Source organism: Oncorhynchus tshawytscha, linkage group LG03 (assembly GCF_018296145.1).
Source record: "Oncorhynchus tshawytscha isolate Ot180627B linkage group LG03, Otsh_v2.0, whole genome shotgun sequence".
Lineage (NCBI taxonomy): Eukaryota > Metazoa > Chordata > Actinopteri > Salmoniformes > Salmonidae > Oncorhynchus > Oncorhynchus tshawytscha.
Window position 1 is genome coordinate 46,236,401 of NC_056431.1, and position 119,350 is coordinate 46,355,750.

General features: G+C 42.3%; 3 protein-coding genes across 3 annotated transcripts in view; 1 reads left to right on the forward strand and 2 right to left on the reverse strand.

The window, feature by feature from the left end:
* LOC112237327 (aryl hydrocarbon receptor) overlaps nt 1-7,994 on the reverse strand; it is a 50,891-nt gene extending 42,897 nt beyond the window's left edge. The window contains exons 1-2 of the mRNA XM_024405919.2: nt 7,016-7,994; nt 5,560-5,747 (exon numbers count right to left, since the gene is read on the reverse strand). Coding sequence (XP_024261687.2) covers nt 5,560-5,747; nt 7,016-7,056 — 229 coding nt within the window. The 5' untranslated portion in view covers nt 7,057-7,994. The remainder of the gene's footprint in view (nt 1-5,559; nt 5,748-7,015) is intronic.
* Nucleotides 7,995-13,441: 5,447 nt separating this feature from the next.
* Nucleotides 13,442-64,056, reverse strand: LOC112237339 (aryl hydrocarbon receptor). Its single transcript, XM_024405930.2, has 11 exons — nt 63,487-64,056; nt 57,213-57,400; nt 29,302-29,402; nt 25,859-25,948; nt 22,731-22,851; nt 22,399-22,538; nt 18,695-18,897; nt 18,331-18,440; nt 18,096-18,237; nt 16,085-17,996; nt 13,442-15,860 (listed from the first exon to the last, which is right to left on the reverse strand). Exons 1-11 carry the CDS (start codon nt 63,543-63,545, stop codon nt 15,750-15,752), a joined length of 3,177 nt encoding a protein of 1,058 aa, XP_024261698.2. The 5' UTR covers nt 63,546-64,056; the 3' UTR covers nt 13,442-15,749.
* A 24,175-nt stretch (nt 64,057-88,231) lies between these two features.
* LOC112237347 (NADH dehydrogenase [ubiquinone] 1 alpha subcomplex subunit 10, mitochondrial-like) lies at nt 88,232-95,986 on the forward strand. Its single transcript, XM_024405941.2, has 10 exons — nt 88,232-88,397; nt 88,841-89,009; nt 89,192-89,407; nt 89,624-89,710; nt 90,553-90,674; nt 93,338-93,405; nt 93,523-93,577; nt 93,787-93,872; nt 94,014-94,122; nt 95,696-95,986. Exons 1-10 carry the CDS (start codon nt 88,323-88,325, stop codon nt 95,762-95,764), a joined length of 1,056 nt encoding a protein of 351 aa, XP_024261709.2. The 5' UTR covers nt 88,232-88,322; the 3' UTR covers nt 95,765-95,986.
* Nucleotides 95,987-119,350: the final 23,364 nt, after the last annotated feature.

Consider the following 119,350-nt stretch of genomic DNA (forward strand, 5'->3'; position numbering starts at 1 on the left):
ACACCCCAATGGCACCCTATTCCGTGTATAGTGCACAACCTTTGACCAGGGTCCATAGGGCCCAGTCTATAGGGAATAGGGTGCCATTTGGGACATAGACACTACCAAGCTCCTTCCATCTGAGACCAGGATGTTATAACCTCCCATGTTTCGCTGTGATGAAATTACACCTGCCCCTGCTCCTGGTGGCTGTGTTGTATAGATTCTGGGTACGGGTAATCCTGGGAGTGAATTGTTGTTTGCTCTAGTTGTAAACTGCTAAGCACAGGGGGGGCAAGGCCTCTAAGCACAGGGGGCAAGGCCTCTAAGCACAGGGGGCAAGGCCTCTAAGCACAGGAGGCAAGGTCTCTAAGCACAGGGGGCAAGGCCTCTAAGCACAGGGGGCAAGGCCTCTAAGCACAGGGGGCAAGGCCTCTAAGCACAGGGGGCAAGGCCTCTAAGCACAGGGGGCAAGGCCTCTAAGCACAGGGGGCAAGGCCTCTAAGCACAGGGGGAAGGGGTCTCTAAGCACAGGGGCAAGGCCTCTAAGCACAGGGGGCAAGGCCTCTAAGCACAGGGGGCAAGGCCTCTAAGCACAGGGGGCAAGGCCTCTAAGCACAGGGGGCAAGGTCTCTAGGCACAGGGGGCAAGGTCTCTAGGCACAGGGGGCAAGGCCTCTAAGCACAGGGGCAGGGCCTCTAAGCACAGGGGGCAAGGCCTCTAAGCACAGGGGGCAAGGCCTCTAAGCACAGGGGGCAAGGCCTCTAAGCACAGGGGGCAAGGCCTCTGGAGGCCTCTGGCAGGATAGAAGGAATCTACTTAGGGCTTGGACACACCGGTAGCGTTTGCCGGCCGAGAGTACTTAGCATCTCTGAACAGAGTGCTGGCTGTAATTTGCAAACCGAGCGCAAACTGATTCTACATTTAGAATCGTGGGGAAATGTTGTCAGTGAGACGTCCGCCAGCAGGTCATCCATAAAACACACCACCTCGAATGAACGGCAGATCAACGGCAGATCAACATTTGGTGCGGTCCCTTAACACCCCGAACAGAACATATTTAATTTGGAACAGGACAGAGTACTGTCTTTATCTGAGACATTAGCATGGACCAAACCAAATGCTGCCTAATGTACCATAAAATATTTTCACATCCAGTCCATCAACAATGTAAACAGCAGCTGTGAGAGAAGCTGTGGCCTAGTCTATAGGGGAGAAATGCCTATGCATACTGCACACAGAATAATTTGGTATTTACTGGTGGTGCTTTAGGTTTTAGCCACTCCTGCTCTTATTCCTTAAAGGCTGAATGCAGCTGTTTTTATATCAATATCAAATCATTTCGGGCTAACAATTAAGTACCATACTGTACCATAATTTGCTTTTTAGCAAAAAACTATTTCTCAAGCAAGTATTTTGCTAGGACTGCCTGGGAATGGTTTGAGTGGGGAGGGGAAAACTGAAAACAAGCTGTTATTGGCAGCGAGGTTTGGAACTCTCGTTGTTATTGGTCTATTAACCAATTTACTGCATGGTGATGTCACCATGGAAAGCCGAAACTCCCACTCATGCAAATCTGCTGCTTAGAAGGTCCTGTGTATATTGCATTTTCAACAAGAAATTAACACTGATCACATTTTTTAACACTTATACATTGTTAGTTTCATCAGCAGTTGTACAATATGATACAAAACAGGAAAAACTGCATTATGACAGCACTTTGCCTTTAAGGCTGGTAGAGGAGGGATGCAAGAAGGCCTAAAGACAAGGGAGAGAGGAGGCAGCTGGGATGGATAATACTGTCGGACGGATTATACGGGCTCTGCTAGGCTTTGTTCAACTTGTACAAGACATTTAATTACACACACAGCAACAACATTGGACTATGGTACAACACACACATCCTGCTGCCGAGATAAACAAAATACAACAGAGGGTATCTGAGGTATTAAAGAAAAATACAGAACATGGCGTCCCTACCAAAGCACAATGCTAGTTCACTCCGGTTGTTATTACTAAACCAACAATACACAGCATCAACTGCAGGTAGACTTCATTCATTATTCATTCATTCGGGGTGGCAGGGTAGCCTAGTGGTTAGAGCGTAGGACTAGTAACCGAAAAGTTGAAAGTTCATATCCCCAAACTGACAAAGTACAAATCTGTCAATCTGCCCCTGAACAGGCAGTTAACCCAATGTTCCTAGGCCTTCATTGAAAATAAGAATTTGTTTGTAACTGACTTGCCTAGTTAAATAAAGGTAAAAAATAAAATAAATAAAAAATTAACAGCAATTAGTTGGGTGGTGATGGCTACATGGACTACAAGCCACCATACAGATGCATTAATGGTAATGAAGAACTAAACCAACTCTCCATAAACCAACCACCCTAAACCCAGCACACAGAGCAGCATTTGGTCTGTGTACATACAACAAATTATGGTGGGACACAGTGAGAGCCATGATTGGCTGTTGATAAGGCTGCAGGTTAAGGTTCACTCTCCTCATGTACTTCATGAACACTGGCAATGAATCACTGACTATTGTCATGACTTGGCCTGGGGGTAGGTTTATGACAGTCATAAATACCTCTTTCCCCCTTTTTCCTCTCTCTACCCTACTGATGTTACATTTGCAAAACCCTTGGTTAACATAGAGATTCTGGGAACATCAGAAGGTGGGGGGAAATTAACTATATTCTGGTAATCCGACCAATGGAACATATGCGGTGGTACTTAATGAATATGATGTCAGTTCGGTTGTCATCTGAGACATTCTCATCAATGATAAGATGACAAACTCTACAGTGGAAAGTCTACACATCAGAGTTATCGGATTAACATGGAATTGTAGTTCAATTTAAATGTTTGAATATTAAATTATTTGTGATGGGATGAAATGTGATTTTAGCTTCTAAAATGTGAGATTGGGGTTTTCATAAGATAGGGCTCTGCTAAATCAGTGGCCCGCCCCTGTGAAGGGACATGGGCTATAAAACTTTTCAAACACTCCCTCCTCTCCCTTCCTATATAAGCCCTTGACGACAATATAACCTCCTGTTCCGAGGACGTGAGGACGACGGTCCGATGTCAGAATGGTTCAGATAATAACTACAGAACGAAGCCAACATCAGCGTGAGCTTTGGTTGCGAATGGTATGAACTTTGAATTCTTATTCACTACAAAAGTGATAGCTCCTAGCCATTGAGTTGCAAATGAGGGTTAGGAGGGAACAGACAGAGTATCACGTCTACCACACAACGACGTTACTACAACGTATTCAATTTACCAGCAGAGACATTCTTCAAAGGACTTCAAAGGACTCGGTTGGGCGACACGGCCTTCCATCTACCACCAACCTACCGAAGCGCAGCTCAGAGTAAATATTTATTGCATTTTCCTTTTCCAAATGGGCGAATGCATAAGATACTGTATTTACGATAGCACAGCTTCGCCCTATGTTCCTCAGTCTTCCCGCTCTTTCACTCAAACCCAGCCCCTTTTCTTTTGTGTAACAAGCTGTCATATCTGTTCCGCCCGCTTGGGATGTTTTCCTTTATGACGTCATTTGTTATGATTTAATAATGTGTATGTGTAATTCTGTGTGATTAGTTAGGTATTTAGTAAATAAATCATGAAACCCAATTTTGTATTGCTGGTTGAACTTGTTAGCCAGGGTTCGTACAGATAACCAAGAATTTACAACTTTCAGATGAGACTGAATTAAGATGTCAATTAATATTGAGTGCTATTGATGTAAAATATTTATAGGTCTTTAAGAGTTTATTCGGAAGATAACAGCTCTATAAATATTATTTTGTGGTGCCCCGACTCTCTAGTTAATTACATTTACATGATTAGCTCAATCAGGTAATATTAATAACAGAGAAATTATTTCATAGAATAGCATGTCATATCACTTAATCCGGCATAGCCAAAGACACGACACTGTCAAGGAAGGAACTACGCTAATACAGTTACACAACAAAGATAAGAGGGCTTGTCAGCATGCTTTAGCCTGTGACGCTGAAATACAATATCAACAATATATTTTGACAGGCTGAAGATGTGTTAGACCCCTAATACAATAATCAGTTAACCTATAGTGCACCTATCATGATGTTTCATATTCAAGCAAAGTTAAGCAATTTCAGAGATTAAACAACCCCTCGATGACCCGAGAAATGACTAGATTTACCAAGGTAAGAATACTTTCATATGGCTTTTTCAATTGATTAAAGCGATAGATGATATAATCCCATAACTAAGATCTGGTCTGGATTCACCTCCCCCCCCCACCCCTTCGGGCAGCGTTTCCCAAACTCGGTCCTCGGGACCCCAGGGGGTGCATGTTTTTGTTTTTGCCCTAACCACTACACAGCTGATTCAAATGATCAAAGCTTGATGATAAGTTGATTATTTTAATCAGCTGTGTAGTGCTAGGGCAAAAAGACAAAACGTTCCCCCGTTTGGGGTTCCGAGGACTGAGTTTGGGAAACCCTGCCTTGGGGCATCTCCAACCCTCTCCGCAAAGTATTTGTACATGTGCACTTAAGGCATCCCCCCCCTCCACACTGGAAAAACTATGCATTTGCAATATCTCCCCCCAACACACTGGTATCACGAGCCTCGGATCCCATCCGTCTCACCCCAAACAGCCATTTCAAAAAGCTACACTCTTAAACAAACATTGCTCTTCCTCCATTTCATAAATTCTTTAAACTCTGAGATTTCTCTCAATTATTAATGCTTTGAGTACATCCAACGCCCGCATTGCAGCATTCTCTTTAAAAGATCACTGCCTAAAATAACAGTGTCTTTCCCTCACAACATAGGAGAGAAAAAATACAAATCCGTCCTCCTTGCATGCAATTCTTTTGTTCCCTCACACACACTTCTCGGTTTTTAATGGAGACCCTGCTTTCTCTTCCATCCTTAACTCCAAATACAGGCAGAGTACGGGCCTCTATGAAATATTGAGGCCCCTTCTTCTTCTCCAGGATGAAATAATGTGATGGCTGCTGCTCCAGCTGGGGCTCTTTCCTTCCAAATCACAGCTGATATGTGCTTTGAAGGCATCGGGAAACACAGGCCACATGAGAGACTCAGGAGCTTTATTGTTTTGACATCTTCATAACAGTTCTAGGGATGGGAGCATGAACGAGGAGGTTTACAAAGCCACAGTGGCTCCACACAGTGCTTCCCATGACGATGCACAGCAATTACTGCTCTGTTCAACTACGTAGTGTACAGGCAAGACAGCAAGGCAGCACAGGTATGCTGAAAGGGGCTCAGGCTAACTGCTCTGTCAGCTCTCTGCTCTGATGCTGTTTAAGTAGAGCATATTTTTAGGATAGGCTTTAGCAACATGCTGTAGTAGCCCTGTGCTATGGTAATGCGCCCTTGTTCTGTACAAAGTGAGGGATCAGTGGCCCCCTGTTTGCATCCAAGGAGCATCCTTATGTCTACACAGAAAGCACTACATTTCAGGAAGCACTCGATTGAGAACCTCAAACTAAGGGCCCTATTCAATCAATAGTTCAAGAGTAATAAGGGCGTTCTTTGTGGACTACTTCTTACCAGTGAAGAAGTTCTTGGCCCGGAGGTAGCTGACACTTAGGCGGAGGATGGAGAGTTTGTCCAGGCTGGTGGTGACCTCCTCTGGGAAGGGCAGAAGGCTGGCCAGCCTCTCCAGCTCTCCATTTAGACGGTCCCGGTGGCGCTTGGAGGGGTTCGACTTGGCCCCTTCTGATGGGGGCTGTTTCACCCTGAGAGAGAAGAAACCATTCATTGAAACGTAATATTTTTACAGAAAATTCTAGGTAGGTCTTCTGATAAATTATAATGATGGTTGTTCCTTATTAGGGCATTATTAACAATTATTAGCATTATCAATATTTTTACAAATGATCATTTTGTATAAATAAATAAATCATTCAAATAATTTTAAAAAATGTTTTAGAGAAACATTACAATTATGAAAACACATAACGAAAATACAAAACATGAATTTCCATGTGTGAATGACACAATGGTTTTTATGTTAATACACTTTGACTTATCATGTATAGTTCTCCAACAACCCACAATGCTTTAACAAATCATTTCAATAAATGCCTCCAGAGCATTGAATGCACTGCAGGCATTGTACCATGAACAGCAACACATTCTCCACTCACAACAAACAATTTTGGTTCAACAAAGATGTATGTATGTAAGCAGATGTTAGGCCTATATTCATGTTAGACCAATTTTCCATATTAAATTAGTAAATTACTAAATAGGCTTATTTCAAAAATATTAATACACAGGCTATAAATGGAAATGTAATAATAGTAAAAAGCCATTTGTTGTATGAATTTGCACAGTGCATTTTGACGCATGAATGGTTCTATTTCAGTGAGGAATTCCAGCAGGTGCAAGTGCTCTTAAATATCTGAAAGTTCTTGCCTTATGCATCTGTACCTCCATCACAAACATTGGACATTGTCCGATTCGTTTCCATCAAACATTTTTTACCCAGAACCAACGAAAGGCATTGTTGACATAAAATAACAAATGCAAAAACAATCATTTATGAAGACAAGTGAAACGTTCGAGAGCATGCTACTTTAAGCTTACTGGGAAATCGAATTAAATATCAAATTACGATCACATTAGATATCCAGAAAATGTTATACTATTGATGGTAGCCTATATATTCTGTAACAAATGAATACTCGTATAGTCAAATAAACTGTTATACAATGTGAGTGCCTGGTCGAGGCCTTTCTGACACTGTCCTGTAGGGCGCACTAAAAGTTGTTTATTTGTCCTGTTGTGCGCCATCGATTTATCAATTTAACTCAGGTTAAAATATGCTATTTAAGTTTGCACACTTGATGACAAATTTACATCTATTTCGAGCTGTCATAGGATGGCCTACTTACAACGGGCACTAAAAGAGTATAGCTGGTATGGGTGCAGGGTTTAGGAACATTACGCTATTTCTGTTTGCAAAAATACCTTTCAATTCATAGAAATACAATGTACTTACGCTCTCTGGACTGGTTTTCTCCTTTTACGTCCAGCATACATGATGTGGCTGTATTGCAAGCCCGATGAATCTCCCAAAAATTATATTAGCGTACAGTTGCCTTCGAGCTACATATAGCCCACAATAAATGTTGTTATACTAATCCTTCAGATGAAGAACGTAAACACATTCGCGAGAGGCCAACCACATCTAAACGAAAAACAACAAACAACGCTACTTTTAGTTTATATTTTCTCATTTAACTGTGCGCTGATCCAGAGATGGGAGAATAATTCAAATTTCTATGAATGCATGGTGATGCATGGCATCGTTGCGCGCTCAGATTGCCATCCAGACTGCCTCCGTTAAAATTGACCAAATGTATTAAAGTTGCAATGCTGTTTATAATCCATCGACAAGCTTAATTGGTCTGCAAAACAATGCTTCAAACCAATATACAACCCCAGTAATTATTCTCCTCGTCTAGCGGAATGGTGATCTTGATGTGCAATGCCAGTGCTTTTAGAAAGGCTTAATCCTCTTCCATGCACCTTCTATGCACCTTTCCAATGATTTCCCAGGCAATGGTTTTCATATTTTACACTGATAATAATCGAACAAGGTTGTTAGGATATTTTATATATTGTATATTAGTCCAATGCTAAACTTCCGCTGTACCCAATTATCGAGTCAGGTTCGGGCACGCGCATCACCCTGCTAGGGTCCGGGGCACAGATTTAGACGGGCACGCGCAATAGGCATGAGGCAAGCAAGAGAGGTCTGCGGGTGCATTATGAGAAAATCTCCTGGAAACACAAGCAACCACGTCAATGTTTGCGCGTTCCTGAGCGGCCTGTTTCGTCCAATCAGAGTGGAGATGAGAGAGTAGAGGTTCATGTTGAGCCTAAGTGGCCTTTGCTGTATTTGGGTCAGAGGTTAGACTTTTAAATAATGAAACCATGCTATTCTAAATTCATGGTTTAGCATAGCCATGGTGTTGAGATGCAATGCATTAAAAAAAAAATGTGTCCACATTTCTACACTTTTGTGCCATAGCATACATTTGATTCATAAAAATGTCTACATACCTGCTGATGTTACAAAATCCAAACACATGCCTACCTCTTTGCATATAGATTCATGATTAATCTGATTACTTTTTGTTGTTGTTTTCATTTATAGGCATGCTTGTAATAGCACGGGAACTGTGTCTGTCTAGGTCAGGGCCTCATACAATCTTTTACTGCTGGAAAGCAGCGGAGCTTCTCATAATCTTAACAAAATGTACACAGGCAGGCTCAAGTGAATGCTTTCACAAAATAAAACTATGATAATGCATACATGGAGTCATGTGACTGGCGATCCCGATGCTGAGAGAGCAGGGCCTATATATCCTGTGCTACGTGAAGATGAGAGAGACACATATAGAATCACGTATGTGGAGCAGACCCTTTTGATTCTCAGTACAACGCAGTTAGTGGCTGGTAGCTCTCCATACATATCATTGAGCCTGCACCACAAATATGTTGTTTATGATTTTTTCATGGCTTTTGGGGAATTGTACATTCTGTGTAGTTGTACCAAAATGAAACAGTGTACATAATATGCTAAACGAGATGAAAATAGTACAAAATGGGTATGGTTTGGGACATTTTGTTTGTTGTTGGAAAGCACTTATACTATAAAAAATAAATATCAACTACAACCAACCCGCATTTCAAAATGTCAACTGTCAGTCCCACCACCGCTCAGAGGAGACCAAATATGATGACTGGTGGCATTGTTCATCTTCCCTGCTTTCACTCTTCTTGTATTCAATGAGTGGGGACCTGGCAGTTTTGTTTAGTTGTTTGTCAGTTCATTTGTTTGTTTGCTCTGAAACACAAAACACCAAGCCAAATGGATAGCAGAAATCCCATGGGCCATGATGAGTGTTTCTGCCAGGCCAGCCAGAGAGATGTTGTGTGTTTGTTTAGACACAACCAGTCCCAGGGGCCATCGCCTCCTTTCCCCTTCTCTCCTCCTCTCTTCACTACCACAGCTGTGAATGTGTTTTCCATGCTCACTCAGATCCCAGCAGGACCAAAGAAAAAAATTCAAGCTGTGTCTCTTTTTTTTGGTGCAAACTGCAAAGGGCTTTTTGGCTAAGTGAGTACACTTGGTAGTGAATACAATACTCAATGTGTTATTGTGTCTGAGGGAGGTGTCAAATGTGTGATTTTCTGTCTGCTCTGCACCTTATTCGAAAGCTGTGAATGGTTCATAAAGGTTCACTTTTTGCACTGTGGTAACCATCATGCAGTGTTGGGGAAGCTACTCTGAAAATATAGTTTACCAAGCTACCAATTACTTCACACTGGAAGAAGATAAGATACACTAAAGCTGCTCTTAAGGAAAATATAGCTTAATGAACTAAAGTTACTTTGAAAAAGTAGTTTACCACATCCAAACTACTTTGTGAAAAAATGTCATATGTAAAAATCCGAAAAGTCATAGACTACAAATTGCAAAAATAGATCACTTTGGAGTCATATAGCTTATTAAACACAATAATTATGTTTAAATTGAGAATTAGGCAGGTCTGATGCCCAAAATGAAAGGAAATTAGTGCCTACTTCACCTATTTTATTGTATTTTTTGCAACAAAAAAAAGTACTGCTTAGTTCCAGTAGTTAGCTAGACTGTTACATGGCAACAACAACAAAAATTAACAACTGAAAACACTACTTAGATTTGAATTTAGTTGAACTACAACCAAGCTACTGCAAAATGATAGACACTGGCTATGTACAGATATATTTATAGATGACCTATGATAGAGTACTTAGAGATCTGGTAAATCTGGTGAGTATAAAGGTTCTAATAATTAAATGTATGTGGACTATCTTTTAGCTACCCAAGGGAAATGAACTTCCAGCCTTCTGGTTGCACCGCTAGCCACAGTCCCAAGATACTTTACTCACTTGGAAGTGATTGTAATGCACTTATCTAGGCTGGGATCATTTAAACTGTAATACATTCATAAGCATTGTATAACACCCTCATGACAACTGCATTATAAACATTCATGAAGATCTTTTGAATGTTATATAATGCTTGTAGATGTGTTACCTTATATAAGTGTTATAAAATCTCTGTCTGAGTGAGTGAACACCCAAATGAAGCGGAACAAGTGGGATTTCCAATGTATATAATGATTATGCCATTTAGCAGACACTTTTATCCAAAGTGATTTACAGTCATGCATGCATACATTTTACGTATGGGTGGAATCAAACCCACACGTTACAAGTGCCATGCTCTACCAACTAAGCTACAAAGGACCACTTGCATTGTCAAAACCCACTGGATGTCGAGTAGAAAACTATTTAAAATAGTTGGTTCTCCTTTTAAATTGGGTGACGTGTCTCCATTGCACAAGTGGTATTTAATTCGATTTTTTTTTACTATATTGTAATGAAATAGCAGGGAGAAGGTCTTGATGCTCGTGCGGCACGGACGATTTCCGCCTTTATAAACCCGTGATCGTTACAATATTAACTCTGTTCTCCATTTAAGGATAATGCCCGAGAAAACTGTTTGGAGGAGATATTGGCATGGGTGTTGTTAGGCTCGACATAAATCTAGGGTTATTACCCAAGCCGGCTGGTTGTTCGTTTTATCAGTTCGGTTGCTAGAGACGCGATCCAGTCGTTCAGTCTTTTTGTTCCTTATCTATGGTCATTCGTTCTACATGTTCCATCGCCATACTGGCCGGCAACGTTCTTATCCCTTGCTAGCTAGCCAACCACGACTAATTTACAGTCACGTCAGAAAGTGCAGCCAGAATAATAGCAAAGTAGCTGTATTTGCATTTGTTTAAGCTATTTTCTAGACATTTATTTGGATACATCCATAACAATGAGTTGAATGATGCGCGATTTCGCCTGGCATAGAAAATGTGCTCACTTGTCAGGACACTGTTCAGAGGAGCTAGCCAACAACACAGGAAAACTAGCTGCACTTCGTTTCGTTTGACCTTCTTTCAATTGACATTTCTTTGTATATATCCATAAAAAGTATGACAGCTCATTCATGATTTCAACTGGTCGAGAAACGCTGCCTGTCTGTCTCCACCCGACTCCCGACAGTCAGATGGAACAGAGTAAATAGGCATTTTAATCTCATAGATTTAGCTGGTGGAAATTTGTGGAATAGACACGGGCTGGAATGCGGTTTTAGCCAATCAGCATTCAGGATTAGACCCACCCGTTGAATAAATGCACACAATTTCAAATGTATGACTGTTGCTATAAGAAAGACAACAAAACTTCACTAGATAAAGTCTAGCCTCCTGCAGTTCTTATTCCCAAATCTTGTAGAAAGCACATGTTCTGTAACTAGATTATCCCATATTCATAAACTGAGACATGCAACATGCTGTATCAGCAGGAGAGCATTTTGTTTAAGACATTAAGCCATTGAAAACCTTTATAAATTCGAAAGTGAAATCACGTCTTAAATTCCCCAAACTCAATGATATCTGCAAGGAATGCAGCTGCAGTAGAAAAATGATCACTTTCAAAACCACAACTCTTTAAAAAAAATTGAAATCCTTTTTTCTTTCTTGTACAGTCTCCAAAGCTAGCAAAATCCACTGTAAAGAAAATAGAAAAAAGAGAGAATTCCCGATGAGGGGTTGGCAAACATAAAATAGCTTGCGTGCGAGTATAATATTATGCACAGCTGATTGTAAGATTGGATTTCTCTGTTTTCCTTTGCCTTAATCCTTTCATTTAAGTAGAGCACTGGAGTTTTCTTTAGGTGTAGCTCGAGTTACCTTCAAACAATCAATTTTCTCTGCTGGAGCAAATTAATCTTAGATAATCAAATGTGGGACATTTATTTATGTAGTTCTGTGGGATACTTTGGTGAAAATACTATAGCACATGTAACCCTGTGTATCCATGCACTGTGTATGTGTGATTGTTAACATACAGGAACCCTGTACTGTCTGTTCCTTTGAGTGCACATCCCTCAATGTACACAAGTAAATGAGAAGACAAATGAGAAGAAAACGCAGTGAAACTTCTTATGTTCTATAGTGACTCGGTGAATCAGGGGGATCTGTTTGTGAACAATGCCCACTCTCCCTCTCTCTATGATTAATGACTAAGTAATAGTCAGAGTCTGCGCCAGGGCTTTTATGTGAGTTGTGCCTGCGGGCTGGGCCGGGCAGCATGGTAGGGTATGATTGACGTTGCTGTGTGCCAACCTGTGGCTGCAGGGGCATGGAAACCTCATCAAACCCAGCCGTCTCTGTCTCTCTGGTCTCTGCCTGCCACAGCGCAACAGCCCTGATCCCGTTATTATAAAACCATAGCAAGACTAATTCACTGATTGAGGATAGAAGTGGTTTCGGGGCAAGTTCAACTGATGCAGATCCAGAAAGAGGTACTTTGGATGCGCAGAGTGGGGTTGAGAGGTGATAATGATGTCATAATGCAGACCCAATGAGAATGGTGCAAAGACGTATCATTTATTGGCAGACACAGTACTTGTCTGTGAGTGATTGAAGTTTGGCATTCATCAACAGGGCCAGGTTCTTTCATGTCTATTTATGGTTGTAACAGATATTATCTTATTTAATTTGTTTTGTCAATGGTAACATTTGCTTAGATGTTTTATTATTATTCAGGAACACCTTCAGTTACAGTTGATTTAACATCTGTGTATTTAAAGCGTTGGTGGTCTGTCTGTTTGTCAGAGCATTTAAGGAATCTGTTGGGCGCCACAGTTTGTGTCCTAACTTTCCTCTAGCTCAGTCTAGATTTGTTTAAGCTCTAAGCACAGGTCATCACTAGTTATTACAGCCACAATGTCCTAAACCCCGCCTATTTCTAAAATCTATCTTCTTAAAATTGTATTTTAAACTTAACCCTAACCTTAACCCTAACCGTAGCAACACTGCTAACCTTATGCCTAACTCAAACCTAAAATTAAGACAAAAAAGCACATTTTTCTTTTCCTTAATTTGATACGATATAGGCCATTTTTGTGGCTGTACTATAGCGGCAGATAGCCTAGTGGGCCAGTAACTGGAAGGTCATTGGTTCAAATCCCAGAGACAGCTCGGTGGAAAAATCTGCCGTTCTGCCCTTGAGTAAGTAAGGCAGTTAACCCCGAACAACTGCTCCCCGGGCATTGATGACGTCGATAAAGGCAGCCCCCCCGCACCTCTCTGATTCAGAGGGGCTAGGTAAAATTTTGGTTGAATGCATTCAATTGAGCGACTGACTAGGTATCCCCATTCCCTAGTGGAAATCCTAAACATGAGTCATGAGTCTTCTCATTGCACTGTTTACATAGGCCAGTGAGATGATTGTTATTCAGTCAACAGTGAAGAGATGCACCCTCCAGTGGCTAACAGGAGTATTTCACTTTAACAATGACCAAGTAACACAGCAGTAAGTTATTAGGAATATTTTTAATATGAAATTGAATTGTACAATTAAGAAACAAATGGTAACAAGTAAGTTGGTAATTATCAATACATTGCATACACTATACTTGGCTAAATACAAGTGAACTACACTAAATTATATATTTCTGTGGAAATAAAGGCTTACAAAGAGAATACCTGTCTAACAGATGTTGTAAGGCCACTAGACATAATAACAAAACATACAAATAAACAAACATACAACCAACAAATGCAAAAATGTAAATATTCATAATATATTGATGCTGAACTCTGCAACTGCCTGATGTTGAAGACTGTTGAAGAGTGCGCTTAAAGAATAGCTACATGGCTCAGGGCTAATATACAGTATACTGTATAGCATACCCTTCCCTTTCTTTTATATAAGCTTTGATACGAGAAACTTTGTCAACATTTCAAGGCAGGCACTTTGAAAGCTTGTATATCAGCTGGTTAAAGCAACAAGAACAATTACTAAATACAATTTTAAAAGCCAAAGCTAAATGTGAATATACCCAATACATAGAATAGCTCCCTTTACTATATGTACTTTCCTCTGCCTTACTGAGCTGAGCGAGCTGAAATGGTGAGAGCAGTTTGGCAGGAGAGGCCCTCTAGTTGGCCGGGTTTAGTTTCCTCCATATTCCTCTCATCTATCTTGCCCTGTCATATGAGCAGAATGAGGAAGTAGGTCAAAGGAAATGAAAGGTGGGTGGCCATATTGATTTAGTCTCAGAGCCCTCTGAGGGAGACAAGAGATGAGTGATGACGGGAGCCTTCAGTGTCAGGGGACATTGAAATTGGGAGGATCTGCCATCTTTCTGTCAATCATTGACTGACATGGAGTTCCATTTGTTGAATATGCGGAGTCATCATGGCAGCCTCGTGGGAAGTTCGACTTCTAGTCCCATGTCCGTAGTAACTATGGTTACTATACTAGTCCTTATAGGACTTCTGCGTCTCTTATAGATTCAGCATTAGGGCCCGCATTCCTCCACAGTTAGTGTTATGACAATAAGAAGTTAGCGTATGGCTTAGTGAAGTTTAGATGATACCAAAATAAAACAAAAGCAAAGAAAAACAAACAAAGGGTTTACTACCATTGATATAACATTATCGACATACTGCATCAGAGTATTGTCAAACTGTAATGACTTTTGGATACCAATAGCATTACAAGGGGTATCATCTGAAAGCACATGCCTTGCATGGTTAGTCATACTGCCTACTCTGCAACCAATGCAGACATTTCAATGAAATACATCATCTTTTCCTCAGAATGTCTATTAGGACATTTACATTTGAGTAATTTAGCAGATGCTCTTGTCCAGAGCGACTTACAGTATTGAGTCCATACATTTTCATACTGGTCCCCCTTGGGAATCAAACCCACAACCCTGGCGTTGCAAGTGCCATGCTCTACCAACTGAGTTCCACGGGACATTTGTACACTGCTTCATTCACTCTCCAGAAGAAGAGAACACAAACACACACGAACGCCTTTGCACACACACGCTGTAAACATAGTCATATTCATCACAGTCATAAACACAAGTGCACTCACATCGTTTTACATAATGTCTTTATATAAGAATATAGATTCAATTTCTGTATTTACACTCCATACAAAAATGTTTGTTACGACTTTATTTTTGTGTACAACATTAGTATTTTGTTTTGTTTTCCCATGAGTGAAAACTTGAATGGTGTCCTATCACCATCCGACTATAATGTAAGTGCACAAGAAACAAACGTTTGGAAAAAAATGAATACGGCTTGCTTCATGAGAATATCACTTTGGGAATTGGTCATGACCTTAAAAAGCCATGTAGCGCCAGCCATTATAACGGCAGCCAAATGCACTAGTGAGGATTCATACTTCATTCATATCATTGAAGGCAATTAAACAAACAAGTTGTGACAGAAATGGTTGTTACACAGTAATAAAAACAAAGGCACGGCATCAGCAAACAAAACCGAAGACAATGCAAAAACACAAAGAAAACCAGTTCAATTTGAAGTTGCCGCTTTTTGTTCCATTGCTGACAGAGGTGACAAGGGGTAATTAAAGGAGTCCTTGTATTTACTGCAAACACTGATATGGGGAGATGGGATGGTGTGTTTGACCACACATGATGAGGGGATGGCTTGTATTCACAACACCCTCACTGAGACATCTCTTAAGGCAGAGGGTTGTAAGTGAAAGCGTACAGATGGAAGGATGAATAGATTCATGGATGGCTTCCTCCTCTCTCTGTCTGCCATTTGTACCTCGTAAGGCAATGTGACGCATGTTTAGAAGTTGCAATAGTTGATTTGGTTGTGCTCTGTAAAGCACATGGATCCATTTACAAGGGGTGGTAAAGAGAATATTCCATTGCTGTCTATGACAGGGAGGCTTGGAATCTGTTGGGGGAAAAAGTATGACAAAAGATAGAATCAGATGCCTGGCTTGTTTCATAAAGTTTCATATCATAAAGTAAAAATGATTCCTATCAAGAAATTATTTCATAACTATTTAGTGCCCTGAGTTTTCCTATCTGTGTGAAAACCAGTTCATTTGGTAAGGAAAAAAAATCACTGCTCCATCCATAACAGTAGCAGCAGAGGATGAGAGGGTGCTTAGTTACCTGTGTCTGTCCGACTCCGCTGCATCCAGCCAGGTACTGCTGCATGGCCAGTAGGCCCTCAGGGGTGGTTATGTTGGCCACCAGCGGGCGAGACGGGGGGCTGGTGCTTGCGCTGTCCTGGATGACGGCTGACGTGCCCACCACCGGCTCACTGGGGCCCCACTGGAAGTAGCAAGAGCCCTGTGGAGGACTCTGGTCCTGGGGGTCCACCATCCTACTCTGGCATACAGACAACGTGGGGGCCAGCCTGGTGCCATCCACGTGGCTATTTCCATTAGGTAGGGGGGGTGAGATGTTCTCAAACATGCAGCTACTGGATGGAGCAGGCTGGCCATTGGCCAATCCCCCATGCTGAGTTTGGTGGTACAGTCTGTTGGGGTTCTGTGGCCAAAGGCCTGTGAGAGGGACTCTTTGCGTCTCTGTGTCTTGACTGTGACAGTCAGGGATGAATGTGTGTCCATTTGCCATTATTCCATTCTGTATTATGCTGGCTGGGGGTGGCAGCTGCTGCTGGTTCTGGGGCCACTGCTGAACTCTCTGGATTTTGAGTGACTGAAATGGTGCACTGTTTCCCTGAAGGCAAGCAGTCGGAAGGGGATTAGATAGATTAAGATTGCTAGATTCAATCTGGGGTGAAACAAAGGCATTACTGGGAATCATGGATGCCCAGCCATCCACCAGACTAGGTGCTACATGGTTGGACTGCGGAACAGAGATCTGTTGTGGTCCGTTTGGTGCCATTGTAGCTGGCAAGCCATTATGAGTGAAAAACTGTGGAGGTGGCTGGTTAGAGTGGACCCGGCCAGTGATACCCTGAGGGCTTCCCATGTGGTTGTTTGGTGCCTGAGCACAGGATCCAGCCATGTTGGTGCAAAACGTAACAGCCCCGTTCTGGCCTGAGCTGTGTGGGATACTGAGCTCGGGGAGCTCCAGAGAGGGGGCGAAGATGTCATTGAGCTGTAGCTGCTGCAGGGTGGGGATGTTCAGGTCCATCTGAGGGATCTGGGGGCCAAAGTGGGAGAGCCTCTGGGTGCTGTTGAACACCTGGTGTGGTCCTGCCTGGTTCTGTCCTGCCAAACCATCTGGTCCATTGCCTGTTACCTGACCATTTAGACTGTTCACTGGGGAGCCATTATGGATAAAGCTGCGGCTGTCAAGCAACCCGGGCTTGCACTGTCCTACACCTGTAGGGCTGACCATTCCTGTGAATGGTCCATCCTGGTTGTTGTTGTTAAACACCTCTGTGAACAGGTTTAGGTTAGGGTTGTTGTTGACCATAATGGAGCAGTTGGGGGGGTTACCGCTACCCTCACTGCTCTCCTTGAACAAGGCTTCCTCCACGTAAGAGAAGATGTCATTGGTCATGATGTCATCCAGCTCCGGGGAGGAATCCCCGCCCCCAGTCCCGTTGGATTCCTGGCTCAGCCTGAGGAGGGCACTCTCCCACTCCATCAGCTCGGCCGCGTCCACGTCCAGCCCCTGCAGCGCCTCACACAGGTCCCCATCTCGTGCCATCTTCTCCAGGGCGTCTATCATGGCCACCACCGCCCCCTTCTGCTTCACCTCACTGGGGCCGTCACCATCATCATCCCCGTCGGGCCCCTGGGGCTCCATGTTACTCTGCCAGGAGTTACAGGCCACATTGGTGAGCGCTCGGCTGTCCATGAATGCCTGGTCTATGGGTAGCTGAGGCTCCTGGGGCTGGGTGTAGACGGACTCATCTTGCTTCAGTAAGGAGCCCAGCAGAGACTGGGGGTCCAGAGACTCCACCTTGCGGATTTTTGGGGAGTTGGTTTGGAAGTCAGTGGCATCCAGAGTGGGGCCGGTCTCGTACAGCAGGGCCTCCCCGGTGGTGAAGCTGAAGGGCAGCTGCATCTTCCTCTGGTGTAAATGCTCCTCTCCCTCGGAATTACTGTATCATATGTATGAATGACTGAATGAATGAATATGCAATCATATATTTTGAGAAACAATAAAAAATTATGATACAGACATATTGCAGATAACTCACAGCAAAGCTCTCTGGCGTGCGATGATGAAGTCAGGTCTTCCACCTTTGTAGACGAGCCTGGCATTGGCCTGGACCCAGACCCAGCACCCAGTCTTCTGAAGCAGTCTGAATGTGGTCAGACCACTCTCTCCTGTCTTAATCACTGAGAGAAGAAGATTCATAGCATTAGATAAATCTGCAAAAAAATATTGATCAAACGAATAAAGAGTTATTATAAAGGATGAAGAAAACCTACTTCTGACATGGTTGTCTGCGCAGTACATCATATCAGCTGCATGGATGAACTGATAACCAGAGCCTCTCATACACAACTCCATCTCTGAGTAGCCCAGGACAACCTTCCCCCTGTAGAGAGATGACAAGACAGGGCACACCATATGAGCATGAGTGGAAATTACAGCACATAACACATGTTCACCTGTGAAGTCATCCCTCAAACATGTTGAATATATAAGTGAAATTGTGACAAGAATTTTTAAAAAGTCATACATTTGATCAAGGCACAGGTTAAATACTAACATACATCTTTCCTAAATGTAGGCCAAAGCTTCCAACTTTTTGGGACCCAGTGAGAACTAGTTTCAGGCCTTTAGAGTCACCTGGCATCAACACCCATGGGGGTGAAGTCGAGCTTGTGTTTGGTCTGGAAGAAGATTGTCTTAGTTCTGATCTCCAAAATGGACGGGTTTTGGACAGGGGTGGCGATGGTGAACAGGCCCAGGTTGGGCTGGCTGCGTGTCCCGTCATCCCCCAGCATGCTCTGGGCATGGAGGAACTTGAGACGCCCCTGGAAGTTCAGAGCCTGAATATGAGGAGAACAAAGGATGTTAGACTCAGAAACTTGGCTGGTGACTGTATAAAAAGTTTAGCCAAACTTTGCCAAGATCCACCACTCACTGTACACTGTCATATTGATCAACGGTGCTGGTATGTGTTATTATTAGGGTAGCAAAGGGAGGGTATATTACTGGAAACTTTCAAAGCTTACCAGTAAACTACCAGAATTCTGGTAACTTTCAAGGATTTGATGTAATCCATCACAAGACATCTAGTGGCCCTTTTGGGTACTTCAGATTATCACTAGTTTCTGTAATTATGAATGGCCCTCTGGTCGAATCTGGCCGAATCACATGTCAAATATATAAAATCATTAACTAAGATTATTTACACACAAAAAATAGAATAACAAAGCTGTTAAACATTATCCAAAATATAAACCATCAACTTATAGTGAATAGTGAATAACATTGGTGTTTTTAATATGAGGCTTTCAGCATGATATAACCTTCATCTTTTTTTTTTACAGACTTATTTATTTATTTTACTACAGTACCAGTTTGGGCACACATACTCCTATGTTAAATGTGAGATTCTTCAAAGTAGCCACCCTTTGCCTTAACGACAGCTTTGCACACTCTTGGCATTCTATCAACCTGCTTCATGAGGTAGTCACCTGGAATGCATTTCAATCATCAGGTGGGCCTTGTTAAAAGTCAATTTGTGGAATTTATTTCCTTCTTAATGTGTTTGAATCAATCAGTGTTGTGACAAGGGAGGGATGGAATACAGAAGATAGCCCTATTTGGTAAAAGACCAAGTCCATTTTATGGCAAGAACAGCTCAAATAAGCAAACAGAAACGACAGTCCATCATTACTTTAAGACATGAAGGTCAGTCAATCCGGAACATTTTAAAAACTTTGAAAGTTTCTTCAAGTACTGTCGCAAAAACCATCAAGCGCTATGATGAAACTGGCTCTCATGATGCCCGCCACAGGAAGACCTAGATTTACCTCTGCTGCTCAACTGTTCAGAGGGGACTGTGTGACTCAGGCCTTTATGGTCGAATTGCTGCAAAGAAACCACTACTAAAGGACACCAATAACAAGAAGAGGCTTGCTTGGGCCAAGAAACACGAGCAATGGACATTAGACCAGTGAGATTTTTGGTTCAAACCACCATGTCTTTGTGAGAAGCAGAGTGGGTGAACGGATGATCTCTGCATATGTGGTTCCCACTGTGAAGCACGGAGGAGGTGATGTGATGGTGTGGGGGTGCTTTGCTGGAGATACTGTCTGTGATATATTTAAAATTCAAGGCACACTGAACCAGCATTCTGCAGCGATACGCCATGCCATCTGGTTTGTTCTTAGTGGAACGATCAATTGTTTTCAACAGGACAATGACCCAACACACCTCCAGGCTGTGTAAGGGCTATTTGACCAAGAAGGAGAGTGATGGAGTGCTCCATCAGAACTCTGACAAGATGGTTGGAAAAGCATTCCAGGTGAAGCTGGTTGAGAGAATGCCAAGAGTGTGCAAAGCTGTCAAGGCAAAGGGTGGAAACGTTGAATCTAAAATCTAAAATATTTTGATTTGTTTAACACTTGTTTGTTTACTACATGATTCCATGTGTTATTTCATAGTTTTGATGTCTTCACTATTATTCTACAATGTACTGTATGTCAATATGTATTTGTTTTCAATATTTGGTGAAAAAGTCAATCATTGTACGATTTGATAATTTAAAATAATGCCATTGTCGATTAATATACAGTGGGGGAAAAAGTATTTAGTTAGCCACCAATTGTGCAAGTTCTCCCACTTAAAAAGATGAGATGCCTGTAATTTTCATCATAGGTACACTTCAACTATGACAGACAAAATGAGAAAAAAAAAATCCAGAAAATCACATGAAAGATTTTTTTATGAATTTATTTGCAAATGATGGTGGAAAATAAGTATTTGGTCAATAACAAAAGTTTATCTCAATACGTTGTTATATACCCTTTGTTGGCAATGACAGAGGTCAAACGTTTTCTGTAAGTCTTCACAAGGTTTTCACACACTGTTGCTGGTATTTTGGCCCATTCCTCCATGCAGATCTCTTCTAGAGCAGTGATGTTTTGGGTCTGTTGCTGGGCAACACGGACTTTCAACTCCCTCCAAAGATTTTCTATGGCGTTGAGATCTGGAGACTGGCTAGGCCACTCCAGGACCTTGAAATGCTTCTTACAAAGCCACTCCTTCGTTGCCCGGGCGGTGTGTTTGGGATCATTGTCATGCTGAAAGACCCAGCCACGTTTCATCTTCAATGCCCTTGCTGATGGTAGGCTTTGTTACTTTGGTCCCAGCTCACTGTAGGTCATTCACTTTGGTCCCCCGTGTGGTCCTGGGATTTTTGCTCACCGTTCTTGTGATCATTTTGACCCCACGGGGTGAGATCTTGCGTGGAGCCACAGATCAAGGGAGATTATCAGTGGTCTTGTATGTCTTCCATTTCCTAATAATTGCTCCCACAGTTGACTTCTTCAAACCAAGCTGCTTACCTATTGCAGATTCAGTCTTCCCAGCCTGGTGCAGGTCTACAATTTTGTTTCTGGTGTCCTTTGATAGCTCTTTGGTCTTGGCCATAGTGGAGTTTGGAGTGTGACTGTTTGAGGTTGTGGACAGGTGTCTTTTATACTGATAACAAGTTCAAACAGGTGCAATTAATACAGGTAACGAGTGGAGGACAGAGGAGCCTCTTAAAGAAGAAGTTATAGGTCTGTGAGAGCCAGAAATCTTGCTTGTTTGTAGGTGACCAAATACTTATTTTCCACCATAATTTGCTAATAACTTTATTAAAAATCCTACAATGTAATTTTCTGGATTTTTTCTCTCATTTTGTCTGTCATATTTGAAGTGTACCTATGATGAAAATTACAGGCCTCTCTCATCTTTTTAAGTGGGAGAACTTGCACAATTGGTGGCTGACTAAATACTTTTTTGCCCCACTGTATACTTTTCATTAATTAGACTATATTCTCTCAAACCATATGGTCTTTCTACTAGAAACCCATGGACAATATGGACACAGATATCAAAAAAATTCTACTATATATGAAATAAATATATATTTTACCTTTATTTAACTAGGCAAGACAGTTAACAACAAATTCTTATTTACAATGACAACCTAGGAACAGTGGGTCTTGTTCAGGGGCAGAATGACAGATTTTTACCATGTCAGCTCGGGGATTCGATCTTGCAACATTTCGGTTACTAGTCCAACGCTCTAACCACGAGGTTACCTGCCGCCCCAAAGTTATTCAAAGTTATTCAAGTATAAATTACCAAAGTTACAATAGATTGCCATAGAGGTTCTGTTATTTACCAAAATGACTAAATATTCTACTAACTTTGGTAAATGATCGGTAGCTTTGCAACCCTAGTTCTTAGGACACAATAAAGTGTATGAAGTACTTTCTGGTGACAGTACAAAGTGGATGTTTTCTCTACAGCCCTATAGATGAGAGACTCACCAGGAAGCCAGAGGAGTTGTCCAGGAGGCAGCGGAAGCGACACACAAAGTTCCTCTCCAGGAAGGAGGAGTTCTCTGGGGGGAGCTGCTCAGGGTTATATGTCACAATGTTCCTGGTGATGTCACTGCTGCTTGCCATGCCTGAACATAAAAAACAGGGTGAAAGATTGTATAATGAGAGCTTATCATCAAAAACATGGGGCAAAACTTAACTTGAAATATACACACCTAGCTTGAACAGGCTCCCATTGACATCAATCGATGACTTACACAAAAATTCACTGAAAAAAACGACCCAAACTTGCCACAAACCATTCCCTCCAGATCACTCACCGTCTCCTCCCTGCTCTGGGTCAAAGGGCTTGGGGTTGAGGGCAAAGTGAAGCTGTCGTCTGAACGTGGCTCTGTCGTCTGTGTGGATCAGCTCAAACACACTCTGGTGAACCACGTCTGACTACAGACAGACAAAGAGAGAGGGCAAACTCAACGATTGTACTCTATCAAAGTTAAAAGACAATTCCACTGCAAAAACTATATTTTGGTATTTGTTTCATTGGTCCATTGTTGATATAGTCCCAAATTGTTTTGCATGTCAGCAATCAAGTTTTCAATTTATATACCAATTGTATAAAACATTAGGAACACCTGCTGTTTCCTCGACGTAGACTGACCAGGTGAATCGAGGTGAAAGCTATGATCCCTTGTTGATGTCACCTGTTATACCCACTTCAATCAGTGTAGATGAAGAGGAGGAGACAGGTTAAAGAAGGATTTTTAAGCTTTAAAACAATTGAGAAATGGATTGTGTACGTGTGCCATTCAGATGGGGAATGGGCAAGACGAAATACTCAAGTGCCTTAAAACAGGATATGGTAGTAGGTGCCAGGCGCACCAGTGTGAGTGTGTCAAGAACTGCCACGCTGCTGGGTTTTTCATGCTTAACAGTTTCCTGTGTGTATCAAGAATGGTCCACCACCCCAAGGACATCCAGGCAACTTGACACAACTGTAGGAAGCATTGGAGTCAACATGGGCCAGTATCCCTGTGGAACGCTTTGGACACCTTGTACAGAAGGTTTGATGCTGTTCTGAGGGCTAAAGGGGGGGTGCAACTCAATATTAGGAAGGTGTTCCTAATGTTTTGTACACTCAGTGTAAAACTTTCAAAATACAGGAAATACAGCCGGTATGACGCTTCATTACAGCTTTATTTATGTATTTTGAAGGTTATATATCTTGAAAACTTGATTGCTGACATGCAAAACATTTTGGGACTATGTCAACAATGGACTAATGAAACAAATACCAAAATATCGTTTTTGTATGGTTTTCCTTTAGGTGTAGTTTATGACTATGGCTGTAGCCTCAATTATTATGGTAGACACATAATAATAATGGTGTCTACAGGCCATATCAGGGTTACTTAATGACATGTGTACTTCACAAGTAGCCTGGCCTCCGCTGGAATGGACAACTAATAGGAGCCTTAAGAAGGACCTAAAATAGGAAATGCAACTGTGCTGCCCACCACTGAGAAACTATAACGGCAATGTAATGGAGCTCAGCTTATGTCTGTTATTAAGCAAACAAACCCTGAAGCCACAAGACTAAAGTGGGTCCTGGACACTGTTTGTTTCTGGTTTCCTCGGATTCACTTAGAATTTAGAATTCTGGCGCTCTCTTCAGAACAAGAGGAACAATGCGGTTTGTGGTCAAAGCCATAGTGGACTCTTCAAACCAACAGAGTAACATCACATTGTCAGATGGCACTGATATACAGGTAACTGTCAAAATAAAGGAAACACCAACATAAAGTGTCTTAATAGGGCGTTGGGCCACCACGAGCCGAGAGAACGGGTTTAATCGGCCTTGGCATAGATTCTTCAAGTGTCTGGAACTCTATTGGAGGTACGCAACACCATTCTTCCACAAGAAATTCCCTCATTTGTTTTATTTATGGTGGTAGAAAACGTGGTCTCAGGTGCCGCTCCAGAATCTCCCATAATTGTTCAAATGGGTTGAGATCTGGTGATCGAGACACACACACACACACACACACACACACACACACACACACACACACACACACACACACACACACACACACACACACACACACACACACACACACACACACACACACACACACACATCCTTTAAGCTCCCTATGCTCCTTTGAAACCCCTTTTTCAAACTCACTGAGATCTCTTCTTCTAACCATGGTAGCCAAAATAATGGGCAACTGGGCATTTTTATACGTGACCCTAAACATGATGGTGTGTTTTAATTGCTTAATTAACTCACCGGTGTGGAAGCATCTGCTTTCAATATACTTTGTATCTCTCAATAGTCAAGTTGATTTTGGCAGTAACCTGTATTTTGAATGAATTTCTACTGAAAAGCAATGCGAAAGGCTTCGTGTGAACTGTAACTCTAAATATAATCCAACTACTATAAAGACTTCTAATTTGTGGCAGAAGTAAGCTCTGTGTGTGTTTGTTGTGCTAAACTCCAACGGATTGTATTAAGACGGGCATCCCTCTCAGTGGGGCATCATAGTTACCTGTCAACACTGAATAGACTCTATACTATATACAGTACCTTATGCTCAGTTGCAAGTTACTATAACATAGGCCATAGGGTTCGCCACATACGTTTGAAAATGTATGCCTCAGTACTGAGTTGTAAGTCTGTAATCTTACTATATGTTTGCGGCAGCAATGACAAAAGGATCAAAGCATTACCCCAGCTATACGTCACTTTCTTGTGGGCTTCGCGGAACTGTATAGACGCAGTAGCAGTAATGACAGAAGGCATGGCTAACACAAAGCACATGTGCTACAATAGATCATATAGCTCAGTATGGGAGTAGAAGTTGACCAGCACCTCCACAACAATGGGATTTCTCTTCGTCTGCGGAAAAGAATGTCATGATCATGGTTATATAAGGAATTCTCAAACGATCATTTCCAGGAAAAAAAGGCAAAGAGCAACTGCAAATTTGCTACAAGACGCTTCCTTCAACACCTGCCTATTTTGATGAGTTAACGGGTCGTTGAGTTGCACATTCGCTTTCCTTGATGATAAATGGAAATCTGGATTGTTACCAAGTTATGCAGTGGGCCGTAGCTCTCCAGCAAAGATGGTGCACTGCCTTGCTCACATTGATTAACAACAAATGTTGCCTTTGGTTCTCTGTCTCTTAGAAGATTCATTCTCAAAGGGATTCAACTAGCCTGAGCAGAAACTCAACAAAAGCCCACTTCATCCCCCTACTTCCTAGATTTAATCTGTTTCCTTCATTCAAATGTCTTGCCTTCGTATTTCAATATTAATCTGCACGACACCCGGTCATTATTTTTTTACAAAGGCAGAAAGTGGTGAGGTTATGCAGTGATGAGGAGCACGGTTTACATATGTGATGTTGCAGTTGTGTTATGCTACAGATGTTGGAGGTGTTACCTGATGGAAGCCCAGGTAGTCTTGGATAGTAGGAGAGGCATAGAACACATGTCCTTCAGCTGTGACCACCAGCACAAAGCCATTCAGAGCCTGGAAGAATACAGTGTTAAAACAGTAACACACTCACTTCTATACACACTCTCACACATGCACAAACATGGCGCATGCACGCACGCATACACAAACCAACAGGCACACAAGCACGCACACACATACATGCTGATCGTCCTCTCACTTTCACTGTAGTCGAGCCTCATCCACAAACACATCAATTAGAGTACTTCATTGAAGAGGACATTTTGTTTATCTGGCGGTATTATAATCTGGCAACCTGTTTACTTGCTATCTGCCTCTGATACTCTGCCTTCACAGATCCCTCAGCATTGACTGATGATCATAACAGCCTCCGTCGTGAGAGAAGAAACCCAAACATGCCATTCATCTCCCGGTGCGAAAGTGTACCTGACATGTGAGCGTGAGTAAACAGTGTGCTATAGAACTAGAGAGTGTTCACTGTGTTGAGTGTAGTAAACAGTGTGCTATAGAACTAGAGAGTGTTCACTGTGTTGAGTGTAGTAAACAGTGTGCTATAGAACTAGAGAGTGTTCACTGTGTTGAGTGTAGTAAACCGTGTGCTATAGAACTAGAGAGTGTTCACTGTGTTGAGTGTAGTAAACAGTGTGCTATAGAGCTAGAGAGTGTTCACTGTGTTGATTGTAGTAAACAGTGTGCTATAGAACTAGAGAGTGTTCACTGTGTTGAGTGTAGTAAACAGTGTGCTATAGAACTAGAGAGTGTTCACTGTGTTGAGTGTAGTAAACCATGTGCTATAGAACTAGAGAGTGTCCACTGTGTTGAGTGTAGTAAACCGTGTGCTATAGAACTAGTGTTCACTGTGTTGAGTGTAGTAAACCTTGTGCTATAGAACTAGAGAGTGTTCACTGTGTTGAGTGTAGTAAACAGTGTGCTATAGAACTAGAGAGTGTTCACTGTGTTGATTGTAGTAAACAGTGTGCTATAGAACTAGAGAGTGTTCACTGTGTTGAGTGTAGTAAACCGTGTGCTATAGAACTAGTGTTCACTGTGTTGAGTGTAGTAAACCGTGTGCTATAGAACTAGAGAGTGTTCACTGTGTTGAGTGTAGTAAACCGTGTGCTATAGAACTAGAGTGTTCACTGTGTTGAGTGTAGTAAACCGTGTGCTATAGAACTAGTGTTCACTGTGTTGAGTGTAGTAAACCGTGTGCTATAGAACTAGTGTTCACTGTGTTGAGTGTAGTAAACCTTGTGCTATAGAACTAGAGTGTCCACTGTGTTGAGTGTAGTAAACCGTGTGCTATAGAACTAGAGAGTGTTCACTGTGTTGAGTGTAGTAAACCGTGTGCTATAGAACTAGTGTTCACTGTGTTGAGTGTAGTAAACCTTGTGCTATAGAACTAGAGAGTGTTCACTGTGTTGAGTGTAGTAAACCTTGTGCTATAGAACTAGAGAGTGTCCACTGTGTTGGGTGTAGTAAACCGTGTGCTATAGAACTAGAGAGTGTTCACTGTGTTGAGTGTAGTAAACCGTGTGCTATAGAGCTAGAGAGTGTTCACTGTGTTGAGTGTAGTAAACAGTGTGCTATAGAACTAGAGAGTGTTCACTGTGTTGAGTGTAGTAAACCTTGTGCTATAGAACTAGAGAGTGTTCACTGTGTTGAGTGTAGTAAACCGTGTGCTATAGGACTAGAGAGTGTTCACTGTGTTGAGTGTAGTAAACCGTGTGCTATAGAACTAGAGAGTGTTCACTGTGTTGAGTGTAGTAAACCGTGTGCTATAGAGCTAGAGAGTGTTCACTGTGTTGAGTGTAGTAAACCTTGTGCTATAGAACTAGAGAGTGTTCACTGTGTTGAGTGTAGTAAACAGTGTGCTATAGAACTAGAGAGTGTTCACTGTGTTGAGTGTAGTAAACCTTGTGCTATAGAACTAGAGAGTGTCCACTGTGTTGAGTGTAGTAAACCGTGTGCTATAGAACTAGAGAGTGTTCACTGTGTTGAGTGTAGTAAACCGTGTGCTATAGAGCTAGAGAGTGTTCACTGTGTTGAGTGTAGTAAACCGTGTGCTATAGAACTAGAGAGTGTTCACTGTGTTGAGTGTAGTAAACCGTGTGCTCTAGAACTAGAGAGTGTTCACTGTGTTGAGTGTAGTAAACCGTGTGCTATAGAACTAGTGTTCACTGTGTTGAGTGTAGTAAACCGTGTGCTATAGAACTAGAGAGTGTTCACTGTGTTGAGTGTAGTAAACCGTGTGCTATAGAACTAGAGAGTGTTCACTGTGTTGAGTGTAGTAAACCGTGTGCTATAGAACTAGAGAGTGTTCACTGTGTTGAGTGTAGTAAACCGTGTGCTATAGAACTAGTGTTCACTGTGTTGAGTGTAGTAAACCGTGTGCTATAGAACTAGAGAGTGTTCACTGTGTTGAGTGTAGTAAACCGTGTGCTATAGAACTAGAGAGTGTTCACTGTGTTGAGTGTAGTAAACAGTGTGCTATAGAACTAGAGAGTGTTCACTGTGTTGAGTGTAGTAAACCGTGTGCTATAGAGCTAGAGAGTGTTCACTGTGTTGAGTGTAGTAAACCGTGTGCTATAGAACTAGAGAGTGTTCACTGTGTTGAGTGTAGTAAACCGTGTGCTATAGAACTAGAGAGTGTTCACTGTGTTGAGTGTAGTAAACCGTGTGCTATAGAACTAGTGTTCACTGTGTTGAGTGTAGTAAACCGTGTGCTATAGAACTAGTGTTCACTGTGTTGAGTGTAGTAAACCTTGTGCTATAGAACTAGAGTGTCCACTGTGTTGAGTGTAGTAAACCGTGTGCTATAGAACTAGAGAGTGTTCACTGTGTTGAGTGTAGTAAACCGTGTGCTATAGAACTAGTGTTCACTGTGTTGAGTGTAGTAAACCGTGTGCTATAGAACTAGAGAGTGTTCACTGTGTTGAGTGTAGTAAACCGTGTGCTATAGAGCTAGAGAGTGTTCACTGTGTTGAGTGTAGTAAACCGTGTGCTATAGAACTAGAGAGTGTTCACTGTGTTGAGTGTAGTAAACCGTGACCAGGCCTTGGCATAAAGCACCAGGACAACATATTTCACCTATCAGAACTTCGTGCTAAATGGGTGGTCTTGGATTATAACTCAATCCACCTGGATTAACAAACAAATAAACAATGTCTGGCTCTTGAACTACGCATCTGTCTGTCTGTCTGTCTGTCTGTCTATCTGTCTGTCTGTCTGTCTGTCTGTCTGTCTGTCTGTCTGTCTGTCTGTCTGTCTGTCTGTCTGTCTGTCTGTCTGTCTGTCTGTCTGTCTGTCTGTCTGTCTGTCTGTCTGTCTGTCTGTCTGTCTGTCTGTCTGTCTGTCTGTCTGTCTGTCGGTTCTGTGAAGTCAGTGGTCTGTACTGTACTGTATTGTACCTGGAGTAGTAGGTCCCCCTTGGAGAAGGTTGTGGCTTCCATCCCATTAATGTTCAGCCCATTCCCACTGGGAAACAGGACACTGCTTTTCTTCATGGTCGCTGCAGACAGAGAGGGGAGGAGAGGGATAGGGGGAGAGGGGGGCGGTAGAGGGGGGGAAAAACATGCTCACATCAGCACGCTATCCTGAAAGCAATACGCACGGGAGTCTGGGGTTTCTGGGGAGTCTTGGGAGTATGGAGTTTCTGTGGTTTCTGGGGAGTCTGGGGTTTCTGGGGAGTCTGGGGTTTCTGGGGAGTCTGGGGTTCACTTTTTCTTTGTTTTTGTTCCCTCAGCCAAGTTCTCCAGTAGGGCTCATATGTTGGCGCTCAGTAAAACATACCAACTCCCTTTCTCACCACTCCTCCTTCACATCCCTGCCCATCTCTCTCTTCCACATTTTTCCACTCTGCCTGCCACTCATTCTCTCCTCCCTCCCTCCCTCCCTCCCTCCCTCCCACTACTGTATCCTCAATTCCCCCTTTCCACTCTCTCTTTATCTCCCTCTTTCTGACCCAACTCCCTCTCTCCACTCCTCTCACCTGCTCTACTGGCTTCCTTCCCACTTTCACACCTTCTTCACTCATCTGCCAATCCCTCTCTTTAAGGTCACTCTCTCTTCTGGCTTTATCTGTCCTTTACGGACTGTCCTCCTCACCTCTCCTCTGTCATTACCCATTTATCCACCACACCCCCTATCTCTCCCCTATCTCTCCCCTGTCCTCTTCCTCTCTTTCTTTTTTTTGGACAGAAACACAGAGTTTGTCTCTAAGACACAATGCTTATGTGATTCTACCGGACACAATAATCAGTTTCTATAATTTCTTTTCTCTCCCTGCAGGGTATTTCTTCATCCCTGTCCCTGTACCACAGCCAAACAGAGTGGGATTAGGTGACGCTGAGTGAAAACAACTGGCTTGTGTAAGATTCCGTCATGAGAGATGGTGCTGCTCTCGGTCAATGGGTTTGAAGCCCGGCCATCGCCCAAATGAAAATCCTGGTGCTGCGAGGAAATTCCATCAATCATGATCAGGACTGAACCTCAAATGTTTCTATTTTCCTCTGAACGACATATTGTTGGACGCCAGTTCGCACACATCTGTCGAAGTACCAGCAACATGGGCTATCCATGTTTAGTCTGTAAAAAAAATATCCAGACTTATTTTGTTGTTGAACAAGTCAACCTGCCATGTTTTCACTGGAGTGAAAAACAGATGGGCACCAGGTTTAAGGAGGATGCCTTTCCTTGCAATATGAATTATGCATATTTCATAATAGGGCTTTATGAACCGTGTAACATTGCTGCAAGACAAATAAGCAAATGGTTTTATTGCAGCTTGATTGTAGACATTATAGGCATACCATCCCATTTCAAAGACAAGGCCAACCTGATGGGTTCAATACTCCATATCATATCAGATCAAACCACAACTCCCTGAAATCAAAGAATTTGAACGAAACCAATTCCACGAAAATCCTTTCTCATGATATATATGGGACTGTGCTACCAACCAACGGCTCATATTTCTGGGGCTTCACAGTTATGTGGACCTGCTTCAGGGAAACAACTGCTATGACACGCAATTAAAATGAACAAGGACATCCAGTAATACATATAGAGAAGGTATTCCTAAGATTGCCAAACAGATTTGGCTTTCATAACTTTCACAACTGTCCCATTTTAATGACAACTAAAAGTTTACATAGAAACGAGTAGTTGTAAATGATTATAGTCGTGAATACTCTCTCTCTCTCTGTGAAAGGGTTCCTCTTTAGACAACATGAGCGACAACCAGTCCAACTATGCATGATGATTAAAGAAACAAATCTGTCATAAAAAACAAAGACGTTTCCAAACAGGACAAATAATAACACATTATATACAATATTTTGCAAGGGGTTAAATATGTGTAAAAACTATAGTATGCAGATTTGTTTATGTGAGAATGAGAATGGTATGATACGTGTGGATGTGTGTGACTGACCGTGTGTAGTAAATCACTTTTAGGCTCCTGGATTACGATTCCCTGGCTTCTCCCTACCTGGGAACACTTTCAGAAGAAAGAGTACTAAACAGCCCAAATGATACCATTTGTTTTGTTTTAAAAATACTTTAAGGGTTTCTTAACATGATCAGTGTTCTGGCTGCGGAGTGGCATTTCATCCACAGTGGAAAAGCCTGATAAGAAAACAAATTCCACTATAGTGAAATGTTGGAAGTGCTTCTAACAATAGGAAAATCAAAAGCTACTCTATCTGTGGATATTGGGAGGTATCGTATAATCCAAGTCAAATATGTGACAAATAAAATGTTAATGTCTTTTTTATTACGTAGAACACAGACTTTTATAGACAAATGTCTCAGATCACTTTAAAAAAAAACCTGTCTAAGACCTTCTATGCTATCTCTACAAATCTTTCAAGTTGCCAATCATTTTCACAATAGTATTTGAGGAGTCTCACATACTCTAGCAGTCTGTATCTGTGGGTACACGTCAACAAACATTCTAGGGTCTTGTCCGTACTACACAGAGTGCACCCCTCTTAAATCTGTGATCACCCTTCATTTAAGCAACGGACCAACGAGGTTGATTGACCGGGGATGTTGTGAAATGGGAGTGACAAGACGCCACTGGTCTGTACCTGAAACACTGTGTGACATTTCCAAGAGAGCTACAAAGCCTGTTAAGACAACCACTTCCAGTCAGGGGATTACAAAAAGTGACTTTTGGCATGGCCTCAGTCATAAAAGGAAGGCTGAGATCCCACTGCTTATGTTGTTAATGGCACATACAACGCCCGGGGCGAGAAACGGCAGGGAGTCTGTAACTTTGTTATTACTGCACAGCATTTCAAGGGAGCGAAAGAGCGAGAGACAGTGTGTGCCAAGCTCGTCTACTGGCATTCAGCTTGTCTGTTTGTTTTGGCTGTGCCGGGCCTGTGCCCCCTTTGCCAATGTGAGTGAAGTGCCACATCAGCAAGTTGAAAAGCTCCCAGAAAGTTGGTAGACCACTGAAACTTGACTCATTGTTTACAGCCTCATTTATCTCAACATCCAACCCCTTCCCCCACTAGGGGGCTCCACTTGGTCACATATACACATGCTAGCAAAATTGACCCATCTCATTATCTTTCCTTATTTTTCCTAAAATCATGCCCAATCTACATGATGCACACTCACACACACATTACACACACACACGCACACACACACACACACACACACAGCTCAGTCCACCTGAGCCCACCCAATCTATGTGAGTTTAAAGAGTAAATCCCCACAGCTGAATGGAGCTTTTGTTTCCCCCTGGTGTCTGAGTGGCATGCATCATCAGTCGATGAGCAGGTTCTGACCTGCAAAACAGCTTCAGAGCGAGAGAGAGATGGGGAGAGAGAGGGAGAGAGTAGAGAGAGAGAGAAAGAGTGATGTCTGTTGTAGTAATGTACAGTGTGTTCATGTGCTGTACAGTCTGAGTGAATGAGCATAGGAGTTACCATAGGACAAGAGCACGTGACGGTTTACTACACTGACGGTTTCCTATTGGGGGAAGCATATTAAACCTGGTTTGTTTTTCTTTGAGGTGGTTTTTCCAGCATTAGGCCTGCAGTGTTCTTCTGTAATCAGTAGATTTACTGATGTCTTTGGAATTGTTCTATACCGTCTTAGTTGACTCAATAGATAACAAAACCAGTTTAATCTGATTTAATGGTACAAAAAGAGAGAGAAAAAACCTACAAAGTGCATGGGACTGTCTGGGACATACAGTTAAATTATGTTCATTATTTGTGGCTGCAGGACTGACAGCCAGGGATGCTCCTCAACCAGAGGATGTCTGTACATCCCCTTCCCACTGACCCTCCTGACCCCACTGTGTCTGGTTCACTGGGGAGCCCGATTGGGTCTGCTGGGTCGTGGGACCCCCTCAGCCCTCTCCGTCTCAGCCTCAGGAACTCCACTGACCTCCCCAGTCTGGCAGCCAAGTGGTGGGCCAGGACTCAGGAGCAGCACAGGAGAGCAGTAACCGTACAGTACTGCACAATGCACCGCCACACATAACATAAGTGCAATAAACGCTAGCAGTTAACAATGGAAAAAAGAAGAAGAAAGAACACAATGCACTGGGAAAGAAAACCAGACTCAAAACACACAGGGCCCACTTACTCACGCAAACAGTGAGGAGGGCAACAAAAAAAAAATAGGATGTGTTGGATCGTCCAGATTCTGGCTTGGATTGGCCTGCCTTGCACTGTGTGTTTTGGAGAGATTGCCTGTCTATGTGTGAGAGAGGCGGCAGGGCTACACAGTAGGTAGAGGCAGTGTGTTTGTCATTAGGTCTGATATTTAGTCTGTTTTCATTTGTTTGGTCGTTTGATGCACAGCTTGGTTTGCCTGGTAGCTTGTTCAGAGACTTGAGCCTGAGCAGCGTTCATTATGTGTGTGTACTTGTTAATGTCTGTTTCTAGATGGACATGACTTTATGTGAGCATGTTAGCATTCACTTATGTGTGTGTTGTACTGTATGTGTTTAAGTTTGTGTGCTGTGTGCGCACTTTCCAAGAGGCAGGCAGGGGGGTGTGTGCTCAGGGGGCCCCTCTCACCGCTAACAGCGTTGCGTGACTAGAGTGGACGGATGGGCTGGGGAGAGGCCACATCCTGGGATTTTCCTGCGGCAGCTGCTCAGATAAGGGAAACGCTCTTGTCGGTATTGCTTACAAAAGCCCTAGGGGCCCATGCGGGAGGAGGATGTGTGTGTGTGTGTGTGTGTGTGTGTGTGTGTGTGTGTGTGTGTGTGTGTGTGTGTGTGTGTGTGTGTGTGTGTGTGTGTGTGTGTGTGTGTGTGTGTGTGTGTAGGCTGCTAGATCAGTCCTGCAGCTTTCAAATGAGAAAACCTGTCTTTTGGCACAGACCCAAGGTTTAACACAATCAAAACCCGACACTGCCAGATAGTCGGCTGGACTGTTTTTGCAAGCGTCATTTTGTGTGGTCTCACACGAACACTGCAAAGACGTCTGGCAGTCATCCAGATCCTCACAACCCCTACAATGTTTTCTCTGTGCTTTTTATTTTTCAGTTCAGCAAAGTCCTGACAAATACATGTAAAAGACGGCACGCTGTTATCACTCTTGTCCTTCACACAGTCAGCTACCTATGCAAATACCTTCCCATAATACCTGCATTGTCTTTTAGGAAAACAGATTAGCAATGAAATAAAAGACACATTTGCATCAATGTGCTAATAAAAGCCACAGCTTTTTCAAAGGGCCCTGAATGGACCTACATACAACCAATGGGCCACCACCCATATGAAAGCACACATGATTTGTTGATTCTTCTAAAAGTCGAGTGTAGTGAAAAGCCTATTTAGCGTCCATGTCATCACAGCATGTGTTGACCTAGCATCCACCTTCATCCACGGCCCCTGCCATTGGTTGAGTCCTGTTATAAATCCAGGTGATTCACGTTAAATAACAGTAAGTGCATACATGATTAAGTTAATGGTTTGGCAGCAGCTAATGGTTTGGCACACAACCCTACTGTAGAATAGAAAACAAATCAATCTCCCTTACTGCCCTCCAAGTGTTACTAAACTTGCAGCAGATGTTTGATAACGATATCTGATATCTTCATCCACCCAATGCTGTTTAGCTAGACTGAAGAGGAGGACATTTTGACCCTTTTAAACCATGGCTGATTGTCCATGAAAGTGTTTTTCAGTATGCCTGGCTATGAAACCCAACACCGCTCTGACAGGGCATTAACCACCAGCCCACTGTGGCCTCCTCTGTCTGTTACAACCACCATTATAGGATTCTATAACAGTGAACATGAGCTTCATTCCAGGCAAGACTTCCTTGTCATTCAGTGTAAGAGGAACTGGTATAGCCCTTCAAGAATGTGATATCTTCTCAACGGATTATAATTAGCTGAAATTAACATTTTGAAAAAGAGAGGGAGTTAATACAGCTGGTTCGGCTATTTAGGAGAGATCTGTCTGCAGTATATTATGTACAGTACATGGAAGACGTGACTTGATGGCCCATTATAACTTATCATGTGCAATGTTGTGCTTAGTAGTGCCTGAAGAACACACTGTATGCATACTTAAATCTGGACACTGACTTGCCTAGTTAAGAAAAGGTTCAATAAAGAAAATGTAATACAAAATCTGGACACTGAGACAAGACAGTAGATTTATGAAAGAAAGACTGTGCTAGCCAGAAAGAGAGGCTGAGTACGAGCTCTAACAAAAAAAAGTGAAAGGCTGAAAGGAATGCAGTTGACGGGACTGGGACTGACAGAGAGTTTATAAAAGGCAGATTGCGCAAGAAAGAGAATTAACGAGTATAAATGAAAGTGCACGACGTTGTCGTAGAGAGAGAGGGGCTGTGAGAAGCGCAGTGCCAGAAAGAGAGGGGGAGAAATGAAAGCATGCCAGCTATGCATAGGGGAATATTATCTTGATTTGAAAACATTTAGTTCCAGCAGATCCAGTACACAGATCTCTGTTCTCACGCAGATGTGCAGGAAGTGGCAGGCAGGGACATCATGCACCCCAAAAATCTGAACGGGAACAACAGCTGGTAGGTGGTCCGGAGGGGGGCTTTGAGAATTTTGCATCTTTTGAACACCTGAAACGGCCTTTTCCTGCAATCTAGAGCCAAAATCATTATGCTTAATTCTATCTAAATAAATATGTCTATTTTTCAGTATATCTATATATACTGTACCTCTTGAGTTGTCTGTATCCTCCTGATTGGTGGTTTTGTTTTTTTAAAGAAACAAAATATGCTTCTCTGCATTCTGCTAAATTCTGATTAAAGGTTGAAAGGAATGCAAGTCTTAATTCAGTACATTTAGTTATTGCTGGCTTTTATAAAGTCTACCAACCTTGCCAGCAGGCATGCCAGCTAAAATAGTTACACAAGCTAGCTACTTTAACTTGATTGATAGCCTGAAAAGGCTTCTTGTTAGCTAGTTATGAGGTTGGGATATTGGGAACCTATCTGGGCTAAAGACAACTTCATACAATTGCTAAGTTTCCAGTAGTATTACAGAGAATAATCTAAATCCATTTCTATTTTCAGATTTTTTTTTTTAACAGGACAAATCTGAGGGGGCACATGCCGCTATGGGCATGAAGCCTGTGGGGGTGGGAATAATGACACAGCGAGAGCCAATGGGGTGAGCTAGCTGCCCTATAGGGCCAACCCTATGATACTCACTTGATTAATGTTTCTGTTACTTCCATGACTGGAGGGAAAGGCAACATCGTCTGCCTTTTCCTGTCATAGTACAGTGCCACAAGCTGTTCTCTCCCTTACCGTCGGGCAGACGGTATCGGAGGATGACCAACAGGCTCAGAGACAGTGTCTATCTGCAAGCCATCAGACTGCTGAACACGTGAACTCTACTGACCACCTGCTCTGATTCTCCGCACCTTAGCACATCACAATTGCTGCTACCAGACTTATTATACTGCTCAATTTATACATTTGCACCCCATCCCCCCCTTCCCCAAAACACATGTACCCCTGTATATATTTAACTATTTGTGCCTTTCTGTATTATACTTATGATATGTTTATACTATTCTACTTCCATTTACTTTTATGTTGTAAACAAATGTCTTGTTGTTGTTGCATTTTTCGAGAAGGAAACTACAAGTAAGCATTTCTTTAGACGATGTATACCATGCGTATCCCATACATACAACTAATACAACTTGAAACTTGAAGTGTAGTTGAGGTACTTGATATTGGTACATTTCTTGGCTATAAGGCTAAAGTTAGAATTGGTGGTCAAGTTAGAATTGGCCATCGTCTGAAGAATCGTTGTCAGTTCATTTTCATAACCCACGAATGCATGTCCAGGCTCGACTCCAACACCATCATTACGTTTGCAGACGACACAACAGTGGTAGGCCTGATCACCGACAACGATGAGACAGCCTATACGGAGGAGGTCAGAGATCTGGCAGGGTGGTGCCAGAATAACAACCTATCCCGTGTAGACCGGGAGCATAGACTGTTCTCTCTACTACCGCATGGCAAGTGGTACCGGAGTGCCAAGTCTAGGACAAAGAGGCTTCTCAACAGTTTTTACCCTCAAGCCATAAGACTCCTAAACAGGTAATCAAATGGCTACCCAGACTATTTGCATTGTGTGCCCCCCCCAACCCCTCTTTTTACACTACACTCTGTTTATCATATATGCATAGTCACGTTAACTATACATTCATGTACAAACAACCTCAATTGGGCCGACCAACCAGTGCTCCCGCACATTGGCTAACCAGGCTATCTGCATTGTGTCCCACCACCCACCAACCCCACTTTACGCTTCTGCTACTCTCTGTTCATCATATATGCATAGTGACTTTAACCATATCGACATGTACATACTACCTCAATCAGCCTGACTAACCAGTGTCTGTATGTAGCCTCACTACTTTTATAGCCTCACTACTGTATACAGCCTGACTTTTTACTGTTGTTTTATTTCTTTACATACCTATTGTTCACCTAATACCTTTTTTGCACTATTGGTTAGAGCCTGTACGTAAGCAATTCACTGTAAACTTTGATTTGATTTATGTTACAAGTACTACTTTATGGAGAACTGCATTTGTTTTTTTACCTTTATTTATCTAGGCAAGACAGTTAACAACAAATTATTATTTACAATGACAGCCTAGGAACAGTGGGTTAACTGCCTTGCTCAGGTGCAGAGCGACAGATTTTTACCTTGGCCGCTCGGGGATTCAATCTTGCAACCTTGCGGTTACTAGTCTAACCACTAGGCTACCCTCCGCCTCATGAAAGATAACTAAGCCAACCTGGATGAGGGGTTCATCCAAGTAAATAAACAGTGTTAAGGCACCATTCATAACTCAGTATGAGAGACGCAATGAACAATTTGAGTTCTTCTCCGTGTCTGTTAAAAAATGATGCTTGATGGGGGCACAATCTAGGATAGGAATCTTCCTCCTTGGCAAAAGTAAATATGATCTGGCAACCCAAACTAACTCTGTGCCTGGTGTGCTCTAGATATCACACTGCCATACTGATCCTTATGACCTTGTATGCAGTTGATCAAAGCTGGGAGAAAGAGCTCATTGTGCCGAGACGTACGTACGTACGGGAATAGTTTGAAGACAAAAAAAAAAAAACATGTTGAAATTGGCCCATATCTCCCGTCTAAATTTAGCCTCTCAGATCAGATAGTGTTTGGTTGAGATGGTAGTGAGTAACAGCGGGAGGGGATTAGGCTATGTCTGATAGAGTGTGAGTGGTAATGGGGGTTGATATTCCTTCTGTGACCTGCCCTTTCAGAGAAGAGAATTAGGGTCAAAGAGAGGCGTGTTAGGTTGTTGCATGAACTCCATGGCACACCGACAGACATATCAGACAAAATAGAACTACTCTCCCAAAACAGGCCGCTTCTTGTTGTTGTTAATGTCATGCTTGTTTGCATTAGACATGTTTTGGTTTTCTTCTGAATTCTTTGCTGTTCTAGAGGAAGGATGATGTCGCCCTTCATGGCTTGTATTTTGTTTGCTGATATTTCACAATTCTTCAATGCTTTGAGAGAGATATGAATCACAGAAAGACTAATATATCCTCCATTTTTTTTTTAATCATTGCCTGAGAATTCTCTATAAAGTCTCTGAAATGGTTCATAGTCCGTTGATTATAGTTTTAAATAAACAGAGTGGTCCTCTGTGGGAGTTGTTAAATGTCAGCGTGTAAACCATGGTAGCAGGCCAGCCTGAAGGAAGCCAACAACAACACAAAGGCAGACAATGAGAGGGTGAAAGAGCACAACAGCAGTGGATCTACTAAACATTGGAACACCACCTGCCTACTTCAGGTCAACCTTCCAACATAAGATGAGCAATCATAATCTATGCCCTTATATAACACAAGTTACCCAGGCGATATCTGAATCAAATTGGATTATTTTTGTCCGCTCCAAAAAGGTTGGCATTTAGAAGGACTATTATTTATGCATGTGTCCTGAGCAGAATGGTGTGCAGGTTCAAACGCCTAAAGTTCTTATGATCCAAAATAAGGCAGAAAATGGGAGTATCGTGTCGGCAGTGGGACCCAGATCATAACCCTTAAACCAAATTTGGTTAGTAGAAATGAAAACATCATTAAAACGACTTCCCAATGGTCGTTTGTATTCTCACGCTATACTGAAAGGCGAGCCATAGAGTGAGAGCCAACAGGCAATTGTTCAATGAAAATAAAACCTGTCACTTCATTAAAATGGTCTTTCCTGGAGATGTTGATATTGGGTTGACAGGTGAATTACACTGGGGTTTAAAGAGAGTTTTACCCAAAACAGCTTGTCCTTCAAGAAAATAGACTGATGATCAGTTAATCATGATTCAATAACAAACAACAAGACTTCTCCAATACAAATGCTCTTGCCTCTCCCAAGTAGAAGGCTTTTAGACGTTTTTACCCCATTCTCAAATGATTGTGTTTTTGACAAGTGTTCTTATTGTTGTGATACACTTTGACCTTGTTTGGGTTGGTCGGTTTGTGCCAATGTGGGTGCTTTGTGGACATTCCTAAGACATAGAAATGAACAGCGAGCGATTTGACATCAACAAAGCAGCTATAATGGCAAACAGACATACTGAGGATTTTTTCAATTAACTTGAAAAGACGCTCCATTATTTGCTTTTTTTTACAATGACACACAATGTGCCGCCAGGAGAATGTCCTACAAGTGTTCCAAAATATCTAACGTTACCTAATAAAGTCTCGATACAAAGCCAAGACACACATACAATATGCCGTTTTCAAATCAGTTCGGGCCATTTCAGCCATTTGAAAAGGAATTTGAAAAGGATAAACAAAGACACACACATCAAGCTTTCATAAATGGCCCTTTAAATGTAACTAGCATCCTTCAAATATATTTGGTTCTGCCATTTCTCTCCCAAACCGTTTACAAGATCTTTATCAGGTCCTAAACCTGCCCCCACTTGAGCTCTACCAGTGTTTGTTTTGACTGGGGGGAGCAGTACAGAGTAGACCGAGCTGGCTGATACTATCTGTATTGTTGCCCAGGCAAAGACCCTCTGAAACTATGCAGTGGACTTGTTTTTGTGCTTCTATATCTGTTGTGATTCTATTCACCAATGGCATGAGGATCAACACATTTGGTCAATCTGAGAATTAAGAAAAATGCTCCTGTGAAAATAAAAAATAAACATATTTTTGTGTATAATAAAATTGTGTGCAATGTTTTCACCAGAAAACGTACGATGGAAAAGGCTGAATCCTTTCCCTAGTGTTCTACACTACCAGTCAATTGTTTTAGAACACCTACTCATTCAAGGGTTTTTCTTTATTTTTACTATTTTCTACATTGTAGAAAAATAGTGAAGACATCAAAACTATTAAATAACACATACGGAATCATGTAGTAAACAAAAAAGTGTTAAACAAATCTAAATATATTTTGTATTTGAGATTCTTCAAATAGCCACCTTTTGCCTTGATGACCGCTTTGCACACTCTTGGCATTCTCTCAACCAGCTTCACCTGGAACACATTTTTCCAACAGTCTTGATGGAGTTCCCACATATACTGAACACTTGTTGGCTGCTTTTCCTTCACTCTGCGGTCCGACTCATCTCAAACCATCTCAATTTGGTTGAGGTCGGGGGATTGTGGATGCCAGGTCATCTGATGCAGCACTCCATCACTCTCCTTCTTTGTGAAATAGCCATTACACAGCCTGTAGGTGTGTTGGGTCATTGTCCTGTTGAAAAACAAATGATACAGTAGTCCCACCAAGCCCAAACCAAATGGGATTGCTTATTGCTGCAGAATGCTGTGGTAGCCATGCTGGTCATGTCACATGTGACTAGGGTGGGCATTCTATGTTTTGGATTTCTGTGTTGTTTGGCCGGGTGTGGTTCTCAATCAGAGGCAGCTGTCTATCGTTGTCTCTGATTGAGAACCATACTTAGGTAGCCTTTTCCCACCTGTGTGGTGTGGGTAGTTGTGTTCTGTTGTGTCTGCACCAGACAGAACTGTTTCTGTTGTTTTCTTTATTGTTTGTCTATTCAGTGTTCAGTTCAACGAATAAAAGATGATCACCTACCACGCTGCACCTTGGTCCTCACCTTCTTCCACCAACGGCCGTTACAGGTTAAGTGTGCCTTGAATTCTAAATAAATCACAGACAGTGTCACCAGCAAAGCACCCCCATACCATAACACCTCCTCCTCCATGCTTTACGGTGGGAAATACACATGCAGAGATCATCCGTTCACCAACACCGCATCTCACAAAGACACGGCGATTGGAACCAAAAATCTCCAATTTGGACTCCAGACAAAAGGACAGATTTCCACCGGTCTAATGTCCACTGCTTGTGTTTTTTGGCCCAAGCAAGTCTTTTCTTCTTATTGGTGTCCTTTAGTAGTGGTTTCTTTGCAGAAATTTGACCATGAAGGCCTGATTCACACAAACTCCTCTGAACAGTTGATGTTGAGATGTGTCTGTTACTTGAACTCTGTGAACCATTTATATGGGCTGCAATTTCTGAGGCTGGTAACTCTAATGAACTTATCCTCTGCAGCAGAGGTAACTCTGGGTCTTCCATTCCTGTGGCGGTCCTCATAAGAGCCAGTTTCATCATAGCGCTTGATGGTTTTCGCGACTGCACTTGAAGAAACTTTCAACGTTTTTGAAATGTTCCGGATTGACTGACCTTCATGTCTTAAAGTAATGATGGACTGTCATTTCTCTTTGCTTATTTGACCTGTTCTTGCCATAATATGGACTTGGTCTTTAACCAAATTTGGTTATCTTCTGCATACCACACCTACCTTGTCACAACACAACTGATTGGCTTAAACACATTAAAAAGGAAATACATTTCACAAATTAACTTTTAAGAAGGCAAACCTGTTATTTGAAATGCATTTCAGGATGATACCTCATGAAGCTGTTTGAGAGTATGGCAAGAGTGTGCCAAGCTGTCATCAAGGCAAAGGGTAACTAGTTGAAGAATCTCAAATCTCAAATATATTTTGATTTGTTTAACACTTTTTTGTTTATTACATGATTCCATATGTGTTATTTCATAGTGTTGATGTCTTCACTATTGTTATACAATGTAGAAAATAGTATAAATAAAGGAAAACCTTTGAATGAATAGATGTTCTAAAACTTTTGACCGGTAGTGTAGGTCCATACTATACTATTCTGTGAGATTTTCAACTTCACTACATAACACAGTCTCTGGGAATTCAACCCGGCCGACGGAAACAGAGACAATGAACGACATCACAATGAATATCAAAGCTCTTTGAATACTTTACAGTGTGGACCATGAGACAATGCAATGTGTGATGATGCAATCTGCTATTGCCAAGTGTACAAATGACCCACTTTCCGGCGTCTATTGTTCAATCATATCAAATAAAGAATGAAAAACGACAACAATGCAACTGAGGCCCTTTAATCACCGATTCAAAGTCGCTAAGCCCAGTTTTTAAAAGACCATGCCACGCAAGGCTAGAGTTGGCATGGACACTGTGCTCTTTAAACTTGTTGACCGGTTGGGGCTGAGACAAGTGTGCAAGGTTTCAGGTGCTGCATGTCCATAACATGTGGTTGCCAAAGGAGTAGGGGCAAAGGGCGAGGGGTTACATTGGCATGTATTGTATGCCCATAAAAATGCCACTAATAGCAGTGTACAAATTATGCTGCATTGGGCAGGTGCCACTATGTCTCTGTTCCTCCAGCACATGATAATAATGGGAAAGTAGCCTCACGGTGTCAGGGAAAAAACCTGCCCATTGAACAAATTGTTAGGGTTCAAATGAAGATTTTTGATTTAGTCTAGTCTATGTCATTTTGACTAAAATATCATCAAGTCTTAGTCAAATTGTTGTAATTTGAATAATGATTTAGTCTAGTTATATTCAAAATGACAAAAACAGTGAGAAATGTTTGTCAACCAAATGCCCTTTCAAAGTCTCCCAGAACCTGCCATTGATGCTGTTGTGTTGTGCATGCTTCACTGTAGGGATGGTGCCAGGTTTCCTCCAGACGTGACGCTTAGCCTTCAGGCCAAAGAGTTCAATATTGGTTTCATCAGACCAGAGAATCTTGTTTCTCATGGTCTGATAGTCCATTATGTGCCTTTTGGCAAATTCCAAGCGCGCTGTCATATACCTTTTTACTGAGGAGTGGCTTCCGTCTGGCCACTCTACCATAAAGGCCTGATTAGTGGAGTGCTGCAGAGATGGTTGTCCTTCTGGAAGGTTCTCCCATCTTCACAGAGGAACTCTGGAGCCCTTCTCCCCCGATTGCTCAGTTTGGCCGAGCCAGCAGCCAGCTCTATGAAGAGTCTTGGTGGTTCCAAACTTCTTCAATTTACGTCAATGCGGCAGAATTGTTTTGGTACCCTTCCACAGATCTGTGCTTCAACACAATCCTGTCTCTGCGATCTATAGACAATTCCTTCCACCTCATGGATTGTTTTTTTGCTCTGACGTGCACTGTCAACTGTGGGACCTTATACAGACAGTTGTGTGCCTTTCCAAATCATGTCCAATCAATTTAATTTACCACAGGTAAATCAAGTTGTAGAAACATCTCAAGGATGATCAATGGAAACAGGATGCCCCTGAGCTCAATTTCAAGTCTCTTAGCAAAGGGTCTGAATACTTATGTAAATAAGGTATTTCTGTTTATAATTTTTTATTTTTAATACATTTGCAAAAATGTCTAAAAACCTGTTTTTGCTTTGTCATTGTGGGGTATTGTGTGAAGATTGATGAGGATGTTAAAAAACTTTTTTTTTTTTAAATAAGGCTGTAACGTAACAAAAGGTGGAACAAGTCAAGGGGTCTGAATACTTTGCAAATGCTCTGTAAATCACTGACTTCCATGTGCACAAACATACATAGCCTTGTCCTATCAACATATTTTTCTGCATAATATCCAATTATCTTCCCAACAACAGAAATATGACAAACATTAGGAACACCTGCTTTTTCCATGACATAGACTGACCTGGTGAATCCAGGTGAAAGCTATGATCCCTTAGCAAAGTCACCTGTTAAATCCACTTAAATCCACTTCAATCAGTGTAGATGAAGGGGAAGAAACAGGTTAAATTAAAGAATGATTTTTAAGACTTGAGACAATTGAGGCATGGATTGTGTATAGTATGTATGCCATTCAGAGGCTGAATTGGCAAGACAAAATATTTAAGTGCCTTTGAACAGGGTATGGTAGTAGGTGCCAGACCCAACAGTTTGCGTGTGTCAAGAACTGCAAAGCTGCTGGGTTTTTCACGCTAAACAGTTTCCCCGTGTGTATCAAGAACGGTCCACCACCCAACCAACTTGATACAACTGCGGGAATCATTGGGGTCAACATGGACCAGCATCCCTGTGGAACGCTTGTAGAGTCCATGCCCCGAAGAATTGAGGCTGTTCTGAGGGCAAAAGGGGGTGCAATTCAACATTAGGAAGGTGTTCTTAAACGTCAATACAGAGACGAAGCGGAGTTGCAATTCACGTGATGTATGTGGCAGGGTCTATAGACAATCACGTAATACAAAGGGAAAACCAGCCACGTTGTGGACACCAACGTCTTGCTTCCGGACAAGCTAAACACCTTCGCCTGCTTTGAGGATAAATGTGAGGACAGACGCTGGGAGACGAGAAGCAAGTACAGGGAGTGAATATTTAATCAATAACAGACATGAAACAAATCATGGACAGTGTCTGAACAAGGGAAACAAAATGACATTAATGCTGATACGGGGATCAAACTGAGGAATAGACAGATAAAGAAGGGGCAATCAATAAAGTGATGGAGTCCAGGTGAGTCCAATGAAGTGCTGATGTGCGTCACGATGGTGTCAAGGTGTGTGTAATGGTGGGCAGCCAGGCGTCCTCGAGAGAGGGGGAGCGGTAGCAGGCATGACAATAACAAAGTGCCACCGACGCGGCCCGCCACCAAGGGCTGTGGGCCCTCCTTCTCCGTGGTCGACGTGAGTAAGACATTTAAGCGTATTAACCCTCGCGACGGCATCCCTAGCCTTGTTCTCAGAGCATGCACATACCAGCTGTTTACGGAGATATTCAATCTCTCCCTTATCCCAGTCTGCTGTCCCCACTTGCTTCAAGATGTCCAACATTATTCCTGTACCCAAGAAAGCAAAGGTAACTGAAATAAATTACCATTAAATGAGTAGCACTCACTTCTGTCGGCTAGTTAAAGATCATATCACCTTACCTGACACCCTATACCGACTTCAATTTGCTTACCGCCCCAATAGATCCACAGACGATGCAATCGCCATCGCACTGCACACCGTCCTATTGCATCTGGACAAGAAGAATACCTATGTGAGAATGATGTTCATTGACTACAGCTCAGCATTCAAATCAAATCAACTGGGTCCTGGACTTCCTGACGGGCCACCCCCCAGGTGGTGAAGGTAGGAAACAACACCTCCACTTCACTGATCCTCAACACAGGGGCCCCACAAGGGTTCGCCTTCAACTCAATCATCAATTTTGCAGACGACACAACAGCAGCCTGATTACCAACAATGACGACACAGGAAAGAGGTGAGGGCCCTGGGAGAGTGGTGCCAGGAAAATAACCTCTCACTCAACGTCAACAAAACAAAGTATCTGATCGTGGACTTCAGGAAATAACAGAGGGAGCACGCCCCAATCCACATCGACGGGATCGCAGTAGAGAAGGTTAAAATCTTCAAGCTCCTCGGCATACACATTACCAACGATCTGAAATGGTCCACCCACACAGACAGTGTGCTGAAGAAAGCGCAACAGCACCTCTTCAGCCTCCTGAGGTTGAAGAGGCGCTGTTGCGCTTTCTTCACCACACTGTCACCACCACTAAAACCCTCACAAACTTTAACAGATACACAATTGAGAGCATCCTGTCGGGCTGTATCACCACCTGGTACAGCAACTGCACCGCCAGCAACCGCAGGGCTCTCCAGAGGGTGGTGCGGTCTGCCAAACGCATCATTGTGGGAAAACTACCTGTCCTCCTGGACACCTACAGCACCTGATGTCACAGGAAGGCTAAAAAGATCATCAAGGACATCAACCGCCTTGAGATAGGAGCTGTTTCTCTGTCTCTTTGTCGCAGCTTTGATGCACCTGTACTGACCTCGCCTTCTGGATGGTAGTGGGGTGAACAGGCAGTGGCTCGGGTGGTTGTTGTCCTTTTTCTACTATATTTTAGTCAATGCCACTCCGACATTGCTCAATCAAATTTACTTTTAGATTCAGGTGTATTGTTGTGAGCTGTTAGATACTACTGCACTGTTGGAGCAAGGAACACAAGCATTTAACTACACCTGCAATAACTTCAGATAAATATGTGTATGTGACCAATACAATTTGATTTGATATGAGTTAGATAATACACATTACATACAAAACAGACACACACAAACAGAGAGAGAGAGAGAGAGAGAGTAGCACAATCACATGATGGTGCCGCAAAGTAGTATGGGTCGTACCTCGGTCACTCGCATAATTTCCATTGTTATCAACCCTCCACAGACGCCACAGTGGACGTAGTGGAGTCACTAAACCTCAAGTCCAAATCGAGTCCCAAGTCCCCTGTGCTCGAGTCCAAGTCCGAGTCAACAATGGTCGAGTCACGAGTTGAGTACCAATCCCTATGGCTGAAGTCCAAGTCTCAGTGCTCGAGTCCTGGTCCAAGTGCTGAAGTCTGAGTCACTGGGTCCACTTTGACTCAAAATAAAGCTATTTACACAGTCAGATATAGTGTAATGGCAAGAGGAATTTAGTCAATAAATTGTTTGCTATTCCTTTTCATTACTTTCTGTGCCACCAAATGTTTGCATATAGTCTAATGGTAATGATACCAGGGCCATGTTCAGTTGCGAAACGTTCTTGAACGTTGCAGATAGAAATTCAGAGGCATTTTTGTTCTACATAGCATAGTTCTATCTGAACGTTCCAATAGGTTGCATCCTGTTGAACGCACCTCAAGTTGTTAGCAATAGTTAGCTAATGAGGTAACATGACTGAACAAGGTGTAGCCTAAACAAATGGTTTATGGTCCGGTCCGCAAGTAGCCTGGTTTTAGAACGGCCTGCAATATGCTTTATGAATGTAAAATGTGGCCCGAAAATGCATGATAGAAAGAAAATAAATTAATGCTGGTATTATAGGTCATATCTTTTGAACAGTAAGGGCTAGAATCAAGCAATCTTCTCTGAGAAAAAAAGGGAGACTTGGCAACATTGGCTACAGAACATGGCTATGAAATGTAGTGCGGAAAGTGGGAGGGTTGAGCCAGACTACAAATTCAAAGACAGACAACTTTATATACTCAACAGAGAGAAAAACATAGCTAGACTGTTATATTAAAATTAAACTCAATGCTGCTATTGTATTTAATTTTGTAAAGCAGCTTGTGTTTCTTGACCAGGCAAAGGGTATCTAAAGCAAAGGGAAGCATAGGAGTCCCCTGCGCAATCTGAATAATCGGAGGCAGAGCGGAGACTGTCTGGCCACACTCATCGCTTGCTCCCCTGCAGCTCACGAGCTGATGTAGGCTGTGTGTGTCTGGTGTGGCATGTCCTTTCTACTGCTGAACAGAACTGCGCTGAGCTGCTGTGCTGCTAATATTAATTGTGCTTATCACTGAAAAGCTCTCAATCTCTCCAAAAACTCTTGTCCAGTACACTTAGTTGTCAGATTTAGATAATTTTGTCTCGTCTTCTTTTAGTCAACTAAAATAAATCAAATGTTTAGTTAGAGTCTTTTTTTCAGGGTCTTTTGAATCAGTTATATTCTCATCAATTGCCACTGAAAAATGTTTGACAAATATTTTAGTCACTATGTTTGATGACAAAATAAACACTGACACACACAATTTACACATACTGTCACACCCTGATCTGTTTCACCTGTCTTTGTGCTTGTCTCCACCCCCCTCCAGGTGTCGCCCATCTTCCCCATTATCCCCAGGGCATTTATACCTGTGTTCTCTGTTTGTCTGTTGCCAGTTCATCTAGTGTGTTTTCCCATCTTCCTATTTCTTAGGTTCTGTTTCCTAGTTTTCTCAGTTCTGACTATTCTGCCAGGCCTGACTCTGAGCTTGCCTGCTGTCCTGTACCTGCCTGACTCTTACCTGATCACGAACCCCTGCCCTATCCACCTTCTGTGTCTGCATTTGGGTCAAATCCTGAGCCATGATACATACAGATAACTGCCAAAATAAAGAAACACAGAGGCATATGAGGGATACAAAGTATATTGAAAGCAGGTGCTTCCACACAAGTGTGGCTCCTGAGTTAATTAAGCAATTTACATCCGATCGTGATTAGGGTCATGTAAAAAAAATGCCCAGTTGCCCATTATTTTAAATACCATGGCTACTGTAGAAGAAGAGATCTCTGCGACTTTGATAGAGGTGTCACAAAGGAACATAGCGGGCCTCTTGAGCTTTATGGCAGAATGTAGATTTCCCTCTAAATAGACATTCCCAAAATACATTATTTTTCATGAGATGGCCATTAACAATAACTAGGAATGCTGCATAGTTCTTGAAAGGGACGGGATTTTTTGATAAAAATAGTTATCAATTGCTGACGTGTACTCATTTTGATGACATAAGCTCGAGTACATAGTACAAATATAATGAAAATATATTCAACAACTGTGGGTGAATAGGGCTTGAAATGACTGAAATGCTTTCTAAATATATTAGCAATCAAATTATAAATGAATTACTATAAGATTTCACTTTTCTTATAACTATAGAATAAATATGATCATATTTAGTGAAAGTACAAATTTGGCCCCATTTCATATAACTGATGACAGAGCATTTTCTACCAAGCCTCCTCTGAGCAACGCAGAGGCACCATTCTAACGTCTGCAGACTCGTTATAACTTCAGTTTTATGCAAAAGGTCATTTTGTCCCTCTGTGACCAAGGGAAAGTGGTCGTGTTTCAATTCTACAAAATGATGTTGAGAGTATCTATTCAACTTCCTGTAAGCCAAGTGAAAGCCCAGACTCACTGAAAGTTCAACAGTATGATGTTTGTTCCTCCACTCCCACTTTGGGACAGGGATGTTTTTCCTGTTGAAAAGGGACTCCCAGGAGGGAGGATAGAGGAGGAGGTGTGTGCCGGGGCCGGGGGATAGGGTAACTTTTTGAACCTTGACCTCTGACTCTGAGTGCAGAGAGGAGAGAGGAGGGGAAGGGAGCTGTCTCATTATTTTAATTCTTCTGCCACTCATTCTTTTCCAAATTGTTAAAGAATAGAGCCACTTAGGCATTGAGCATCAAAGAAGTGTAGACACTCAACAAACCAACTGTGTATGAAGCATGTATAGCTATCATCCATTGTGTAGTAAAAATACCTCCTACAAGTATCTAAAAAAAGTCAGGGCAGCTTTTCTACTCACTACCATCTGTCTGCGTGATTTAGAGGTGCCAACAAAATGCCAGAGGAACAACACAACTGAGAGAGAGAGAGATTACACAGATCCACAAAGTATTTGAAAACAAATCCAATTTTGATAAACTCCCATATCTACTGGGTGAAATACCACAGTGTGCCATCACAGCAGCAATATTTGTGACCTGTCGACACAAGAAAAGGGCAACCACTGAAGAACAAACACCATGGTAAAATACAACCCATATTTATGTTTATTTATTTTCCCCTTTTGTACTTGAACTATTTGCACATTGCTACAACACTGTATATAGATATAATATGACATTTCAAATGTCTTTATTATTTTGGAATTTCTGTGTGTATTATGTTTACTGTTTATTTTTATTGTTTATTTCACTTTTGTTAACTATCTACTTCACTTGCTTTGGCAATGTTAGCATATGTTTGCAATGCCAATAAATATCTTAAATTGAGAGAGAGAGAGAGAGAGAGAGAGAGAGAGAGAGAGAGAGAGAGGAGAGAGAGAGAGAGAGAGAGAGAGAGAGAGAGAGAGAGAGAGAGAGAGAGAGAGAGAGAGAGAGAGAGAGAGAGAATTGCCTCCCTCACAGACACCTTTATCATTCTCCTCTTTATCCACTTTAACAGTGCAGACCAGAATCATCCTTCAGGCCTTCATAGCTCACCTGTGTAATTAAACATGAATGGAACACAGTTTATGAATCACCGGGTCACACGCTTACCCCACGCAAAGGTGACATAAGAACTTCTCTATAACAGGGAATATAAATCATATCTCATGTGGGAGAGAAAGGGGTGAGAGGGCGCAATGACATATGAGGAGGAGTCAACTCTCTTTAGGAACGTCATCACCTCTGGTTTGAGATGAGCAGAGCTGTGATTCGTCTTTCAACACTTTCAAACCGATCCATTCTTTAAATCAGCGAGTCTTACACTGTACACAGACCAGGGACTTTCCAGAGCTAAATAGAGTGTGAGAAGAGAGGGATACACTTTAAATAACTAGTTCTAACAGCTCATAAATCTATGGGATGTGAGCTTGTCAATGCCTAGCCCACTACAGGACCTCATGTTGGCGCCTATGGCGGTAGAGGTTGAGGGCTGAGTTATTGAGGATTTACTGAGAATGTGAAGAAAGAAGTCATTGGTTTTCTAAAGCTGAAACTGCCCATCGACGCTCACCAATGGCCAGGGTTATGGTTCTGGCCAGGGTTGAGAGTATAAGAAGACATGGAGACTGAGAGGATATGGTGGCTGTGCCAGAGGAGCCAAAGTAACTGACTCAGCAATTCCTCTGCCAACGCTCCGGCTTTGATGTCTGTTAACCCTCAATGGCTGCCATGTTGAGGTTGTTGGAGTTGGTTTTTGAATGATTGGGCATCTTATGAGTCACTGGACATTGCTCTGCATGATGTAGAAGCAAACATTTGGTATGTGACTGTCCCGATCCCAGTCAATCATTGTTAGGTAATATGGGCCAGTGGCCAACACTTATGTAAATTCCACCTCTGCTGTGCTCAACACTCAATTTATCGATATGATTAAGTGGCAGCCTGTGATGTTTTAAGTAGTATCCATTACTTTTTTTATTGTATAATATGTTGTGTGATTTGGGTATGTGATTCCTCTGGGGAGGGGGGAGTAACGTAACGACTGTTGAGGATGTGCTCTATCAGATTCCTAGCATGCCATGCACTCTTAAGTAGCTTTCTCTCGCCAATGTGCCGAGAGCAGTGAAACATACCTGTCTGTTTCAGGACTCTTTCCTTCCGATTATCATCACCACAACAACACAAGGTAAAAAAAGAGTTAAAGATTTGATGATCTGAAATTCCAAGAAAGAGAGTTGGAGAGATGGACCACGATGACATACATCCGAGATACAGTACTGGCTCGTCTCAGGAATTACGTTAGCCATTGCCTGTTTATGTAAGTATTTTTATAGCCACGTTCCCTATTATAGCCATGACGTAACAGAGAGATTCACTGATGTATGGTATTGAAACTATACAGCATGATAACAAAAACATCCCGTTAATGTTGTCTACCAAGTGCATTATTGGCGACACGTTTGTTGTGTCTGCGTCGAAAGTAAAAATGGCCCCAAAGGCTTCAAATATTTAGGTGACCCAGGTTAGACAAACAGAGTGACAGGGGCAGGCCTGGGCACATTTCTACAGATGCAACAACATCTTGATTTATTCATGTCCGCGCTCTGAGGCTGTCCTGCTGCCAACCCACTCGGGGAGTGCAGACTTTCAACAGTACATAAAAATAGTCACGGAACAAGGAAATACAAGATAGCGCTTTCAGATGTGTTTACAAATGGCCCTTGTTCAGGGAAATTAGCTGGAATCAGGGCCTATCGTGCCATAGTAGGATTGTTGTGATTCTGGGAGCCAAAGGAAGGCCTAGTACTGCTGTGTATGCTGCGTTGGAGATTCTAGTTCAATTGTTGTCATGTTGTTATGTCCTGGGTCAGCTGATGCTCTGCAGTCAACCACACAACGTTTCCTCTAGCTTTTCCTCCACAAGAGTCTTGGGTTTCTTACGGCATCTTTGTATTCTCCTTGGGTTATTTTCACACTGACAGCATGTACACAACACCATTTATTCACTCTGTCCTTAACTACTTTGTAATACGGAGACTGCACTAATCTTTAATGACATATAAGTTCTTAATTGTCTGTTGACAGTGCTTGACTTGGGATGGAAGAAATGCAGGAGCTGTCTTTTTCCAAGTGAGACCATTAGATTATGTTAACCGACATTCACACCTTACGTTATGCTATAGAGATCTCTGATTCTTCACTGTAAACAGTTTACATATTTTCCATGACTTCTCCATGACTTAACAAAATGTCATGACTATTATTATAACCTACATGAAAAAGTAAGTCTTATTGACACTACAAAGCTGCTGTGTCTGATCCCACGTAGACCTACCACCTCCTGCTGTTGTGCCCTTGATCAAGGCACTTAGCCCCCCACATACAGTTGAAGTCAGAAGTTTACATACACTTAGGTTGGAATCATTAAAACTCGTTTTTTCAACCACCACACAATTCGTGTTAACAAACTATAGTTTTGGCAAGTCGGTTATGACATCTACTGTGTGCATGACACAAGTAATTTTTCCAACAATTGTTTACAGACAGATTATTTCACTTATAATTCACTGTATCACAATTCCAGTAGGTCAGAAGTTTACATACACTAAGTAGACTGTGCCTTTTAACAGCTTGGAAAATACCTGAAAATTATATCATGGCTTTAGAAGCTTCTGATAGGCTAATTGACATCATTTGAGTCAATTGGAGGTGTACCTGTGGATGTACTTCAAGGCCTACCTTCAAACTCAGCGTCTCTTTGCTTAAAATCAAGGGAAAATCAAAAGAAATCGGCCAAGACCTCAGAAAATAAATTGTAGACCTCCACAAGTCTGGTTCATCCTTGGGAGAAATGTCCAAACGCCTGAAGATACCATGTTCATCTGTACAAACAATAGTACGCAAGTATAAACACCATGGGACCACGCAGCCGTCATACCGCTCAGAAAGGAGACGCATTCTGTTTCCTAGATATTAACGTACAGTGGGGCAAAAAAAGTATTTAGTCAGCCACCAATTGTGCAAGTTCTCCCACTTAAAAAGATGAGAGAGGCCTGTAATTTTCATCATAGGTACACTTCAACTATGACAGACAAAATGAGAAAAAAATCCAGAAAATCACATTGTAGGATTTTTTTATGAATTTATTTGCAAATTATGGTGGAAAATAAGTATTTGGTCACCTACAAACAAGCAAGATTTCTGGCTCTCACAGACCTGTAACTTCTTCTTTAAGAGGCTCCTCTGTTCACTCGTTACCTGTATTAATGGCACCTGTTTGAACTTGTTATCAGTCTAAAAGACACCTGTCCACAACCTCAAACAGTCACACTCCAAACTCCACTATGGCCAAGACCAAAGAGCTGTCAAAGGACACCAGAAACAAAATTGTAGACCTGCACCAGGCTGGGAAGACTGAATCTGCAATAGGTAAGCAGTTTGGTTTGAAGAAATCAACTGTGGGAGCAATTATTAGGAAATGGAAGACATACAAGACCACTGATAATCTCCCTTGATCTGTGGCTCCACGCAAGATCTCACCCCGTGGGGTCAAAATGATCACAAGAACGGTGAGCAAAAATCCCAGAACCACACGGGGGGACCTAGTGAATGACCTGCAGAGAGCTGGGACCAAAGTAACAAAGCCTACCATCAGTAACACACTACACCGCCAGGGACTCAAATCCTGCAGTGCCAGATGTGTCCCCCTGCTTAAGCCAGTACATGTCCAGGTCCGTCTGAAGTTTGCTAGAGAGCATTTGGATGATCCAGAAGAAGATTGGGAGAATGTCATATGGTCAGATGAAACCAAAATATAACTTTTTGGTAAAAACTCAACTCGACGTGTTTGGAGGACAAAGAATGCTGAGTTGCATCCAAAGAACACTACCTACTGTGAAGCATGGGGGTGGAAACATCATGCTTTGGGGCTGTTTTTCTGCAAAGGGACCAGGACGACTGATCCGTGTAATGGAATGAATGAATGGGGCCATGTATCGTGAGATTTTGAGTGAAAACCTCCTTCCATCAGCATGGGCATTGAAGATGAAACGTGGCTGGGTCTTTCAGCATGACAATGATCCCAAACACACCACCCGGGCAACGAAGGAGTGGCTTCGTAAGAAGCATTTCAAGGTCCTGGAGTGGCCTAGCCAGTCTCCAGATCTCAACCCCATAGAAAATCTTTGGAGGGAGTTGAAAGTCCGTGTTGCCCAGCAACAGCCCCAAAACATCACTGCTCTAGAGGAGATATGCATGGAGGAATGTGCCAAAATACCAGCAACTGTGTGTGAAAACCTTGTGAGGACTTACAGAAAACGTTTGACCTCTGTCATTGCCAACAAAGGGTACATAACAAAGTATTGAGATTGACCAAATACTTATTTTCCACCATAATTTGCAAATAAATTCATTAAAAATCCTACAATGTGATTTTCTGGATTTTTTTTCTTCTCATTTAGTCTGTCATAGTTGAAGTGTACCTATGATGAAATTACAGGCCTCTCTCATCTTTTTAAGTGGGAGAACTTGCACAATTGGTGGCTGACTAAATACTTTTTTGCCCCACTGTATTTTGGTGCGAAAAGTGCAAATCAATCCCAGAACAACAGCAAAGAACCTTGTGAAGATGCTGGAGGAAACAGCTACAAAAGTATCTATATACACAGTAAATCGAGCCCTATATCGACATAATCTGAAAGGCCACTCAGCAAGGAAGAAGCCACTGCTCCAAAACCGCCATAAAAAAAGCCAGACTACGGTTTGTAATTGCACATGGGGACAAAGACCGTATTTCTTTGGAGAAATGTCCTCTGGTCTGAGGAAACAAAAATAGAACTGTTTGGCCATAATGACCATCATTCTGTTTGGAGGAAAAAGGGGGAGGCTTGCAAGCCAAAGAACACCATCCCAACCGTAAAGCACGGGGGTGGCAGAATCATGTTGTGGGGGTGCTTTGCTGCAGGAGGGACGGATGCACTTCACAAAATAGATGGCATCATGAGGATGGAAAATTATGTGGATATATTGAAGCAACATCTCAAGACATGTCAGGAAGTTAAAGCTTGGTCACAAATGGGTCTTCCAAATGGACAATGACCCCAAGCCTTCTTCCAAAGTTGTGGCAAGATGGCTTAAGGACAACAAAGTCAAGGTATTGGAGTGGCCATCACAAAGCCCTGACCTCAATCCTACAGAAAATGTGTGGGCAGAACTGAAAAAGCTTGTGCAAGCAAGAAGGCCTACAAACCTGACTCAGTTACACCAGCTCTGTCAGGAGGAATGGGCCAAAATTCACCCAACTTATTGTGGGAAGCTTGTGGAAGGCTACCCGAAATGCTTGACCCAAGTTAAACAATTTAAAGGCAATACTACCAAATACTAATTGAATGTATGTAAACTTCTGACCCACTGGGTATGTGATGAAAGAAATAAAAGCTGAAATAAATCATTCTCTCTACTATTATTCTGACATTTCACATTCTTAAAACAAAGCAGTGATCCTAACTGACCTCAGACAGGGAATGCTTACGAGGATAAAATATCAGGAATTGTGAAAAACTGAGTTTAAATGTATTTGGCTAAGGTGTATGTAAACTTCCAACTTCAACTGTGGAACTGCACTGTTAGTCATATGTTGTCAACATCTGGTCAACCCCCCATATGGAGAGCTCCTGGGTGTGCAGGCTTGGCTTTTTCAACATTACAACCAAAAACTTTTATCTTTGTAAAATGATTCCCTCATTCAATAAATCACGGATCAAATGGACAAGGTAGACTACTTCAAGCACGATATCTAACTCGGCATGTTAATCTATAAAGCTCAAATATTCATGTTTTGGGGGAGATCTATGCACAGCAAGTTATTTGTCAATTCAGTTACATGGCTACTGTTTAATAGAGGGGAATCCCAGCTTTCCAATGGTACAGATTTATTTAGGCTCTACCGTGCCAGTGGAAAGGCAACAACAAAATGAATGCTTAGTTAGCTATAGTTAACTAGCGACATAACTGCTACAAGTTATGTTTTGAATTGGTGATCAAGTTAGTCTGTCATTATTTTATACCTGCTGCTGTCGATCTTAAATAAATACAAGCATTTCGCTACACCCACAATAACATCTGCTAAACATGTGTATGTGACAAATAAAATGTAATTTGATTTGAAATGTTGCGCTCTCTCTCCTCGGGCAATGGCCTACTCGCACTGGCACACATGCAGAACCACAGACATATACTGAAGGGTCATTCCTATAATGGCTGATATGTCGTTTTACTTTTTTTTTTTAATTGATTGATCATATTTAAAAGTGTGCCTTCATGAATTACATGAACAACAATTATTCAACTAATTTCCATGACCTTTGATGACCTTAAAAACCATAACTTGACAACTTGGTACAGCGCCTCATGTCATTCAGGCTGGCACATTTTCAATCTGGTTCAATCTCAAACAGCCTACTGTCACTCACAGATTCACAGACTAGCTGAAAATAAACTCGAACAAAGCGGAATCAGGAAATGAATGCCTACTCTCCATTGCTATTCAATGAAGATCCCACCTTCATTCCGCTTTGGTCAACCTTTTTGCCTCGGTGTGTGAATCTGGGCCAGCGATAGGCTACTTTGCTTCTATAGAGGAGCTGGTACACGGTTCCCCAAAAATGTGAAGTGCCGGTATGGCGTTCCGGACAGATCCGGCCCAAGTCAAGCAATGTTTGTTTGATTAATTTGGTACTTGACTGGCACTTGAGCTGACACTCACCTTTGAAGAAGCTCTTGACCTTCAAGTACCCAACGCTGAGGCGGAGCACGGAGAGTTTGTCCAGGCGAGAGCACACATCCTCAGGGAATGGTAGAAGGCCCGTCAGCCTGTCCAGCTCCCCGTTCAGCCGATCCCGGTGGCGTTTGGAAGGGTTCGACTTGACCACTTCTGGAGCAGGGGTTTTCTTGCTGAGGGGCAAAGAGACATTATCGCTGTTGTTAGTTTGTTATAAAATGCACTGTACTTCATAATGGCCAGTGTACACATCACACTTTAGACTTTAGCTTACCTAAAATATGTCAATGACACATGTTATTATAGCTAAATGTCATAAGCTTTAAATGCTTGGCAAGAGTGACATCCACTAAAACAGCTTCCTGTGATGAAATAATAAGCATGAATCATTTAACAAAGGAAACATTTCGTAACACTTTCATAAGCAGAGGGGAACAGGAACTTTAAAAACTAAATGAACCAAGACCGACTCACTTCAGTCATCCTTGCCTGCAGGCCCTGCCAGGGCATAGCATTTTCAGAGTTTGGGGTACGATAGGGAGGTACAGTTCGTAAACAATTTGTTATTTTTTGAACAACTTCAATTTCTTTTTGCATTGCGACTCTTTCATTTTAGTTGTTCATGTGACCTGCTGCTGGCCGTAATGAGTCCTACAGCAGGATTAATACGAGCTCCCCCAGCTCAGCGGCTCCTACCAACAACTGTCTATCACGTGCACACAGAAAATAGTTCATGCTGCAGACCGCATAGAGAAGGAAAAGGCATATATAGAACTCATAACTGATTACATGGTGCAAAAACGAATGCAATTCATTGATTATTGTTTGTTATTGATGGACACAGCTTTCTACCCAAACATACATAGGCTGCCTCTGCTCAACACTCGAACTTGTGAACGAACTAATCATTTGGGGGGCTTCTGGAGTTTGTTGTGCTAATCTCCCTCGCACAGTCAAGCAATGGCATTACGTCAAGAGTCGTTCACAATCTAGTCCGTTTGCGGCCGCAATTAGAACTTGTTTCAAAGGTATCAAGAAATAATATTTGTATTTGTATGCCTAGCAATCACAACTGTACATAGTTTGAAGCACACTTTCAGAATTCTCAGTCACAAACGACAGCTCCAATAAGCCCCCCGTGGCGAAGTAGAGGCTTGTAGAATCATGATTCTTTCACGTTTTTAATCCATCGTTCGCCGGTAGTGGGTCCTGCGTGCTCTAGGCATTACTGAATCAAATAAACAAATTCATGTTTTTTTGACTGAATGAGTTGAAAAGTCGGTAAAAACACCCAAACTTCCCATCACTGGTGTATGACACACTAATAAAAACATGAACAGTATCGAAACCCAGTGAGCAATAGTGGTGCGCCGCACACAGTATTGAAACCCACTGAGCAATGTGGTACGCCACTCTTGCCCGAAAGCAGGAAAGACGATGCAACTCATAAACGTGACTAATAAACATAGTGAAGCACACTGTTTTATAATGTGAGTCATCATGCATCATTAGCCTACTGAGATAGGAGTCAGACGAGACAATCGCAGCGCCTGAGGCCAGAGGGATGGCCTGCTTTAAGTAGAAAAGCATTGAACACCCTACAGTGCATCTGCTGGCATGCACTATACAAATATCACTCCTCTCTACAGTTTATCCAATATTGAACGTCCTGCAATGCAAAACAAAAAGCCTGTATTGGAATAGTGGAAAAATTACAATTAACAAAGATGGACAGTTATTAATGTCTACAAACGTTCACATCTATTTAATAATTCCAATGCAACCTTGAGGCCTTAAATTAGTTGTTTTTTTTCTCATTTCCACTGTGTCAAAACTAAGTATTTTTGGCCACATCAGAGGCTACTCATGGTCTTTGTTTGTTTTGTTGAGCTCATGTTCTATTTCACTTCAGGAGCAACTGTGTGATGAAGTCTTGGGACCACCATTGTTGACCACCACACATGGCATTAATTGCAAATCAGACACACATGCTCAGGCTCAAGCCAAGCATGCTGGGACTGGAAGAGAGGGAGGGAGGGAGGGAGATGACACATACCCTAAACCCAAACCATGGGAGTCAGGAGGCTACAACTCCCCTCACACCTGCTGGAGCAAAAGTGGACGACTTCAGTACACCATTAAACGTTTTCAAATGTGGGTTAAGGGTTGGAGGAGTGGCAGCTGCTATTTATCTCAAGGGCTTTGTTCAAACAGTGCCTGTAACACATACTGTAACAGTAAGACAATGAATCCTCAGGGGACAAAAAGCATATTCACACCAACTGGAGAAAAACCATGATAAGTGGACTATATAAGGTTTTAATCCATTTCAATACAACAGTCCAACTCAACACAAGACCCAACCCAAACTAGTGTAGGCTAGTGAACAGCAGGAGATAACAGCTGCTGGTCAGGTTCAACAACCACACATCTCCCCTTCTCCCAAATTCAAGGGTTCCACCTTCCTCACAGAGCTGTTTCTCCCATAGTTTGTGTGACTTTCCCATTACAGAAACTGCCGATGATCATAGGTATAGGTTTTTCCCCTCTTCCCTATTGAATTTCCTGCAGGGAATACAGCCATAATTCAATTCCCGGCCTTAGACCCAAGCAATACCTAACCAGAAATAGAGCAAGACTGACCTCACTTTTCAAAAACGCCTGCGGAGACAAATGCCAGTATTCAGACCCATTTTTTCCACCTTCGGTTGCAGTGCATCATGGGACTCCAGACACAGACATCAGGGCAGTCATTGTTAAAGAGTTAGAGCAAACTAGGTTTACCTCATCTCTCTCCCTTCCTCTCTCATGGATAGTCTATTTAAAGTGCAAAAAGACATGGCTGAACCCAAAGACCCTTCACTCTGATTCAAAGGGATTCATGTTGCACAGAGTACGTTGTAATGCAATCGGGATGCTTTTGTCTGCTCAAAGTGGGTGGTTTGGGGATCATGAAAGTATTTTGAACAGGCCGAGAATATATCCAAAAATGTGTAGGATGCACCCACAACTACAATCATGCAATCAGATCTAACAACTTTGAAACCATGGACTTATTCAGCCACATGGTGGACTGGAGAGGTCACTCACTCAAACAGCACATGACATTTAGCATAAACAGCACTGAAGCACTCTAATGAAGGACAGCTTACTACACTACAGAAACACTGAAGGAAAGGCTACACACAGAGAGAGCTACTTTATTTCACAATATCCACTCGCCGACATCTTCCTTCCATTTATCTGTTCCTGAGGTGCTCTGAACATTCCTTGCACCTAAGCTCTGTTAGTTGCGGATGAAATGGATTGATCTGTTTCATCCGCTACGGCTCCACACCACCGTAACGTATGGACACCCCACTTCAAGTTGTCCTGTAGCCAGCCAGGAGGGCATCTCTCCTGGCAAGGAAACTGAGTGAGTGCTGCCTGTACGAAGAAGAAAGCCTGGCTATGAAGGCTGGTAATCACGATGGTATTACCATCCTTGTTACTCTGTTCAAAGAAAGTGTCTCTTGTCTCGAACTAAAACCCATTCCCCAGATCAGGCGGGGCAACATAAAAGAGACAGTGTAGCGTTATTAAGCATTATTTAAGGTTGAAAGTAGAGTGGGGTTTTTTCTCCACATAAACAACAGTAGCACACTCAGGTACATTTTTCATCTAAACGTTTGTTAACATATGTCTTTGGTCTGACATGTAGGCTGCAGTTAGAACAAACTGGTCCTAGTGAATTTCTGTTGTGGCCTAAGTTCAGCTGAGAACAGTGACTTGATGTATACAGTTGAGGCTGTTGTGGAGGCCTCCCTGTAGATATGAGACAACCATAGAACAATAAGCCACTATGCTGTTGTGCATAAGATTTGTTTTGGCTTTCTGCCTCACCTTTATCAGCTAGACTCTGTGTACACACACACACACACACACCTACCTTTCCCCCATTGTTAGCTAGTAGAGACATACTAATCCCCCTACCTCGCTGTTGGCCAACAATAATGTTGACACCAGCAGAACATGGTAAGCACTCTCATAATAAGCTTTTTGTCGTGTTCTGAAACAGATTAACAACTGTAACACCATACAAATCATTGGAAATCTACTTATGAACAGTGTGTTCTGCCACAAAATTTAACATTCAATAATACATTTTATCTTAATCAACTGTAACTCTCTCACACTCACAAACGGATACAAACACGCACATGCTACTTAAGCTACCATGCAAACACACACACACACAACACACACCTTCCCACAATCTTTCCCACAAAGACTTTAATGACCTTAAGGAAATAATTAAGTCATATTGTCACACAGTGGGCTCTGGGAGTAATCACAACCTGATGTAGAAATGTCTCAGATATACTGTATATGTTAAACACTTTACATCAGGTAGGCAACTTAACTATGCAATTACAATAGTACTAATGTGTAAGTTGTCCATGTACTTTTCAATTGTACATTTAGAGGCCTAACAGAACAATCTGTCATTTATATTGAAAGAATAGTTACAATTACTAAAAATATATTATTGGATATCTTTACTGTAATGCACATATTTGGTCTAACATGATTAGGCATATAACCACTTGTAGAATGCTTTAACTTACTGAAAACACGAGGGCAGAAATGTATGAAAGCATGCCGTAGGCCTATGAGCAAAGGCGAGAGAAAAAAAATTGACAAAGAAATGAGAGATTCAGATGGACAGAACCCTTTTGGAATGCTACTATGCAGTGACCACAGTTTTTTTTACAGTCAGTCTCATGGTGCCTTTGTGCTGCAAAACCCAGATGGCTGTCCAGGAAACCTTAGGCCTCTCTGAACAGCCCCACATCTTCACAAAGACAGAGACATACGTCCACACAGGCACATGTCTAAAGTTACTTATTTTTGATGTGGGATTTATACTGGGAAAGGTTTATTTGAAAAAACTGTATATGATTTCACTAACATGGAGAACATAGACGTTCAACAGACACATGCCCACAAGCACACATGCACATATAGCTGTAACACATTCCATCAATTTTGTCTGGTTGTTTTGACAAATCCAACATGTCATGCCTAAAGAAAATACATTTAGAATGCATGAAAATAACTACATGAAGATGGTAATGAACTAATATTAACCTGGTTAAATCAACGTTTTAACATTTTATTTTTAGGATATATTATAGTAAGCAAACTTATATAGGTGTTATTAATTATTCATGCACGTGAAACATTCTCAATACTTTATTGGAATCATAAAAAAAAAAGTGGAAACAGTGGAAAAGTACAAACATATTGCACCGCTTAAATTTTCCATGAAGGAAGTTTTGTTTTTTTCCAGCCAAGCTATTAGTAAATCTTACTTAGTCGCGAAAAACGGCATTATAAAACATACGTGTCTTTTGTAACTGGGTTGTGCAATAACAGTGCGTGTCAAAAAAATATGCTTAAACGAAAAAAGTAGAAAAGACGCAGAAGTGTTTTCGCATAATGAGAAGAAACCGTATATCAGATTACAATAACATACTTCAGGCCAGCGATCATCCCGCGCACCCCGCCCTCCTTTAAGCATCGCGTGAGAGCGCAGCCGACTCTCAAACTTGATTGTGATTAATGCAAGAGTACTATTTCCATGCCAGACCAAAACTATACACGATGAGAGATTCTTAAGGTGACCCGGTGAAAACTAAATGGAGGCACAAGAACTTCTGGTCAGGCATAAATTTACAGCAACACATCAACACAACACACATGCACTATTACAAGCTTTGCTTGCGTAAACGTGAGACTTTATCCACTGTCTGTGTAGAAAGAAAGCCAGTTACCCCAGAAGAAAGAGTAGAAAATTAGTAATAGACCAACACTAATAACCATTTATGAAGAAAATAATCCAACAGCACGAAGTAAATGATTATATTTAGGTGCATGGATAAATAGCCAATGTAAAGCTTAAACATATTAATTATATCTCACCTGGCTATTGAATACGCCATTGAATTGGCTGTTACTGAAATTACATCGAACGAGAGTTAAATAACTCACTTGACATTATAATGTATGCAATGCACACATTGTATTTGCATTAGCACATTCGTGAGAAATTGCATTATAAAATGTCAATATATTTGGTATATATAGTCGGGAAAAGACATGTTGCAAATGTTAGAATCATGCACGATTCTGTAGACTATCTAGCTCATGCTAGACCTAAATCGAACTTCCCAAAACATTTATTGTCTGGTCAAACAGGTTTAAATGACATCCTTACGTTTTCTGAACAGGCTTCTTCCGCTTTTTGACAGCATAGACTCCAGCGTTACTCAACATGGTGACGCTTCTGCTGTAAATCGGCTATAAAAAATGTTTAAACACCAACAAAATAAAATTCACTGTCTTCCTCACAGACAGTTCTCAAATAACAAGGGAAATTAATATCCAGACATAAGTGAATCCCTTCAAAGATAATTTGTTCTTTAACTGACTTGCCTAGTTAAATAAAGGTAAAATAAATTAAAAAAAACATGTAAAAATAGAGAGGTCTCTTTGTAACGCAGATCTCCCGCAACGCGACGTAGACAGACCCAGGCGGTCAAAGTCGACCGTGTTAGATGCGCGGTGAAAATCCAGAAGTGTTTGGGGGATTAAGCAATTTTAGGAAAATTCCCCTGAATGAATAGCCTAATATGTGCGTGATCCTGTTCTTTTTCCGTGAGAAGTCCAGTCTCTCCAGACCCCCAAACAAACAATAAAATACTTATTCTAAAGGGGTAGATTTTGCCGTAGCCCAACCCAACCCTTTGAACAGCTTCGGAGCTGCTCTTTTACAGCAGGTAAAATTGGCCTATCGTTTTTGGCATGGGGCGTTGTCAGGAAATCATACACGGACAGTCGGAGCACTTTTAAGGTGGACCAGAATAGAAGTGGATACCGGAGAGCAGTAGAAACAGCGCAAAGAACTCCCTATGTTTGTCGCGTGCATTAAATCGATTATAAACACATTCATTTTCATTTGGAAGTCATATGCAGTAGAATCAGTTAAACATTTACGTTTGCAAGTAATGTTATTCAATCATTTTAGTAACTACAGAGTTATAACAACTTTCGATATGACATGCACAAATAATATAACCATGTAGGCCAATGCTTATCCTCTAACATGCACTAAAATATAATTTGGTTCTATTTGTGATGCTTGATGTGCTGCAAATCCCGCCTCTCCCATCTCACTGGTTTTTAGGAGCATATACACAATTTTACGGTATTTTACTGTGTCATTACACAGTACTTGCATTGATACCATATTTATATTACAGTCGGTGTACTGTAATGTGAAATAGAGATTTTTACTTGCCACCAAGCTGACTGTAAGCTTCTGTCAAATTCACAGTAACATCTTTACAGCGTACAGCTGTACGTATGCAGGTGCGCCAACTCAACATCATCATGGGTGACACATCTGACTAGGGGGAACCATAGCTTAGCTGGTAGAGTTCTTACAGATATTTTGGATGGATCCGTGCCTGCCTTAGTGAAAGAAAAGTAATAGTGGTTCAATTGTACAATATCATGGTAATAATAAAGTAATAACCTACTAATTTAATGTCAATACATTTATGTCTGACAATGATGGGCTGACATTTGCAGCACGGTTTCAAGCATCAAGTTGGTGCAAGCCTCACTTATTTAATGACAAAAGCCTGGAGAGTGAGAGAGATTGATAAAAAAAAGTTCAACTTAGCCCCATGCAGAGCCCTGGTGGCTGTCTGTATGTTGCAGAGCATATAGACCAAAGAACACAGCCCATATTCCCACACATCACCACACCTCAGTGACAGTCAGAAGCCGTGCGTGTGGCACCCAGAGACAGCGTTTCACACTCCCAGCACTCCCTGTGGCCCTCTGTAAACAGCATGTTTATCTAGAAAACCCTGTGACACTTCCTCATAGCAAGCATCTGTCACCATGTTCCCATCCTGTGCCCGAAGTATGCAGGGAACTCCATTCTCCTCTCTCTCCATCAGTGAAAGTAAGCTACCATTGCCTTTCACAAACAAAAGATGAACAAACATTGCTCAACATCCGCAGCATGATCTCAAACAGATGTAGGATCTAAATGTGATCATCCTGTTGCAGGAGAACTTTCCTTCAATGTAGAGCATTTAAAAATGTGAGGTTTAAAACTGCTTCTGAAGTTCATAATTTCCCATTTAAAATTGTCAGACTTTATTTTCCAGGAAGAAAAATGTATCAACCCCTACAAAGATGTCCATGAATTATAATCCACATAATAATGAACATTTCCTGATGTAGAAAAGTGGCTCAAATTAAGATCTTACACATGTACACTCATGATCTACTACTGTGGGCCATGATTGAGAGGTGCTGAAGGTATATGTATGGAGTATCTGCCATGTCTCTATCATTGGGAGAGGATACATTCTGCCCTAGGGCCATGTAAATCACTTCCCTGACAACCAAACAAATAGTAAAGGAAGAGAAAAAAAAAGGCTGAGTATTTGTGGACGTGGTAAACTTTGCGACGTTCCAAGGGTGACCTGCTTTTCAAGTCTGGCTTCTCTATTACCTGTACAGGCCCATTACCTGTTACCTGTAACCAACCACACATTCATAAACTCGCTGTAAGCTATCATTACAGAACATCAAAGGGCGGTGGGAAATGACTGTATTAAACACAACCGTGAGAGTTGTAGCATAAACGAGGGAGTGTGTTTGTGTGTGCCTTCGTCAAATTGTACTTTTCCAACATTTCATCTTTTGTTAAACTCCTGTTGCCATAACGCTGCAGGCAGGCCAACCTAGCTCTGTGCTCTGCTTAACAGTGAGCTAGCCAGCCAGTCAGCCTGCCTCTAATTTCAGCAGCAGTCCAATGGTAATGATAGTTTTGCTCGTGCAGAAGAATAAAAATTCAGACAAAGTGCTATTCAGACTGTGGGAGCTGAGGAACATGGTTGCTGTCCTTGCCACAGAATTCTGACCATGGTAGTGGAGAGGCCTATCATGCAGCTGTTCCTATGGGATTAATTTATTATGTGTGTTTGTTTATGTGGCCACGGTGCATTCCTGGGTGACAGTCACCGGTGAAGGGCAATAGACTCCGTGGCAAGATGTCTTTATAGATAGATTTGGTCTGAAGGAGAAACTACATAGTTGACTGGCTGAGTTTTTGTGGACATGCAAACAACCTCACTCACTATCTTTTATTGTCCTGCCATTTTTTTAGCTGCAACAGATAACACAGTTCTCTGTTGTTGTTACTGACAATATTTTTTAAGTACTGTATATCTGACAGATATATTATTCATACTATTTTTAAGCACAGCAATGTTAAGTTCTGTACCTCTTAGACAAAATGGGAGGCTACTTAACAAGGTTTATTTAAGTTTGAGTTGGTAGCTTGTTTTTTTTTTATATACGGGCACAGGCTTCAAACACATGCATCACACCCAGGATTAATAAACCTGTTCCTCCAATAGCATACTGGTTTGAGTCTCATTAAAGCCTTCAACTGGTATTTAATAGTAAAGGAAATGCAGGAATGCACCAGAATGCATGACTTAAAGGGGAAAGTTGGGTAAGTTTAGGTTTATATTCAGCATTACTCTGTCAAGGGAAATATAGTATAATTTCTAACAAAGATATCTACATTCAGTGCACTCGGAAAGTATTCAGACCCCTTGACATTTTCCAAAATTTGTTACATTACAGCCTTATTCTAAAATGGATGAAATCTTTTTTTCTCTCATCAATCTACACACAAACTGAAATACCAAATGTACATAAGTATTCAGACCCTTTACTCAGTACTTTGTTGTGCTTAGGGTCATTGTCCTGTTGGAAGGTGAACCTTTGCCCCAGTCTGAGGTCCTGAGCGCTCTGGAGCTGGTTTTCATCCCCTCAATCCTGACTAGTCTCCCAGTCCCTGCTGCTGAAAAACATCCCCAGAGCATTATGCTGCCACCACCATGCTTCACCGTAGGGAGGGTGACAGGTTTCCTCCAGATGTGACGCTTGTCATTCAGGCCAAATAGTTAAATCGTGGTTCCATCAGACCAGATAATCTTGTTTCTCATGGTCTGAGAGTAATCTGAGAGTAATTTAGGGCCTTTTGGTAAGCTCCAAGCGGGCTGTCATAGGCCTTTTACTGAGGAGTGGCTTCCGTCTGGCCACTCTACCATAAAGGTGGAGTGCTGCAGAGATGGTTGTACTTCTGGAAGTTTTCTCCCATCTCCACAAAGGAACTCTGAAGTTCTGTCAGAGTGACCATCCTCTTGGTCACCTCCCTGACCAAGGCCATTCACCCCCATTGCTCTGTTTGGCAATGCAACCAGCTCTAGGAAGAGTCTTGTTGGTTCCAAATTTCTTACATTTAAGAATGATCGAGGCCACTGTGTTCTTGGGGACCTTCAATGCTGCAGATATTTTTTTGTACCCTTCCCCAGATCTGTGCCTCGACACAATCCTGTCTCTGAGCTCTACGGACAGTTCCTTCAACCTCATGGCTTGGTTTTTGCTTTGACATGCACTGTAAACTGTGGTACCTTATATAGACAGGTGTGCGCCTTTCCAAGTCATGTTCAATCAATTGAATTTACCACAGGTGGACTTCAATCAAGTTGAAGAAACATCTCAAGGATGATCAATAGAAACAAGATGCAAAGGGTCTGAATACTTATGTAAATAAGGTATTTCTGTTTTTAATTTTTAATACATTTGCAAAAAAAAAAGTTTTTACTTTGTCATTATGGGGTATTGTGTGTAGATTGATGAGGAAAACAATTAATTTAATCAATTGCAGAAAAAGGCTGTAACGAAACAAAACATGGAAAAGGAAAAGGGGTCTGAAAACATTCTGAATACACTGTATATTTCAAGATGTTGTGTATCCCGGAAATAATCAGAATTAATGTAAACATTACAGTTTTGAAAACATAGCCTGTCCAAAAAAAAGTGGTCTCTTGGCCTACTAATTTTTGTACTGAATGAAATATTACCACTACCTATTAAAACATGTCTATCTTTACTTACCAAACACAATTCAACAGAATCACAATCGCCTTTTTGTTTTTTAATCATTTTAAGCATCTTTTAACACAGGCTTGAAGGGATACTTCGGGATATTGCCAATGGAGCCCTTTGTCTACTTCCCAATAGTTAGATGAACCCATGGATAAAAAAGTATATCTCTGCATCCAGTAGGAAGGAAGTTAGTAGTTTTGCGTGCCAATGCTAACTAGCTCTAGTGCAATGACTGTAAGTCTATGGTATCTACTAGCATGCTAGCATTTACCATAGACTTTCAGTCATTGCGCTAATGCTAGTTAGCAACTTCCTTCAACCTGCACAACGAGACAAATAAATTGTGTCCACGCATTTATCAAATCAAATCATATTTTATTTATATAGCCCTTCGTACATCAGCTGATATCTCAAAGTGCTGTACAGAAACCCAGCCTAAAACCCCAAACAGCAAGAAATGCAGGCGTTGAAGCACATTGGCTAGGAAAAACTCCCTAGAAAGGCCAAAACCTAGGAAGAAACCTAGAGAGGAACCAGGCTATGAGGGGTGGCCGGGTGGAGATTATAACAGAACATGGCCAAGATGTTCAAATGTTCATAAATGACCAGCATCGTCAAATAATAGTTCTGGGACAGGTAGCACGTCCGGTGAACAGGTCAGGATTCCATAGCCGCAGGCAGAACAGTTGAAACTGGAGCAGCAGCATGGCCAGGTGGACTGGGGACAGCAAGGAATCATCATGCCAGGTAGTCCTGAGGCATGGTCCTAGGGCTCAGGTCCTTTGAGAGAGAGAAAGAGAGAAAGAGAGAATTAGAGAGAGCATACTTAAATTCACACAGGATACCGGATAAGACAGGAGAAGTACTCCAGATATAACAAACTGACCCTAGGCCCCCGAAACATAAACTACTGCAGCATAAATACTGGAGGCTGAGACAGGAGGGGTCAGGAGACACTGTGGCCCCATCCGATGATACCCCCGGACAGAGCCAAACAGGAAGGATATAACCCCACCCACTTTGCCAAAGCACAGCCCCCACACCACTAGAGGGATATCTTCAACCACCAATTTACCATCCTGAGACAAGGCCGAGTATAGCCTACAAAGATCTCCGCCACGGCACAACCCAAGGGGGGGCGCCAACCCAGACAGGAAGATCACATCAGTGACTCAACCCACTCAAGTGACGCACCCCTCCTAGGGACGGCATGAAAGAGCACCAGTAAGCCAGTGACTCAGCCCCTGTAATAGGGTTAGAGGCAGAGAATCCCAGTGGAAAGAGGGGAACCGGCCAGGCAGAGACAGCAAGGGTGGTTCGTTGCTCCAGAGCCTTTCCGTTCACCTTCACACTCCTGGGCCAGACTACACTCAATCATATGACCCACTGAAGAGATGAGTCTTCAGTAAAGACTTAAAGGTTGAGACCAAGTTTGCGTATCTCACATGGGTAGGCAGACCATTCCATAAAAATGGAGCTCTATAGGAGAAAGCCCTGCCTCCAGCTGTTTGCTTAGAAATTCTAGGGACAATTAGGAGGCCTGCGTCTTGTGACCGTAGCATACGTGTAGGTATGTACAGCAGGACCATATCAGAGAGATAGGTAGGAGCAAGCCCATGTAATGCTTTGTAGGTTAGCAGTAAAACCTTGAAATCAGCCCTTGCCTTGACAGGAAGCCAGTGTAGGGAGGCTAGCACTGGAGTAATATGATAACATTTTTTTGGTTCTAGTCAGGATTCTAGCAGCCGTATTTATCACTAACTGAAGTTTATCTAGTGCTTTATCCGGGTAGCCGGAAAGTAGAGCATTGCAGTAGTCTAACCTAGAAGTAACAATAGCATGGATTATTTTTTTCTGCATCATTTTTGGACAGAAAGTTTCTGACTTTTGCAATGTTACGTAGATGGAAAAAAGCTGTCCTTGAAACAGTCTTGATATGTTCGTCAAAAGAGAGATCTGGGTCCAGAGTAACGCCGAGGTCCTTCACAGTTTTATTTGAGACGACTGTACAACCATTAAGATTAATTGTCAGATTCAACAGAAGATCTCTTTGTTTCTTGGGACCTAGAACAAGCATCTCTGTTTTGTCCGAGTTTAAAGTAGAACGTTTGCAGCCATCCACTTCCTTATGTCTGAAACACAGGCTTCTAGCGAGGGCAATTTTGGGGCTTCACCATGTTTCATTGAAATGTACAGCTGTGTGTCATCCGCATAGCAGTGAAAGTTAACATTATGTTTTCGAATGACATCCCCAAGAGGTAAAATATATAGTGAAAACAATAGTGGTCCTAAAACGGAACCTTGAGGAACACCGAAATTTACAGTTGATTTGTCAGAGGACAAGCCATTCACAGAGACAAACGGATATCTTTCCGACAGATAAGATCTAAACCAGGCCAGAACTTGTCCATGTAGACCAATTTGGGTTTCCAATCTCTCCAAAAGAATGTGGTGATCAATGGTATCAAAAGCAGCACTAAGGTCTAGGAGCACGAGGACAGATGCAGAGCCTCGGTCTCATGCCATTAAAAGGTAATTTACCACCTTCACAAGTGCAGTCTCAATGCTATGATGGGGACTAAAACCAGACTGAAGCATTTCGTATACATTGTTTGTCTTCAGGAAGGCAGTGAGTTGCTGCGCAACAGTCTTTTCTAAAATTTTTGAAAGGAATGGAAGATTCGATATAGGCCGATAGTTTTTTATATTTTCTGGGTCAAGGTTTGGCTTTTTCAAGAGAGGCTTTATTACTGCCACTTTTAGTGAGTTTGGTACACATCCGGTGGATAGAGAGCCGTTTATTATGTTCAACATAGGAGGGCCAAGCACAAGAAGCAGCTCTTTCAGTAGTTTAGTTGGAATAGGGTCCAGTATGCAGCTTGAAGGTTTAGAGGCCATGATTATTTTCATCATTGTGTCAAGAGATATAGTACTAAAACACTTGAGTGTCTCTCTTGATCCTAGGCCCTGGTGGAGTTGTGCAGACTCAGGACAACTGAGCTTTGAAGGAATACCTAGATTTATAGAGGAGTCCGTAATTTGCTTTCTAATAATCATGATCTTTTCCTCAAAGAAGTTCATGAATTTATTACTGCTGAAGTGAAAGCCATCCTCACTTGGGGAATGCTTCTTTTTAGTTAGCTTTGCGACAGTATAATTTTTTTCCTTCTTCGGATTGTTCTTATTTTCCTCAATTAAGATGGAAAAATAGGAAGATCGAGCAGCAGTAAGGGCTCTTTGATACTGCACGGTACTGTCTTTTCAAGCTAGTCGGAAGACTTCTAGTTTGGTGTGGCGCCGTTTTCGTTCCAATTTTCTGGAAGCTTGCTTCAGAGCTCGGGTATTTTCTGTATACCCCTGCTAGTTTCTTATGAGAAATGATTTTAGTTTTTAGGGGTGGAACTGCATCTAGGGTATTGCGCAAGGTTAAATTGAGTTCCTCAGTTAGGTGGTTAACTGATTTTTGTCCTCTGACGTCCTTGGGTAGGCAGAGGGAGTCTGGAAGGGCATCAAGGAATCAATGTGTTGTCTGTGAATTTATAGCACGACTTTTGATGTTCCTTGGTTGGGGTCTGAGCAGATTATTTGTTGCAATTGCAAACGTAATAAAATGGTGGTCCGATAGTCCAGGATTATGAGGAAAAACATTAAGATCCACAACATTTATTCCATGTGACAAAACTAGGTCCAGAGTATGACTCTGACAGTGAGTAGGTCCAGGGACACAACCCACTGAGTCGATGATGGCTCCGAAAGCCTTTTGGAGTGGGTCTGTGGACTTTTCCATGTGAATATTAAAAGTCACCAAAAATTAGAATATTATCTGCTATGACTACAAGGTCCGATAGGTATTCAATGAGGAACTCAATGAGGAATGCTATATATGGCCCAGGAGGCCTGTAAACAGTAGCTATAAAAAGTGATTGAGTAGGCTGCATAGATTTAATGGCAAGAAGCTCAAAAGACGAAAACATCATTTTTTTTGGTAAATCTGACATTGTGGAAGTATCCATTGCCAAAATCCTGAAGTATCCCATCAACACCTAACAAACACTTTGTACTTTTTTAAAACACTTTTCAAATAGGCCAGGACAAGTTGTTACCTTATATCCCAGTGGTAATGTCTTGCATTACACCTGGGAAGAAAACAATAACATTTTCTCAACTTGCCATTGGCTCAACCATTGCTAAACTTAGCCCATAGCCATTGGCTCAACTTTCCCGAAGAAAAACATTTAGACTATGTTAGCCCACACAGCTACACGGATATTTCATACTAGGTTTAGGACCTCATATTGAAGTTAATTGCAACCCATGATATATATATAGTAATCCTCAAATGATCTACTTTGGTTCAGATACAAGCATCATGAAACTTCTAACACAAAAAGATGATTTGCCTTTGTGAAAATCAGTTTTTTGGATCAAACTTGCTTACCACTTGTTCCATGTGGTTTCTTCCTTCACAGACTCCATGAAATGATGACCTATTTGGTCAAATTATTTATTTTGTCCATGATTTCCTAGAAACAAGGGTGGTTCAACTTACCCCTTTGGCTCAAGTCGACGAACAGCATTCTCACATAGGTATTCCTCTTGTCCAGATGGGTAAGGGCAGTGTGCAGTGTGGTTGTGATTGCGTCGTCTGTGGACCTATTGGGGCGGTAAGCAAATTGGAGTGGGTTTAGGGTGTCAGGTAGGGTGGAGGTGATATGATCCTTGACTAGTCTCTCAAAGCACTTCATGATGACGGAAGTGAGTGCTATGGGGCGATAGTTGTTTAGCTCAGTTACCTTAGCTTTCTTGGGAACAGGAACAATGGTGGCCCTCTTGAAGCATGTGGGAACAGCAGACTGGGATGAGGATTGATTGAATATGTCCATAAACACACCAGCCAGCTGGTCTGCGCATGCTCTGAGGACGCGGCTGGGGATGCCGTCTGGGCCTGCAGCCTTGCGAGGGTTAACACGTTTAAATGTTTTACTCACATCGGCTGCAGTGAAGGAGATACAATACAATGCTTTTAGGTTATTACTATCCACCAATTTGTCACACCCTGATCAGTTTCCCTTGTCTTTGTGCTTGTCTCCACCCCTCCAGGTATCACATACCTTCCCCATTATCCCCTGTGTATTTATACCTGTGTTCTCTGTCTGTCTGTTGCTGTCACGCCCTGACCTTAGAGAGCCTTTTTATTTCTCTATTTGGTTGGGTTGGGGTGTGATTTGGGTGGGCATTCTACTTGTTCTATTTCTTTGTTGGCCGGGTATGGTTCCCAATCAGAGGCAGCTGTCTATCATTGTCTCTGATTGGGGATCATACTTAGGCAGACTTTTTTCCACCTTTAGTTTGTGGGGTCTTGTTTTTGCATAGTTGCTGTCTAGCCCTCCAGAACTTTACGTTGGGTTTTGTATTTTGTTGGTGTTCAGTAATAAAATAACATGAACACTTTCCACGCTGCGCTTTGGTCTCATTCATCTAACGACGGACGTAACAGTTTGTCTTGTCTTGTCAGGTCTTACCAGCGTGTTTTCCCGTCTTCTGCCTGCCCTGACCCCGGGCTTGCTTTCATCATCAATCTACACACAATACCCCATAATAACAAATCGAAAACAAGTTTTTCAAAATTATAGCAAATGTATTACAAATAAAAACAGAAATACCTTATTTACATAAGTATTCAGACCCTTTGTTACGAGACTCAAAATTGAGCTCAGCTGCATCCTGTTTTCATTGATCATCCTTGAGATGTTTCTTCAACTTGATTGGAGTCCATCTCTGGTAAATTAAATTGATTGGACATGATTTGGAAAGGTACACACCTGTCTATATAAGGACCCACAGTTGGCAGTGCATGCCAGAGCAAAAACCAAGCCATGAGGTTGAAGGCATTGTCAATAGAGCTCAGAGACAGGAAACTGTCGAGGCACAGATCTGGGGAAGGGTACCAAAACAATTCTGCAGCATTGAAGGTCCTCAAGAGCACAGTGACCTCCATCATTCTTAAATGGAAGAAGTTTGGAACCACCAAAACCCTTCCTAGAGCTGGCCACCCAGCAAAACTGAGCAATAGGGGGAGAAGGGCCTTGGTCAGGGCTGCAGAGGTCCTCTGTGGAGATTGGAGAAACTTCCAGAAAGACAACCATCTCTGCAGCACTCCACCAGTCAGGTCTTTATGGTAGAGTTGCCAGACTGAAGTCACTCCTCAGTAAAATGCACATGACAGCCTGCTTGGAGTTTGCCAAAAGGCACATAAAGGACAATCAGACCATGATAAACAAGATTCTCTGGTCTGATGAAACCGAGATTGAACTATTTGGCCTGAATGCCAAGCGTCACGTCTGGAGGAAACCTAGCACCATCCCTACGGTGAAGCATGATGGTAGTAACATCATGTTGTGGGGATGTTTTTTGGCAGGGACTGGGAGACTAGTCAGGATCAAGGAAGGATGAATAAATTACAGAGAGATCCTTGTCGAAAACCTGCTCCAGAGAGCTCAGGACCTCAGACTGGGGCAAAGTTCACCTTCAAACAGGACAACGACCTTAAGCACACAGCCAAGACACCGCAGGAGTGGCTTCGGGACAAGTCTCTGAATGTACTTGAGTGGCCCAGCCAGAGCCCGGACTTGAACCCGATCTAACATCTCCGGAGAGGCTTTAAAATAGCTGTGCAGCGCGCTCCCCATCCAACCTGACAAAACTTGAGAGAATCTGCAGAGAAGAATGGGAGAAACTCCCCAAATACAGGTCTGCCAAGCTTGTAGCGTCATACCAAAGAAGTCTTGAGGCTGTAATCGCTGCCAAATGTGCTTCAACAAAGTACTGAGTAAAGGGTCTGAATACTTACGTAAATCTGATATTTAATTTCTTTGTATTTTTTTTGCTAACATTTTTTTTAAACTGTTTTTGCTTTGACATTATGAAGTATTGTGTGTAGATTGATGAGGGGGAAAACCTATTTGATCCATTTTAGAATAAGGCTGTAATGTTACAAAATGTGGAAAAAGTCTAGGGGTCTGAATACTTTCCCGAATGCACTGTACGTTTTTTTCAGCAGCAGACTATGTTCCATAATGTCAAAAGCTACACTGAAGTCTAAAAAAACAGCTCCCGTCTTCTTAATATCAATTTCTTTCAGCCAAATATCAGTCATTTGAAGCTAGCCAGAAGCTAGCCAGTTTACGGGCTAACGTTAGTATTCAGCTAACCACAGTTGGCGGTCATCAGCTATCCTTTAGCTCGAAAAGCTATTGCCAGTTTTGTACAACGCAACTCAGACCAGAGCATACCAGACCTGTTTCCTCTCCATATCGTCGGATTTCTACCGCAAGCTCTGGACATTTACACCTGGATCTTGCAGCTAGCTAGCTGCTATCCGAGTGACTAATGACTTACGTCGATCCCGGAGCAAACATCAATTATTCCGGAGCTATCCAGGTGAAGAGTTCCATCAGCCACTCCTGGGCTACAATCACCTATACGGACCTGTTTTACTGCCGACGCGGAGCCCCACCAGCCTTCACGACTGGAATACCGACGTTATCTGCCCAAGGGAGTTATCCAACTGGCCTCTCCGTCGCGACGTTACCTGAATGCCCATCTGCGGCCCGCTAATCGTTAGCTGTCTTTTCGGCTGCTATCTGGATATGTCCATCGGACAATTTTCTTGGTTCACTATAACTACAGTATATCTATTTTCGCTAATTGGATTTGTCCCCTGTACCACACGGAACCCCACTAATCTACCGACAGAAACGCACGAGGTGGCTATAAACAGACCTCCATCCTCTGACAGCTTGCTACCCATGGCCCGGCTAGCTGTCTGAATCACCGTGACCCCAACCAACCTCACAACTCACTGGACCCTTATGATCACTCGGCTAAGCATTCCCCTCCTTAATGTCGATATGCCTTATCCATTGCTGTTCTGGTTAGTGTTTATTGGCTTATTTCACTGTAGAGCCTCTAGCCCTGCTCATTATACCTTCTCCATCCCTAACTACAACATTTTCAGACAAGATAGAACGACCAAAGGGGGTGGTGTTGCAATCTACTGCAGAGATACCCTTCAGAGTTCTGTCCTACTATCCAGGTCTGTACCCAAACAATTTGAACTTCTACTTTTAAAAATCCAACTCTCTAGAAACAAGTCTCTCACCGTTTCCGCCTGCTATAGACCACCCTCTGCCCCCAGCATCCTGCAACACAAACTCAAAAAAGTTCTGGGACACTGTAGAGTCCATGGAAAATAAGAACACCTCCTCCCAGCTGCCCACTGCACTGAGGATAGGAAACTCTGTCACCACCGATAAATCCACTATAATTGAGAATTTCAAGAAGTATTTTTCTACGGCTGGCCATGCTTTCTACCTGGCTACCCCTACCCCGGTCAACAGCACTGCACCCCCCACAGCAACTCGCCCAAGCCTTCCCCAATTGCTCCTTCTCCCAAATCCAGTCAGCTGATGTTCTGAAAGAGCTGCAAAAACTGGACCCCTACAAATCAGCCGGGCTAGACAATCTGGACCCTTTCTTTCTAAAACTACCTGCCGAAATTGTTGCAACCCCTATTATTAGCCTGTTCAACCTCTCGTGTCGTCTGAGATTCCCAAAGATTGGAAAGCAGCTGCGGTCATCCCCCTCTTCAAAGGGGGGCACTCTAGACCCAAACTGCTACAGACCTATATCTATCCTACCCTGCCTTTCTAAGGTCTTCGAAAGTCAAGTCAACAAACAGAGTACAGACTATTTTGAATCCCAACGCACCTTCTCCGCTATGCAATCTGGTTTCAGAGCCGGTCATGGGTGCGAAACAATACTCTGTAGCCGTATTCATTGACCTGGCCAAGGCTTTCGACTCTGTCAATCACCACATCCTCATCGGCAGACTTGATAGCCTTGGTTTCTCAAATGATTGCATCGCCTGGTTCACCAACTACTTCTCTAATAGAATTCAGTGTGTCAAATCGGTGGGCCTGTTGTCCGGGCCTCTGGCAGTCTCTATGGGGGTTCCACAGGGTTCAATTCTTGGGCTGACTCTCTTCTCTGTATACATCAATGATGTCCCTCTTGCTGCTGGTGAGTCTCTGATCCACCTCTACGCAGACAACACCATTCTGTATACTTCTGGCCCTTCTTTGGACACTGTGTTAACAACCCAGTCTATCACAGTGCCATCCATTTTGTCACCAAAGCCCCATATACTACCCACCACTGTGACCTGTACGCTTTCGTTGGCTGGCCCTCGCTTCATACTCGTTGCCAAACCCACTGGCTCCAGGTCATCTACAAGACCCTGCTAGGTCTTGTAGACCTACAAGACCCCTTATCTCAGCTCGCTGATCTCCATAGCAGCACCCACCTGTAGCACGCGCTCCAGCAGGTATATCTTTCTGGTCAGCCCCAAAACCAATTCCTCATTTGGCCGCCTCTCCTTCCAGTTTTCTGCTGCCAATGACTGGAACGAACTACAAAAATCTCTGAAACTGGAAACAATTCTCTCCCTCACTATCTTTAAGTGTAACGCACTGGGCGTAGTGGGTGTGGAGTCGTGACATTAAGCACCAGCTGTCAGAGCAGCTCACAGATTACTGCACCTGTACATAGCCCATCTATAATTGATCCCAAACAACTACCTCTTCCCCTACTGTATTTATTTATTTATTTTGCTCCTTTACACCCCATTATTTCTATTTCTACATTGCACATTCTTCCACTGCAAATCTACCATTCCAATGTTTTACTTGCTATATTGTATTTACTTTGCCACCATGGCCTTTTTTTGCCTTTACCTCCCTTATCTCACCTCATTTGCTCACATTGTATAGAGACTTATTTTTCTATTGTATTATTGACTGTGTATTTGTTTTACTCCACGTGTAACTCTGTGTCGTTGTATGTGTCGAACTGCTTTGCTTTATCTTGGCCAGGTCGCAATTGTAAATGAGAACTTGTTCTCAATTTGCCTACCTGGTTAAATTAAGGTGAAAAAAAAATTGTGTCAGTGCCGTACATGTTGAGTGCCCTTCTCTATAAGCGTGCTGAAAGTCAGTTGTTAAATTTGTTTACTGTGAAAATGTAGCATTGTATCTGGTCACCACCATTTTTCCCAAAAGTTTACTAAGGCTCAGTAGCATGGTGGGTTGTTTAAACCAGTAAAGGATGCATACATGTACTGTACCGTGTTTCTGACAAACATAAAATAAGCAACATAGCTAGGCTATCGTAACTTGAAATGCAGTCCTTCTTCTCATCCTAACTTCAGCCTCTGTGCAGGGCACTGCAGACTCATATGAAAACATGATGCTAGCTGTTCCTGTGGGAAGGCAGTAGCGTGTGAAGTCTGCAAATGCATTATTAGAACACCTCAAATTTTGACTCAGTCCTGCTATAAGACTATAAAACTGCTACTATTACCATCAGGTCATATAATGTGTCCAGGGGTTTCTGCCGATTTGGACTGCAGCGGTCGAGCTGTAAAGGGTGATGTTATTAGCTAACTATGGCAAATGCTTCTGTGTGTTCTGAGTTCGGGAGAAACCACAATGTCTGTCATGCAGGGAAGCGAGGACCATAATTGTTGCCCCATGTGTTGTGTTTTTTCTGCCTTTTGTGTTTGAGTCTTCCTCTGCTCCCTATGGACAAGAAACTGATTGTGTTGTTTACTAGCACCCTTCTCCTCTTGACTGGAATCTGCTATTAAGAACAAAAATGTTCTAATAGTGAAAAAAAATGTTCTGTTTCATTACACAGAAGCAAGGGTATCGCTATCAAATGTACTGTACTTTCTTATTATAGGTCAGCAATATTAATAATATGAAATGGAAGTATGCAGCTGGGTTACGCAGATTAGATAAGGGCTGTAAAGAGTGATGATAAGAACAGCAATATATGGCAAATCAATATAAATCCCTCCCATAAAGTAACTATTTTCAGTTAAAGCACCGGGTTGAAAGCTTAAACCTATTTTTGTTGCCATGGGCCTCCAGTTGTTTAATGATAAACAAAGCAGGCAAATTGCCTCCCTATTGGCACTGTAAAAGCCACTCTGAGCTGCAGAAAAGTTAAATAAAACCTGCCATAAACCAGGGGAAATTTGGCAAAGACGCATTGCCAAATCCCACAACTGGCCTCACAGGGCTTAAGCTGTGAGACCTAAAATGTGGCATAATGTTGTTTTACTGCACTGTACATTATTTACCAATTACCCTGGTTCCTGTAGATAAGTGTGTGTGAGATAAGTGTGTGAGTGTGTGTCTGTGTGTCTCCACAAGCATGTGTGTGTGTGTATGGGTGGGTGTGGTTGTGTGAACTTGTGTGCACTTGCATGTGTCTATGTGGGGATGGGGGTAATAGTGAGAGGGTGGGCGTTTCTATGCTTTGTATGTGCTTTTGCATGTATGTGCATGTGTGGCGTATCTTTCAAGGGCAGCACAAATTGCACACTAGAAGTTTTGAAGTTGACCCTTTTTGCACAGCACAGCACTTTAGTACAGTGTTAAGGTTTACTCTATGCCCATCTTCATTCATGTAAACTATCTTTGATAAAGCGTGGCCTAAACAAATATTAGTCTTCAATCACTGCAATAATTGATGAGGTGTGCCTGGATTTCTTTAGTGTCCTTGAAATCTTTCCCAACCTTTTCAAAAAAAGTTTTGGCAGGTAATCACACATGTTTACCTTTTTTCACTTTGAGGATTTTTCTTGCAGAAAATATGTGAGAAATGTTGGCTTGAAGTCGGAGGAATGAAATATGGACGACTGGGGCTGACAGTAGGCCATGTTTACATTCATGATCTCCGGGACGACAGGGATAACAGCCGCCGAGTCACGCTCAGGAGCTGAGAGTAAGGAAGCCGAGAGCGCTACAGGTGTTTCTCCAGGGTGCTGGTGGTGTGGCGACGGGGGTCAGGGACGGCTCTAGGCATAAGCGACATAAATGTTAGGTTATTTGTATTTTATTTTTGGAACTCAGTTGGAATCTCAACTTACTGTTGAGAGTTAGAATAGAAGAATATACAAGGTCAAAGTAATACATTTGGTTGTGCATCAGTCACTGACAGTCACTCAAGTAGCCATGTCAGCTAACACATTTTAGATTGGTAAGCTAGTTTAGCCAATCATCTAAACAATTGTTTTATAATTTTATTTTTTCTACTTTTACCCCTTTTTCTCCCCAATTTCGTGGTATCCAATTGGTAGTTACAGTCTTATCTCATCGCTGCCACTCCTGTACGGACACGGGAAAGGCTGCAGTCAAGAGCCGGACGTCCTCCAAAACACAACCCAGCCAAGCTGCCCGCTTAACCCGGAAGCCAGCCGCACCAACGTGTCAGAGGAAACACCATACACCTGGCGACTGTGTCAGCCTGCATTGTGCCCGGCCCGCCACAGGAGTTGCTAGAGTGCAATGGGACAAGAGCATCCCTGCTGGCCAAACCCTCCCCTAACCCGGAAAACGCTGGGCGATTGTGTGCCGCCCCGTGGGTCTCCCAGTCGCGGCTGGCTGCGATAGAGCCTGGACTTGAACAAGGATCTATATTGGCGCAGGTAGCACTGTGATGCAGTGCCATAGACCACTGCCCCACTCGGGAGGCCGCCAATTATCAAAACTTGTAAGAATCATGGCCAAATACCGACCAGGCACGCAGGGAACGTGCCCAGGGGTCCTGACCTCCAGGGGGCCGCCATTGAGTGAGTCACTCTCACTCAGATATCATTAACATGGTAGAAGTAGAATTGCAGGAAATTAGCTTTAAAACTGCAAAAACATCTCTCCACCCCATGGCAAAATGGATAGATTTGCAGGAAATTAGCTTTAAAGCTGCAACATTTTCTCTCTGCCCCATGACAAAATTAGTACAATAAGAATAGCACGACATTTGTTGTAAAATTGCAACATTCTCTCCGCCATTGGAAAAATGTGTAGAACTGTAGAAATCTTGCTTTAAAACTGAAACATTTACTCTACACCCCAAGGCAAAACGTGAAAATAATCTTTAATACAGACAATCATCTTTAATACTTAACTTTTTCTCTCTGCCATCAGGAGAGGGGCCACTAAAACATTTTACCGTTTGGTGAGGGGGGCCCCTCAACAAAATCTCGCTTAGGGCCCTCAAAAGGCTAGAGCCAGCCTTGACAGGGGTCAACAGACGTCTGCATCATCAATAATACAGCTTTTGTACTCAAGACTCCAAATACAGGCAGCAATGGTCTACTTAGGGCTTAAATCAATGCCACTGCACTACATCTATGATAGCGTGTAGATAGACTTTAAAAGGTCACTTAAATGAATGAGTTTAAAGGTCAGTTTAGTTTTAGGGTTTGGTTTAATACTAGGGTTAAGAAACTGTGTCTAGGACCAGTGCTTAAGGGTACTTAGTGTGGTTGACATTGGTCAGGGAATCATTTCCTACTCGGGACCACAGTGGTTAAACTTGCCGCTGAAACATCAACATTTAAATCTAAGACCCCATAAAACCAAATATACATATTTTTTTTACTCTAAGGGAATGCTCTTGGGTCATAGAACTCAACATTTTCTGCTTAGCTTAGTTGGCTTGGTGTAGGCCGATGGCCGTTTGCCATGAACAAGCATGAAATGCACTAAAGATTTACAATTTAAAAAATACTGTTGGAGGCATGTCAGAAGGTAATAGAGAAAATAACTTGGCTATCATCTCAAGATAAGCAACTGTAGGGTCTGGACATGTAGACTGCTCCTTCCAGAAAGAAAGTAGTGATTCCGTAAGCGATTGTCTGTCACGTGAACAATAGTGATTAATACTATCTTTCCAAAATAATATTTGTAATACTGGAAAATATATGTATTCATTAAGTTTCTTAAGATCTTCACATCAAAAAATAAACATCTACATAAAATATATGTTTTTCAATCTCATATATTTGACCAGCACATCCTCCCAAGCAGATATGTTCTGTCCAGGATACAGTAACATTGAACTTTATTTATTTTAGATGTTTTTATTTAACCTTTATTTATTAACTAGGCAAGTCAGTTAAGAACAAACTCTTATTTACTTGCGTTGAGAATGTCAAAAATATATATTTAGCACTTTAATGAAATACCAGTAGCAAACAGACAAATAAAAATAATCTATTACTCTAAGATACACTTAACATATTTTTCGTTAACCCATGTTGATATACTGCAGCCTAATGTATCCAGTACAGTGTACCTACTAAGTTATCATGGCAGCATAGTACAGGGTCAGTTAGCACCATCTACTGGACGTACAGCAGGCCTACATCTGCTCTGTGTTGAATAAACTATTTTCTATTATAATGACAAGATAGACGAGTGACCGTTCTACTTAGTGAAATGGAAAGACATGTCCTCGAGGATGGAGAAGGAGAAGGCGAGATCGGGTGGGACCATTCTAGCCAATGAGAGGGGGGGTATGAGTTCGAACAACAGGCACAACTCACTTTTTTTTTTCATTTGTCCGAAATGCCACGTGTGTCCACTTAAATCAATGCTTTCATAACAACCTAACAATTACGAAACTTCGATCAACTAAGCCTCATTGGGGTGCAGTTAGCCTAGTGGTTAGAGTGTTGGGCCAGTAACCAAAAGGTTTGCTGGATCGAATCCCTGAGCTGACAAAATGTTGTTCTTCCCCCTGAACAAGGTAGTTAACCTGGTAGGTTTTCATTGTAAATTAGAGTTTGTTCTTAACTGACTTAACTCCTAAATTAGCAATTGAATTTTTTGTTGACCAAATTCAACTCCATACAAAAATGCCAAAATGGTCTTATTTTGGTGGACAGATTTTGTCGCTTCTTCCTGTCTAGTTGAAATCAAATGAAACTAAATACTTTTTATTGGTGGCATACACATATTTAGCAATGTTATTGCGGGTGTAATGAAATGCTAGCTCCATCAGCACAGTAATATCTAACATTACACAAAAATCTAAAAGTCAAATAATGATTTGCTCCTTGAATTGATCTCTTCAAGGAGCACGAAAAGCACCTTGGTTGAACAAACCCCAGTAATAGAAACAAACAAACAAAATAACTAACACTGCTATAGTTTTCTAGTCTTTTTAGCATGAGCACTCATATGTTTTTATTAGCACTGCTTTCCCTGATAACGGCTTTATTGAAGAAAGTATTAATTGAGAAGACTGTGATATGTGGATTACCTAGTTGAAGGCACTCTGGATAAGACCGTCTGTTAAAATGTAAATGCTGTCTGTTTGAAGTACAGTTGTAGGCCAACTTGTAGACCAACATAGCTGTATTATCAAAGCTTAGTGTGCATGGGTGAAGTAAGGGTGGAGACCAGTGGAGGATGCTGAGGGGAGAAAGGCTCATAATAATGGCTGGAACGGAGCCAATGGAATGGCATCAAACCTATTGTGTTTTATTGTTTGTTTATTTGCGTTGTAACTTGTTTTTTTTACTAATTCTGTACATAATGTTCCCTCTTACTGTCTCTTATGACCGAAAATAACTTCTAGACATCAGGACTGCGATTACTCACCACGGACTAGCAGAATCCTTTTTCTTCTTTCACGACTCTGACGAGCCCAATGCAAAGGATATACTGCTTTCTCGGGAACAGGCCCTGATCCCCGCGATTTGTTTGAAGAAGAGGCGGAGAAAAAGGGGCCAAATGGCGGGCTGCCTTCTGAGAATTTCTGAGAATGGTCAGAAGAAGCAGATGCTAAGCTACAAGACTGTTTTGCTAGCACAGACTGGAATATGTTCTGGGATTCATCCGATGGCATTGAGAAGTACACCCATCAGTCATTGGCTTCATCAATAAGTGCATTGATGACGTCGTCCCCACAGTGACCGTACGTACATACCCCAACCAGAAGCCATGGATTACAGGCAGCATCCACACTGATCTAAAGGGTAGAGCTGCCGCTCTGACGCTCGTCGGATGTGGCAGGGCTTGCAAACCATTACAGACTACAAAGGGAAGCACAGCCCAGAGCTGCCCAGTGACACAAGCCTACCGGAAGAGCTAAATTACTTTTATGCTCGCTTCAAGGCAAATAACACTGTGTGATCACGCTCTCCGCAGCCAATGTGAGTAAGACCTTTAAATAGGTCAACATTCACAAGGCCGCAGAGCCAGACGGATTGTACTGTGAGCACACGCTGAACAACTGTCAAGTGTCTTCACTGACATTTTCAACCTCTCCTTGTCTGTAATACCAACATGTTTTAAGCAGACCACCATAGTGCATGTGCCCAAGAACACTAAGGTAACCTGAATAAATGACTACCAACCCGTAGCACTCACGTCTGTAGCCATGAGTGCTTTGAAAGCCTGGTCATGGCTCACATAAACACCATTATCCTAGAAAAACCTAGACCCACTCCAATTTGCATACCGCCCCAACAGATCCACAAATGATGCAATCTCTATTGCATTCCACACTACCCTTACCCACCTGAACAAAAATAAACAACTACAATTGAAGTCGGAAGTTTACATACACCTTAGCCAAATACATTTAATCTCAGTTTTTCACAATTCATGACATTTAATCCTAGCAAAAACTCTGTCTTAAGTCAGTTAGGATCATCACTTTATTTTAAGAATGTGAAATGTCAGAATAATAGTTGAGAGTGATTTATTTCAGCTTTTATTACTTTCATCACATTCCCAGTGGGTCAGAAGTTTACATACACTCAATTAGTATTTGGTAGCATTGGTTTCAAATTGTTTAACTTGGGTCAAATGTTTCGGGTATCCTTCCACAAGCTTACCACAATAAGTTGGGTGAATTTTGGCCCATTCCTCCTGACAGAGATGGTGTAACTGAGTCAGGTTTGTAGGCCTCCTTGTTCGCACACACTTTTTCAGTTCTGCCCACATTTTGCCACAACTTTGGAAGGATGCTTGGGGTCATTGATCATTTGGAAGACCAATTTGCGACCAAGCTTTAACTTCCTGACTGATGTCTTGACATGCTGCTTCAATATATCCACATCATTTTCCACCCTTTGTGATGCCATCTATTTTGTGAAGTGCACCAGTCCCTCCTGCAGCAAAGCACCCCCACAACATGATGCTAACACCCCCGTGCTTCACAGTTGGGATGGTGTTCTTCGGCTTGCAAGCCTCCACTTTTTCTTCCAAACATAACAATGGTCATTATGGCCAAACAGTTCTATTTGTGTTTCATCAGACCAGAGGAAATTTCTCTAAAAAGTACAATCTTTGTCACCATGTGCAGTTGCAAACCGTAGTCTGGCTATTTTTGGCAGTTTTGGTGGCTTCTTCCTTGCTGAGCGGCCTTTCAGGTTGTCAATATAGGACTTGTTTTACTGTGGATATAGATACTTTTGTACCTGTTTCCTCCAGCATCTTCACAAGGTCCTTTGCTGTTGTTCTGGGATTGATTTGCACTTTTCGCACCTAAGTATGTTCATCTCTAGGAGACAGAACGTGTCTCCTTCCTGAGCGTTATGACGGCTGCGTGGTCACATGGTGTTTATACTTGAATACTATTGTTTGTACAGATGAATGTGGCACCTTCAGGTGTTTGGAAATTGCTCCTAACGATGAACCAGACTTGTGGAGGTCTACAATTATTTTTCTGAGGTCTTGGCTGACTCCTTTTGATTTTCCCATGATGTCAAGCAAAGAGGCACTGAGTTTGAAGGTAGGCCTTGAAATACATCCACAAGTACACCTCCAATTGTCTCATATTATGTCAATTAGCCTATCAGAAGCTTCTAAAGCCATGACAAAATTGTCTGGAATTTTCCAAGCTGTTTAAAGGCACAGTCAACAGTGTATGTAAACTTCTAACCCACTGGAATTGTGATACAGTGAATTATAAGTGAAATAATCTGTCTGTAAACAATTGTTAGAAAAATAACTTGTGCCATGCATAAAGTAGATGTCCTAACCGAAGTTTTAATGACTCCAACCTAAGTGTATGTAAACTTCAACTGTATGTGAGAATGCTATTCATGAACTTTAGCTCACCGTTCAACACCATAGTGCTCTCAAAGCTCATCAATAAGCTAAGGACCCTGGGACTAAACATCTCCCTCCCTCTTGGATTCTGGACTTCCTGATGGGCCGGCCCCCAGGTTGTAAGGGTAGGTAAAAACACATCTGCCACGCTGATCATCAACACGGGGGCCCCTGAAGGGTGTGTGCTCAGTCCCCTCCTGTACTCCCTGTTCACTTATGACTGCACGGCCAGGCACGACTCCAAAACCATCATTAAATTTGCCGATGACACAACAGTGGAAGGCCTGATCACCGACAACGACGATACAGCCTATAGGGAGGAGGTCAGAGACCTGGCCATGTGGTGCCAGGACAACAAACTCTCCCTCAATGTGATCAAGACAAAGGAGATGATTGTGGACTACAGGAAAAAGAGGATCGAGCACGCCCCCATTCTCATCGACGGGGCTGCAGTGGAGCAGGTTGAGAGCTTGATGAAGTTTCTTGACCAAGTTCCTTGGTGTCCACATCACCAACAAACTAACATGGTCCAAGCACATCAAGACAGTCGTGAGGAGGGCACAACAAAACCTATTCCCCCTCGGGAGACTGAAAAGATTTGGCATGGGTCCTTAGATCCCCAAAAGGTTCTACAGCTGCACCATTGAGAGCATCCTGACTGGTTGCAACACTGCCTGGTATGGCAACTGCTCAGCCTCCGACCGCAAGGCACTACAGAGGGTAGTGCTAATGGCCCAGTACATTACTGGGGCCAAGCTTCCTGCCATCTAGGACCGCTATACCAGGCTGTGTCAGAGGAAGGCCCTAAAAATTGTCAAAGACTCCAGCCACCCTAGTCATAAGCCATAAGACATAAGCCATAAGCCATAAGACTCCTGAACATCTAATGAAATGGCTACCCAAACTATTTGCATTTCCCCCCTCCCCCCTTTACACCACTGCTACTCTGTTGTTGTCATCTGTGCATAATCACGTCAATAACTCTACTTACATGTACATACTACCTCTCCTAACCGGTGCCCCTGCACATTGACTCTGTACCGGTATATTGTCTTGCTATTGTTGTTTTACTGCTGCTTTTTAATTACTTGTTACTTTTATCTCAAATCAAAATCAAATCAAAATCAAATCAAATCAAATTTTATTTGTCACATACACATGGTTAGCAGATGTTAATGCGAGTGTAGCGAAATGCTTGTGCTTCTAGTTTCAACAATGCAGTAATAACCAACAAGTAATCTAGCTAACAATTCCAAAACTACTACCTTATAGACACAAGTGTAAGGGGATAAAGAATATGTACATAAAGATATATGAATGAGTGATGGTACAGAGCGGCATAGGCAAGATACAGTAGATGGTATTGAGTGCAGTATATACATATGCGATGAGTATGTAAACAAAGTGGCATAGTTAAAGTGGCTAGTGATACATGTATTACATAAGGATGCAGTAGATGATAGAGTACAGTATATACGTATACATATGAGATGAATAATGTAGGGTATGTAAACATTATATTAAGTAGCATTGTTTAAAGTGGCTAGTGATATATTTTACATCATTTCCCATCAATTCCCATTATTAAAGTGGCTGGAGTTGAGTCGGTGTGTCTTAAAGTGGCTGGAGTTGAGTCTTATTCTTGTCTGTATTTTTTAAAACTGCATTGTTGTTTCGGAGCTCGTAAGTATTTGCCCCATGTGACAAATAAAATGTGATATGATGCCACTCTACTAATTCTGCTCCAGCCATTACCATGGGCCTGTCTTACCCAATTAAGGTGCCACCAACCTCCTGTGGTGGAGACAGTAGATAATATGTATATCTTTATATCTGGTAAGTGTTATCCGGGATCTTTGGGACGTCCCTACCCTACTAAACCCTAACTTTACCTCTTACCATAACCATAACCATGGCGCTCATTTTAAATAGTTGTCTTTTTCTTTCAGGCAATACAATTGGACACACTTGATGACGTCAATATTACTCGACTACGGGCAAAATACCATTTCAACGCGTTAATATCGCGCCTCGACATAACTTGCATAGAGGGTGAATTTTGGGTCAGATTTGCGGGTCTGGTGGTAAAATCATGGCGTTACGGGTGATCCGTTTGGTCATACCCTCGGGGACAGCCGTTTTCAAAGCAGGGACACTTATTCAGACGGTAAGATTGGCAGAATAATTTCCAAAATGCTCTCTCGCGCAACGAATGGCATCAAGTTCACAAGCCGCCCTCGATACAAGGACACCATAACAATAATGCTAATGCTAAGAAGGTTAACTAGCAGATTGGTGTTTTGTGTGGCTAGCTGCGTCTTATGTGGTTGTCAACAACTATTGTGTCGCAATGTATTGTTATTAGCGGCAATATTAATTCATTTGTTAGCTAGCTTATTTGAACTAATTGTCTAATTACCGTTATCCCGTTCTTGTCATCCTCCTGACATGCTAGCTAGTATTTCAGTTTTATCAATTACAATGAAGCATATTTAATTCATGGTGGGCAGGATGGTCAGAAGGATGACACTCACATACTCATTCTATTGATACGGAGTACAATTCAATATTTTATTTGAGAATTAAATGATCAACATATCTTATCTTTAGGCTGGTATTCACACAAGCTCATTAAGGAACCTACGGTACGGCTGGTGGGCATATGCACTGGGCGAGAGGACAACCCCAAGGTTCAAAGAGAACAGCAAGATCATCTCCATTGATGGCAACCTGGCCTCAGGAAAGGGGGCGCTGGCCCAGAGTCTGGCTGATAAGCTGGGTAATGATCCTGTTGTCGATGCAGTTATTGAAGTCTAGACTACTTATTTATACATATTTATAACTTGGAGTTAGAAGTTTATAATGCCAATTGCATTAACTAAAAATAAACTTAATTCCCTACCTTCTGGTACAAAACAGGATTAATGTAGATTGACTCCATTAACACTTTGATGTCTGTAGGGATGCTGTACATGCCTGAGCCCAACACGCATTACTTGGACAAGATGACAGCGGAGAAGGAGCCTCTGCCAATCGCCTTCAACGGTAACTGCAGCTTGGAGAAGTTCTATGCAGACCCCAAGGCTGCTGACGGGAACTCCTACCGGCTACAAGCATGGATGTACCTCATGAGGCTCCTTCAGTGGTCAGACGCCATGGAGCACCTGCTAACCACAGGTGCGGCTGGCTATGGGAATGCGCTCAGATATCACTCACAAATGACATCAGGATTGTGTTAGGGAATCGGGGGAAAACAAAGAATTGAGCTCTTGAGCTTACATTACTGTAGTTAAATTAATGCCTTGTTATTCTAAATGGCTTATTGCAAAAATATTATTCTGTCCTTTTTGGGTTTTTTAGTCATGTCCTTCTAATAAACTTTCTCCATTCTAGGCCAAGGTGTGATTTTGGAGCGCTCCCCCTACAGTGACATGGTGTTTGTGGAGGCCATGTTCAAACAGGGCTACATCAGAAGGCAGTGTAAGTACTGAAATCCCTATAATAAGGCTGGTACAGATCTGAATAGTCTTATTGCATTGTTATTTTTTAAATTTTATTTCACCTTTATTTAACCATGTAGGCCAGTTGAGAACAAGTTCTCATTTACAACTGCGACCTGGCCAAGATGTCACACTGCTTTGCGTTAAACAACAACAGAGTTACACATGGAATAAACAAATGTCCATATACAAAAGTCCATATACAGTGTGTGCAAATGAGGTAAGATAAGGGAGGTAAGGCAATACATAGGCCATAGTGGTGAAATATTTACAATTTAGCAATTAAACACTGGAGTGATAGATGTGCAAGTAGAGATACTGGGGTGCAAAGGAGCACAAAAAAAAACAGTATGGGGATGAGGTAGTTGGATGGGCTATTTACAGAAGAGCTATGTACAGGTGCCGTGATCTGAGCTGCTCTGACAGCTGGTGCTTAAAGTTAAGAGAGGGAGATATGAATCTCCAGCTTCAGTGCTTTTTGCAATTCGTTCCAGTCATTGGCAGCAGAGAACTGGAAGGAAAGGCCGCCAATGCAGGAATTGGCATTGGGGGTGACCAGTGAAATATTCCTGCTGGAGCGCGTGCTACGGGTGGGTGCTGCTATACTGACCAGTGAGCTGAGATAAGGCAGGGCTTTACCTAGCAATATATGATTAATCAGATCTGGTTTAACACCAACCTGACAAGCCATGATATTGAAAGGTCATTAGTGTTTTAAATAAATAAACTTTGGTTGAAGATGCTTTTTTATGTGTGCCACCATTACTACAAAAGGGGCATTTTACATTGCTGTGGTTGAATCTCATATGTTCTGTAATGCAGGTGTAGACCACTACAATGAAATCAAAGGTATCAGCATCTGTGAGTTCCTGCCCCCTCACTTGGTCATCTATGTGGACAAGCCAGCAGAAGAAGTGCAGAAGAAGCTAAAGGCATCAGGCAAAGTAGGGAGACACAAACAAGGAAAATATCCATGCTATACTTTTCTAGGCATATCGTTTCTGTTTGACTGAATGACCATCCATTATCAGCTGGTAGAGAACCTATGGAAGTTTTACTCAACCAATTTTGAGTCCTGTCCAGTAATTATTATTAAGTTCACATTATTATGTGAACTTTTTCTAATATTGATGTATTTGGGGCTTTAAACAAAACGTTTTAAACTCTTCAAAGTCTCTACTGTGGTTATGAGCTAGGTTAGAAACATTTAAAAAATGATTATCAGTCTGTTGCTAACAGCAAGTAATGTTCTTAATTGGAACCTTTCCTTTGCCAAATGCCTCTAGTAATGTGTAAAAATTATAGAAATTAGTTGTTGGTTTCACGTACGCCCATTTAGGACCTCTCACATTTGGCAGGCAGGCGGGCGGGCCTCACAAAGCCTGGTTGTTTTTAGCATTATGCAATTGTGGCCCCAGCAATAATCCTGTCTTTAAACATAATCATGGAGGGCTGGTGGAATTCGGTGCGAATTGAGATAAATATGCAGCCTCAAATTCTACCAGAAAAAGGAGCTTTTAGGATAAGTCTTGTTGCTCAACTTAGGTAGTTTGATTCATACTTCAGATCTGTGTTCCAAACTTTTCTTTCCGGAGTGTAATTCTCACATCTCTGATTGGATTTAAATATAAAACATGTTTAAACCTCAGTTTTAAAGATGTTGAATCACACTCCCGTATTTAAAGCCAGATGTATCCTTTCAGTGATCAACATGATGGATCTTTTTTTTATCTATGCAATGTTTAGGGTGCATGTTGAATAACCATTTTCATCGATGGTCTTGTTTAGGCTATTGCCTTTAGAAAGTATTCACAGCCCTGGACTTTTTCCACATTTATTTGTTACAAAGTGGGATTAAAATGGAATGAATTGTAATTTTTCTGTCAACAATCTTCACAAAATACTCTGCGATATTGAACTGGAAGAAAAATTGTAACATTTTGTTTAAAAAAAAAAACTATTTAGGGCTGTCCTCGACTAAATCTCGGTGGACCGAAAGTCGTCTGTTCTTTCGACCAATCAATTGGCTGATTTTTTTTTTTTTAAATTTTTTTTTTAATACATATATATAACCTGTGTTTTTAAAATCAACTATACAGTACCAGTCAAACGTTTGGATGCGTACTCATTCAAGGGTTTTTCTTTATTTAAAAAAAGTGTTATTTTGTGTTATGAAATAACACGCGGGATCATGTAGTAACCAAACAGGTGTTAAACAAATCAAAATATATTGGAGATTCTTTAAAGTAGCCACCCTTTGCCTTGACAGCTTTGCACACTGTTGACATAACATGATGCAGCCACCACTATGCTTGAAAATATAGCAAGTGGTAGTCAGTGACATGTTGTATTGGATTTGCCCTAAACAAAACACTTGTTATTCAGGACTAAAAGGTTATTGCACATTTTTTGCAGTATTACTTTTGTTTTTACCTTGTTGCAAACAGATGCATGTTTGGTATTTTATTTTATACAGGCTTCCTTTTCACTCAAGTCATCTAGGTTAGTATTGTGGAGTAACTACAATGTTGTTGACTCATCCTCAGTTTTCTCCTATCACAGCCGTTACATTTTTTTTTACTGTTTTAAAGTCACCACTGACCTTTTCTTAGTAGTGACTGGGTGTATTGATACTCCATCCAACATGTAATTAATAACTTAACCATGCTCAAAGGGATATTACATTTCTGCTTTTTTATCTACTGGTAGGTGCCCTTTGCGAGGCATTGGTAAACCACCCTGGTCTATGTGGTTGAATCTGTGTTTGATATTCACTGCTTGACTGAGGGACCTTACAATTATCTGTATGTGTAGGGTACAGAGATGAGGTCGTCATTCAAAAGTTTGGACGAATACTCATTCAAGGGTCTTGTTAAACACTATTATTGCACACAGAGTTAGTCCACTTTAGTCCTGAACTTATTTAAGTTTGCCACAAAAATGTCAATAAACCTAATTCCACTTTGACATGATGGGGTATTGTGTGTGTGTGTGTGTGTGTGTGTGTGTGTGTGTGTGTGTGTAGGCCAGTTACAAAAACATCTCGATCTATTTTAAATTCAGGTTGTGTAACACACAGGAAAACGTGGAAGAAGTGAATACACAAAAAAAGAGAATACTTTCTGAAGATACTGTATTTTCCCAAAAGCTGCACTTGTGTTTTTAGATCACTAATAGTATTGGATGGGTAGCATTTTTGGAAACAAACCATCTGTCAAACTTCTGAAGTCTTAATACTGGTCAATAAAGGAATTAAATCAAGCTGAAGCCCGGGTAAGAATTCAAGCATGGCCCTTCAAATAGATTCATATCAGTTGCCACTGAGTTATTTGGTTTTGCGTGCCGTGATTATTCTTAAGTTAGGTTTAATTACCTTTCCGCTCTACGGATCAGATCATTATAGGTGAGAATCTGCTTCAACAGCTCCAAACAGATCTTCTGCTTCTTTACCACTTTGGGTGTTCCACTTGTTAAGTTAAATCTGTTTAAGGCACTTTGACTAAGCAAGAGAATTGTGTTGGGTCTGGTGTTAGCTGTCTTTTCAAATAGTCTATTTTCTGGTGTGTGTTGTTCCTGTCTTTATGAATCTATCCTGTCTTACCCTCAGGATGTACCCCTACCCTATCTGAAGAGCATTGAGGATGCCTACAAGAAGACCTACCTTCCCAAAATCAGGTTAGTGGATTAGAAAGCTCAACTTGAACGTTTTTAACAATGCAATTTCTCAAGACAACTCCGATCTGGCCTTCAACCATTTACAAGAAAGGTGTTGAGAGTTTTTCTTTATTTCAGTGAGAATGCAGAATTGCTCGCTTATGATGCTACCCAAGCACAAGACATGGAGAGGGTAAGGAAATCCAGTGAATGACTAGAGGCATCAAATTATATAATAATAATCTTGTAGTTTCTGGTGAGAAAACAAACATGGCGTTGGTATGTTATAGGCCTAGCCAATGCATCATACTGAAATGCACTGACTGCTATTGAAAACCTGTCTTATTCTCTCACAAAACTCTCTCGTCAAACAGACTTCCCTTTTTTGTTTTTTCTCTTTAGATTGCAGAAGACATTGAGGACTTGAAATTTGAGAAAGGACCTTGGGTAGAGCAGGATGATGTCACACTCCACTACATGAGAATGCTGTAAGTATAACCACTTAATTTCTTCCCTACACGTGTAGACCTTACTTTTCCATCACGTACATGGGTAGGCCTATATAGTTCATATTGGAGCTCTGGAAGCTTTCTCATCAGCCTGCTGTTTTCCTTCCTCTCTCTCCAAAGGGTGGAAGACAAGATGAGGGTTGCAGACCTGACCCTTGTACCCAACTTCCTGCCTGAGGTCACCATTGGGGCTCACGAGTATGATGCAGGCTACTATGCCTTCAAATCAGTAAGGGAGAAAAGCACTCTACTTCTTTTATGATGTAGTGTGGCTCGATCACCTGATATGACCAGATTATGATAAAGTGGGGTATGAGCTATAGGTACCATACTGCAAAGGTAGAAAACTTTTCCCTTCTTCAATAGTATTTTCCCTCTCCGTCTCTTCTGGGTTTTGTGGCAGTCTTGTGGTTTTGCCTCCAGCATATTAAATAACTATTTTGGTAGCTGAAATATCAAATGATATACGAAAAGGGAAATGCCATATGTGGAATATTCTCCAAGTCATTGGTGTCATCAGTCTTGCAGGAAAACATTCTGTGCTGACCTTTAAAGTTTATTGACTGGAGATGTGGGGGTATATAATGTGCTACAGGATTCTTTGAGCTGACATTTTGCTTGGTGCCCGCTATTATACTGGAACGAGTGGGAGGACAAGCTTGGGGAATGTGAACTATGGCGGGCTTAGGTTGTCTGCGTTTTCTCATCCATACTTCTACTTGACAAAGTTCACTTCTTCTGAAGTGCAAGCTAGGATTCCGCAGTAGAGTGTGTACTGTACTGTTTGACAAGAACAACAACTGATAGGCGTTTGTCTGGTGATATCATTTTGGCTTCGCCAGCTTAAGCTTGTGCTAAGTTGTACGCAGATGTCAAAGTAAAACTAGGTAAACAAAACAAAACCTGAATGCCTATCAATGTTGCTGTTTGCAATCCAACACCACTTCAATCTTGGCTGATTTTGTTTTTGAGGCTGTAAATGTCTTTATATTTAAGTCTGTTTTCTGCTTCTTTGGCTGACTGATAACAGTTGAAAGAAAGAGAAGCTGTGTTAATGTAGGCCTTAGTTAACACTAGACTATCTTTTTTGTTTCATACTCACAAGACTGATGGGCTAGTGTCGCATAGGTGACTGAGAGCAGCCTGGCTGTCGATCAGTCTGTCACTGACGTGGCTTCACATTAGCAGGAACTCATAACGCACTGTTTGCTAAGGCTAGGGGGTGATGGACTGCAATGTCGCCCCTAGTGACAAAACACTTTGCTATACCATTAGTCTTTGCTGTCGTCCCACATCTAAGGATGGATGAGTCTTGAGTTGCTAGTTCTTCAAAGCTTAAGGGAATAAGAAGGCCCGGCTTCTTAAATCGGAGAACTGTTAAACCTGCCCAAGTGTCCTGTGGAATATTGTGTCTCTTTTTACCCAGGCAATTCCCACAAATGTTTTTTTTTAAGTCAAGGATGACTCCTTGACCCTCGCGTTAGATTCGTTTTAAGGATTTCATCAGTGAAGCGTAGGTTATGACCTGTATGCCCAGACTAAAAGAGTTACAGAACTACTATTAGGCTGCTAACTTGATTTATTTCCAAAAAGGCAAAACATTTATTAAGAAGTTCTTGTTTATACCTAGCTTAACTATATTGTATTTTACTTGCAACTTCACTAAGATTTTCTCTCCTATATTTTTGGCAACTGTTTCAGCAAATACATCCCAGATGTTTTAGCATACATAATAGGCTAAATCCCCTATCACTTATCTCACTCTAATTAAATTGACTGTCCTTTTCTTTTCTTTCCAAAAGCTCCTGGGAAAGAAGTACGCTGCAGGTTATAATGCAGACATAGGAGACACGAACATCTGGCTGAAGTGAATGAGTGGACCTGACTACTCTGGAGCTGATTGCTGTAGATGAATGGTTCGTTCCTCATTCCCCCCTCATACCTGTTCACTCTTCCCTATGGGTGGAGAAGTCTAAATATGGGATTATCCGTTTGATCCAATCTGGAACATTCTCTTCTCTGGTCCGACTGTGTGTATCGAGGAGAAATTGTATTAAGTCCATGAATTATGCATTAAAAAGTAAATCTAAAAACTTGTTGTTTTATTTTTGTGAAATGTGCATCTAGCCTTTTCAAGAGGGATAATGGCAATTGGATTAAGAGAAGAGATTACAGTTTATCCTCAATCATATATATATTTTTTTCATAGCCTGCAAGTTTGCTGTCCCAGTTTAAGTGACTTCACTGACTTGTATCATTATAATGTATCCGCTAGTCTTTTCTTTAGCAGATGCTTCCCACAGTGACTTTGTCAGTGCATAGTGCGGTGTCACACAGCCCCGTAAGGGTTTACTGTTTTTCTAAACCACAGTTCCAGGTATGTAAGCAGGTAGCCAATTAGGCAGGCCTTCAGTGTGCCTGCTGTACTATATGTGTCTGCAGATACTGACTGGGCTCAGACTGATTGGCTTCCAGCCGTTCCATAATGGCATATCAAGCACAATACATTTATAAATAACGAAATGTAAAATCTGCAGTTATGACATGCTCTGAGGGCAAGATTAGATATACTACTTTCATGAAAGAGAAAGATGATCATTCAGGTGCTGCTAATTTCTTACTCTGGTGTTATGGATCACCATGAACATATTGAAGTTCAGCTTTCTTATTGAACCAGACAATTGAAAGTTATTTTTAGTTGTTTATCAAAGAGAGCTGGCTAACTCATTGATCCTGCTTTGTATCATACCCTTCCGGTCTTCATGTACCAAAACAGAAGTGCAATCCCTCCACACTCTCTTTTCACAGGGTGATTTTTAAGAGCCTGGTTGTTTTTAATTTACCACCAGCTGACTCTTCAGCATTTCTCACTCACACAGACACACACACACACACCTCCAGCATTTACACACCTACGCCACTGTAGCTCAGCGAATATGGACGACACGGAGCTATTACGCTGACCGAGAGGAACAGAGCAGCAGGCTATGGCAATTAGACGCTGGGTATAGTACCTGGCCGGCTGGTGTGTTAATTGAACACATGGCATTAAGTACGATTAAATGAGCCCTTGTCGACCTCACCTTAAAGTGTCCGCGTGATCCTTGAGTGAAGCGCTGCTGCTCTTTACTGTGCAAATGGATCTAGCAGGTGAAACCCTGTGAAATGAACAAAGGCCTCCCTCCCATGACTACATTTTCACGTGGGCCACTTTGAAATCTGTCGACAGTGGTGATTTTCACAGCCCATGAGACAGGGAAGAGTTGTAATTGGCATTATATGAAATGAGCAGTCAGTCTCATGACTTGTTATAGGATGTCACGGTCACAGTTGAAATCCGTTTTACAGAACTCTCTCATGGCCTCAGACGGATCATTTCCTAAAGCTAGACCCCAACCATGTGCAAGAATGGGAAAACACATTTCAAAAGGGCAACTGGAGGACAAAGAGTAGGCTACATTATGAATATGAAAAGTTCGATTTCTACAAGGTTATGACCCAATTCTTTAGTGCAGTTTATCTGGGCTATAAACCATTCAGCTGAAAATCAGTTTCATGAAGTCCAACTCTGAAAACTGAGCCGCACAGTTCATGTGGTAGTTCAGATTTATTGTTTTGCCATATGATGCTATCGTTGGCCAGTCTGGAGTAAATTTTTGTTCCCAGTGGTTTGGCTGGCTAGGCCTGAAAGGCAGTGACCACATCTCTACAAATAGCTATGCCTCTGTGAGAGAAGCAGTGATTAATTTCTCTTTCTTTTGTCAGTTGGAGGAGCTAATGTCTAGTAGTTCTAATCTACTCTTGATTGCTAGTGGTGATACACACAAAGGGCTCAATAGCTGAGGGTGTTAGTGAAACAAGGAGTTCTCCAATTACGCACATCCTGCTGCTAGATCCCAATGATTATAGCAGCCTATCTTGTGTCTTAGACTTCACGTGATACTTTCTACCAATTGAATCACTGAAAAAATATGTAAACACAGCATGTTGATCCCATGTTTCATGAGCTGAAATAGAATGTCCAAGAAATGTTCCATACGCACAAAAAGATTCTCTGAAATGTTGTGTACAATTTTCTTTATATGCTCCTTTACCAAGATAATCCATCCTGAGAGGTGGTGGCATATCAATAAGATAGTTAAACAGCATGATCATTGCACAGGTGCACCTTGTGCTGGGGACAATAAAAGGCCAATCTAAAATGTGCAGTTTTGTTACACAACACAATGCCACAGATGTCTCAATTTTTGAGGGACCCGGGCAATTGGCATATAGACTGCAGGAATATCCACCAGACTTGTTGCCAGATAATTTAATGTTAATTTCTTTACCATAAACCGCCTCCAACGTCGTTTTAGAGAATTTGTCAGTACGTCCAACCGGCCTCACAACCTCAGACCACGTGTAACCACTCCAGCCCAGGACCTCCACTCCTTGCTTCTTCACCTGTGGGATGGTCTGAGACCAGCCACCCAGACAGCTGATGAAACTGTGGGTTTCACAACCAAATAATTTCTGCACAAACTGACAGAAACTGTCTTGGGGAAGCTCCTCTGCATGCTCGTCATCCTCACTAGGTTCTTGATCTGACTGCAGTTCGGCGTCGTAACTGACTTCATTGGGCAAATACTCACCTTCGATGGCCACTGGCACGCTGAGGAGTGTGCTCTTAATGGACGAATCCCGATTTCAATTGTACCGGGCAGTTGTCAGACAGAAGTGTACGGCATCAGAAAATCAGGCAGTATCTGATGTGACCACCATTTGCCTCATACAGCGTGACACATCTCCTTCGCATTAATAAGGTTGTTGATTGTGGCCTGTGGAATGTTGTCCCACTCCTTTTCAATGGCCGTTCGAACTTGCTGGATATTGGCGGGAACTGGAACACGCTGTTGTACACGTCGATCCAGAGCATCGCAAACATGCTCAATGTAACATGTCTGGTGAGTATGCAGGCCATGGAAGAATTGGGAAATGTTCAGTTCCCAGGAATTGTGTACAGATCCTTGCGACATGGGGCTGTGCATTATCATGCTGAAACATGAGGTGATGGAGGCGGATGAATGACACGACAGTGGGCCTCAAGATCTCGTCACGGTATCTGTGTGTTCAATTTGCCATCAATAAAATGCAATTGTGTTCATCGTCCATAGCTTATGCCTACCCATACCATAACCCCTCCGCCACCATGGGGCACTCCGTTCATAACGTTAACATCCGCAAACCCACTCGCCCACACGTCGCCATACACGCGGTACAGTTGAAACCGAGAATAATCCGTGAAGAGCACACTGCCGCAGTGGCCAAACTGCAGTCAGGTCAAGACCCTGGTGAGAACGACAAGCATGCAGATGAGATTCCCTGAGACGTTTTCTGCCAGTTTGTGCAGAAATTCTTTGCTTCTGCAAACCCACAGTTTCATCAGCTGTCCTGGTGGCTGGTATCAGATGATCCCGCAGGTGAAGAATCCTGATGTGGAGGTCCTGGGCTGGCGTGGTTACATGTGGTCGGTCTGTGGTTGTAAGGCCGGTTGGACGTACTGTCAAATTCTCTAAAATGATGTTGAGGCGCTTATGGTAAAGAAATTAACATACAATTATCTGGCAACAGCTCTGGTGGACATTCCTGCAGTCAGCATGACAGTTGCACGCTCCCTCAAAACTTGAGACATCTGTGGCATTGTGTTTTGTGACAAAACTGCACATTTTAGAGTGGCTTTTTATTGTCCCCAGCAAGGGTGCACCTGTGTAATGATCATGCTGTTTAATCAGTTTCTTATTATGCCACACCTGTCAGGTGGATAGATTATCTTGGCAAAGGTGAAATGCTCATTAAAAGGGATGTAAAGAAATTTGTGCACATTTTAGAGAAAGAGGCTTTTTGGGTATTTTGAACATATCTGGGACCTTTTTTCCAGCTCATGAAACATTGGACAAACAATTTACATGTTGCGTTTATATTTTTGTTCAGTATATGAACTAACTCTATCAAGTCTTTGAAATTGTTGCATGTTGTGTTTATTTTTGTTCAGTGTAGTTTAATCAACAGTTTGAATCAGTGAAAACAGTTTCTGGGTCCAACACTTCAATGCTCTCTTGTTTCATTGGTTTCTATTTAAAATGTCTATGACAGTAATTTCTTTGTTTTTATGAAACATGGAACTGCATTTTTCATGTTTTTCTTGTCCTTTTCTCTTCCTTTTTCAACTAACTGCGTGAGAGATGTAGGATTGTGAAGCGCAAAAGAGAGTAGGCGCAGTAGATATGTCAGCATGGCCATAGTAGAGACGGTTGGCAGTTGCACTGAAGGAGAGGAGGCTCAGTTTCAAAAGGGGGCACTGTTGCGCCATTGCAGCCTTGCAAAATGACATTTTCCTGCACTAAATGTATTTCTCTCTTTTGATATGCATGCTGTGGTGTGTGATTTTTGTGTGCTTTTGTCTCGGGTGCAGTTGATGTTAAGAAGCTTCTATTTTGACATCAGCATTTTAAGAGTATACATTTTTAATGCCCTCAGAAGGTCTTATCCAGCAGTTGTTGGATTCTTAAGCCTCTGATTTGAGATAATATTCAGGATGCCAATGCTGTAATACACCTGTTACTAGTAATAAGAGGCTGTTAAGCAGAGGTTTTTGAGATAAGAAACTTCAAATGACCAATTAATTAAATAAACTCATTTATTGAAAAGTTATATGTTTATTTAATAAACATCTGCCCAGAGCACTTAAATGAACAGTATTTACCACGATCATCCATCAATGCTCTTTTTACATTCATGGCAATAAATCAATTCTAGTCACATGTTGTGGTTTGAGGATGAATTCACATAATACTACTTCTCTCTAGGGATCCACAAACGTGATTAATCTGAATGGGCAAAGTCTGTTGTGCACGGCAGAATGAGTCACTCGTGATGCAAGCTTTACATCACATCAAATATCAAATATTCCCAACAGATTTGTGCTTCCAACAATAGCCCTCCTGATTTAAAAACAGCATCCCAAAGCTCTAGAAATAACACGTGGAACCACAGTGACAGTCCATGCCAATCTCAAGGAAGTTTATTTGCCTGAGACACCCATATTCCCTCACATCCAAGTTAGGTCCAACAGACTCTAGTCTATGTCAACCTCTAGGACAGTGGGAAGGGAACTGAGCGAGCCCCATGACAGGTGGCATGCTGGGAAGGCGGAGGACTGGGTAGATGTAGACACCAGCGGTTGGAGAACATAATAAGCAGATCAAAGTGTCTGACACGGCAATGTAGCAGAGTGTCAGAGGAACAGTGCTGTTGCAGCGTGGGGGCGGGGGACATGGGAGGTCTCAATGACAAGTCAATCAGGAACACTCCACATTCCCAATGACATGTTCTCTCCCCCTTGATAGGCCCTCCTGCGCTGATCGTTAGGCAAACGCATCATTCAGATGGGGTCTATACCGACTTAAAGAGAAGTTTACGAGTAGCTCACATTTACACACATTGGCATGCATGCACAGATTGGCAAGCACACACAAGCACAATCTTTTGAGCACAGCTATTATAAACTCAGCAACAAAAAAAGTCCTCTCACCGCCAACTGCGTTTATTTTCAGCAAACTTAACGTGTGTATATTTGTATGAACATTCAACAATTGAGACATACACTGAACAAGTTCCACAGACATGTGACTAACAGAAATGGAATGATGTGTCCCTGAACAAAGAGGGGGGGGTCGATATCAAAAGTAACAGTCAGTATCTGGTGTGGCTACCAGCTGCATTAAGTACTGCAGTGCATCTCCTCCTCATGGACTGCACCAGATTTGCCAGTTTTTGCTGTGAGATGTTACCCCACTCTTCCACCAAGGCACCTGCAAGTTCCCAGACATTTCTGGGGGAAATGGCCCTAGCCTTCACACTCCGATTCAACAGGTCCCAGACGTGCTCAATGGGATTGAGATCGAGGCTCTTTGCTGTCCATGGCATAACACTGACATTCTTGTCTTGCAGGAAATCACGCACAGAACGAGCAGTATGGCTGGTGGCATTGTCATACTGGAAGGTAATATCAGGATGAGCCTGCAGGAAGGGTACCACATGAGGGGGGAGGATGTCTTCCCTGTAACGCACAGCGTTGAGATTGAGCTTGTTGTCATTGCAGGCAGTCTGATGATGCTATGACACACTTCCCCAGACCATGACGGACCCTCCACCTCCAAATCGATACTGCTTCAGAGTACAGGCCTCGGTGTAACGCTCATTCCTTCCACGATAAACGCAAATCCGACCATCACCCCTGGTGAGACAAAACCGTGACTCGTCAGTGAAGAGCACTTTTTGCCAGTCATGTCTGGTCCAGCGACGGTGGGTTTGTGCCCATACGTGACGTTGTTGCCAGTGATGTCTGGTGAGGACCTGCCTTACAACAGGCCTACAAACCCTCAGTCCAGCCTCTCTCAGCCTATTGCGGACAGTCTGAGCACTGATGGAGGGATTGTGCGTTCCTGGTGTAACTCCTGTGCAGGTGTTGTTACATGTGGTCTGCTACTGCGAGGACGACCAGCTGTCCGTCCTGTCTCCCTGTAGCGCTGTCTTAGGCGTCTCACAGTATGGACATTGCAATTTATTGCCCTGGCCACATCTGCAGTCCTCATGCCTCCTTGCAGCATACTTAAGGCATGTTCACTCAGATGAGCAGGGACCCTGGGCATCTACCTTTTGGTGTTTTCCAGAGTCAGTAGAAATGCCTTTTTAGTGTCCTAAGTTTTCATAACTGTGACCTTAATTGCCTACCATCTGTAAGCTGTTAGTGTTAACGACCATTCCACAGGTGCATGTTCATCAATTGTTTATGGTTTGTTGAACAGGCATGGGAAAAGTGTTTCAACCCTTTACATTGAAGATCTGTTAAGTTATTTTGATTTTTACTAATTATCTTTGAAAGACAGTGTCCTGAAAAAGGGACGATTCTTTTTTTGCTGAGTTTATATTCTCAGACCCAGTTATTAGCAATGTCTTTGAAATACGAGTGAAACATACTTTCCCATGAAGCAAAACATGCCTAGTTATTAGATATTATACTGAATAAAAATATCGATGCAACACGCAACAATTTCAAAGATGTTTGTAACGGTCGTCGTAGGTGGAAGAAGGAGAGGACCAAGGTGCAGCGTGGTAAGAGTTCATGTTGGAAATTTTATCAAAACTGAAGACTAAACAAAATAACAACGAGGAACAACGAGAACGAGCACCTGGAGGGAGGAGACGGAGAGACAGCCGGGTGCGTGGGGCTGCCACATGAGGCCTGGTGCGTGGAGGAGGCACCTGATGGACCGGATCGTGGAGGCGCACTGGAGGTCTCGAGCACCGAGCCTGCACAACCTGTCCTGGCTGAATACCCCCTGTAGCCCGGAAAGTGCGGCGGGGTGGAACAGACCGCACTGGGCTGTGCTGGCGAACCCGGGACACCGTGCGTAGGGCTGGTGCCATATAACCCGAGGAGACGCACTGGAGACCAGATGCGCTGAGCCGGCTTCATTCCTCCTGGCTTGATGCCCACTCTAGCCCGGCGATTACGAGGAGCTGCGATGTAGCGCACCGGGCTATTCGTGCGCACTGGGGACACCGTGCGCCTCACCGCATAACACGGTGACTGCCCGGTAAGCACAGGGAGTTGGCTCAGGTCTCCTACCCTACTTAGCCACACTCCCCTGTGCCCCTGTGCCCCCCCCGCCCCCAATACATTTTTTGGGGGCTGCCTCTCGTCCCTGTTGCACTGCCGTGCCAACTCCTCATATCGCCGCCGCTCGGCTTTAGCTGCCACCAGCTCTTCCCTGGGGCGGCGATATTCCCCAGCCTTTGCCCAGGGTCCCTTACCGTCCAAAATCTCCTCCCATGTCCAGGAGTCCAGAACCCTCTGCTCCTGGTTACCACGCTGCTTGGTCTGGTTGTGGTGCGTAGTTCTGTAACGGTCGTCGTAGGTATTCATGTTGGAAATTTAATCAAAACTGAACACGAAACAAAATAGCAACGAGGAACAACGAAAACAAATCAGTTCTGTCAGGTGACACACACAAAACAGAAAACAACTACCCACAACTCAAGGGTGAAACCAGGCTGCCTAAGTATGGTTCTCAATCAGAGACAATGATTGACAGCTGCCTCTGATTGGGAACAATACCAGGCCAAACACATAGAAATACAAACATAGAACAAAACATAGAATACCAACCCACATCACACCCTGACGAAACTAAAAATAGAAACATACAAAGCAATCTACGGTCAGGGCGTGACAATGTTACTGAGTTACAGTTCACATGAGGAAAACAGTCAATTTAAACAAATTCATTAGGCCCTAATCTATGGATTTCACATGACTGGGAATACAGATATGCATCTGTTGGTCACAGATACCTTAAATAAAGGTAGGGGCATGGATCAGAAAACCAATCAGTATCTGGTGTTACCAAAATTTCACTCATGTAGTGCGACACATCTCCTTTGCATAGTGTTGATCAGGCTGTTGATTGCGGCCTGTATAATGTTGTCCCACTCCTCTTCAATGGCTCTGCGAAGTTGATGGTTATTGGCGGGAACTGGAACACGCTGTCGTACATGTCAATCCAGAGCATCCCAAACATGCTCAATGTGTAACATGTCTGGTGAACTGGGACATTTTCAGCTTCCATTAATTGTGTACAGATTCTTGCGTCATGGGGCCTTGCATTATTGTGCTTTATCATGCTGAAACATGAGGTGATGGCGTGAATAGCACAGCTCTCCAGGGTGCCAGTGGCCATCAAAGGTGAGGAAACCCATATTTTCATAAGCTGTCCTGTCCTGGTGGCTGGTCTCAGATGGTCACGCAGGTGAAGAGGCCAGATGTGAGGTCCTGGGCTGACGGGGTTACACATGGTCTGCGGTTGTGAGGCCAGTTGGACGTACTGCCAAATTCTCTAAAACAACTCTGTAGACAGCTTATGGTAGAGAAGTTAACATTAAATTCTCTGGCAAAAGCTCTGGTGGACAGCAGTCAGCATGCCAATTGCACGCTCCTTCAAAACTTGAGACATCTGTTGCTTTGTGTTGTGTGAAAAAACGGCACATTTTAGAGTGGCCTTTTATTGTTCCCAGCACAAGGCGCACCTTTGTAAAGATCATGGTGTTTAATCAGCTTCTTGATATTCCACACCTGTCAGGTGGATGAATTATCTTGGCAAAGGAAAAATGCTCACTAACAGGGATGCAAACAAATTTTTGCACAAAACTTTCGAGAAATAAGCTTTTTGTGCGTATTGAACATTTCTGGGATCTTGTATTTCAGCTCATGAAACATGGGACAAACACTTTACATGTTGCTTTTATATTTTTGTTCAGTAAATTTTACCGCATGGGGATGTCACCATGGAAGGCCAAACAAAACTCTGTCCCACCAAAACAGGAGGAAATATCAGGTGGTCTTTTCAAACAGCTCTTACACTGAATGGGCATTATCATAATTTTAACAATATTATTCTAACCTTACTATTCAAATATACAGTGCCTTTGCTACTATAGCCCAGAGAAACGCATTGAATAACACATTCATAAATGGCAAAAAAGACAGTAAAAATACATTATATTAAACATGGTTTTGAAGTGTCTGTCCTATATCTAGGAGATATAAGAATACTCAGGAAATATATATATATTTTATTTTACTTATTTTTACACATATTTAACCTCTTTTTTGGTTAGGCACAAAACTACCTTCACAGTTCCTTGTTTGTGAGAATCTCCCCTTTCCACAGTGGGGTCATAATAGTTTCTAGGTCAAATTGTTCGAATGCTACAGACATTTTGGTGAGAAGACCGATTTTCGGGATGACAAACACCACTCTAGCTCTGCCACCTTTCACCGCATATGCGGAAGTGCAACATAGGCGTATACGATGGCTTGAGACGCATCCATTGCAAAAAAAAAACGATAGTCCTATCTCTAGTTTAAACTGACAGATTTTGATGGGGATTTTTAAAATTATGTTACTCAGATTGACACACCGGTGCATCAATAGACTCTAGGGGGTTAATGGATGTGATAGGAGAAAACTGAAGATGGATCAACAACATTCTAGTTACTCCACAACACTAACCCAATAGACAAAGTGAAAAGAAGGAAGCCTGTACAGAATAAAAATGTTCCAAAACTTGCATCCTATTTGCAACAAGGCACTGAAGTAATACTGCTAAAAATGTTGTCCTCTATACATTGTTATGTTTGGGGCAAATCCAATGCAACACATTACTGAGTACCATGCTCCAATATCTTCAATCATAGTGGTGGCTGCATCATGTTATGGGTATGCTTGTAATTGTTAAGGACTGGAGTTTCAGGATACAAAATAAATGGAATGGAGATAATCACATGCAAAATCCTAGAGGAAAACCTGGTTCAATCTGATTTCTACCAGACACTTGGAGATGAATTCACCATTCAGCAAGATAATAACCTAAAACAGACCGAAACAAATCTAAAAACATGTTTTCATTTTGTCATTATGGGGTGTAGATGGGTGAGGGGGAAAAAAATATTGAATTCAGGTTGTAACAACCAAATGTGGAATAAGTCAAGGGGTATGAATACTTTATAAAACAGGGAAATCACATTTTTTACTGCACTAAGCCTATGCGTTTATTTTGTCTTCTTGTCCTTGTTAGAGGAGCAGGCAGTCTTGACACCTATACACTGAGCCTGCAGGATATGATTTCACAGACATGTGAAGGATGTGAAAGTGCCTCTGTCCTTTTGTCAGTTTCTTCTCTTTGGTTTTGTCTCACTCATTTTGTATAGATAATGTTAGATTAAAGGCAATATGAGTACATGTTCTTCTCAATTCATTGACAGATACACCTTTGTCCAGAATTCCTCAACATGACAATGTAATCTATCTACCCCATAGGTGGAGAGGAGTCACGTGTATGGTAGTGCAAAACCAAAAGTTAAACAAAACAATGCAGTTCTCAAATGGGGATTTAACTCAAGACTTAACAGGCAGCTTGGGGAATAATGTCCCAAAATAAAGTCCTCAGTAAAGCATGGTAAACACTCCAAATCAAACACTGGCTCTTTAAGGCAATAATTTAAGTAAACTTAAGTACTTAGGATGATAATCTTATACCCCAGGGCAGAGAGAGCTTAATCCTTGTGCATATTGGGGTTCTGTTCTGGGTGGGCCAACGCCCACCACAGAGCTTTGGCAGGTTCTCCTCACAGCTCTCTCCTCTCTGTGAATGCTACTGCATGGCCTAGGTGTTGCTTCTGCACCGCTAATTGCAGCCAGGTGTGTAAGGTGTGCAGCTGCAGTCAATTAAGTCTCTGTGGAGTGTTGCCAAATAAACCTTGTATCGAGTCATTTAGCCACCAAATGGGTCCAAAAACAGTCTGTTCCCACCCCTACACTCTTCGGGTGCTCAAAGTACATCCTAATATCAGTATTATACGGGACCTCTATCATAGTGTAGCGGGGATACTGCAAGCCTTGGGATGCCTCTCTGTTTTTAGCTCAGTTTTTCTTCAAACTGTAATACCCACTCTCTGTGAGGAAGGAGTCTGATTAGATTTAGCTTCATCACCCTGTGTGTTTCACTGCCAGCTTTAGCAGAAAAAGATCTCATTAATCTAGAATGCCAAATTGCGCCTACTAAAGATGTGTGCGGAAATGCATGCACTCTCTCAGCAAGAGTGACGAGCAATTTCTCCAGTCCGTGAAAATATTCTGTACCATCCTTACCAGCTGCGCTGTAATTTCAGCTGAAAGAGACATTTAGAAAAGGGAGAGTGGCTTTCAAAAACATATTTGACAATAAATAGTGTTTGCCCCTGAACGTTTTGGCAAAGGAGACGTCTTGACAGCCCGTGAGTGGTGGACTCCACTGAGCCATGTGTGACTCTTCGAAGACATCTTTTGAAATGCAATCATGTCCAACACCATGTCATTTTCCACTTGAGATCTCGTTTATTTAACCGTTTGTCTCTCATTTCCCCCTAGATACACACCTCGATTATCGCCCCCTTGAAAATGGCCTCATTTAAAATGAAAAACACAAACATCCCTCCAAGGCAATGCGTACCCAGTAAAAAGCCAGTTCGTAGAGCCAGTATATACGATTGAGTGATGAATAGCTAAAGATGAATGTATAGCAGCCTAGGGTTGGACACCATGTTGGAGATGAAGTTGATTAAGCTTGAAATTGCAAGTTGAACCCAAGAACCCATGTGAAATTGTGAAAATAAAATATGAATACATTCACAGACACTTTCAGTGCAGACTATAATACTCGATTGGAACACAGTAGTAGGCTAGACTGAAAGATGTGCAGGCTTTCATTTCAGCCATTTCTGTAAAGATAGACTCCTTAATCCTTTGGTGATATGAACTTAACCAATTCAGCATCTATTCCTAGTGTGAAAAGGATTGCATTTGTAAAGGAGAGCTAAAGGCTATTTGACTGGGTCGCTGAATGAGAGTAATTCTAGGAGGACAAATACCTGTGTAATATACTCTATGTTATAAACTCTATATCTCTATGTTTGGTGTAAACATAGACCTGATAAGCATGGTTGAAATAGTGTTGAAATGCCAATGAGCATTGATGATGTCCAATATGGCTTTTCACAACAAACTAATGCCCAATCCCTTTTCCTTGAGACATGATCCATTTTCAGTCTCTTCCTAACAGTTGGGATACTCCCCCAGGTCATGTAGCGATGGCTCAGGATTTTATCCACAATAACAAGTCTGCTTTCAACACCAGTGCCACTTGGCGGGAAATGCATGCATGTGGCGTAACAACTCATGCAAACAGAAATGGAACAAAGTCAAGCCAATGGCGATGAGACAGTGGAGGCTGCCAGTTTTAAAGTGTAAGTACCCCTAAAAACCAACTTCTAATTTAGAAAACAGCCTATTGTGGCATTTTCAAGGAAACCATACACAAAATGAATCGTGACCAAATATGTAGTCTGTGAAGGAAAGAAATCACATGGAAAAAGTGGTAAGAAAGATAGGTAAAAAAAAAAGATATATAAAAAAAAAGATTTTCACGATGTAAATGAGACAATATTTTTTCTTTCACTCCTTGCACATTCATGAAATGCTTTCAATATTTCGATATGAATTTCTACAATTTATAGATGGTTTGACGAGACTGGCTTTATGAATAAAATTATCCTATTTAGGGAGAGACAATATTTTTCTTTCAAAGCTCCTTGCACATTCATGAAATGCTTTCAATATTTTGATATGAATTCCTACAATTTATAGATGGTTTGACGAGACTGGCTTTATGAATAAAATTATCAGCTATTTAGGGGCAGAGGGGTAGAACAGGCGGGAGGCTCCGGCAGCTTGCTAGACAGACTGGCTCTGGCGGCTTCCGTGCTGAGGAGCTTTTACATTCAGGCGGGAGACTCCAGCAGCGCAGGAGAGGAGAAAAGCGCTGGCTGCGCTGAACAGGCGAGGCACATTGAAGGCCTGGTGCGTGGTGCTGGAACTGGTGGTACTGGATCAAAGCGAAATGGATATAGGCGCACTGGGGCTCTTGAGCACCGAGCCTGCCCAACCTTGAAGTTGAATGCTCCCGGTTGCCCTGCCAACAAAGATATCTACATATGGTGCCATGTGAAGCTTTCCAGTATGGGGACCAGATGCGCGCTGTATCCCTCTAGAAATAATCAGGGCTGTGCACCCGCAGCCGGCTTCATGGCATTTGGCTGGAACCGTGCGCTCCACAGCATAATGCCCCCGGTAAAGGGAGTTTGCAGCCATAACAAGTTTTAAAAACATAGCCTTGTGCCTCCAGCTCAAACATTTACAAATAACAAATGCAAATGTGCCTCTGTTGCCTCTTCTCCTGTTATACACTCCCCTGGTTTAGCCCAGGGTCCTCTCCCGTCGAAGATCTCCTCCCATGACCAGAAATCCTTGGTGAGCATCTCCTTTTCGGCTGCTCCTGCCTGTTGACACGCCGCTTGGTCCGTTGTGATTCTGTAACGGTTTTCTAGTGGTGATGAAAGAGAGTCGGACCAAACTGCAGCGTGTCGATTGCGATCCATGTTTAATATACCAAAGAAACACGAACTTACAAAAAAACAATAAACGAAACAAGCCTAATCTGGTGCAAACTAACAACGAGTAACTAAGGACAATCACCCACGACAAACTCAAAGTATGGCTAGGAATCAGAACAACCCTGCCTCTGATTGAGAACCACTCCAGGCCATAGACCAAACCAAAACCCCAAGACAAACACACCACAATTACAAAAACCCCATGCCACACCCTGGCCTGACCAAATACATAAAAATAAACACAAAATACTTTGACCAGGGCGTGACAGGGAGAGGGGTAAGTTGAGACACTTTTTACATTCAGCAATACTATGTCAAAGGAAATATATATTTTTTAAACAAAGATATCTACATATATTTCAGTATGTTGTGTATCCCTTGAAATAATCAGAATTAATGTAAACATAACAGTTTTAAAAACATAGCTTGTTCAAACATCAAATCAAATCAAATGTATTTATATAGCCCTTCGTACATCAGCTGATATCTCAAAGTGCTGTACAGAAACCCAGCCTAAAACCCCAAACAGCAAGCAATGCAGGTGTAGAAGCATGGTGGCTAGGAAAAACTCCCTAGAAAGGCCAAAACCTAGGAAGAAACCTAGAGAGGAACCAGGCTATGTGGGGTGGCCAGTCCTCTTCTGGCTGTGCCAGAGCATGGCCAAGATGTTCAAATGTTCATAAATGACCAGCATGGTCAAATAATAATAAGGCAGAACAGTTGAAACTGGAGCAGCAGCACGGCCAGGTGGACTGGGGACAGCAAGGAGTCATCATGTCAGGTAGTCCTGGGGCATGGTCCTAGGGCTCAGGTCCTCCGAGAGAGAGAGAGAAAGAGAGAAAGAGAGAATTAGAGAACGCACACCTAGATTCACACAGGACACCGAATAGGACAGGAGAGGTACTCCAGATATAACAAACTGACCCTAGCCCCCCGACACATAAACTACTGCAGCATAAATACTGGAGGCTGAGACAGGAGGGGTCAGGAGACACTGTGGCCCCATCCGAGGACACCCCCGGACAGGGTCAAACAGGAAGGATATAACCCCACCCACTCTGCCAAAGCACAGCCCCCACCACCAAACATAGTGGTCTCTTGGCACAACTTACCCCAGGTATGGGAGCATTGGGTCAGGGTAAGTTGAGCCGCCTTGGGGTAAGTGGGTGATGGTGTCTATTGACAGTGATCAATGGTGCTGGTAGGTCAAAGTTGAATTCATGGAAGGGGGTGTGGTATATTTTATATCTTAAAGGTATGCCGACATTAGGATATAGACATATTGGTTAAATATCACCTACCCTTCCATTACTTGACCAGTTGTCTGGGACAGAGATGTTGTTTCAATGTGCCAATTCGTAAGCAACTTCTCTGCATTTGAGGCTACTAAGCCCATGAAACTGGTTCGTGAAATTCTTGATATGTTTAGCAAGCTCAGACTCCATGTCATAAGATAAGAACTTGTGTGCCTCTGCTACTCTATCGTAGCCTCTCTTCCGCACAGGTACATTGACATATTTTTTGTCTAATGGACTTTTCCCCTTCTCTCATTTCCTTGGCTGCTCTCTAAGATCCTCAAGAGGGCCTAGACCCCTGCTTTTTTTACATTTGTTTCCACGGGGCATGATGATGTCGGCTATGTAACAATAAAAACGCATGACACATTGCAAAAATATTATGCAAATTATACATAAAACTGACAAAATATCATCATAATTTGTATGGGGTTTAGTGGCCATTGGCTCAACTTACTGTACCGCAAAGCAAACATTTGTACTATATTAGCATACAGAGCTACAATGATGCACTTTCATGGTAGGTTTAATACCTTATGTTATAACTTATAGAGACCCCAACTGATGTAGAATATAGTCTTAAAACAATCTACTTTGGTTTAGATACAAGCATCATGAATCCTGTAACACAATACATTTATTTAACGTTCTGTAATTTATTCCCTAACTAACCCCAGAGTGGGCTATCCAAAGTCAAACCAATTTTGCCACTGTCATACACCAGCCGGCTAAAGGTAATTGGCCAAATAATTTGGCTAACTCTTCCCACTTGCGAACACACACACACACATGAGACACCTGCATCAAACCACACCCCAAAACCAACTCATGTCATGGCTGCTAGCATTTCTTAAAAAATTAGGCCAAATCAGGAAGTGCAGTTGCCCTTCAACATCTTCCATTATTTACAAGGCCAGCCGAGTTCTCTGTCCTGGGATGCTTACATAACTTAAGACTTTTAACTCCTCCATTTATAGAGCTGGAGATACTCTGAGCCAACGCAGATTAAGGCGCTCACTCAAGGGTGTAAAATCGGCATTGCCTCAAAACATGATTTGAACCTCCCTCTTGGCCATAATATTAAATAGCAACAACTCCTACACCACCAAGAAAACATCATTTTTCTGAGAATATACATTGATTACTTTTTTGGGGGGGAAAAATTGCATGAATTTGTTGGATAAGCTGTTGGGGCAAGCTTTAAATAGAACTTTTATTTCCGATTTCCATATGTAACACACATTGAGGAGGAAAAGCTGGGAGGGGAAAATACTTTAGGGAATCTCTTGAAATCCAGTTAATTTGCTCCCTGGCCAAAATTAAGCCCGCAGCTTTCATAAATTACCATTTCATTAAGATTCAGAAGCAAAACAGATTTAACTATTCATGTATTCTTCGGCACTCTGGCCCCGTCTCTGATTAGATTTTAATTACATGACTTTGTCTTAAACAAATGAGGGGCGGCAGCATAAAGGCCTATTTGTCTTAACTGATAATGAGTGCACCTGAAAGGTAGCTCTGCTGAAAGAAGGATATCCTTCTTGAGCAGGAACAAAAAGCCCATTTCTGGCTCCTCTCTCCTTCCTGTTGTTTACCTTCCACAGAAATGAATGTAATGAAACCCAGGCTCTCCATAACCGAGACCCAGAGGACACCATTTCACACTTAGTCACAGTGTCAGAACCTATCCTGCCTCTCTGTAGAGTCTCTCCTCACCTCTTATCTCCTCCCAGCTCTATGCCCCTGTTTCTTAAATGTCATTACTTTTCACAACCCTTCAGGATGGCATATTCAACGGCTCATATTCAACACCTGTGTCGGATGGAGAGCAACAGGAAGAGGTCAGGGTCAATTATTGTTCTTCTGTTGGCGTGTTTGAACAAGTGTGTGTGACTGTGTGCGTGCGTGTCTGCTCGTACATGTGTGCCCCGTGTGTGTGTGTGTATGTGTGCACATGCATGCATGTGTGTGGGCACCGTGCACATGTGCATGTCCGTAGCAGAGGAGGCTGGTGGGAGGAGCTATAGGAGGACAGGCTCATTGAGATGGCTGGAATGGAATAAATAGAACGGTATTAAACATACATGGAAACCACATGTTTGACTCTGTTCCATTGATTCCATTCCAGCCATTACAATGAGCCCATCCTCATACAGCTCCTCCCACCAACCTCCTCTGGTATGTAGGTGTATGCGATTTCTGTAGGTGTGCGTGAGTTCCACTGAGTGGCTACCATGCAAGCTTAATGTTATCTAGTCAGATGCAGAACCTTTGCTTTCATTCCTTGGCACGCTTTCCACCAGCTGTACAGCATTACTGTGTAAATGGTTTTAGAATGCCCAGGAACACCTCTCCCGCTTTGATACATTTGCTCACTTCCAGGGACAGACACCAGGATAACAAATACAAGGTGTCTGAGGGATGGTGATTTCCCCTCCCCAGCCTAAGAAGCTTCCATCTGCCATGTTCCCTTATGCCTGTAACAAGCCCCAGAATCCCATTCCAAAGGCACTGTAGAGGAAAGCAGCCTTGCCCCCATGGTATGGTTAGTAAAGTTATTTGAATAGGCCTCTGCTGTTTGTAAATTGTAAATGTGCAACTTTAACCATGTTCTAGGAGTGTAGGTTATCCTGTCAGGTCGAGTCTTGCGTTGAATTGTGTTCAAATTGACGACATAACAACTCATCTAAATGAGTTCTCTACACGGCACAGGCAGAAATGTACACTTGCAATCTATATGAAATCCCGTCAACCATCTGTGCAGTGTTAGTATTCTACACATGGAAATATAATGAATAGAATAGTCTTGGAACCTCTGACCCTGACAGTTTGACTGGTAAACTCATGGGAACAGCAATGGCTGGCTGATATTGTGATCCAATGATCAAATCAAATCAAATGTTATTTGTCTCATACACATGATTAGCAGATGTTAATGCGAGTGTAGCGAAATGCTTGTGCTTCTAGTTCCGACAATGCAGTAATAACCAACAAGTAATCTAAGCTAACAATTCCACAACAACTACCTTATACACACAAGTGTAAAGGGATAAAGAATATGTACGCACATAAAGATATATGAATTAGTGATGGTACAGAACGGCATAGGCAAGATGCAGTAGATGGTATAGAGTACAGTATATACATATGAGATGAGTAATGTAGGGTATGTAAACATAAAAGTGGCATTGTTTAAAGTGGCTAGTGATACATGTATTACATAAAGATGGCAAGATGCAACAGTTTAAATTAGTACAGTATATACATATGAGATGAGTAATGTAGGGTATGTAAACATTATATTAAGTGGCATTGTTTAAAGTGGCTAGTGATACATTTTTACATACATTTCCATTATTAGAGTGGCTGGAGTTGAGTCAGTATGTTGGCAGCAGCCACTCAATGTTAGTGGTGGCTGTTTAACAGTCTGATGGCCTTGAGACAGAAGCTGTTTTTCAGTCTCTCGGTCCTTGCTTTGATGCACCTGTACTGACCTCGCCTTCTGGATGATAGCGGGGTGAACAGGCAGTGGCTCGGGTGGTTGTTGTCCTTGATGATCTTTATGGCCTTCCTGTGACATTGGTTGTTGTAGGTGTCCTGGAGGGCAGGTAGTTTGCCCCCAGTGATGCGTTGTGCAGACCTCACTACCCTCTGGAGAGCCTTACGGTTGTGGGCGGAGCAGTTGCCGTACCAGGCGGTGATACAGCCCGACAGGATGCTCTCGATTGTGCATCTGTAGAAGTTTGTGAGTGCTTTGGTGAGAAGCTGAATTACTTCAGCCTCCTGAGGTTGAAGAGGCGCTGCTGCGCCTTCTTCACGATGCTGTCTGTGTGGATGGACCAATTCAGTTTGTCTGTGATGTGTACTCCGAGGAACTTGAAACTTACTACCCTCTCCACTACTGTCCCGTCGATGTGGATAGGGGAGTGCTCCCTCTGCTGGTTCCTGAAGTCCACAATCATCTCCTTTGTTTTGTTGACGTTGAGTGTGAGGTTATTTTCCTGACACCACACTCCGAGGGCCCTCACCTCCTCCCTGTAGGCCATCTCGTCGTTGTTGGTAATCAAGCCTACCACTGTAGTGTCGTCCGCAAACTTGATGATTGATTTGGAGGCGTGCATGGCCACGCAGTCGTGGGTGAACAGGGAGTACAGGAGAGGGCTCAGAACGCATCCTTGTGGGGCCCCAGTGTTGAGGATCAGCGGGGTGGAGATGTTGTTACCTACCCTCACCACCTGGGGGCGGCCCGTCAGGAAGTCCAGTACCCAGTTGCACAGGGCGGGGTCGAGACCCAGGGTCTCAAGCTTGATGGCGAGTTTGGAGGGTACTATGGTGTTAAATGCTGAGCTGTAGTCGATGAACAGCATACTCACATAGGTATTCCTCTTGTCCAGATGGGTTAGGGCCGTGTGCAGTTGGTTGTAGTGGTATGTAGAAAGTTCACTCAAATGTTGCTAACTGATGTGGCTCATGCAATGGGATATATTTTGTGTAATGTGAGTTTAAACTAAACATTAAACAAATCACAGCACAGATTGATGGGTACACTTCCTGCTTTTACTTCCTGCTTTACCTTCCTGCTTTGCTCTAATGGGTACACTCAAAATGGCCACCAGTCCACCCATTATGCCATTATTGACTTGAATGGGGACATCCATTCTATTTATTTTATTTTTATGTTTCTACATGCATGGGTAGGTTGTGCTAAAAATGGTGAATATCTCATCCTTTACATGGTTAGTACCCATAGTATTCCACAGAACCCTACTACAGTATGACACGTGTTGACTGAAGCTTCAAGACCTCACATTCCTTCAGTTAGTGCTCTCTTATGTGAGGAGGGACATCACACACACCATCTCCTGATACGCCTGTGGGAAGGAGAGTGTAATGATCCCTGATAATGATCTCTGTAAAATCCGGAAGCCAGGTTTTGCCACTGTAAGCAGCATGCAGTCCCTTATGGCTTGGCCACACTAATTCATTTTGGCTAATGGCCACAGAGCTGGGCTCTTCCCTCCCCCTCTCCCTTCCTATCCTCCTCCCTTTTACATCCATCCGTTCCTTCCACCAATTAGAGCCCAGCGATGAATGTTAATGAGACGAGGTGTTTGAAGTGGTTGTATCAGCCTCAGACATGTCCGGTGCCCTGAGGTCTACATTACATTACTCTTAACGTCTGCCGACTCTATCTATCCGCTTTCTGAGAGTTCTATGATTCTGTCATCCTTATTCCCTCTTTTCATCTTTATATATCAGTACTAGACTCACTGAATGTGAGTGAAAGGATCCTCAAACGATTTTGTAATACTGTGTAGGTGACCTTGTGTTGATGTTGATTGTGAGATCTGGATCATCTTTTATGAATCATGATTACTTTCTTGGTTCATGTGTGTAATTTATGACTCTCGGCCTCTAGTGGTGAGGAGAGGAAACTGCAGTGCTATGTTACCCGTAAGGCAGAAAAGTCCATTTTGATGCACGTAGCTTGGTAGCTAGCTGTCTATTCACACCTCAAGGCTAACAACTTAATGGTAATTGCCAGGCTAAACCTGGAGCGAAGCACACTGTTTTTACTACTGTGGACAGATCTATGTCTTCACTTACAAAGCAGTTAACCTTGTGAAGAATACACACTAATTGCTGAGTTTTTTTCTGGGGTCAGTGGTGTAAGGATGGTATTTGCCGTACATTTTATGAGTGAATGTACGGCAATGAGTTCAGCATGAGCACAATAAATACCAACAGTCATTATTTTAGAGGGGGCACAAAGTATGTGTGGATGGATGGGGGGTGTACTCTGGAGCGGGGCTGATCTACCCTTGGGAAGTTGGAGAATTTAGCATTTTTCAAACACTTGCAATCTAGAGCTATTAATCATTATGCCTAATTCTATGTAAAAACATTTTTAAATATTTTTCTGCATAAATTATTTAAGCATACATATTTACCTGTTCAATTGTCATTTTAATTAATGATGTACATACATTTTTTATAGAACTTTTATGCCTTAGGAGTTTAGTACAACTGCCACACTGGAATATGCAGTAGTATCTAACCCTAAATATGCTTCTCTGCATCTATGCTAAAATGTGGATAAAGGAATGTGAGTCTTATTCAGTAGGCCAACATTTAGTGCTTGCTTTTCTAAAGTCTACCAACCTTGCCAGCCGGCATGCCAGCTAAGATAGTTAGACAAGCTATTTTAACTTGATTGATAGCCTGAAATGGTAGCTAGTTATGAGGTTGGGAGATTGATAACCTATCTAGCTAAAGCTAACTTCATAACATTGTTAGGTGGCTAGTATTACAGAGAAACAACAAACATGTTTATTTATTAATCAAGGAATCAATAGGCTACATAGCTTGATCAAATTAATATATAAACATACCTTCTGTGAGTCCTTCCCATCACCAGCAGTTAAAATCAAATCTAGCACTGCGTGTGTAGCTCTACATTCTCTCTCTTCTCCTCCACTGACGATACTGTCTGCAAGCACTCAAGTATCTAGCATCCTACCTAGCATAACTTTGCTCTGTGGTGCACCTTGGAAGTAACCACTTACTAGGGAGAATAACTCGTTGCCCCCTCCTCAAAATACCACTGACAGATATTTTTTTAATAAAATGAAGTTGAGTAACTAAGTGAACTTCTGAAGAAGAACGAAATACAGGACAAGGGAGGGCCCATGCCCTTGTGCCCAGGGTCCCTGCTCATCTGTGTGAACGTGCCTTAGGCATGCTGCAAGGTGGCATGAGGACTGTAGATGTGGCCAGGGCAATAAATTGCAATGTCCATACTGTGAGATGCCTAAGACAGAGCTACAGGGAGACAGGTTGGACAGCTGATCGTCCTCGCAGTGGCAGACCATGTGTAACAACACCTGCACAGGATCGGTACATCCGAACATCACACCTGCGGGACAGGTACAGGATGGCAACAATAACTCTCAGAGTTACACCAGGAACGCACAATCCCTCCATCAGTGCTCAGACTGTCTGCAATAGGCTGAGAGAGGCTGGACTGAGGGCTTGTAGGCCTGTTGTAAGGCAGGTCCTCATCAGACATCACCGGTAACAACGTCGCCTATGGGCACAAACTCACCATCGCTGGACCAGACAGGACTGGCAAAAAGTGCTCTTTACTGACGAGTCACGGTTTTGTCTCACCAGGGGTGATGGTTGGATTCGCGTTTATAGTCGTAGGAATGAGCGTTACACCGAGGCCTGTAATCTGGACCAGGATCGATTTGGAGGTGGAGGGTCCATCATGGTTCGGGGCGGTGTGTCACAGCATCATCGGACTGAGTTTCTTGTCATTGCAGGCAATCTCAACGCTGTGCGTTACAGGGAAGACATCCTCCTCCCTCATGTGGTACCGTTCCTTCTACTTGTGTTCAGGCTCATCCCGACATGACCCTCCAGCATGACAATGCCACCAGCCATACTGCTCGTTCTATGCGTGATTTCCTGCAAGACAGGAATGTCAGCGTTCTGCCATGGCCAGCGAAGAGCCCTGGATCTCAATCCCAATCTTCTGCAGTCCATGAGGAGGAGATGCACTGCAGTACATAATACAGCTTGTTGGCACACCAGATACTGACGGTTACTTTTGATTTGTCCCCCCTTTGTTCAGGGACACATTATTGCTTTTCTGTTAGTCACATGTCTGTGGAACTTGTTCAGTTTCTGTCTCAGTTGTTGAATCTTGTTATGTTCATACAAATATTTACACGTTAAGTTTTCTGAAAAGAAACGCAGTTGACAGTGAGAGGACGTGTCTTTTTAATTAATATGAACATCAATCATATAAATTAATCCCCAAGTACCAACCATTAAACATGCTCAGTGTACTGTAAAGTTAATAACCAACTGCAACATTGTGTTTGCTGTTTAATATTGTCCAGTAGGAGAAAGAACACAGTAATAGCTATTTAGTGATATTTGGCAAACAACAGATAATATTGTGATTTTAATACAATTTCAAATCCTCAGAGTCACAGCTCCCTGCTCTCTGACCGAAAACAGCTTGAGCTGAAACATGTGCTAGTTGTGAAATAACTGAAATG

Coding starts and splice junctions, on each gene's coding strand:
- LOC112237347 (XM_024405941.2), top strand. CDS start 88,323: ATGGCGTTACGGGTGATCCGTTTGGTCATACCCTCGGGGACAGCCGTT. Junction 89,711..90,552: donor GGGCTACATCAGAAGGCAGT/GTAAGTACTGAA, acceptor TCTGTAATGCAG/GTGTAGACCACTACAATGAA. Junction 90,675..93,337: donor AGCTAAAGGCATCAGGCAAA/GTAGGGAGACAC, acceptor TCTTACCCTCAG/GATGTACCCCTACCCTATCT.
- LOC112237339 (XM_024405930.2), bottom strand. CDS start 63,545: ATGTTGAGTAACGCTGGAGTCTATGCTGTCAAAAAGCGGAAGAAGCCT. Junction 29,403..57,212: donor GGTCAAGAGCTTCTTCAAAG/GTGAGTGTCAGC, acceptor CTCTGTCTGCAG/CGACCATGAAGAAAAGCAGT. Junction 18,898..22,398: donor ACAACTCCTCTGGCTTCCTG/GTGAGTCTCTCA, acceptor CCTCATATTCAG/GCTCTGAACTTCCAGGGGCG.